Genomic DNA, 144,179 nt, shown 5'->3' on the forward strand with positions numbered 1-144,179 from the left:
AAGTAATTAAAATGTCATAGAACATAGACAAATCGAAAAGTGTATGTAGGTAAAACTCATGTGCGTATTCTAAAATATTTTATCTGAATTTTTTGGAGTTTAAATTATGTAGGTACTGATTTCGAATAAGCCTCTTAGACCTTTAATGTGAATAGTAGAAAAATAATAGCAATAGGTGAACAAACAGTCTACTAGTAATAAATAAGACGCAAATGTTGACGATTTGTTAACACAAAAATAATCACATAATCTGGAGTTCCTCTTAGAGTGGAATAATATAGTTTTATACACTTAATTAGTTCTTATAGTGTTTTAATGCCATCCACCAAATTAAAACTTACACAAACTACAAGGTACATACGCGAATGTAAATACAGATATTAGTTTTATAAACTGTTCTATTAAACTGGCATTATTACAAGAGTTACGTTTAATTTTGACAAAACTTTTGCTGGAAGTATGTACGAAATTTGTTTAAGTAATTTACTTTTTGAGGGATTCGTTATTTACTGATAAAATTTCTTCCAAATATTTAGAAGAAATCTTTGTATTGTAGGTAGTAAAAAAACTTAATGTTTTGAAGCATATAAAAATAATACTAATTCTTTTGTGAAATCCTTCAGTGTATATATTTCAAATTATTTTAACTTTATTGAAAGGTGTATGTATTATATGTATAACAATCTAAAAATAATCAAAGAAATACAAACAATTATTTCATTTAGGTTTGAAGTGCCACAAGTATTAATCATCATTTTTTAAATATATAGCAAACGAGCCTGCGGAACGTCCAGTAAGGGACGACTCGATTTATTTTTATATGTTATAGTAAAATTAAAAAAAGACAAATACCTTCCACAAAAACTGCATAATATACTTTAAAATCTTGTAATTGTCTAGAGGTAGCTTTTCGAGAATCAATATTTTCACCTTTCTTGCCTTCCTAGGTATTACCCAGGCTGAAAATATAAATTAAATACATTCCTTTAATTATGACCAACTTCATTAAAATTAGATTAACAATTCTACTCCTGTTTTGTACATATATTTTCTGTTAAGGAAAACTAATATTTTTATGCCAAGACAGAAATAGTTGTTTCCTAGAACTTTAGGACGAAACACGAGAGTAGTTTATTATTTTATATGAGTAAATATATTTTAGGGATTAACCTTAGCTTTATAGTATATACAAGTAAATACACAAATATACTAAACATGTATTTAGTAAAATCTGTAGCACATTTTAATCACATATTATTGAATTTTCCATCTATGAGTTTTATTCACTAATTGATTTAAATAAACTCGGTTATCATGTTATAAAAATGTAATAGATTTTAATGTATTGAAAACTACAAATAAATTTACTTAAAATATGCATAGATAACCCGCAAATTCTTATACCCACTAAGTACAATTATGATAGTATGTTCATAATACAAAAAACAAATTTTATTATTTCAGAAATAAATAACATAAAAAACCAATATTTATATTTACTAACCTTCATATTTGCTAACTACGTCATAAAAAAATTTGGTTTTTTATGTTATTTATTTCTGAAATAATAAAATTTGTTTTTTGTATTATGAACATACTATCATAATTGTACTTAGTGGGTATAAGAATTTGCGGGTTATCTATGCATATTTTAAGTAAATTTATTTGTAGTTTTCAATACATTAAAATCTGTTACATTTTTATAACATGATAACCGAGTTTATTTAAATCAATTAGTGAATAAAACTCATAGATGGAAAATTCAATAATATGTGATTAAAATGTGCTACAGATTTTACTAAATACATGTTTAGTATATTTGTGTATTTACTTGTATATACTATAAAGCTAAGGTTAATCCCTAAAATATATTTACTCATATAAAATAATAAACTACTCTCGTGTTTCGTCCTAAAGTTCTAGGAAACAACTATTTCTGTCTTGGCATAAAAATATTAGTTTTCCTTAACAGAAAATATATGTACAAAACAGGAGTAGAATTGTTAATCTAATTTTAATGAAGTTGGTCATAATTAAAGGAATGTATTTAATTTATATTTTCAGCCTGGGTAATACCTAGGAAGGCAAGAAAGGTGAAAATATTGATTCTCGAAAAGCTACCTCTAGACAATTACAAGATTTTAAAGTATATTATGCAGTTTTTGTGGAAGGTATTTGTCTTTTTTTAATTTTACTATAACATATAAAAATAAATCGAGTCGTCCCTTACTGGACGTTCCGCAGGCTCGTTTGCTATATATTTAAAAAATGATGATTAATACTTGTGGCACTTCAAACCTAAATGAAATAATTGTTTGTATTTCTTTGATTATTTTTAGATTGTTATACATATAATACATACACCTTTCAATAAAGTTAAAATAATTTGAAATATATACACTGAAGGATTTCACAAAAGAATTAGTATTATTTTTATATGCTTCAAAACATTAAGTTTTTTTACTACCTACAATACAAAGATTTCTTCTAAATATTTGGAAGAAATTTTATCAGTAAATAACGAATCCCTCAAAAAGTAAATTACTTAAACAAATTTCGTACATACTTCCAGCAAAAGTTTTGTCAAAATTAAACGTAACTCTTGTAATAATGCCAGTTTAATAGAACAGTTTATAAAACTAATATCTGTATTTACATTCGCGTATGTACCTTGTAGTTTGTGTAAGTTTTAATTTGGTGGATGGCATTAAAACACTATAAGAACTAATTAAGTGTATAAAACTATATTATTCCACTCTAAGAGGAACTCCAGATTATGTGATTATTTTTGTGTTAACAAATCGTCAACATTTGCGTCTTATTTATTACTAGTAGACTGTTTGTTCACCTATTGCTATTATTTTTCTACTATTCACATTAAAGGTCTAAGAGGCTTATTCGAAATCAGTACCTACATAATTTAAACTCCAAAAAATTCAGATAAAATATTTTAGAATACGCACATGAGTTTTACCTACATACACTTTTCGATTTGTCTATGTTCTATGACATTTTAATTACTTATAGGATTTTGAGAGATCTATACAACACAACATAAATATATTTATGGTTAATAATTAATTACAGATTCCAATACTAGTATTATGGATTATTTAAGATTTATAATTGTATCATATATAAATGTATCATAATATTAATAAATAAGTAGTGTAATCAAAGTTATGGTCTTAGGGTAATTAGGAATTCAATGTATCATAAAAATTATAACCTGACAAATGACTAGCTTTAAATTGTAAAAAAAAGTAATTGTAAAGTTCTGAAAAAATTATAGTTAGGATAAATATTTATTAATGACAACATGTAAATTTTAAATCTTATTGTTGGTGTTAAAATAGGTAATAGTATTTAATTTTTTTTAGTTTCTTCTTATAATTGTATAACAATTTTGATTTTTTATTACTAAAAAGACAAGTATTGTTATTGTTTTAGATCTTCATTAAACCTGTTAATATTTTTACTGTTTAACAAGAATTTATAGTTTATAATTAAATATCTAATTTACTTTCTCCTGCCCTATGTTATTATAATTTCTGTCTATTTTAATACATTTTATTAGTAAATGTTGCTTCTATTTAACCGCCAAACATAATGTTTAAAAGAAAAAATGCTATTTTTGTCACTAAAGTTAGGATACATCACATTTTGTAAGTTTTTATTATGTATGACTGATGCATTATCTGAAAATGTATGGGATAATATAATAATATTTCAACTACAGAATCTCATTTTTGTTACATTCCGTTGCAACTTTTCTACTTTTGTATTTTATGAAAAGAGAAAGTATTATGTGAATCTGTCATAATTAATGCAATCATAAAAGTATGTCTACTCATTTTAAGTCATGTTTTGATATAAAATAAGTTTCTCTGAATACTAAAATAATTGTTATTTCTTATCATAGTATATTGTAATCAAAATGTTTTTATTTTTTTATACCAAACTTGTTAATAATACAACAGTCATATAACGTATGTACAATAAGTAATGTAATGATTTTATCCGTGTTTGTGTAATTTTTTAAATATTGTAAGTTTGTCAAATCATGAATAAATATTGAACGTAAGCGGATCTATTTATTTCTAAATATACAAGTATCTTAACAGTTATGGATTTAATGTCGCTTTTGCGAATTCGCTCTGATAAACTTCCGATAGTTTTCGAAGACAGTATTAAATTGCTAAGTAAGCACAACGTGATTCTCAAGGGTCCTTTCCGTTTTTGTTAAATACAAAGAGTAGAAGGTCAAACGCGTTGGAGTAAAAATGAATACATTAAACCTGCAAATGAGTCTCCATAAAATACATCCCAGCATCCAGTATAGCGTGTACCACTCGAATCGCCTACCAATGCACGTACACTTACCCACATTTATTATATGCAATCTCGACCCTGACTCACAACCAGGATCTCATTGGGTAGCTATTCATATCAACCACGAAAAAGTTGGAGAATATTTTGATTCATTTGGACGTAAACCTATTAGAGTAATAGCGGATTTTTTAAGAAGAAATTGTCGGGTATGGAGCTATAATACAGCTAGCGTTCAGGACATCTATTCTGCCTTTTGTGGGGAGTATTGTGTAGTATATTTGTACTACAAGTTCTGGGGTTTCAGCTTGGAAGATTACCTCAGAAATTTTTCGTATGACTCACCAAGAAATGACATGACACTAGTAAAGTTGTATTGTAACATAATGCAAATAAACACATAAAACACGGAAATCATATTTTTAATGTTCAGTAAATCCTTTTCCCATCTGTTTTGGTGCATTTGCAGGTAAATGCGCATGGTAATTTGCTAATTATGGATACGAAACTGACTCGGTGATTAGTAAATGAGGATTTGGACGAGACGTTACATTCTTATTATGAGGTGATTAGTAAATCGATTAATTTGCAACGTATAGCAAAACCTAACTTCGAAACAGAGAGAAATATCGCTTCGGGAGTGAGTGCTATCGACTCAGCACGGTCTGTTTAGTGGGGAAAGAGACCAAACTTTTTTTTTTTTTTTTTTTTTTTTTTTTTTTAGGCGGGGACTGCCGCTGAGCCAGAAACACACGGGGGGTTAGGTTGACTGAGGCAGCGAGTGAGGCAGTCCCCGGCACGGGGGGTTAGGTTGACTGAGGCAGCGAGTGAGGCAGAACCCGGCACGGGGGGTTAGGTTGACTGAGGCAGCGAGTGAGGCAGAACCCGTGAATCCCTACTACTACTACATTTTATTAGTAAATGTTGCTTCTATTTAACCGCCAAACATAATGTTTAAAAGAAAAAATGCTATTTTTGTCACTAAAGTTAGGATACATCACATTTTGTAAGTTTTTATTATGTATGACTGATGCATTATCTGAAAATGTATGGGATAATATAATAATATTTCAACTACAGAATCTCATTTTTGTTACATTCCGTTGCAACTTTTCTACTTTTGTATTTTATGAAAAGAGAAAGTATTATGTGAATCTGTCATAATTAATGCAATCATAAAAGTATGTCTACTCATTTTAAGTCATGTTTTGATATAAAATAAGTTTCTCTGAATACTAAAATAATTGTTATTTCTTATCATAGTATATTGTAATCAAAATGTTTTTATTTTTTTATACCAAACTTGTTAATAATACAACAGTCATATAACGTATGTACAATAAGTAATGTAATGATTTTATCCGTGTTTGTGTAATTTTTTAAATATTGTAAGTTTGTCAAATCATGAATAAATATTGAACGTAAGCGGATCTATTTATTTCTAAATATACAAGTATCTTAACAGTTATGGATTTAATGTCGCTTTTGCGAATTCGCTCTGATAAACTTCCGATAGTTTTCGAAGACAGTATTAAATTGCTAAGTAAGCACAACGTGATTCTCAAGGGTCCTTTCCGTTTTTGTTAAATACAAAGAGTAGAAGGTCAAACGCGTTGGAGTAAAAATGAATACATTAAACCTGCAAATGAGTCTCCATAAAATACATCCCAGCATCCAGTATAGCGTGTACCACTCGAATCGCCTACCAATGCACGTACACTTACCCACATTTATTATATGCAATCTCGACCCTGACTCACAACCAGGATCTCATTGGGTAGCTATTCATATCAACCACGAAAAAGTTGGAGAATATTTTGATTCATTTGGACGTAAACCTATTAGAGTAATAGCGGATTTTTTAAGAAGAAATTGTCGGGTATGGAGCTATAATACAGCTAGCGTTCAGGACATCTATTCTGCCTTTTGTGGGGAGTATTGTGTAGTATATTTGTACTACAAGTTCTGGGGTTTCAGCTTGGAAGATTACCTCAGAAATTTTTCGTATGACTCACCAAGAAATGACATGACACTAGTAAAGTTGTATTGTAACATAATGCAAATAAACACATAAAACACGGAAATCATATTTTTAATGTTCAGTAAATCCTTTTCCCATCTGTTTTGGTGCATTTGCAGGTAAATGCGCATGGTAATTTGCTAATTATGGATACGAAACTGACTCGGTGATTAGTAAATGAGGATTTGGACGAGACGTTACATTCTTATTATGAGGTGATTAGTAAATCGATTAATTTGCAACGTATAGCAAAACCTAACTTCGAAACAGAGAGAAATATCGCTTCGGGAGTGAGTGCTATCGACTCAGCACGGTCTGTTTAGTGGGGAAAGAGACCAAACTTTTTTTTTTTTTTTTTTTTTTAGGCGGGGACTGCCGCTGAGCCAGAAACACACGGGGGGTTAGGTTGACTGAGGCAGCGAGTGAGGCAGTCCCCGGCACGGGGGGTTAGGTTGACTGAGGCAGCGAGTGAGGCAGAACCCGGCACGGGGGGTTAGGTTGACTGAGGCAGCGAGTGAGGCAGAACCCGTGAATCCCTACTACTAAGAGGTGGATTGGCCGCTCCAGATGTTTCTTTATGCTCCGATATGACTGAAGGGAGAGAAACTACTAGAGTAACCTTAGTTACTTAGCAAAAACAGTATTCGCCTTGTGGTTTCAAAGTTCGATTCTAATCCCTGGGGTTGTAGGTTTGAGCCCCGGCTGTGCACCAAGGAACCTTATGTCCATGTGCGCATATAACCGGTCGTAAGTGAAGGAAAACGTAAGTAAACCGGCCTTTTACCCTCAAAGTTGACGATGTGTGAAGAAAAGATTGATCACCTACCTCAGTATTATTACAGATCACGAAACAGATACATATGAGGCCCAGACCTCAAAGGTTGTAGTTTATTGTTCTATGATAAATGGCAAAGAATGCCGGAAAGACTTGGTGTACTATAATAATTGGACGGAAATAGAGGTAAATTGAACTCATTTATGTAATCATAAAATAATGCAACAAAAACAAATAAACAATATTGATTATAGGCAAGTTAAAATTAAAAAGAAACTATGGCTTTTTTTAAAACGGATATTAAAAATCTAAACATGAGCTGTCAAATCATGTTTTAAAATTCATATTGACATAAGAACTCACTTGACAGGTCTTAAATTAGGTTTAATAATCACATTAAAAAAAACAGCATTATTTATTAATTTTTTATTTTTACATTTAGGTACACAAACAGAAAACAGATCAATCTGTATCTGCATATATAGTAGATGCATATAGTTATTACACACTAAACAACATTTGAAAATCTGAAACCCAATTATATATATTAATTAAATTAAATAATTTAGGCTGCAAGTTTTCACCGTGAATTATATATATATATATATATATATATATATATATATATATATATATATATATGAATACTTTATAATTATAACTAAACGATAGAACATAATATAGTGGAATAAGATGTCTTTGATAATAAAACTCAAAATGGACGCGATGGACGCCGACTGCCCAAATCAGGAGTCATACTCCAGAAAGAAGTCTTTATTTCTAGAATAAAGTGGCTACGATGCGCCAGGTATGCAACACTCATGCTGAGGTCGAGGGATCAAACCATAAACGGGTGCATTGTGTCGCTGATAATTTTTCTTTTGTAGCAAAGTATACACAAGTGCAACCACGAGATTGCACATGTGAATAAAAAATGCAATACAAACTGTAATTCGAACTTGTGGGAATTCAATTACAAAATTGTGTCACAAAAATGCTGAAACATCATGTAAAATGATTGATATGAATAATCATAATTATTTATTGCAAACATTTAATGTTTATATGAATTGCAGTGAATGCAACTTGAACAAGAAGAGCTAACATGAGAAAAGAATGGATGCAGCTGGAAGAAGCCTTGTTGTCACAGAACACGGTTTCATCATAGAACAGGGGGCAAACGGGCAGGAGGTCCACCTGATGCTAAGTGACAACACCGCGCATGGACACTCTCAATGCCAGAGAAAGAAAATGTAATAAAATCTCCCAAGAGAAAATGTAATAATTTTAAATATAATCTGTATGCTTATTGCGTCTGGCGAAGACAGTCGTAACAACCTCTGACAACATCCCAATTTCTTTTTTGATTTCTTTTTTGGTCCAGCTGTTTAAGAGGAATTCTATGACACATACAGTAGGAATAAATATAACTATAAAGATAATAAACAAATTAGAAACCTGTTACACATTAAACGATTATAAGTGATTTTTATAATTACCTACCAGAAAATCTTTTGCATAAATGTTTTATGCTAGGTATATTACACCTATGCAAACTACAATATATATTTTTTACATGGGGCAAACGGGTAGAAGGCTCTCCTGAAGTTAAGTGATAACTCCGCCCATGGGCATTGGTGCGCTCTTTTCTTGAGGGACCCTTAGTTAAATTGGTTCGGAAATACTTCAGTGGGTAGGTTCGACATAGAGTACACGAAAAACTGTTAACTAATTAATTCAAAATAAATAGTAAACGAATTGTTAAATTTAACTTTCTTATACATATTGTATTGAGAATACTACATAACAAAAGATACCATTATTCCAACATTACATCCAGGGTTATTACAATTAATTGGCGACAATCAAGCCGCATCGTCGCCATGTTCTTGTCTCGCTTTGGCCTATTGACTACACAATGACTGTAGGTTTTATAGAAATTATGTAATGTATGAACTATGAAGCCATTTTGTTTTAAATTTTAATATTCCTGCCTAAGTCTTTACTTCTAATCGGAGAATCTTAAAAAGAGTATTAGGAATATCACAGCGCGTACCTGCATTATGAGCTACCCTCACTTTCACGTCCTCACTCAACACAGTCAAATAAAGTATTAGTTAATATATTCCATAATTTTTATAGATTTTTTACTTTTGTAAATATTGGAACCTTTTTGTATTATATATTCCATATTTAGCTTATCTTTAGTATAATTGTTTTTTTGTTGTATAACACTTAAGTTGTCGGTAGGAGTACGAAGTAACAATTGCGGCAAAATAAATCTTTTTTATAGTTTAATTTGAATCACAGCTTAAACAAATTGGCAACGTACTTACGAGCCATCTGACTGGATCGTATGGATACGATTATCCATAATCCATATCAGGTGAACCTGTCCTTCTGATGGTCCTATGGAACTGGGTCCATAAAAAGTGAGTGGCGCTTCAACCTGCATCTGTATGTTTCGTGATAACTTTTCTAAATAAAAATAATAAAAAGTTTCTTTATTTGACCCAAAAACAAATACTACATTACATATATTACAACATTCATTGTGGTTTTAAACTAGGCCTAGCCTGTACCTTAAACGCTAGTTTCTTCCAGTGTCATCAAGAAATTGGTCATTTAACAAAATGGAGGTGGAATCAAATTGAAATTGTTGTAGTTAGTTATATAGGTGTAAGTGTGAAATTCGACAAAATATTTTTATTTTAAATCTTGTGAATGAGCTAATTTTATTACTTGAAACAAGTCTTCTACTTCATTAAATTTTCGAGTTATAGGCGATCAGGTGATCAGTATCCTTCTCTGCTTGACATTTTTGATTCAGCCCAGTTTCCATCACTGTGACTGTTCAATTTGCGCAAATAAAATAATGTTCATTGGTATACAGACGAGGTTCGAATTTGATTGAAATTCTCGCTGAATTGACATTGTTCTTAGCTTATAATAAGTACATAAATACAGAGGTCAAATTCTGATTGATTTCTACAAAACAAACCTTATTAAGATCAGTAAATTTTAATCATAACCTGTAACGGTTTTAACGTTGATTTTAATCTGTATTTTTAATTATGTCCGGCCATGTTAATGGCATTCCTATGAACTATTGTTTGATGACAAGACTAAGTAGTGTGAACTGACTTTATACATGATAATGTTTAAAGAACTTTATTTCTCATTACAAAAAAAATATTTACACGAGATAATATTAATATGTATATATACGAGCGAGATACACGTCGCCATAAGCCGTCTTAAGTTTAGTCAACTGTGTTCATTCTAACATGCATCTTTACTGCCTTTATGAATTTGTCAAACACTCCAATATTACGAATTTGAGATGGTAATTGATTAAAATATTTGCACACCCTCATACCTAATAGATTTCTTCAAACAATTTGTACGCGGCTTCGGCAAGATAAGCAAACTCGCTCGACGAGTATTGCGTGTAGTTGTGCATTTGATTTTTTAAAATGATAAGTAACTATGGAGAGTTATTTAAATTTTTTTAATTAAGATACAGGTGCTATATACATATAGTTGTTTAATTGTCATAATTTTGGTGTCTTGGTAGGTTTTATTAGTCGGTGTTAAAAAATTGTATCTAAATAATGCTTTTATTAATTTATTTTGTATGTAAATAATAACGATTGTAAAATTCCATGAGTTGGCCCCAGCGACTTATTCCGGTTCTCAGAACTCAAGAGAATGTCTCCCCGAAAGCTTGGGCTGATGAATCGCGGAAACTGAAGCCTATTTTGGAAGACAAATCGTACAATAAAATGGTATCAAAATTTTTTATGACAACAAAAAAAATAGTTTTTTTATACATAATATATAAATCGATTAAAAAAAAATTCTATGTTCGCTTACGAACTTTCAGCCTACCTATTATTACTGAACTACCTATTATTAATATTAATACTACTTATTATTAAGTTGTAGCACCATTGCGTTTTTTGAGTTAAGTATCTAGACATAATTCACAATAATTATACAAATCTATTTATTTTACACAAAATTTTCAAACAAATACGCCTTCCTCTAGAACTAGATAGTTTATAAAGGTTGTAAACGCACTCTTACAATGTTTCCCAGGTCAATCGTCGGCTGTTAAAAAACAGTATAGATTTATCCGTAAGCATTTGCACACGTACAAAGGAATTAAATGTTGTAAACAGCGATTCATTCCCTTTGTTTTGCACTCGAATAACGGTGAAGTGAAGGCAAACAAAAGAAAAGCCAGCCTAGGTCGGCGCCCTACGTTCGCACGTTGTGTGAGAATAATTTGTTTTTGTTTCAATAGTTCGAAGACTAATAGTGGGAAATGGAGAAATGTAAACAACATTTAGAAACTAGACTTGTCAAAAATGTTTTTTTTTTCGGAGTTTATGGCCAGTTACACACCTAACACTCAAAAACGTAACTGTCATCTACATTTACATTATTTGTATATTTCTTTTACCTGCGTTACGCACGCATTTCAATTTAAATGCTGTTAATTAGCATTCTAAAATAATTTTGTTTAACTTTTTTGTGATTACACTTATTCTTGGCAATAACATTCTTCGCCCAACGCTGCAACGCCCGATCTTAACCACTGTCTTGCCTAACAAAATTTTCACTAACTTTGTTAGAACTGCTTGCTTACAATCTTAAACAACAACTTGACTGTCCTATGCTGAAACAGAAAATATTCTTATTATTCGGTGCAATACTAGTTAATAAAATTGTAAGTGTTATGTAGAAATTGCCTAAAATACATTTAACATGTCAAATGGAAATTTATAAGACTATATATCGACAACACAGAGAATCCTATATAACACAATTTCTTTTGACCTAAATATTAATTTTATTGTGTTTGATAAAGTTTCTTTCTTTTATTTTTGTTTGTTACGTTTTGTTTTATAATTTTTTTTTTGTTTAAATAAGTTATTTGATTAATTTAATTAATATTTGTCGTACTTGGTAAAACAATAAGCGACAAGGTGTGAGATACTAGAGTTATTTTTTTAATTACAAATATTATTTAAGTTATTCTCAATTATACCAATTAGCAAATATTTCTTGAATGACGTCATAAGCATGTATAAATGAGATCTTATTTCTGCATGGGCATATTGTCATCAGTTAAGTCTGTAATTTATGAACAGCCTTTGGATGGTATAACCGTAAACAGAGTCTATAGCACAATTAGCAATATTTCAATTCTCATTATTTAAAATAGCGTTGTTTGTGCTGTTTACAATTGACAAATTTTCAAGTAATGTTGTATTCTTACCTCATACAAGGTAAAATGTCGCCGCCGCTAACCTAGATTGATTCCTAAATATAATATATAAATACAGAAAAACAAATTTAATTAATACACGATATTTCGTTTTACGCTTCAACCACCGATTTATTTGACATAAAATTTATTTAAAAAACATTTTGAGAGTGTCTATGGTGGGCCCTGCTTGTTTGCCCCCTTTATTTATATACGCAAATTTACGCATACATACACTGCATTAACTAAACATTTATAATATAATAAATCCAATAGGTACTAACTGGAACTGAAAACATTTATACAAAAAGTATCTTAGGTCAGCCATATTGAAAAAAATGTGGCAGGATTGACTAAAAAACCACAATATTCTTAAAAGTGCTGGGATAGCTTATTAATTGACAGCACAAACAAAACTTGACAGTAAGAGCGCTAGATGTACTTTAAATGAATCAAGAATTCCCCATTTATCATAAAATCTAAATCTCTTTTTTAACTTATCACTAGCCTCTTTGAATAAAATTTTGTTAATAAATACAATTTGTAGGTAGGGCAGTAAAATTCTTAGACTAAAAACTACTTAAAAGCGGGAAGCTTCTTTATCAGCAAGACTTAACCTTGAACTAAGTTTAAAAATCTCTTGCTTTCCTCATTTTTATTTATCTACTACTAGCCCGCGCAACATTGTAAACGACAAAACGATTTAATTATAATGAAGTGTACTATTGATGTTGCCTTTTTTAAAAATCCATACACGAGTTCGTGTAATACGTCTCAAAACTAACAAATTTTGCATTTAAAAAAAAAACTTTAGTAGAAATAACCTCAAGAATCTATGCACTGAGAAACGACGCATACTTTAAATGATTGAGGGACAGAATTTAGTAACAAACGTGATCTTTTAAAGTTTTTTTTAAATCACATTAATTTCCAACAGCGTCGAACTCCATAGCGTTAAATTAACCAATGCAAATCGGGCCTTCACAAGGTTTTTTCTATAAAATCTACCTGGTTTAACGACTGCGGGCAGGTAGCTAGCTCGTCGCTACCCGGAACGTCGAGTCGCTTTGTAATTTCGTCTTTAGACATTTGATGGATGAGCGCTTAAAACCGCTTACAATTCTAGTTGCTATGGTATCTGTCGAAAAATTTAAACCTAGTTTGGGTCTCGACCCTTTTAGACTTTTTTCATAGTGCCAGTTAATGCCGATACTTCGTCACAATTTTGTCTTTGGAATGTTCCACTCGAGCTTGGATTTTGGTTTTTCAAATTGTGAATAGGTACTGTAACGGTTAAGACGCCGTTTCGGTAAAAAACGCGTGCATTTATGATTGATGATGCGTGGTATCTTAAAGGTTAGGCTCAAAGCTTACGACGTATATTACTTTGTGAATATTTGAGAGTTGATAAGTACCCACCGTAACAACGAATTTTTTATTCTATTCCAATGTATTATGTTAGTTTTTTCAGTATTTCAATCCACATAATTACAATGTTGGTAAAGCAAATAGCTAATGTAAAACTTCCGTGTATGACGGATAGTTATACGTATGGGAAAAACCCACTTGTTAATCTGCAGGTAAATTACACAATAATATTTAATTCTACCCGATTACTCGAGAAAATTGATTTGAAATCACATTAATCTGTTTAGCTTCGTATCCCATTTAAAACATTAGTTATGAATGAATTTATTTAAATACTTTTCCTTAATGATAGCTATAAATAATTCTCTATTACATGGTCGTGAAGCGTTTGTGTATAGTAATTTGTGAGGGGCGAGGGGGAAGCGTCAGGTTGTCGGCCCCGAGTCGTGACGTCACCGCACTGACCACTCCGGGACCCGCCACAATAGCCTTTCTTAGAACGATCAAGGAGCAGATGCGCCTGCGCATGCTTCCACCCCTCTCGCCCGTTCGTTTACCCCGCTTACACAATCGCATCGACAACTTCTAGAATACATTTCTAAACATACAAATCATAAATCATCACAACTCACAAGAAATAAAACGTCAATTAACATTTCGGTTGCGCAGGTAGACGCGTACCTGACAACGTATCATTTTGATACCGGAGACCGTAATCGATGCCTCTTTGCCGCACGTAGAATATCGCAACTTCCATGGATGAGTGTGGATCTAGTCATGATGTAAAACATGCACTAAACCTCCACCCATCGAAAGAAATTGACCTTTGACCGGCTAGAACGAGCACTGCACTAATCGCTCGATGTCACGTTGCACCAGAACAATAACGAGCACGTTTTTTCAACTGTTAGCGCGTCATGCGACGCGACCGCACCGTTCGAACGTTCACCGCGAAATAAACGGTCGAGATTTGAAATCGAAAATCTAGACGCTGCGCGTGAGGCGCGAAGGGCGAAGCATTCACCGACCAATGAGAAGCAAGCGCGCGCAAACCAACGAGAGAGGGGGACAAAGATATTATCTTTTCTCAAAGAACGTTATTTTCTTTCTTTCGAACGCCCGCTCGTGCGTTAACCGACGGAAGTGAAATGTACGTGTAGTGATGCTTAAACTTCAACCGTTGACCTTGTATCGTAAGGTTCACCTGCCGTATATAAAAGTTGTGTATGAATTTGTTTCAACCGATCCTGGGAACGCTAAATGAGTCACGGATCCCAAATAATCTAATTTGTTTCCAACGTATAAAAATATTTTCACGGTAGGAATAGCAGACACTAGATTGTATTGTTCGTTTTTCCAATGTGACTATCATTTAAGGGTTTGCGCGTTTTATTGATAGTAATTTACCCTAATGTTTCTATAGCTAGAATTTAGAAATATAGCGATTTGGTCACTCGAATCTATGCAGACTTGTTATTATACAACATATTTCTAGCTTTAACAACCACTTAACGCAAATCATTCCTAATTTCGGTCTTGATTCTCAATGTAATACTTAGTCACAAGGATATAGAATTTGACAATTCAAAAATGTCAATCTATGGTACAGTCGAAATGTTATGAAAACTTCTTTAGTTTTAAACAAATTATGCTGTTAATAGCATTTCAACATTTATTTGAACTTATTACATCACCATTTTCATGAAATACAAAATAAAACGTCGCTGCATACCGTTCAACCGAAACAATGGTTCGGTTCTCAGAAAACGAATAAGAACCAAGAATAACAATTTAGCGATTGTGAAATTTTTACAAAACTCATATGTCGCATTTTTTGGCCGAATTCAAAAAGCAGTTACTATAATGTTTATCGTGCTACGCAATTCAATTATAAAAAGTGTCTGCTGGTTCCCCTTTGTAATGTACACCATATTGCTTGAAGCCTGTCTCGACGTAGCAGTATTATAACTATTTTGCGTAAATACTGATTTCATCGGAAATGATGAAGTTATAATTTTTGAAATCATTTCAGTGGTTTGTGACTTAGTTTGTTACAAGCATACACGTCTATTCTTCTTCTTGCTATAGAAGTATTCAGAATCAAAATAACTAAATATCGTATTATTGAGAATAAAAAATGAAATAAAACGAAGATTTTTTTCAGTTGAGTTTTACAATCAATAATTTATTGTGAAACACAGTAAGAATAATATACTTATGTTAAATGCAATCTGCATTTAACAAAAGTATATTATTCTTTATCGAAATGCGTAATTTTGTAGTTCAATTAGCTGTGATGAATTATCAGAATATAATGAACAGTTAATTAAATTTAATAAAACGAGCACAATAAAACAAATTATTTATTCTTTCACTTGATCCACAGATAAGTAACGTTCTTGACAACCATAAAATATAAAAAATGAAGTAAAACTATTTTAACCATGACCAGAGACAACCTACTGGTATGATGGCCTAGGCATGTGTCTGAATCTTTTTTAACATTAAAACTTACAATAGGGATCATGAAATTAAACAAAATGATAAAAATATTTATTAAAACTTTTTAAGGATTATTGTTTGCCATTATAATGGTACAGCCAAGATCGGTGAGTTGCATGACTTCAGCACCGCCATCTAGTAGCCGATGTGAGCAAACTGCGAGCTTCTCGCTAATCTCACACTTTTGCTTGTTAGTTAAGTGCCCGGAACTAACTACAGTGGCACTGAGTTGTTCCAATAACTGCGATGCGGAATAGGCGTCCATCAAAAATCTGAAAAAAGTCGGTTTACTAACGATAGTTGAATGTGACGTCATATAATACTGATGGAGTGGTTGCATTTTTCAAAAGAAAATTTCAATTTTATTTGTTTGATAGATATTTTGTATGGATATAGAGGAGGTAAATGGAAATCACAATTAACTTGAACAAGTTACATTTATTTGTATGCATAAATACAATTATGTCAATTTTGCACTTCAAGCCTTCACACAAGTTCACCAGGCGTATGATTAAATTTAGAAAAAATTGCTTGTAATATCAAATATGCAAAGATATATGAAAAACTACTGAACCGATTTTGATGAAATTAGCATTGTAGTAACTTGGAATTAATATTATCTCAGTGAAATTGTGGATAAAGATGCTATCTATATATAATATAACAGTGGTTTTCTGAGGGCTGTTAAGATAATGAAATTATAATATACTTTATAATAAATTTTAAAACATATTAGATTCATTATAAAATTTTAAGAATCTATTGTCATACTAAAAATGAATCAAAAAGCAATAACTTAAACATAAAATATTATGGACATCAAAATGAACACCAATCACTTTCCGTGCGGTTTGAACCTTTTGCTTTGCGTATGTAGGCTTTCTTTTTTTTATAGAACAGGGGCCAAAGGGGCAGGAGGCCCACCTGATGTTAAGTGATATCGCCGCCCATGAACACTCGATGCTAGAGGGCTCGCAAATGCTTTGCCGGCCTTTTAAGAATTTGTACGCTCTATTCTTGAAGGAGTGATGATGTGAGTGTCCATGGGCGGCGATATCACTTAACATCAGGTGAGCCTCCTATTATCCTCTCCTCCATAAAAGAAAAAAAAAAAGTTTTATGTCGACTTGTTTTGACAGCTGTCAAAAATGTTTAATGTGATTTTGAGAGATCCTGGAATACTTACTTCTCAACAAAGAGCTCCAATTCGTTGTAGTTCATTACACTGAGATATTCTTTTACCAAATGCTCTGGAACAAGTCCTGTCACCTGAAATTTTAGTTTGTCGATGAGGAATGGAATCTAGTGTACTAAATCTAAAACTAAAGGACCAGAAATGACCAGAAGAAAAAGTGATCCACCCCCATTACAGAACTTAAATGACTATGAGCACATTGCTTGCATGAACAATAGCAGGTGGATGAACAATAGCAGGTGGATGAACATGGTAACAAGGTGGAACAAAGTATGGTCTTTTATTAACAAAACTTTTACACATTTAAAGAAAAACACTTTTTTAACGGATTGAAGTTATGTACTATTGTAAACTTATAATTATTTAAACATAATTTTAAATTTAACCGACGTTTCGCGTGCGTGGTCACGGTGACTGAAGACAAAAGGTGTTGAATGTCAAAAAAGTATCACAGCTGTAGAAAATGTTGTATTATCTGTATTTATTTCTCCGGTGGTGGTATTGACTATATATGATCAATTTAAAATTATGTTTAAATAATTATAAGTTTACAATAGTACATAACTTCAATCCGTTTAAAAAATGTTTTCTTTAAAGGTGGAACAGGCCGCCTGTGAAGTGAGAGTCACCCTCTTGCTGATCAGTGTGCTGACAGGCTTAACGAAATTGGTTGGGAGAAAACTGCTCAAGACATATGGAACCAGTCGGAGGAGGCCTTTAGGCTTATGGAGTATATAAGGGAAAAAAAATAATAGTTATTTCTGTATAGTCATCCTGCCTACAAGACTCGTAAGCTTTGTTACATGTTCCTCACACCAACACTATGCAAAAAACTCAGTTTTCTATCACCCGGACATACAATGACCACTATTTAAGCCTTGACTTGTTAAGGCTATAGCGGAATGTGGTTAAAAAGTTAGATTAAGAATATCCATAGTGCAAAATCATGCATCATGTGCACACCCCACATACACACCATCACATACACACCCACACTTTTACACCATCACACAACACTACCAAATTAGATTTTATAAAAAAATAGTTAAATAAATTTAATTTCAATTAGTTGAATGTATTGAATACTTTTTGTTTGTTTGTTCCCTTTTGTAAATCTTTTTGTGGTAAAAGGTATGATGTATTTCATCTTTGGCTATATTTTCAGTGTATTTGTTTGTATATATAAATTATGTTAGCTGTAGCATTACAAAATAAATAAATACAATTTAGTACGTCAAGTTAGTATAAGCCGTAGAATCACGTGCTTCATGCTTCGTTCAAAGATTTAAGTTAATTTTTGATTGAAGTTTAGATTAACATAAATATACATATTTTTTTATATAACTTCTGGTTATGCACTTCTTGCACTCATCATTTTTATTTTATTTTCTTACTAGGGTTGCCTGGAAGAGGCCGCCCGTTGCATCCCTTGTCATTTTTATGTATTGTTTTATTTTTGTTTCTTTGCAACAAAGTGTACTTAAATAAATAAACTGCACTAATTTTAATCAATTAATTGGATTTTTCCTGTAATTGATTTGTTTTATTTACAATAACAAAATCATGCCATTTCTGCATTAAGGAAATTTCATATATTTATTTACACTTTGTTACCTTAAACATACATAATAATTAAAAAAAAAAACAGGCCTTATCGCTAACAAGTATTTCCTTCCCTAGTATGGAATAATTAAATGTATTTTGTGACTTATTTTTTATTTATCTGTCAATGTAGATAATAACACAATATTTGTTAATGTAACCTTTTACATGTCTATATCACTCATGGAGAATTATTTATTTAAAAATAATAATTATTAATATTTATTAATAATTATATAAATAAAACCTAAGTCTTGAAGCTAATCTGCGAAATTAATATGTGCTGACAAAGGCAAACACCATGATTTATGCATAAAATGATAATTATATTTAAATATTGAAATGTAGGCACAGAAAGCTGAAATAACAGAATACAATCTCGTGGTTTTTTTGTTACCTCAATCAGTCCTTCAGCAGTAATCTTTCCAATTAATCGCTGGCAACACTGTAATGCTGTAAGGGCTCTACGAAGGTCACCATCACAGGTGTGAACTGCTTGCTCCAAAACTGTTCCATCGCCCACATCCACGCCTTCCGACTCACATACCTCACGCAATCTGAAATTATTATATATAGATCAAAAACATATTTCTGTTCTGTTTTATATACATAAATTGTTTATCTATGTAATCTCATTTGGCTTTCTGTATTGTCTTAGTGTTTTGTATTTTAATATGTATGAGTATAACCTGTTAGATTACTTTAAGTAATTATAATATAATTAAATAAATAAATAAAAGTAATAATACAGTCTATAGAAAACACAGATGCTGAAGATCAGTCTATACTAAAAATATTAAATTTGCAATATACATAAACAGTTTTCTATTTTACATGTCTTAAGTGTATAAGACTTTAGATATATGTAATTAATACTTAATCTATATAAATAAGAATGGGCAATCTGTGTCGCTAAGCACAACTCAAAGCCACTACTAAGATCAGTTCATATCATTTGTTTGTTTTTCTTGAACTATAAGAAAGTTTATGGAAACATTGGAAAAAAAGCAAATTAAAAAAAACATCTTAAAGCAAAACTAGGATTGTTTATAACTACATAAAAGAGAAATATGTATAATATCTTGATGAATTAATAATTTTTGAAACTAAATATTTTAAATGTGAACACACATTATAATAATAATATAAAAATAATAAAAATAATAATACAGGGGTAGTTCTTTTAAACTGATAACTACTCAATAATTTGTATTAAATTTCATAACTCTTTTAAAAACATGTTGGATAATTTCTCCAAATCCATCACCTTATCAAGAAATTTGGTGCTTAAACTTGTAAACCAGAGACAATATTCATTAGCTTGAATATATACTACTTATTTAAAAACATACCTTTTAATAACATTCTCTCTGGCCAGTGGTTTAAATCTGAATTTTGAACATCTACTGGTAATTGGTGGGATTATTCTTGATACATAGTTGCAGATGAGACAAAATCTCGTAGTTCTAGTTTCTCTTTCCATAGTTCTACGTAAAGCTGCTTGAGCTGCATTTGTCATGGAGTCAGCTTCATCCAGGATAACCAGTTTGTAGGATGGACATGGCTTACCACTGGAATAAGTGAAAAAATATTTTAACTACTAACTACTAATTTAATTGGAACTTGTGAAATTATTTATGTAAAGGGATCATACCATAGGGGTGTTAAGTTCTTATTTTATTATATTAATAAATAAATAATGTAATAGATTTTAAAAAATTATGAATCAATTCAGTTTTTAGGAAAATAAAATTGTTAGAGGTGGGGCACAGAAAGCACTGGTGTTAAGTCCTGTTACTACTTTCAATGAATAAATAAATTATCAATTAATTAAAATAAAACTTCACTCACTCAGGTTTTGTACTGCTTACAGTTAATTGAGCAAATGATTTTACTTTGTCCCTAATAACTTGAATTCCTCGCTCATCTGAGGCATTCAACTCTAAAACCCGATCACGAGTTATATCACCAAAAAGTTGACGAGCAGCAGCCAAAATTGCACTGGTCTTTCCTGTACCAGGTGGCCCATAGAACAAAAGATGGGGCAAATCACTACCTGATAAGCTTTCTCTTAAAACTTGCACAACTTCACCCTGGTCAACTATGTCATCAATTGTTTTTGGTCTACTGAAAAAGTATCATTTATTCAGTGATCACACTTAACACTACATTTGAAAACAAATAAATTACTTATACCAGACTGATACATTAGCTTAAAACAAGAGTGTCAAAGGGTTTTAAATTCATCTAGCTAATTCAAATAACAGTAGTCTATCATATTGTTTAACTAAATATATGATTTAGTAACAAATAAGACACTTGATTATTATTAAAAAATACTAATCTACTAGTTTAAAATATGTAGTTTTATTAAACAAAATATATTAAGCGATGAATAAGATTCGCCGAATATATATCCTATTCTTTTAATGGGTATCACTGATAAAATAATGTATCAACAAATTAAATTTACTTCTTACTATTTTTCAACCCAAGGTGCAGGGGGCTTTTTCTTGTTTGTCTTTACACCGGATGATCCAGGCTTTTCTGACGCCGAGATTTTTCCAGTTTTTAAAAATGCCTGCATTTTAAAGTCTTGCTAATATGTAGTTAGTGTTAAAAATGAATACTTTTTACGTTAAATGGTTATTATTTTTAAACAATAATGGTAGAAAAAGTTGGAACTTTTTAACAGGCTTTTCTTGAGATCCGCGCCGCGGCAAATTGAAAATACGTTGATAACTGACAACTGACAACTTTATAAAATATTAAACATTGTATGACCTTTGACCGTCAGTTTAAATATTTCCATTTCATAGTTCTAGTTACTTTTTTTAGTAGTCTTTTCACAAATAATAATAAAATTTGTAATACACTTATTAGGTTGTAGGGGACGTTTTAATTGAAAGGACATTTTTATGTTTTTCTTTATTATATAAAGCATATTTACATATCTGTGAAATACAAGCATTATCTTGGTAGTAATTAGTCTGTACAAAATACAACTTTCGAAATTAAAATTTTCGCTCCATAATCCATTTACAAAAACTATCATACAATTTATACATGTATTAAGGCTTGACCACAATCTTGAAACTTATTTAATTTCGACAACGAGGAACGGCATTACAGAAACATTACAATGACGACGAGATCTAAGAAGAAAGTTGGGCCTATTCAACCTTCTGTAATTACAAAAAGCCGTATAGAAAATTCTTGGGTTATGTTGATAAAAGGTATTAATTGTAAATACTACTTTTCTAGTGTACTTATGGAAATTATGTTTTATTAGTTATATTAATATTTTGTTTAAATTCATTTCAGATACGCTCTTTAAAAATAATAGCTTTAGGATAATAACTTTACCTCACCCGGCACACAGCTCGCCTTCAAAGTACGTTTTAGATAAGTCGAATAAAAAGATGTATGAAGTAGTGACATTCAGTGAACCATTTAGATCCTTCTTCATAGGAGAAACCGTGAAATCTGATGGAAGTATAATGTTAGTGACTCCTGTTAACCCCATATTTTTAGGTATGATGGTAACATTTGACTAAGTTTAATTAAAAAATAAAATAAAGGAAGTACCTTCTTTACAATTCTGGGAATAATTAGGAAATAAGATAGGGACCTCATCAATTATAGTCCTAATTTATTGGAACTAGTTTAATATAAGATTATAGAGTGAAACTTTGACTTGAAACTTGATATAAACACTTCCACAGTGCTTCCTAGACTACGTGGGCATTGTACAAGCCGGGCCATGCCTTTGGAAGATTTATTATCTGAAAAAGGCTTTCATGAAATTCTAGAGTTTATTGGAGACTTGGAATGTGTTGCAGACTTAAAAGTAAGTAAAGTGAAAGTTAAATGATTGTTATGACACAGACATTTTACTATTCAAATTCAGACTACCTACATAAGTAGTACAAGCACAATGTTTTTGATTGATATCAAAGCAAACTTATTACAACATGATATCTTCATTCTGAGATCAGAAAATATATTATTTTTGTTTTTTTTTTTAAATCATACAATCAGTCTTTGCGACTATAAGTAGATATGTTGAGTGCTTTTATATTATTTTAAATCATTTCTTTTATTTTATTGATTTAAAATTATTTCTTTTCAAGGGTTCTCCTGAACTCAAAGCCTATAAGTACAGTGAAGTTAAAACCATAGAATGGCTGGAAAGTAAAGTGCGAAAATTAGCAACACTATTAAGAAACAAAAACATACATGTCACTTCTGGATCAAGTTCGGCAACATTTGTCTCTAGTACACTGAATAATGACTCAATTAACGAAGGTAAAGTTTTTCTATCAATAAAACAGTGTCACCACAAAACTTGGTCTTATTTCTGTGTCTGACACACACTGTTTATATATTTAAGTCTAAGCAAGCCAATTTCCACAAAATATTTTCCATCATATGAGCAAGCTGTGTGCTAACAATAAGCACACATAGGAAGAAAAGTACATTGATACATCATCATAATTTGAATGCGCAACCTGAGGACTGAAAGTTACATTATTTACCCACTATGCTTAGCACTAAACATAATAGACGATATGTATAAGAAGAAGGGTTTGACCCAATTGAAATATATGAAGCATTGTTTTTTCATTTATCATTGTATGAAAATTATCTATATAAACCTTAAGATTACTGTTTTTTTTATTATGAAATTGAGAATCCTATAAAAAGAAAACCTTTGCATCCATTTTCTTATATTGTCTAGTTTAAAAAGTGAGTTTCAACATAGCAATATTGCTTTTCTTTGTAATGACAAACAAGTTGTTTTCAGAATTTTACCTGAAGTATGCTCATGGAATTATTTCGGAATATCTAGAAGATGACTTAGTTGAATTGTTGGAAAATAAATTTGCATTCAAATCAGAACTCATAGAATCTGTTGGAAAACGTAAATCTGATGCCAGTGAGTTATTAGAAGCCAATAAAAGAGTTAAATGTGAAATTAATGAAGATAATGAAATTATGGATACGAGTTTTAGTTCAAATGTGGTAAAGAAACAGAAACCCTTAACAGCCAAAGAAAAGGCAAGACAAAAAGCAGCAAGTGGTACAAAGACAATATCATCATTTTTTACAAAAAAATAAATATTTTATTATTAAATGAATTGTAAATTATCGCGATTTTATTATAGCATTAAATGCACATTGCCTGTTTGTGAATGATATGTTTGTAGTTGTAATTCAGTTGCTAGATTTAAATGTTTTTCAAATCTTCATTTTATTATGAGATGATTTATTATCCTTAAACCCAAATAAAAGAAGTAAAATCAATTTAAAGTACAGTTTCCTACTTATCGATTATTGAACTAACAAAATCGGTAAACTGAATTCATTGAACTTTGACATTTTAAATAACGCGCTAAATTTTAATAATTAGTTTGAAATGGCAACATTGCTTCTCCACCAATCACCATTGAGAAAAGCGACGTCCATATTCGTTCCTATTACTTTACGGACATTCAGCAAACATCTTAAAAATTGACTTTTTAGTTATTTTAAGTGTTTCTTGGACAATTTAGACTTTGTGCAGTGACCTGATGTGATATTAATAGTGATTTATTGTAATTAAAGACTCGTAATAAAAAGTTTTAACACTAAAATCGCGGCCAATGTCAGCAGGCGTGTCAGATCAGGTATTTCGTATTAATGCTTATTTTTTTCCCCTACATAATTCGTTTTAATGGTCTAGCTTTGTATTTTTTAATATAAATATTCTTTGTTTCATGTTCTTGGTGAATAGCGGATGAAAGGGCAAGGGAATCAAGGTAAAGATGCTATTATGACGTTGCAGGTGTTTTAAGAATGCCTTGTAGCACCGGGCGGCTTGCATCCGGTATATTTTGTGAATGTACATTTACTGTTTGTCATTCATATCACCTGATTTGTATAGTAAACTTTTTATCATGATTTTTCAAAAACATGGTATACAGCTTTAGTAAAGGTCTATGCATCAGATGCGAGCATTGTCGTAAATCAAGCTATACTAAAAATAAAAATGTTATTAATTTTGTTCACGGATAACGGCAGTACTGTTAATTGGAGTTGTTGTAGTTTAAATGAAGATGAATGATCTTCAATTACATATAACATTAATTATTATGTAATAAGATTATTATCCTACAATAAGAGATGAAGGAACAGTTAGATAGTAATTCTTAGAATACTTAGATTAAATTTCAAACAGTAATTTTGGTTAGAAAAGAAAGTCAAACTCATTAACACCTCAGTTGGGCATGCATCCATGTTATGGCTTAAAAGATTAAGAAATTTTAAATTTAACATCAATTATCAATTAGAATTTTCATCACATACCTGTTTTTTCATCTGCCAACATTTCGCATTTGTCATCACAAAATTTTTATGTCACCTGTTCACAGTATCAAATGCACCTAAAGAGCATCAGTTAGAACGGGGAGGTGAAGAGTTGTCAGAGGTGTCATGGCGTCATCAGCAGCAAGCATCATATGCACCACCCATCTCGTCAGCAACAGATCCGTACAGCGCAGCAGGTAGGTACATATTTTTCATATTCATATCTTAAATTTTATTTTATTATTATTCTTCTAAAATATTTGTATGATTAATTAGTTAGAACAAATTTCAAACAGTAGTTAATTTTAATTTAGTTTTCATAGTCTAATTAATTATTATGATTATTTTAAATTGTCATGTTATCCAAATCATTATTTTTGTTACTAACCTGTTATTAACCTTAAATTGTAATTAAAAACATTTTTTTAAATCATTTTTTAATTTGTCTCAATCAACCCAGGTTCATATAAGCCTACATGGTATGCATATATATATATGAATTTAAAATATGTTTTCCAAATAATGGGAGTTTTTAGGGAGGAATTAACTAAATTAAAAACTCTAAACCAAGATATGATTTATGTTTTTAATGGTTGCCAGCTGTTTGGTTTTAGCATTAAGTGCTTAAGGGAATAGTCAATGGTTCCTGGTACGTTTGTAAAGACAACCTCCAATCCTCCAACCACTAACAAAAGCTCGAGATATTCAACACACACATTTTGGGCCTACTGAAAAGATTGAAATGAAAAAACCATTTGAATTAGTGAATAATTTTTAGTGCTTGTTATTGTTGAGCCATAACAGTGGTAATTGAAAAAAATTAAAAGCAAAAACAGTGTTTTCCCCTTAAAGAGCGTTCAAGTGTTACATAAAGAAATGGGGGGGGGGGGGGGGGGGTTTAGGGGTAAAATGTTACTATGTGGGGTGGAGATTGATTTATATGTTATCCTTAATATTATTTTCACTTTCTGATACTTTACACCACATAAATGGTAACTTGTAGGTATAATTAGTAGCTGGGAAGACCGTTACGGTACGTTACATGGGGGGGGGGGGGTCAACAATCTCCAAAATTGCGTAACGTAGTACTTGAACGCTCCTTAGATAGAGACTGAATTTCTCTTCTTTATGTTATCTTTATTAGTATATAAGAATAGATTTAAGTTACTCATTAGTCTTTAAGTTATGGCTGTACTGTCCAATGATGTCTTGGTGAAGAGACGTTATAAAAATGATTATGGGACCTGGGTTGTTTGAGTTTGCTAATAGAAATCGACATATTTTACTGTAATCTTCCAGAATATCAGATACAACTATTGGTTAATGCTATATATAACATGAATATCTAAAGCCATATCGTTGTTTCAGGTTATTACGGTACAACAGCACTTCCTTATCAAGCCTTCGGAGTTGGGGATGGAACATGGTCTACCAATGGCACAGACCCAATGACTTTTCTAGGAGGATACAATCCTCACGATTCATATGGAATGGACGGTAGCTAGTATTTATTCCAGTTGGCAGAGTTTAAAATATCACCTAGTTTATAAACCTCTATGCCAAAGTTGAATAGATTACTAAAGTAGGTTTCAGCTGCCATTAAGAGTAATTGAAAAAATGTTCCATCCATCAAAACCAACATTATGTTACAATCAACATTGATGGATTATTTATGCATTACATAAACATTTCAGGTGTATTCGGACCGTCGACAACCCCATTCTCCACCGCCGCATTTGGACAACCAGCATCAACATTCAACTATTTCCCAGGAAACGGTGATTATTCCACTTGGGGCCAGCTGGGACGAGCTAAACAGTATGACGATTACTACAGAGCTGACGGGCTGTATGTGCCAGACGGGATTAAAGCAGTGGAGAGCGGCGTTCAGGCGCTGTCCTTGGGGGAGCACAAGCATGACAAAGATCGCGCCGAGCTCAAGGATATATCGGGCGGATCGCAACCCAAAAAGATGACATGGGCGTCCATCGCCAGCCAACCGGCCAAGCCGGCGCCGTTGTCCCAGACGGGCGGTTTGAAGAAAAAAGGGCCGGGCATGCCCCCACCGCCGATAGTGCCCGGGAAGCACAACATGGACATTAGCACTTGGGACGCAGGGAAGAGCGCACCTGTAGCGTCTGCCCCCCCGCCCCCGGTGCTGCAACCGCCTTCCGTGCCTGCCCCTTTGCCGATGCCTCAGCCGGTTCCGCCGCCGGCCCCCATGCGATGCCCTCCTCAGCATCAGCCTCCCCCGGCATGGACCCACGCCCCCCGCGCCCCCATTCCTCCTCAGCCCCGGCCTCCGCTTCCCACTCCCCCGCCGCCAGTCCTGCCCCCTCAAGTCTCCGCTCCGACCGTGCCCCACCCGGTACTCGACGAACTCCGCGTCAAAAACGATTACAACCCTAAAGACTTCGATCTCACCGCCCCCCTCACCCGATTCTTCGTCATCAAATCGTACTCCGAGGACGACATCCACCGCAGCATCAAGTACGAGATCTGGTGCAGCACGGAGCACGGCAACAAGCGTCTGGACTCGGCGTTCCGGGATCGCGAGCGGGAGGGCGGCAGTGTGTATCTCTTTTTCTCGGTGAACGGTAGTGGACACTTTTGCGGGATGGCCCGTATGGTCAGTGCGGTTGACTACAACTCTAACTCTAGCGTGTGGTCTCAGGACAAGTGGAAAGGACAGTTTCGTGTTAGGTGGATTTACGTGAAGGACGTACCGAATGGGCAGCTGCGTCACATCAAACTGGAGAACAACGAGAACAAGCCGGTGACCAACTCTCGCGACACGCAGGAGGTGCCCCACGCCAAGGGTCTGCAGGTGTTGCGTATAATGCACAGTTACACGCACTCCACGTCGATCTTCGACGATTTCATCCATTACGAGCGGCGGCAGGAGGAGGAGGACTCGCGGAAGGTGCCACACCCGGCTCCGGTTCAGGAGAACCATCGCGAGGAACATGACGGCCGTGGTTATCGCAATTACCGTGATTACCGTGATAGGGATGGACGGGACGGTCGCGATCATGGGGATAGGCGGGACGGTCGCGATCATGGGGATAGGCGGGACGGTCGAGATGCCCGGGACGGTCGTGACCATCGTGATCGCGATCCCAGGGACGGCCGCGATGTGAGGGATGTCAACCGTGACTATAAAGACGATAGGGATGGCCGTGACAATAGAGACCATGGCTATCGTGATCGGGACAATTACCGGCCACATAAGGTAGGTTATTTTCTTTACTATTAACTCATTAACATGGAAGACAGTTTATTAATAGATATTATATATTTACTTAAATCTTGTGGGATTACATTTCATTGGATTTAGAACTGAAGGTAGGTTTTATAATCGTCTATAACAACTTTTAGATAGATAGATAGTTAAAAACGTGTTTAATTATTAAAATTTGATGTTGACTAACTTTGAAAGGTTGTCTGTTGCATGCTTTACATAAATTCTATACATATGCGTATATACTTCACACATAATATATATGTTGCAGTAAGTAGTTAAATCTGAGAGTTGATTGAATCTCTATGTATATCGATATTTAATTAATAAATTCAAATAGAAAATGTAATTGTAAAAATAAGTTTGTGATTCCTGAAATCTAAAATATTTCTACAATGATTCATAGTATTCAAATTCATTTGTTCATGTAGGTAACATAATGTACACAAACGAACGTCAAAAAAATAAATATACATTAAATGCTTCTAATTTTACATTTTCTGCCAGTTCTCATATCAAGGGTGTAGAACAGAAGAAAAGAACTAGCAATAAACTCTCCGCCACTCTTTTTAATCGCCAAGTTTTTTTACACAATGTTTGTAAGGAGCTGCAACCATTACACCATGTTCCATATGCCATCTTTTGTAATAAAGAATAATAAAATAAATTAAAAACAAAGATTTGTCCTCTCTCAGAGGCAGGGTGAAATAGGAGCACGCACTTACATACTCGTGAGAACAACACGCAAATATTCTTGACTAAAACAATAAAAATTGTAATCAGAGATAATATATGTTACCATATGACAGTTTTTTAGTATACTAAATATACATTTATTTTATTTATTTATTTACACTTCGTTGCAAGGCAACACAAATAACACAAGACATAAAAATTACAAGGGATGCAACGGGCGGCCTTATCGCTAACAAGCAATCTCTTCCAGGCAACCCTAGTAAGAAAAAAAACAATAAATAAAAATAATGAGTGCAAGAAGTTATATAAAAAAATATATTTATATTTATCAGAACCTTAGAAATCTAATCTAGAGAAAATAAAAAAACAGAATATTAATAACTAACTAAAACTAAAAAGCTAATCTGAAGGATTCAAGAATAGCTAATAGCTATGTAATACAAAATACATCAACATACATTTAAATAATTGTATCGAAATGTTACAGGATCGCGATGGTTCCCGTGGGCGTGGAAGACTTCGTAATTAGAGGTCCAGGACCAGCTTCTCTCCATAGAAAACAAGTTATCATTGGTACCGCAGCAGATGTATGCATATACACGAGGAACCTAACAATTGAACTACATGTGATGAACAATTTAATAGTATATGTTGAACAGTGATTCATTTAAAAACATTCATCAAATTTAATGTGTTAATCAACTGAACATTGAATAGTGAACAGTATATTTGATAATCGTGTGATGATTGTGGACTTTTCAAAATCGTGGACTGATACAAAACGGTAATTTTATAGGGAAATCTGTGAGAGGAGTTTGATCCGTTGTGAAATTGTATGTATAAACATCAGTGCACTGTGGGTATCATTTCTGTTTATAGCGACGGCTATAAATTTTATATAAATGGAATTTTATATACGGTTTTTAAAGTAAATTCTCTCGTAATCTATGGGGTTCACACAAAACATGTACAGAATTTTGTTTTATGTGTACATATAATGTGTATTAGTAACATATAATTTAAGTGAAACAACAGTGTGACGAGAGATTTAAAGTTTTATTTTTAACGCGCCCACCTTATTTTTAAAGTGCCTTTTCATTTATGAATAAAATCAATTAGATTTGTTTTAACTGATACTTGTCACATTTTCTCAATATTTTAATACCTTTTGTAAAGCTATGAAACATTTATTTTTCATATTTTTATTGTAGCGAATGGTTTTGTTTTAACAGCATTTTATCTCCATACGGTGTTCATTTATGAATCTGTGTGACACATTATGAAATTCAATCACTGATAATGAATTAAAGCCTGTCATAGACATTGTTAAAAAAATATTTTTATTTCTCCTATTTGACATTTGACTACTACAATTACTCCTTATTCATAAGCCTTTTAATATAAGTAATAATATGCTGCCTATATTTAATAAATTATTGTGTGTTTCATGACATACGTCGTTTGTCTCACTGATAATATTAACAAGAACAAATTCCACTCCGTAATCGAAAACTCGGCACGTATCTGTTGATACAACGATGAAGCCAGGAAACTAACAAGAGGTTTAAAGTGGGTGTTAAGTACATATAAACCTCGATAGTTTAGTCATATTTTCAGTAAATGTGTGAAACGGAATATAATCGTATTCTATTGATAGAAAAATGATATCAAACAGATTGCAAAGATTTTCTTTGTCATTCGCTTAATAATAACAGTTATTCATATCAGCGACATCTATTGGAAAGAATAAATAGTATTTCATCTTTAGTTCTTTATGTAGATGTCGTCTAAATAAACAAATTTCGCTTTAGGAGTCACACATAATCAAAGGTAAGGTTGAGTAATTAACGTAAAAAATGGTTGAATACCTATTTTCAAACAAGGTAAAGCCTATAGTATAATTTAGACTTTGGTATAACCCCATTTTAGTAGTAACTATTTATAACGATTATATTATGTTGAAATTGATTTCATAAAGATTCTTCAGAGATTAAAAATTCTCATTTATTAATTATACAAAGTAAATTATTTGTTTCTGCCAATACTTCACAGTTCTGTTAAGCCTGTATTTATTTTTTGTACGTCAACTGTCAGTTGTCAGCTATCAAAAGTATATTTTGAAGTCAGAAGGCTCGGTACTCAGTTAAGTGCGAATTGTGTTGTTTACCTCGCACATTTTGCTTTCACTAGCGAATGTTTACATTTATAATTGCTCCTTAGCACTATTGATTTAGTGAACATGGCTGAAGACTTAAAAAGGACTAAGCTTTGTGTAAGAGAGCTGCAAAACGTATTGTGTGCCATTCGGAGCCTTGCTACTTCCTCGGCTACCAGTGTTCTACAATCTACTCGCATTTTAGTTTCGGTCATCGAAGTGTAACAACGTCTCCGTTATTATCAAAACAATGTTATCGAGTTCGTATCTAACATTGATATATAAAAGGCGATAATGTAATTAGTTTTGTGCGGTAATAAAACGAAATTGTGAACTAAATAAGTGTGTGGACCGGTTTAAGATATATTTGTAAAAATGAGACATGCATTCGACCGAAATGCAAAAAAGTGTATCAGTGCAAGTAGATAGTGATTTCGCGCTTTTTCTACCCGGTGGTGTGTACGAAATTAAAAAAATGGAACCAAGATCGAAATTACGAAAAGTGATTCTATTTTGCTTATTGCTCTCCCTGTTTGGGATGGTGGCATTTGGATACTTCTGCCCAGATCAGGTTAGTTCATAAAAAATAATGTTAATTAGCGAAATTATCAAATTGCAATACTGTTTATACTTTATAGTGAGTAATTATCTTTTTTTATTTTGTTATATATGAAGTTAAAAAAATATTTTGCATACATTATTTGAATTCAAGAGATTTCATGTTAGTTACTGACTAATTGCAGTAATTGTGCTCTAACTCATAGATATTATTGGATAATATATTTTTCCTTATAAATCTTTTAAAATTATGTATTTAGAAAATTTCTTAAGAGACAAATTTTATATGTAAGCAATTATTTATATTTTATTTAAATACATGGATTGCTTTTGCAACCCAACTTGATATCATTATTAGCTGTATAAGTTGTAAAAAAATATTTTTTTAATCTATTGTAGAATAAGATAACATTGAAGAAAGGCCATAAGTACACTTTAAGTGTTTTTAACACTTGTGATATTGTACACAACTTCTTACAAAATTTAATTTTAATCTTAAATTAAATAAATTATTTACTTACCAAGCACCATATTATTTAATTTTTATTTATAAATCTAGTTTAAAACCTATGTTAGTGATAGTAAAGGTCTTAAAAAAATAAAGTTTCTTACTTGCCCATATGTAATATACCTATATCATTTTATGATGACAGTAATAAAAAAATAATTAAGTATCTATCTAGTCTATTAAGTGCATCACAGTACTTTTAACACTGGTAGCATTTACTCTTGTTTGTATTGCTATGTTTTAAGCCGTGTGAGGATCTATGGAGTTGCTGATGTTACTTAAATAAATAATTATTTTTTTGTATAAAAAAAACTTTACTGTGAACATAAAATATGTTCAAAGGTCTTAGAAATAGTAAAGATGTTATGTTAAGTGATGTAAAGATGTAAAGGAGTATACATATATAAATCATTATAATCTAAGTTAAAACATAGCTTGTTATAATATGATTTGGATAAATAAAAAGAAGTTTATACTTTGATTATGTTGCAATGCAAATTGTTTTAAAATAAAAACATTGTGTATTATATTTTCAAAATTACTTGTGATTTTTTTAAAAAATAGTTCTAGTTATTACACATTGGTAATGCATCATTATTCCTTTTGCAATAAGTTCATTAAACATTCTACTTCAATGATTTTATTAATTGACAGTAACATACTAACACATTTAAAATTGTTCTAAGTATAAATTTGAATAGAGAATGTGTTTCCCGAGTTGGTAGGAAAACCGGTTCATTGTATTTACAATCTAGGTCCATGAATGAGATGTCTCTTAACAAGTCACAGTAACAGTGACTCCGCTAATTAAAAGGGGTGGCATACAAATGGTATACATTTGTCTTGCTCAACAAATGATTAGCAAAGGTTTCTTTTGACATTGCTAATTTAATGATGTCTTTGACTCTAATTTCTGTCACAGTTTTTTTGGTCTATGGTAGAATTATTTTGCATATCTGTGAGTACTTATATCTACACCTATTTTAGTCATAATTCTCTCAGTTATGATTAACTAAACAGTTATGGTTACCTGCAGATGAAGTTTTGTATGATGTATCGAAAAATAAATTACTTAACTTACATGCAATATTTTTTTTAAGAATCAGCCGTTTCTCAGACGAACATGAGTACATGACATGTGTCTGTCCTGTCAAAATACAACAAACTTTTGACAGAAGAAAAATCGAACTGTGTAATTTTTTTTAACGATGCTCCGGATATTTGGATTCAAGAGTACACTGCCCTGTGGTCGTTCCTATGTACCAGATGACCTGACAGACTCTGGATTATTCTCGATTGTTGGTATGACTTGACTAATTAACCCATAGTCTTATTCAATATTCACGTGTTTCTTTACGTCAAACAATATGTAAATAAAACACGACTGAAATTTCGTTATGTAGCTTATATAAAAGTTTAAAGTTTATGACTCAAATTAATGAAAACGTTGAGTGCGTTCCGGGATATGAAATAAATAATAAATATAAATTTCATTATTTGACTTAAAAACAAATTACATTCATATACAATATTCACTGTGGTAAACCTTATACTTAATATACTTCTATGAGCACTAGCGTTTAAACTAGACCGAGCCTGGATCTTAAACGCTAGTTTCTTCCAGTGTCATTAAGAAGTTAATTGTAATGTGGTGTGTGGTGTGGTCTGGTACATCAGCATGATTGGATTCTCCAATAACTCGTCGGAAAGCGTGTATACGCATTTATTTTTGTATATAAAATTATGCTGTAAATAAGATTCGAGAATCCACTAGTTATATACCTGCAGCTGAGTTTTATCATCGGTCGTGAGAGCGGAATACGTAATTCCACTCGTCGTTCGACAACTTAGCGTATGTGGAACCAGCTACTTACAAGTATCTCTGAAGCGAAGGACTTGGAGAAAAGAGCGAATTTTTTAAAAGACGGGCAATGCACATGCAAGCCTTCTTTGCACTTGCAACACTGGGACACTTGTCCATGAAATAAAAAAAAATACGTTTATTTTGGAACATAAGATCATCATGGTATCACTTATTCCACCTCATTAAATTCGAGCCTGTAGGCATCCCTACTCATCGGCGAAGAAGACAGAGGGTGTTGGCCGAGAGAAAAAGCCGGCGTAAAAGCTTTCGGTACTCTTTTGAGCGAGTTTTACTAAGGTAAAATGAGCCTACTGCCCGTCTGCCCCTGTTCTATAAAGTATATGTTTATATGGAATATAAGATACAGGTAAGGCCACGTCATTAAATTTGTCTCGGTAGGCTACGCATCAGCAAAGAAGGCAGAGGGTAGGCCAAGAGAAAAGCTCGTGTAGAAAACTCTTTTAAAATATAAAATTACCATATGACTATGGCAGACATAGATAGATAAGAGTAGAAGAAAAGAGTATACGGTCCGCTCTTTATTTGTATTAAATTACAAAACTCATATTAAAATTAATATGAAAATGTTTATATGATCTTTTGACTTTTAGTTTAGTATATTAATGTCGCTTCAACAACTCCCAAGTGAACATATTATGTGAAATATGTAGTTGTAACCAGTTCAAACAAATGTTGGAATTAATATTTGAGTTTGATGTTCTAGGGTTTTGTGTGTGCACAATTTCATAAAACATACTTACATCCTTGATATTGGCGTCAGATAACATTGATAAATTTTCCAAATAGAAATAGGGGGTCGTTCAATTACGTAAAATTTATATGGGGGGAGGGAGTCGTTTGAATTTTTTTTTTGATTACGTCCGGGATGAGGATCTCACGCTGAAGCCACTAACGCCCAAACCCAATACCCTACCTCAATCCATACTTGACCATCCGAGCAAGACATCTTCATCATCTAAATATTGATAAAAGTTTGCTTATAACTAATAAATAACTAATAAATAATAATCGACGGATTGTAATAGCCATCTGTCGATACAAGCTATCCATAGTACGTTGAATCGCACATACACCGATTCAACGATAGACGTTTGTATGAAAATGACAGTTAAACTGTGCCATTTTGTCTTAACATTACTTACACCAGTTTTTAAAATAATTATTATTATTTTTTTTTTTTTTTAAAAGCTATTTGTTATGTTTTAAACATAGACATTTATATTTTAATATCATTTGTACGGTTTTATTTACTTTATTTGGTTTATATTGATTTGCAAAGAGATTCTATCCATCGGCAAAAATGGATTGTGTTAGGGTTTGGTTATAGGGATGCAGATAGGAGATCGATCGACTGTCACGATCTGATCTCAGATTGTTTTCTATCAGATATTGTGGATTAATTATTGGGTTCGGGCGTAAGCCACCACTGATCGTTACAGTAAATCTACTGTATGTTCAGTGCACATGTTGATTGATGTCTATATAGGGTGTGGTTTGGCTGCTATTGTGTAAGGCATATTAATGGACAGGATAACACCTGGGCTTGTTCAGATATGTAGGTTTGTGACGTGACAACTTCTTATAATTCGATGGAGCCGGCTGCACGCACGAAAAAACATGACGCATGCGGCGTTACCTCCCTCTGAGGCGTTCCATTTAAGGCTCGAAGTGTAAGCGGGACGCGGAACGAGCCACAAAGAGGCACAATCGGTCTCCGCGTTTGCCAGCGTTAGTTCGTTAAAAATTACATAAATATATTCATGCGTGATTTCTATTTAAGTACCTCCTTCTCTATATACATACAAAATATCTATCAAATAAATAAAATTAAAATTTTCTTTTAAATATTGCAACCATTCCATCAGTATTTACTTATGACGTTGTCACGTTCAGCTATCGTCAGTAAACCGACTTCCAACGGCCTTATTACTTAAACGGCAGGTAACGCACTCGCGAGCCCTCTGGTGTTGAGTGTCCATGGGCGGCGGTATCACTTAACATCAGGTGAGCTTCCTTCTTCTGTTTGCCCCCTGTTCTAGAAAAAAAATATTAAGAAGTCATGTGGAACATGGTGTAAATGTTTGCAGTTTCTTACAAACATGACGGAGAGTTTATTACCAGTTCTTCCGTTTTTCGCCATTGATAAGAGAACTGGCAGTAAATGTAAAATTAGAAACATTTACGTATTTCTTTTATTGACGTTCATAAGTGTACATTGTGTTACCTACATGAATAAATGATTTTGAATTTTGGTTTTTTTTTATAGAAGGGGGGGGCTCTATATCTATATGAATGAACTATTTTGAATTTGACTGACTTGTATATCCTACTTGCCAACCGCTTCTCATCTTCCACTTGGCCATACCAAGCATTTCCTTTTGTATCCTTATTTCGTTCTCTTTTAACTCAGGTCTTGTTATATGAGATCTAAGATACTAAACTAAATGTCATGACAAAGTATAAATATACCAACTGAAAGTGGTCGGCCTTTATAGATGTGAGCTATAATGACAAAAGCAAATTGTGTTGAATTCTTAGATTATATCTTATGTTATTGATAAACTATTTTTGGATTGGAAGCATTAATACGCAATTATGGACATTTGAAGGTTTGGAAATTGGGATATCTGCTTATCACCAAATTGTTTCAATGGAAATCTAATAAACATATATAAGAAATTAATTAAATTTAATAATAGTAATAGTTTAATCATTTCGTTAAGTTTTGGTTTGTCCATCGTTGGACATAGGCCTCCTCCATCTGGTTCCACTTGCGTCCGCCGATTAATTAAAAATAGAATAGAATTAAAGAAATTAATTAGAAAAACGCAAGTGACAACTTCATAATTGTTGGTGACTTTAATCTTCCTAACATTAGTTGGTCTCCCTCGGGACCTATTATTTTAAAACAAGGAACGACCCATTTACAAGAAATCTCCGAAGATTTTATAAATAAGTTACATTCTTCTGGCCTGACACAGCATAATTTTATTTCCAATACTTGTAACAACGTATTGGATTTAATATTGAGTAACGTCTCTCTAGATAGTACCAGAGCTGATATAGCATTGGTTAAGCCCGATATGCATCATCCCTGTTTGAGTATAGATGCAACTGACTTACTTCTACGCAAAATGTCTCCAAAAGTAGATCTGAAGTATAATTTCTACCGCGCTAACTATAATGCTATCAATCAGGAACTAAGCAAGGTCAACTGGACGCAGCTTCTAAATGGAGATACTATTGACGAAGTAACTGCAAAGTTTTACGATATTCTGAATAAAATTATTGTAAATTATGTCCCAATGAGTCGTAATACTTGTAATAATAAGTACCCCGTGTGGTACTCCAAATCTCTGATACATGTTATCAAGGATAAACTAAAAGCTCACAGACGTTGGAAAATGTATAAGAACCCGCGGGACTATGATGAATTTTCATTGTTACGTAGTAGGCAAAAGCGTTTATCCAAAAAGTGCATGCTATCTTATGAACAGCATATACAAGATAGCATGGCTAAAAATCCTAAGGCGTTGTGGTCATATTTAAGAAATAAGAGGCAAGGTAAATCTGAGTACCCAAGCATGCTAGTTCTTGGCGATGTTTCATACAAATCGGAACCTGAGATTTGTGATGGTTTTAACAAATTCTTCAACAGCGTCTTTCACTCTCCCAGCGATACTTATGATCTACCTGACTTACCCGAGTCAGATGTTATATATAACAACATTTACATAACGGAACATGATGTCTTTAAAGCTATAACAAAATTAAATATAGATAAGGGTCCAGGTAGTGATGGAATACCTGCAGTTTTCCTACAAAGATGTAGTAAGGAACTTGCAACACCACTATCATATATCTATAATTTGTCCCTTAACACATTCTGTGCATTTCCTTTAAAATGGAAAGAAGCACATGTCGTTCCAATTCATAAAAAAGGCTCCAAAAATAAAATTGACCACTATAGACCAATCTCAATTCTTAATTCTTTTAGCAAACTATTCGAAAAACTAGTCCATAATGTTATAAGTCCATTAATCTCTAAACAACTACCGGAACAACAACACGGCTTTACTAAAAATCGTTCAACTATTTCTAACTTAACTATTTTTACTGACTATATACTGCGAGGCATGGATGAGGGCGAACAAATTGATGCTATCTACACGGATATAGAAAAAGCTTTTGATCGTGTTGATCACATTATCCTTTTACATAAGCTTTTCTCCCTTGGAATACGTGGCGATCTTTACCGATGGATAAAGTCATACATAACTAACAGACGACAAGCAACAGTAATATGCGGGTACAAAAGCATGTTCACTAACATTACATCAGGAGTACCCCAAGGGTCAATACTTGGGCCGTTATTATTTAATGCTTATTTATACGATATAAAATACTGTTTTCACTTTTCCAAACATCTTATGTTCGCGGATGACAAAAAAATTTTCTTAAGAATACAATCTATAGATAACTGCAATCAAATTCAACAAGATCTTAATAGACTAGAAATATATTACAAACAAAATAAACTTACAATAAATATAAACAAATGTAATAAGATAACTTTTTCACGTAAAAACAAAAAAATACAATATGTTTACAAAATCAATAACATCCCCATTAAACAAGTAAAATTAGTTAAAGACCTTGGAATATTATTAGATGAAAAAATGGGTCTATCAGAACATATCGATAACATAACAGGCAAAGCGTATAAGCAGTTAGGGTTTGTCAAGCGGTCATGCAAGACATTTCAAAATATAAATTGCATAAAAACCCTTTATTTTGCATATGTCAGAAGCGTGCTGGAGTACGCAAGTATTATTTGGTCTCCGTATTATGTAAAATACAAAAAAGCTGTGGAAGGTGTGCAAAAAAAGTTTGTCAAATTTCTTTGTTACAAGGGGTATAGGGGTTTTGATGGTTATACTGATTCTTGCTCATATTTTAATTTAGACTCGCTAGAATATCGACGGAGTCAGCAAGACTTGTTCTTTTTACATGCTATTCTTAATGGGCGGATAGACAGCCCCTATTTGCTATCATTAATTACATTTAAAATTCCTCCTGTGTATGCGACAAGATACTCAAAATTGTTCAGTGTGCCTCGCACGAAGTCGAATTACCTGCGTAATTCTCCAATGTTTAGGGTTATGTCGAATTATGACAACCATTTTCAAGACATTGATATCTTCTACCCCAATAAGAGAGATGTGAAGAAGTGCCTGGAGAAGCGGGAAGACTCCGATTTTTTTTTTTAAGTAGCTGTTTTTTTTTAAGAAGTAGATATTAATAAATTCTTAGTTAAATTTGTTGCTTTTTTTTAATTTTGCAGTTTTTAATTTTATTCTTTTGTTTTTCTTTTAAATGACACTCTGTCTTTTAATGCTTGTTTACTGTTTTTATTTAATCTGTGTAATCTGTTTTGGCTTTGTGTATTGTATTTGTGTTTTGTATAATAATATGTGTTAAGCAGCTGTTGATTACTTATTATTAAATAAATAAATAAACATAAATATACAGTATTCAATTATAGAATTGCTTGAGTTCATAGCAATTCTATGAGAGAAACTATGAGAATTTGTATAAAGGAAGTAGCGAGTCAAATTTGAGAAACACTCTGCGCCCGACCGTCGTCCCGTGCGGACGTCTGCTCCAGTGCTCTCTCGCTCGCTCCGTGTGAGTCATCGCCGCTTGCCACTGTGTACAGTGCGCACGCGCTCTCCGACTGCTGCCTTTGCCGCCTGCTGCGCTCTCATTGGTCGCTTCGCGCCTTCGGTGGACAACGGGCTTTGAAGGCTGCAATTTATGATCGCGGGTTTACCTGCGGCCGCTCAGATAGCCACCTAACGGTGCCAAACGGTTATCTGTCGGTTAACGCCTTGTGCGGGAGTGTTTTGTCCGGGGTGCAATCACCGTGCCTTTTTCAAGGCGCGTAACAGCCCCTCCGCTTCCTCCAAGTCCTGTTGGCGGCCGGGCCTCTTAGTAGGCACGCGATAGGGAGTAGGTACTCCAACTACTTTCCTTGCAACCGGCTAAAAACAGGTCCACTGTTGGACGGGTCCTGTCACATCCGTAGGGGCTCTATTTACCCAAACTCCTACGGGCTGGTTAGGTCGGTGACAAACCACACCTCCGCTATCACCAGCGGAGACGCATACACGTTAGGGCAAATCACTAGCTTAGGTACTCACTACCAGTAGGCTTAGGTACACACTCGTCGTCAAACTGTTGGCTTCCCGCCTTCAGAATGGCGTCCGAGGACCCACCTGACATGAGCAGTTTAATGCTCTTTTTAAACAAACGTTATCCAGACGTTATTCGGGCCTTTAATGAGTCCGTTGTCGCTGACTCGCCGCGTTCGCCGTCACCGCCGCCGCGTAAGGCGAATAATAATAATGCCTCCGCGAAGGCATCGCGGTTAATTACCGACCAATCCGGTTCTCGCACGCGCATCGATGAATCCGGGTCTCACTCGCGCTCCGACCAAAAAGTCTCTTGCTCGCGTATCGACCAATCCGGTTCTCGCACGCGTCTAGATGATTGCGGTACCACCTCGCGCACCGACCAATCAGGGTCTCGCTCGCGCTCGCGCTCACCGCTCCGTGCGGAAAGCGTAAGCGATGGGTTAATAAGCCAATCACGGCCTTCGTCGCGCATGTCGACTCAATCCGCCCGGGCGGAATCATTAAACGAAACGTCGTCGAACGAGTCAGACGGCTTCGAAACGGTAGGGCGCAAGAAAAAGCGCTCGGCTAAAGGCGGTCCTCCGGCCAAGAGGCCAACTCAGCCCTCAAGCCCTCCTAAGAGGGATCTTAGCTCCCTTTTATCGGGAAAACCCGCGCCGTCCGCTCCCGCGGACCGTATTAAAACACCGCCGCCCGTTTACATTAGGGACAAGGGTGTATGGCCCGCCCTCTCTAAGCTCCTCGACACTAAGTCGATAAATTACAAAGCCCGTACGCTGCGGGATAATTTATGCGTACAGGTGTTTTCATCGGATCACCACCGTTTTTTAACCTCCCACCTTCGCTCTGAAGGTATCGGAGGACATACTTTCCCCCTACCCGAGGAGCGCGTCCTCAGGGTAGTTATCAAGGGCATTCCGAAGGAAATAGACTCCGGGATAGTCCAAACCGACTTAGTTGAGCAAGGGTACCCCGTTAGGGAGGTATTCAGAATGCTCCAACGCACTACCAAAGAAGCGTACGATATGGTACTCGTAGTGCTAGATCTCACGCCGAGCGGGAAAAAGATATTCGGTCTCAGAGAGTGTTGCAAGCTTTCCGGACTGAGGGTCGAAACTCCCCTCAAACATTCATTTACACGACAGTGTCATCGCTGTCAACTCTACGGGCACGCAGCCCGTAACTGTTTCGCCAGGGCGCGTTGCGTTAAGTGCTTAGGCGACCATGGCACCGCGGACTGCAAGCGCACACTTCCGTGCGCCGAGCCGCCGGCGTGCGTGCTTTGCGGGCAACAGGGGCACCCAGCGAATTATCGCGGTTGTCCTCGAGCCCCCAAGGCACATAAGCCGGCGTCTAGGCGCGCGGCGGGGCGTGACGCGGCCCGCCGTGGCACGGGAGCAAAGCTCACATACGTGCCGGCCCCGCAGCCCGAACATAGTCCCTGGGTCAAGCCCCCGGCAACGGAGGGCCCTCCCCAGCTCACGTCAGAGGCCTTCCCGCCTCTACCAACCAAAGCGGCACCTGCGGCGCCTTCACAGGCGCCAGCGCCAACACCCGCCATAACGGAGAGGACCACCCCTAAGGCGAGCCCTCCTCCTCAAGCCCTCCGCCCTCCCGCGGAGGCATCTGCGGAGTCCGCAAAAGTTCACAGCGCATTTAATCTTGCGCTTAGCGTTGTAGGCGCGTTAGACTTGGATGCCCTGGTTGCATTCCACGAAGCCTATACGTCAGCTAAAGATGTGTCCGCTAAGGTTGACATCGTTTCTCAGCATGCCCTGCTACTACAATCCGTGCGGCAATTTGTACAATCTAACACACCGAAATAGCTACGACCACGTCTAGGGTCAAGGCTCGATCGCTGTCCGTAGTGACATTTAACGCAAACGGTTTCAAGCCGCAGGCAGATTTGGTCCGAGATTTCCTCGTTCGCCACCAAATAGATATTTTCCTCGTACAGGAAACGTTTCTTAAACCCAGCGTCCGCGCACCTAGATTTGCGAATTACGTCGCGGTTAGAAACGACCGATCTACGGCGAAAGGCGGAACGCTCATCTACTATAGACGTGCGCTTCACTGCTCGCCGCTAGACCCGCCGTCGCTAACAAACATAGAGTGCTCTGTGTTACGCGTGGCTATGACCGGTCATCAGCCGATTATTATCGCGTCGGTGTATCTCCCTCCATCTAAGGACATCCTAGAGAGCGATCTCAGGACTCTGTTTGCGCTGGGCCCCTCGGTCTTATTGGTCGGGGATCTCAATAGCAAGCACGGGGACTGGAATAGCTCAAAAGAAAACCCTAACGGGCGAGCCCTCAGTAGGCTTATTGACGTGCTCAATTTCAATGTCATAGCCCCCATTCAACCGACTCGTCGCGGCATAACTTGTAACGGCCTTCTCTCAACGGACGTCTTAGACGTAGCGGTTCTACGAAACGTAGCACTACAGCCGCGTAGCGTAGAAGTACTACACGAATTAGACTCAGACCATTTCCCGGTTCAATTTGAATTCGGCCCACCTAATACCCAAGAGAAGAGGTACAAGTCCATTGTCGACTGGCAGAAGCTAGACGAGGCCCTCAAGCCCGTCGAAACTTCTGACCTCTCTAACATCCCCGACGATTTAGTCTCGTCCGCTCACGCGTTAGACGCGATCTCCTCGGTCACAAATTACATTCAGACCAAGGTCGCCGAATCGTCCCGGAAGGTCCCAGATGAGTTCGCTCAACGCTGGGAGCTTCCCCCGGACGCGAGGCGTCTGTTGACCGAGAAGAACGCGGCGACTCGCGCCTTCGCCAGAGCGCCGACCGACGATAATCGCAGAGCACTCCGCGCCTCGCAGCGCCGAGTCAAAGAGCGCATGCGTGAAATAAGAAACGAACGCTGGGACCGTCTTACCAGCGAATTGTCACCTTCGCATACGGCCTATTGGTCTCTCGCGCGTTCCCTTAAAACCGATACGGTGGCTTCTATGCCCCCTCTCAAGCGTCCAAATCTGCCTGACGCATTCGATGACGACGAAAAAGCCGAGTGCTTAGCCGTCAACCTAGTGGAGCAGTGCACGCCGTATCTCGACCATAGCGACCCGACGCACGTCGAACACGTGAACCGCGAAGTCGAACGCATAGTCGCACTGCCCCTCTCTCCCGAGCCGCTACCGCCTACGTCGATCGCCGAGGTCAAAACTCTAATCAAGAGTTCACTGCCTCGTAAATCTCCAGGTCTCGACGCCATCTCGAATAAGGTCCTCCGGTGCCTCCCGCCCCATCTGATATGCTTGCTAGTGGCCATATTCAATTGCCTACTCGAAAACTGCACCTTCCCGGCGCAGTGGAAAGAGGCCATTGTCATAGGTATTCACAAGCCGGGCAAGCCTCGTAACAACCCCACCAGTTACCGCCCTATCAGCCTTCTCAACACGCTGAGCAAGCTGTACGAGAAGGTAGTGAAAAAGCGCCTCCTAGACTATGCCCTAGAGAAGGGGCTCATTCCCGATGAGCAGTTTGGCTTTAGGCCGGCCCACTCGTGCGTCCATCAAGTCCATCGGATCACGGAGCACATCCTTTCAGGGATGAACAGCTCACTGAAACCGAGAGCCACGGGTGCGCTCTTCTTCGACATAGCGAAGGCGTTCGACAAGGTGTGGCACAACGGCTTGATTTACAAGCTCTACCACCTTCAAGTGCCACTGAGACTCGTGCGTATCGTACACGACTTCTTGTCCGACCGTTCAATTCGCTATCGCGTGGAAGGAACGTTATCGTCTCCTCGTCCAATCAGGGCCGGAGTACCGCAAGGCTCGGTCCTTTCGCCCCTTCTCTTCACGCTGTATACCGGCGACATCCCTAGGGCTCCGAATGTGGAGCTAGCCCTCTATGCCGACGACACCGCTCTCTATACCACTCATAAAGACAGAGGTGTCATCGTGGATAGACTCCAGACCGCAACCACGTCGCTAGGCGAATGGTTCCGGAAATGGGGCTTCCAATTAAATCCCGAGAAAAGCGTTGCAGTTCTCTTTGCCAGGGGCAACCCCGGTGCTAACGCTAATACTCGGGAAAAATTTCTCCTCAAAAAAGAGGTCACCCTTTACGGACAAGCCATTCCATGGCAAAAGTCCGTCAAATATCTAGGAGTCACGCTCGACAGCGGCATGTATTTTCGTAAGCATGTAGCCGCCGTTCGCAAGAAGGCCGCTTTTGTCCTCTCTCGCCTCCATTACCTCCTAAATAAAAGGAGTCACATGTCCCTTAGACACAAGGTAACCTTGTACAAGGCCTGCGTCCGACCGTGCATGACTTACGCTAGCGTAGTCTTCGCGCACTGTGCCCCCTCGTACATCCACTCGTTACAGGTGCTACAGTCGCGTTTCATGAGAATTGCGACCGGCGCACCCTTCTACGTGAGAAACGTCGATCTCCACTATGACCTGGAGCTCCCTACCATAGCCCAATGGATGAAGTTGGCGTCCAAACGCCACTTCGACAAGGCTAAACACCATCCCAACCCACTGGTGCGTAAAAGCATCAATTACTACCCCTTCCCGACTAAGAAGGCTCGTAGGAGGCCCCGACACGTACTAACGGATCCGGATGATCCAATCACAGTAGCTAACGATAAATTAAAAGCCGCCCGCGCGGCCAATAATAATAATAGCAACAAACAGAGTAGGGTTAAAAACCGCCTTCACCGGGGAAGGCGAGGACCTCTATTTCGCACTTCGCTCACTCCAGTGAGCTTCCGTCCTGCCCTTCAGGCGATTGACCCCCCCGCGACGGCCCAAGCCGAGGTTCGAGTCTCACAGGAGACGCCCTTGCGCGAGTCGCGGGAAACCCCCCCATTCCGGCTGAGCTAAGCTCGCCAAACAGCCCGTGCTGAGCTGTAAAGGCCCTTAAGGCCAACAGCGAGATTCCTTACAAAAAAAAAAAAAAAAAAATTTGAGAAACAATAAACATTTTTTTTATTTTATTTTTACTCACAATACTCTTAACCTAAATTGTAATTGACGTTTATAATTTTCCGCCTTTTCTGCGGCCGCCCTAGCTTTTTCTCTTGTCCGAGGTAGGTGAGACGAGATTCATGCATCCACATGTATAGGTACCAGAGTTTCAGACTAAACTATTCAGATTATTACAGAATTTCATTAATTGTAATATAATTATTGCTATCACTGTTATCGTTATTATATATTTTTGTTATTAATGGCTTACGATGACTGAAATATATTGTTTACATTCCACAAAATTTAGTACCGAGTAAAAACTGTGTGGTAGAGACAGGAAAAAGATGGCGCGTAACGGAAAAATGTGACGCGTAACCGAAAAATGTGAGGTTTTTTTTCAACGTCGATAAAGTTCTTCAGTTTCACTTTAAAAACTTTTATTGATTATAAGCAATATCTAGTTTCTTCGAATCAATAAAAAAAGAAATGATTTCAATCTTTTCGTTGTTATATTTAATTTATAAAGTTTAAATTTGTTACTTTTTTGAGGTGTAAGTTATAACCCTTGGCATTATTATTTATTAGGGCTAGTTTAAAGTTAATTTCACTTAAATACAGTTAAACACGCGAGCGTAAATCTAAAGGTGTAATTAATGATATTATTTAACCGTACATGCACCCAGCTCTGTCATAGTGTTTGTATAAATAAGAAATATTATTATGTATTTATAATTTGTTTTATTCTATATATTTTATCATTTACTTACATTAAAAGATTCTTTTTAATTTCTAACAAACTTTTTCGTAACAAAAACAACTGATTTCATGTAGTCGTAGTAGTCGTATCGTAGAATTTGACGATATTTAAAAAAAAGAAAATTATTCATATAAATGACACAATGTAGTGTACATGAACGTCATGCTTCTAATTTTACATTTACTTCCAGTTCTCAAATCAAGGCCGTAGAACGGAAGAGAAGAACTGGCAATAAACTCTCCGCCACTCTTTTTAATCGTCAAGTCTTTCGTCTTACACAATGTTTGTAAGGAGTTGCAAACATTACAGCATGTTCCGCATGTCATCTTAAGTAATGAATTGTTAATATAATAAAATATATATATTGAGAGGGCGACAGAAAAGTTTATTCTATTAAGTCTCTATTGTCAAATGTCATGTTGTGTTGAGCGCAATAAAAAAATCTTGTAAATGACGTGTCAAATGTCAATATTGGCTTTTGAATTTGAAATTCAAATTCAGAATTTTTCCGTGAAAACTTAATTTTTTCATTATCAAAATGACTGTTTACAATCGTGACGTAATGTCAACAAGACGGTTTCGCACAGACTATGTCTAAAATGTACGACAGATATTGATTAATAGCTTATGGTAACGTAAGTACATGCGGTTGTATCATATTACTTGAGGGATGAATGCAAGACTATATGTTGTAACACGATCTGGCGCCGGCTGCATTGCTTTTGATGCATACCATGCAAAAATCTTTGCGTAAATAAAATCGTGACTGAACTAAACTAGGTACTTACATGTTTACGCCACCGCGGCAAAAATGTAATGCTTAGCAAGTGTGGACAACGTAAACCTAACCTAATCTAAACCTTTTTGGTTTCTAAAGTGATTTGATTTAATAAAAAGTTATCAATTTATATTTTAAGCATCAATAATTTAGGTTTATTGACCACGCTAAGCATTAGTCAAAGTTAAAGTCAAAGTCAAAATTCATTTATTCATATAGGTGAACAAGTACACTTATGAACGTCAAAAAAATTAAATTACTTAATTGTGAATTTACATTTACTGCCAGTTCTCAAATCAAGGGCGTAGAACGGAAGAGAATAACTGGCAATAAACTCTCCGCCACTATTTTTAATCGCCAAGTTTTTTTTACACAATTTTTGTAAGGAGCTGCAACCACTACACCATGTTCCATATGACATAATGAGTAATAAAGAATAATAAAATAAATTAAAAACAAAGATTTGTCCTCTATCAGCAGGAGGCATGGGAGCATGCAAATACATAGTCGAAATAAAATATAACACTGAAGAACCAAAATTTAACGTCGAAGAAAATCCAAGTTTTTAGCATAATGTATAATGTTCGCATGCCTGCGTTCTGCGCATGATTGCACCAGTACATAAACAAAACAATTTCGCATCATTTGTTTCGTGGGGTCACTGACCGCTATTTACATTATGAAACTCCTATGTAACGATTTTAACGTGTAAAATAAATGTCCGTGATCACTGGCTCAACCACAATGATAATATCCTCAGAGATCACAATACAAACATCGTATGGTGTAATGGTTGCAGCTCCTTAAAAACTTGGCGATTAAAAAGAGTGGCGGAGAGTCTATTGCCTGTGATTTGAGAACTGGCAGTAAGTAAATGTAAAATTATAAGCATTTAATATGTATTTCTTTGACGTTTATATGTGTACATTGTGTTACCTACATGAATAAATGATTTTGAATTTTGATGTTTTTTTTTTATAGAAGGGGGGGGGGGCAAACGGGCAGGAGGCTCACCTGATGTTAAGTGATACCGCCGCCCATGGACACTCTCGATGCTAGAGGGCTCGCGAGTGCGTTGCCGGCCTTTTAAGAATAAAGTAAATAAAGTCCCTTCTTAGGAAAGCGGCCAGTTCGCGCGGTTATTATGTTCACTAGCGATGGAGTTAGCGCAATGAGCGGCGCAGGCGCAAGGGTCTAATTGTTGACGAATGACCCACATCTAATACGGAAATTACATTCAGCCGTAGTGAACAGGGAAGTGGGTAGGACGAGTGCGTACTTACTTCGTCGTAAGTACGATGAACATAGTGGACTAAAATTGTAACGGCTAATGGTGACGTGTATCTCACTCCTATATATATTATATTAAGTTTCTCATGTAAATACATTTTTCTTGTAATGAGAAATAAAGTTCTTTAATCATAAGTACCCTGCCCACTACGGCTGAATGCAAATACGGCATGATAATAATGTTAACCGGTCCGTAAAATTGTTTATGTTGTGTTAACCAGAACGCCTGTTAACTGCTCAAAACATAATGAGTCATCGGAAGAAATTACACTAAATACTGTATATTTGATTGTATGTTATAGTTCTATTTAAATACTAGCGGTCAAGACAGACGTTGGCCTGTTTAAAAAAAAGAGTGGCGGAGAGTTTATTGCCAGTTCTTCTCTTGCGTTCTACGCCCTTGATTTGAGAACTGGCAGTAAATGTAAAATTCGAATCGTTTAATTTAATGTATATTTCTTTTTTTATTGACGTTCATAAGTGTACTTGTTTACCTAAATGAATAAAGATATTTTCATTTGATTTGATTTGATTAACGCATAACATCATTAGTTAGAAGAGGATAGCTAATACCGCCCGTAATTTCTACATGACACATTCATATGTAAACTATTTTAAATTGTATATGTATATATATATGCCTTTGTTATATTTCCGTTAGATAATAGATGGGACGCTAATAGCCTATTGTGATAGGACTAAAATAAACTTGTAACGTATATTGCTTACAATAACAAGATTTGACATACCGGAGTCTATTCTGACTTGAATGGGTGTCCATGGGCACCGTAGTCTCGTTTGCCCCCAAATAACAATAAGAATTATTTTCTGTAATGTAAAGCATATTTATTTTAAAATAAATAAATATTCCTTTATGAAAGGCTGGTACTACTCATGCACCCACTAAAATGGATGTCCATGGGCGATATCTACCCTTTTTGGGCGCCCCGTAGTCACGTTTGACACCCTTATGTAAGGCATACTTTTCTCTTATGGTTGGCACTACCCATGCACCCACTAAAATGGGCGTCCCGTAGTCTCCATCCCTTTGCTCCCTATGGCTTTAATTAACATAGACATGAATACATATCATAAAATTATTTCATTGTACCTTATTACTACTATATTATTACAGAATTTCATTTATTGTAATAGAATTATTACTATTATTGATATCGTTCTTATATATTTTTGTTAAAAATGGCTTCGAATCTCTTCGATTTAACCGTAGGACAAGAAAAAGATGGCGCGTAACGGAAAAGTGTGATGCGTAACCGAAAAATGTGACGATAATTTTTTTCCAACGCCGATAAAGGAGTTTCACTTCAAAAAATAGTTAATTTAGTGTAATGTAGAGCGTACTCTTCTCTCAAGGCTGGTACAACCCTCGCAACCACTAAAACGGGTTTAATGCACGATTACTACCATTTATGGGCGTATTCTCTCCCCCCCATCAAAAATTTAATTAGTAAATAAATTTATGATATAATAATTTCTAAAGTTTTGATTTTCTCTATCAGCGAAACAAATTCGTCGTTCACTTTATCGGGAAAATGTATTTGATAAGCTTAGTTATTAGCCACAGGTTTATGGTAACGTCCCTTTTAATAAATTGCTATTGCAATCAATCGTTGATATATGTAATAATAATAATAAAGTGTTTATTCATCTTAAGTACATTTTCATTACTATGTGCAAGATTTGGTAAAAAAACCTGTGCCAGGGTTCCCAGCTCTTTCATAATTAATTTTAAATTCGATAAAATAATTACTTTTTTTTTGTTTTTTTTTTCAATTGTTATCAACACGCCTGTGTGCATGAGTTAGTGTGTGGGTGCAAATGTGTGAGTGAGTGAGTAACGTGCTAAATTAACTGACTTGGTATAACATTAATCTCTCTTTTTAAGGTAGGAGAACTTGACCCATTTTATTTAAACGAACAGACTTCTCGTGCCTTCTACCAGTTTGTGCAGTCTTTTCGCTTCTCTTCTGACATTATGGCTAAAGATGGCATGCTGTTGCTAATAAAGCCTTATGGCCTATGGCCAAAAATCTTACAATGCTCCTAATTCGTATTCCAGTATTCGATTATGTATGTATTTGCGTGTTGTTCTCACGAGTATGTAAGTGCGTGCTCCTATTCCACCATGCCTCCTGCTGATAGAGGACAAATCTTTGTTTTTAATGTATTAATCACATAAGATATTCCTATTTTTAGCAAAACTTATGTTTACATATATTGTCGTACATATTAGATAGAAGATTTTATAAAATTATCAATAGATTTCGTAATATGTATGATGTTGTAGACTTAATAAATAAATAAGATGTCATGTGGAACATCGTGTAATCGTTGCAGGTCCTTACAAAAATTGTTTTAAACAAAAATTAAAAAGAGTGGCGGAAAGTTAAGGTTTTTTTATGTTTTTTAATGATCTTAACTCTAGTTTTTTGTTTAGGAAGCCCGTGATAGCTTCAAAACCTACCAGATTTCCCTTGCACTGTTGTGCTCTTTCTCTTTCACAAATCTGGAAAGATAAAATGTCAAAACGACCAACATTTTATCCTTGCGGTACACCATTGTTTATCCATTGGGTTCAAGTTTACATTTGCTATTTTTAACCATCCTTGATCGATGTTTGTTTATGTACTCCTGATTGGAACCATACTGACCACATAATAATATTAAAATATACATGTCTATGTTTAAAACATATCAAATAGCTTTTTAATTATTTTAAAAACTGGTGTAAGTTATAATCTTAAATTACAGTTAAGCACAGTTGAACTGTCATTATCATACAAAGGTCTATCGAAACTGATCCGACCTACCACGCATAGCTTGTATCGACAGATGGCTATTACAATCCGTCGATTGATTATTGGCACACTTTAATCAATATTTAGATGTCTATCTTAGATGGTCAAACATGTATTGAGATAGGTTATTGGATTTGGGCGTAAGTCGAATTGGTTCGGAAATACTTCAGTGGTCAGCTGGTTCCACATGGTAGTGGCGGCAAAAATGACCTAAATAAGGGTAATATAAGGGTCAGTTATGGAACGACAATGGTTTTGAAGTATTACCAATTTTGAGGCGCGGGAATTTTTATATGAAAAGTATGGATTTTAAGTTAATACCAGATTACGTAAAATGCTATGTGTACTGTATTTCTATAGTGTTAAAGTTCATTTTAGCAACGATGCTCTTTGTTGATTGTTCTCAAACGGAAATTTAACAGGAACAAATTTAATATGACATTCCTAAAACAATATAGTCCTAAACAAACATTTTGTTATAGTATACATGGGTTTTATTATTATATATATATACTTGGGGTATACTTACATATATTTACTTAGGTATTTCAAGAATTAAAAATCTGTTATATCCAGCTGTTAATGATACAATTTTACATGTAATATTTTTACTTAGCCTAACTTTTAAGTACATACCGACATATATGTATAACATTTTACTATGTTACCCTGAAAACTGTTCATCTGTAAGGAATAAAAACCTAATAACTAAATAAATCTAATTCTTCATCTAGTCTCCATAAAAGATGTTAAATTGATTCTAAAACATTTGGTACCAGTTCGCAAGTCAAGGTAGAGCCGGCATGAAGAAATGGCAAGAAACTTTACGTCTTTTTAATCGCCAAGAGTCACACAAAATGTTTGAAGTGGAGCAAATCAATCCCAAAGATGAGGATTATTTAAATATTTGTCCAATTTATATAAAAGTCTATTCTAGTTCTATATAGTTTTTATTGCCTTATATTTAAATATATGTAATAAGGTTATTATATACCACTCCTTCTCGAAATAAAAACTCAGTTGGGTTTCTGCAATAAAAACAGATTCATTTATTTATTTTCTGTTTACAAGATAAAATTACAAAAGACAGTTAGAAATAGTCTTACCTGCAATAAAAACAGAAAACAACATTAAAAGTTTTTACTCCAGGTGATTTACTTATTATTCCTTATTAAAATTAATAACCTTTAAACCAATAATTGAAATCTTCAATGTTCGATATTTTTAGGTTAGAATTCCGACCATCGAGTATTCATGTTTTACCATCGATAACCCGAGTCTATCACTCTGTGCGAAACGCGGCAATTTCAAACATAAAGATGATTAAGTACGTCTCATATAAATGAGAGTCGTTATATTCTTTATAGGTATATATTGTGTGTTTCAGGTGTGCGCAATGTCATCTCGAGAAAGAGTGGCAGAGTCCCTGGCCCTCTCGTACGCAGAAGCTCCGGGCCGGCCTCTCCCTGACGTCATCGTACAACCAGGCCTCTCATATGACGAGGTCCTGCACGATGACTTCAGGTTCGACCTCAACGCCCACGACGTCATGGTCTTCTTGCATATTCAGAAGACCGGGGGAACGTCGTTCGGACGCCATCTTGTGATGGATCTGGATTTGAAGGTAATGTTTAGAAGTTATTTGGTTTCTTATTTATTTTCGTTTTGTATTCGGAAACTTATTTATTCTAAAATAAAGAAGGCGCAACGCAAAGGAATATTATAAGACACCAAACTGACTACATACGCAGTACTCTCCTCTCTTGGTATCGAATAGGTCTGGGCACAATAGATAATAATAATTATTGATTGGAGTATAATAATAATAAAAGCTTTTATCCACTAAACAAATATGTACATTTATTTACATGTGTTTTAATCGCACCAGTCATTAGCAGCCAGTTAGGTCAGGTCTTCCGACATAGGCCTCGTCTTTTTTTTCCATTCGTCTCTTTCACGAGCTGATCATCTCCATTCCGGCTGATCAACGATATTATAAAGTTCAAATAAATACACTAGTGTAATATTTTCATAGACGATTCCAATTGATGAATTGGTGTGAATGATTGTAGCTAAACAAATTCTTTTCAATTAATATGTGGCAATTGGCGATTTTGACATCCAATAATATTAATAAAGAATACCTTCAATTGAAGGTCTACACACCAGGAACCTATCTGCCTTAAAAAAATCAGTGGCGCTACAACCTCTTTAGGTCTTGGCCTCAGATTTCTGAATCTGTTTCATGATTTTTAAATCTAATAGGCAAGTAGGTGATTAGCCTCCAGTGCCTGACACACGTCGTCGACATGGGTCTAAGACATGTCGGTATCCTCACGATGTTTTCCTTCACCGTTGGAGCAAATGTTAAATGCGCACATAGAAAAAACTCAATTGGTGCACAGCCGGAGATCAAACCTACGACCTAAGGTATGAGAGTCGCACGCCGAAGTCTCTAGGCCAACTCTGCCTTTTAGAAATACAATTTTATCGGCCGTGGCAAAAGTTTTCTTTCATATACTTTTCGTCTGTTTATATTAACTTGTGCAAGAGACAGATGGAAGATGAAGTACGTACAATAATTAATCATGCATGCGAGTCTCATCTCTGAGATTGTGGGTTGGAACCCCGTGCACCAATGGACTTTCTATGTGTACATCTAACACCCGTAAGATGAAGAAAAATATCGTCAGGAAACCGGATTAAGACCCAAAAGGTGTCAGGCACAGAACTGATCTCCTAATCCAGACCTAAAAGGCGGTGGCGCCATTGTTTCATTTTGCAAAGTCATCAAGTATTTTATTCTCATATATATTCTTTGGCCATACGACGCATTACGGAACCTTCATCAAGGGGAATGTAAGATGTCAGGTGAGTAAAATTTAAAGGTGAAAAATAGTCAAGGACGTGACCTGACTTCTAGTGTGGTTATGAGAAATCAGGAAATGAGTGTATCAACCCTAAGTTGAATTGGTTCGGAAATACTTCAATGATCGAATGTGTATTTAATTATGAATATAATCGATATCTATTGATTATGATTAAAATAATTTGGTTTTTAGTTCAACCTGCGTGCAATGACACAGCGAGAATGAAAATGGCTTCTAAGAACGCGCGTCACGCTTTTCACAGACGATATTTTCTTAGGAAAATTATTATACACGTATTTTTATAATATCCTTCCAGAGTTTACTATTTTCTATGACGAAGTTTTGTGGCGATGTTTAGGACACAGTAATAATAATCAGTGATGCTTTTGAGGTCTAGTCCTCAGATTTCTGTATCTGTTTCTGGCTGTCTTTTGATAACAAGAACTGCGGCATCGACTCCCGATCAATTCCCTAAAAAATACGATCTCCAACTATTCAAAGGCAGGCACCGCACCAACTAAAAATGGGTGTCCTTATCACTTATTGCTCCAAGTGGATACTTGGAGCAATAATAATGGTATTTATGTATAGTTGGATAACAGAACATGGATTTATATCCATGTTTGAGGCCAGAAACATTAAGTCATGTTAACTGTTCCGTAGTAGGGGTTTTTAAAAATCGTTTTTCCATTGTTCTTGTTCTTGAGTTGGGAACTGTGACCCATATTGGTTACGAAATGTTTTAAGTATTCATGAAAGCATGGCGTTAAATATGGGTACTTTTTATGTTTAAAACATATCAAATAGCTTTTTTAATTATTTTATAAACTGGCGTAACTTAAATCTTAAGATAGGAGATTGGCACAGTTGAACTGTCACATTCATACAAAGGTCTAAAATGTTTAAAAAATGTTTACAGGGGTGGCTCCGGGCATACAGATTTGTTAAAATCTAAGGTCTATCGACATACCTACACCGATCCGACCTACCATGGGTAGCTTGTATCGACAGATGGCGATTATAATCCGTCAATTGGTCATTGGTACACTTTTATCAATGATGAAATATGGTCAAAAAAGGATTGAGATAGGTTATTGGGTTTGGGCGTAAATCACCCTCCTTGCCAAGGCACTTTGTTGGGTCCACATTTTATTAAACTGTTTAAGTTTGATATTTTTTTTAAAGTTTAAAACATGATGTTGAATACGGTTTCTTTTATCTTTAATCTTTAATATTCACATACGCAAATAGTCACGGATATCTCTGGGCTTTTGTTTCGATTCCCTGAAACGCGAAGATTTGAATTTTAATGCTCATCTCGTGTGCGAAACACGTAAAACAAACAATGATGGTGAAGATTTTTTTGTTCGTTTCCGTTCTAAGATACGTTGGGCAATATTCGAGAACTTTTTTTGGTTAATAGCGGTTCTATTTAAAAAAGTTTTCTTGGAGCTTTGAAAGTGCTAAAACTTTACTGAAGAAGAGCGGCCCTTCTGTTCTGTTAAGTGGAATATGTTAGCTGTTTCTAACAGTGCTCTTTTTTCTGAGACTTTCTTCCTTTAACATTGTTGTAGTTATACTTGTCACCAGTATCATACTCGAAAGGTAATCTAAGCGTACGACCAACCATCCTCTAAAAGATTAACTTCTTACACGGAAATTCTACTATATAATTCTACTATATTATATATTTAACTTTCAAGCGAAATTAGATAATTATTACTGAATTAATTAAAACTCTCCTTCAACGTAAATTAATCCCAAAGCTTTTTACAAACTTGACGAATATTCAAATGATCCTAATTCACCAAATGAAAAATAGCACCGACCAGTAATTTGTTACATTTTAAACATATTAAATAAAGAATTTCTTATGTCGGATATAAGAAATTCTTGTTCAGCTTTTTGAAGTTTTTCTTTAGACGCGATGAAGAAAAATGATGAGAGTGAATTTTTACGACGCGCACACTAACACCTAAATTCGACATCGTAAAGTTAGGTCTAGGTGGCATGGAAAACGATAACTATGTTCAAGTTGTATATTCTAGTATTTTTATATTTACAACACGTGTGTCGTAACAATTAAACAGTGTGAATAAATAAATATTATTTTGGTGTTTTTAAATCAATTTCATATACGTCGATTATAGTACTTACTAGTAATTATTTATTAAATAAAATCTTGATTAATTTTGATATTTATTGTCAATCACTACTGCATTTTAGTTATTTTTTTCCATACGCCAAAGTAGTACATAGCTTCTAACAAGTACATAAGTACTGTACATAAGTGTACATAATAACTCTTTTTTTTACTTCATTTTTGAGCAAGTACTGTTATTGTATTCCCTCTAGAGTTTTGTTAGCTTTGTAAATTCATCTGAGATTTCGCTCCAATACACTTCCCATGTCTCATTTCTACAGCCTCTAGTCTAGGTTACTAAATAATAACTAATATTTTAAATTTCTTAAGTAACTATTACCCGGTCTTTTTGTGGTATAAGGTCTATAATTAGGGAGTGAATTAGGGTGGAAAAAGTTGGAAGAGGGCCTCTGACGACCAGGGGAGTAGTAGCATCTTAGAGTAGTAGTTTCTTGCCAGTTCTTCTTGCCCGATCTACGGACTTTATTGTCGAACTGGTAGTAAATGTAATTTAGAATTAATTCAACTACTTTTCTGATGTTCATAAGTGTACTTGTTTACGTATATGAAAAAAAATATTTTGAGATTCACTTTGAATATGCGTACACCAGCATCTTATACGACGCTTCCGGTATAACAAAAGATATATTATTCAAACCACTCATCACACACCTGATCAAATTCTTAAGTAAATAAAAAAATGAGAACAATAGGTATTTTAAATATTGCATCTGAATTGTTGCCCTATTGTGTGCAGACGTGGGAGTTATACAACATGCGACTCTCACCACTGGGGTTGTAGGTTCGATCCCTGGCTGTGAACTAATGGGTTTTTGATGTGCACTTTTACATTCGCTCGTAAAAGCGAAACTTTTAAATTCCCTCGCTCGCCGATGATGAAACTGGGCTGCAGGTTTGTCCTAACAACTTATCTGAACAAAAAAAATATCTCTCCATGGTAAATGTAGTAGAAGATGCAGACCCCACATCTCTACGCCAAGAGAACGAGCTGACGAAGTGACTTGTTGTAGACGATGCTGGTTTCCTGATAATGGAATGTTTAATATGCTTGGAAAAGCACGTGCAGACATGACTTATTGTATCATAAAGGGTGTAGATGCTTCAAAGGAATTTATGTGCTCCAGCCACTTGATTAAAATGAAATTAACTAATTTATCGGATCTTGAACTTATCCAAGTGCAATTTACCAATAAATCAATCAGGCATTCACAATAGTGTTGTACGGTCTGCATCCTTACTTGCAAAAGACCACATTTTGTACCAGGCATCCAGGACAGTGCTAGAGATTTTATTACTGATAATGTGCGATTGAATTGCTTATGAAGGATTCTGGGAGTTTACAAGATTAAACTCTTGGTTTAAATGGCAACAGTTTTAGGAATACAGTATATTTTTTTAAATATATTGATACCAACACTCGGCACACTGATACATTGGTAAAAGAACTGCCATATAGAATTTATTATCTGACTAGTACTACTAACTGACTGGGAACCGTCAAGACCAAAGCCTCAAAAAACTTTTGGAACCTTCTTTCTTTTCCTTTCTGGAAAAACTAAACGATTTTAAAGTTTGTAGGAACCATTATCCAGACCTAGTTCGTTTGGATATCGATAGACTTTATTGCCAGTTCCTCTCAACCCTTCTACGCCCTTGATTTGAGATCTTTAATGTGAATGTAAAATTAGAAATATTTAATGTTTTTTGACGTTCGTAAGTGTAAGTAAGTGTACATTGTGTTACCTAAATGAATAAATGAGTTTTGACTTTGACTTGGGAAATTCGCGTGTTTGTTTTTTATTAATTTCGCCAGTACTAGATAATTAATGTTTTGGAATTGCTTAGCACTCTTTTTAAATTAGCAGTGACCCTTGTAATGTGAATGTTGTGTATGTGTGCGTGTTGTGAAACACAAGCCTTTCTTTAATTGCTGTCAAGTGTCAAGCCATTTGAAAATTTACGCAATATCGCAAAGCGACTATAAAATTGCATTTTCTTTGCAGAGGCCGTGTAACTGTCAACGAGCGAGAAAACGTTGCCATTGTTTTCGACCGCACAGCAACGAGATATGGTTGTTTTCGAGATACTCCACCGGTTGGAAGTGAGTATCTTTTGTTTTAACACGCCAGTTGAGGCGTTAAAATCCGTTATTTTAAGTAAATAATCTATGAATAGAAATTTCAATGTGAAAGCTCGCCTTATTATTTTGATTGCTTTAACGACACAACAACACTAAAGCAATTCAGCATATATATTCTATACTGTTCATATTTCATCATTTTATTAGTATGTAAGTCGTACTTATATATAATTTCCAAAAAACACAATTTATAAAAAAATAAAAATACCGAGCAAAGCTCGGCCATCCATTTTGAATTTTTGAATTTTATATATTCCGAAATCTACTGATAGTTTTATAAAATCTTCTATCTATGTACGACAATATATGTAAACATAAGTTTTGCAAAAAATAGGAATTAATAAATAAAAAATAAATAAATAAACAAAATAAGATAAATACACAATAAAATTAAATTACCAAGAATTTTGGTACTTAAAGCATAGAAAAAAAATCATCAGCAAAACAGGGAATGTTCGAGAAAGGCACCCAACAATGCTTTGTCTAAAACCGATCAAGGCGTGGTTCCTTACGAACTTCGCTCCAGTGAGCTTCCGAAATGCCCTACAGATGATGGACCATCTCATGACTACCCTGCTAGCTGAGGTCCCTTTCGCTTGCGGGAAAAAGCTGATTCCCGAGAGTGAAGCAGCCCGAGCTGTCTGCCAACTCCCTGAACTGTCAAGGCCCAACAGGCCAACACCAAGAATCCCCAAAAAATATAATTCTACACGTATCTGCCCACTGAATGAAAAATAATGAATTTAATGTGTCGGAAAATATAGACTACCCTCAAAATTTATAAAAACTATTTCGATCATCGATCAGACCATGACATCAGGCCAGCAGCGTGAATCCTAAAAAAATAATAATTTTATACGTAGCTGGCCACAGAATTAAGAATAATGAATTAAATGCGTCCAAAAATATAGACTACCCTCAAAGTTTATAAAATCGATTACGAACGATGATCAGACTCTTTCGACATGCACAAAGATATCATTTTTTTATGGGTCGTGGATTTCAAGGGCACGGCTAACTAAAGATTTAACGCCAGATAATAAAGGTAGCCTCAAAACTTTGGTTGGTGTTTAGCTCAAATAATAAAATATATCGCAATATCGAGACAATGAAAACTTTTGGATATCGGATTTCAGCGCACGGCTAGATTCTGAGACGTTTAGTTTCTGTCGTTTACATACATTTTGAAAAGCTCAAAAGCTTTCATATTTGTATATCTTTTCGATACATTGAGTTTAGTTCGAAATACTCCCGCGCTACCAATATACCATAAAACGGATCGTCCTGTTGAAGATAACATTTCTGAGTAGTTTTTGCTACAAGTTTTTATAATGCAAACATGTGTCTCATCCTACGTGGGGTGACTACAGTAATAAATTAAACCATAAAATGCTTTTTCATTCACTAAAGGATTTAAGATAATTGGCTTTTGATTTCAGAATTCAGTATTCTTTCGAAAAATTAAAACTATCCATATTGTTTACTTACTCGAGCCAGTGAACTTTTCGCTTAACAATCAATGCCACGTTGTTAGCTGAACTTATAACTTAAGGTAAATACCAGGGATGTTATGGAGCTTCGTAACCGTAATCAAAACGATCGGATATCCGAAATAAAGATATATCCGTATCCGTATCACAACTTCCGGATAGTTTCGGATAAGGGCGGAGTCTAAAATCTAGATTTTACATGTTTCGACAGGTTATTGTTAATGGTTTCATAACTAACAAAAATAATTAAAAAGAAAACATTTAATATATTATAAGTTAATATGTGCAATATATAAAGCTAAATGTTTTTGCAAAGCTATTAAATTTATGGACTTATTTTAATAGATAAAACTGAGGATATAATAATTACTTGCCTATATATGACCGATTATAATACCAACTGATTATCTAGACTTAAATAAATTTTCTTAACTTAAACTTAAGTAACTTTTTTTTGCTTTCTTGAGTTATAAGTCGAAAAAAGCTGCCTCTATTTTATGTAATAAGATATTAATGATACATGTCTTCAAATGGATTTAAAAATATAACGTTAAATCATTGGTAGTATTGGAATTTGTAGACCGTTTTAAAATCGTAGTGGACTCGGTCTATATGAATAAAGATATATTATAACCTAATAAAGAAAAAGCTTCAAGAGCCTACCAACTCTTAACCAGGCCGGCAACGCACTTGCGACTCCTCTGACGATGTGAGTGTCTATGAGCGGCGGTAACACTTAAATTCAGGTGAGCCTATGCCCCCCTGTTAAAAATAATAATAATGACAATTCACCAAGTCATAGGCAATTGGTGTCCAACTTGTAGATTACATCAGACTGGCGCCGGTCAAATTTGGACATGCAAATGCGCCGAATTTGACTAAGTATTCAAAGCACCTCCATTGTTCTTGGCCTTGGATTAAAGCCATAAAACGCGAGATGAATTAATTTAAACTTGATTGATTGTCAAAACAGCAGACAATTATTTAACTAAAACCTTGAGAATTAAATCTAATTGCACCCTTTATATAGAAGCGTTTCCGTCTCTTTCTTACAAATTGTGTTTAGCTGTGATGAAAAGAGACAGATGTATAGTCAAGTAGAATCCATCACACAGTATTATTAAAATTGTTGAGAGTTTTTTATCGAAATATATAATTTTAGGGTAAAACTCTTGAAGCACAAAATATACATTATATGTGTACTATATGTGGAGCTTAGAGGAGATCCTTTAAGCTCGCACTAAAACAACACAGGAAAAAAATGATGAAATTAAAAAAAACAACTGATGGTACATGGCAGAGAGTGGAACAGTGAAGATAGGCGGGAATTGGTAAGGCCTTTGCCACTCAGATAAATAAAAATAATGAGATGAATGTGTTGTGTGTGTAAAAGTATGTGAAACAAAAGCCTATTATTGAGTATTTATTGAATAGAGCCAGTCGTGAGACTGATGTTATCAGTCACTTATAATTCATCGCCAGTCACAATAGTTGACCGTGGTTGACACAAATTTCAATGAGATAAAAACAAATGGCGCTACCACCTTTTAGTTCTGGGCATGTCTGAAATCATTTCTAGATTCAATCTTCTGTGCCTGACACACACGACGACTTTTTGGATCCAAGGCATTCCGGTTTCCTCACCATGTTTTCCTTGCCGTACTTAATACAAATCCTGCTAATAGTATTATCTTTTATTAACATAACTTTAACACATTTAAAGCAAACACTTTTTTAACTCCGGGGAAATACAGATAACACAACATTTTCTACAGCTGTGATACTTTTTTTACATTCAACACCTTTTGTCTTCAGTCACCACGCACGCTGTAAAGCACGCGAAACGTCGGTTAAATTTAAAATTATGTGTAAATAATTATAAGTTTACAATAATACAGAACTTCAATCCGTTAAAAAAGTGTTTTCTTTAAATCCTGCTAATGCACAGCCGGGGTTCAATGATCTCAAGAGGGAGTGTTACTCCTCAGATGTGAGCCTTTTTTATTTTATGTAACACGGCAGGGGCAGGATTCTCACCTGATGTTAAGTAAGAAACTGCCCATGGACTCATGGACGACATGGACAAAGGGAGTGAGTGAGATAGTCGCGAAGTTCTTGAAGGGCCCTAAGTCAAATTGGTTCGGAAATACTTCAATGGGTAGCTGGTTGGTTGGTTGGTGTTGAATCAGATATAATTAGTGTTCCTACTCTGCGCAAAGTGTATTGACAGGGAGTTAAACTATAACTCTAAGGGTCTGTTTCATAATGTCCGGATAAAATCCAAATTAGCTATTTATCTCTTATTGGTAGGATAAAAACTATTGTTGCGTTTCACGACTCAGGTGAAAGTAGTTTAGTCAGTCAGGTAGCGCGAAATTTCTTCGAAACTTTAATCTTCCGAATAATTTATGTGTTGCGTAGCCATTTGGTACTTTATCCATACATTGTGAAACAGACCCTAAATTTAATATTAATAATAATTTATTTCAAGTTTGTTTCACAGGAAAAGCTAATATCTAATTGCGCTAGTTATATAAACATAATTAATCAGGTTTATCTGACGCTGAACTAGGTGTGAACCTGTATTTCAGTCTACAGTGCCTAACCCCTTAAATATATCAGACAAAAACACTAGCATCAAGTACATAACTCATAATAATAATGGATCAATAGACTGGGAAGTCTTGTTTGATATAATCAGTTATTAGTGTAAAATTATCTATTCTGGATAGGTCTAAGGCACCCATTGTAGTAAAGGGACAAGAACATTTGTTATCATATGTTTGAATTCTTTCAATGCCCCGTTTGTTTAGAGGGTAATAAAGCATATGTCATTAGGACAAAGGGTCTTTAAGGGAATTGAGAGCGGTTAAGAAACTGTCAAAGTATGAGCGGAACTTTTATTTAACCTAAATTAAGAATTATATGGAAGAGATGGATGGATCCGAAAAGTAGAAAGGTGTCAGACACAGGATGCCTATCAATTGTCTACTATTGACAAACGATCATGAGACTGATACAGAAATCTGAGGCCTAGACCTTAAAAAAAAAATATGTGGCACTATACATTGTTTTTTAGAGACTATCGAATAGTTGTCGATATAGGCCAACAAAATAACTGATCTGACTTTGACGTTTTTAATTTATATGTGATATAATGACAGCTGACAGCTTCGGTTTACCGCGCGAATACGAGCCAGTGTTAAACGAAATGGTTTGAATGATTTTCTTACCCTTATGATAAGGGTGAAGATTATTTTATTCATTTATACTTTTTTTACGCCTTTCTTTACGATAGGTAGATACTACAGATCTTCACTTTCTGGTCCTGACAGACCTTTTGGTTCATCGACTTTCAAGACATGCATGCTAATCGGCTACGGGAACTTTTCACCAGTCCCTGAGATGTTTTAATTCATTTTATTTGCCCCCAATATATTATTAATTTAATAACATAACGTTCGCAAAGATTTGTAAATTTTCTATTGTTAAATTTTAAAGCCGGATGTGAACGACGTGTTTTTAAATATTTAAAAATTAAGACAATTTAAAATCTAACATCGTTCGTAATTGGTTATACGTGATGAGAAATCATATTGACTGTTAAGAACTTAATTTTTTATAAAAAAAACTGTATAGTCTGTCTGTTTAGAAGTTGACATGAGAATTTATTATATTGAAAAGGATTATAGATTAATAAAACCTTAATCATCTTTAAAGTGAAAAAAATAATGTAGTTTTAATTTATTATTATTTTAAAATATAAATGGAACCTCACTGAAAGCCTGAAAGGGTCTGGACTCTGGACTCCAGCTGCTGCGGGAATAGGATATTTCCCGTATCTATGAATGGAGCAAGGGTCCATTATCATCTACAATTTATGAGGTGTTTTTAGTTTTACCTTAGTCAATAGTCTGATGACTGATCTTGCTATGGCCCATGACGCGTGGTCTTCGGATCTGTATTCTATTGAGAGCAAATTTGGGTCTGATCAAGTCATTTCCAATTCGGTATGGGTTATAATTTTTTTTTTAAAAGGAATCTCGCTGTTGGCCTTTACAGCTCAGCACGGGCTGTTTCGGCGAGCTTAGCTCAGCCGGAAAGGGGGGGTTTCCCGTGACTCGCGCAAGGGCGTCTCCTGTGAGACTCAAACCTCGGCTTGGGCCGTCGCGGGGTGGTCAATCGCCTGAAGGGCAGGACGGAAGCTCACTGGAGTGAGCGAAGTGCGAAATAGAGGTCCTCGCCTTCTCCGGTGAAGGCGGTTTTTAACCCTACTCTGTTTATTGCTATTATTATTGGCCGCGCGGGCGGCTTTTAATTTATCGTTTGCTACTGTGATTGGATCATCCGGATCCGTTAATATGTGTCGGGGCCTCCTGCGAGCCTTTTTAGTCGGGAAGGGGTAGTAATTGATGCCTTTATGCACCAATGGGTTGGTATGGTGTTTAGCCTTGTTGAAGTGGCGTTTAGACGACAACTTCATCCATTGGGCTATGGTAGGAAGCTCCAGGTCATAATGGAGATATGGGTTATAAAGCAAATTACATCAGTTATACGTCTTCAATTACATATTTCGTAAGTGCGTTTTAATAATATACGAACTATATAGCGCCATCTATTGGTGAATAATTGTCATCACAGCGTAAAGACAATTCGATAGACACAAAAGTGGCATCGTTAACGACAGATTTAGTTTAAGTACTTATTACACTTAATGGCCGTCTATGAGTAGGTTAATTTTCTAGCATCGACCTCCCAAGCCGCTCGACGGGCGGTCGTTTAACAATCGCGTGTTTGTATAATGAATAAGATAATATCTGAACTAGAATAATAGTAAAAATCTTTACTTATATTAAAGTTGATATGGGAATGGGAACTAAGTGTTCAAAAATTTGTATGTTTAAGCTTAATTTGAAAGTTTTTTTGATACAACAGGGGGCAAACGTGATACCGCCGCCCATGGACACTCTCAATGCCAGAGGGATCGCAAGTGCGTTGCCGGCCTTTTATAAATTGGTACACTCTTTTCTTAAAAGACCCTAAGTTGGACACTCTCAATGCCAGAGGGCTTGCAAGTGCGTTGCCGGCCTTTTACAAATTAGTACGCCCTTTTCTTGAACCCTAAGTCGAATTGGTTCGGAGATACTTCAGTGGGCAGCTGGTTCCACAAAATGGTGGTGCGCGACAAAAACTGCCTTGAAAAACACGCAGTTTTAAGTTTGAATGCTCAAATTCGACACAAGATTTATGTCGAATTTGAGCATTTGATGCCAAGTCTTCTGTACTTACAGTGTTATTTTTTTTTTTTTTTTTTTGTATTTTAAAATTGTTTTGAGATCGGTTCTGTTTAAGCTTACAAGACATAGACATAAAAAAAGTACACAAGAATCACGATAATTTCGATGTATATCTTTTAGTTATATACATACTAGCTGACCTGGCGAACTTTGTTCCGCCTTAATGGCAATAAATAAGCAGTTTGGGTTTTTTTATTGGAAAAAATACAAAAAAATTAAATACCTACATTAATCATTCATTATTATTTCTGTATTTTAGTACATAGGTTCCTCTTCCCTTAAGTACCTTGTGATACACATTTTTTCATTTTTTGTTTTATTATCAGGCGCAAAAACAAACAACGCTGATGGTCTTCCGACCCGTGAACATGCCACGTATAATTGACCATGGGAAAAACATGAATGTTCTAGATTTAAACCACAAACTTTTAAGGATTGGCCTTGTGATTTGTTGATGGTCATGGCAAATGCAAGACGTATCGGAAATTGAAGTCTTTTAAATTCAAACGGCATATCGGTTGGGATCATCGGGATCCTCGGAATAAGAACTTCCTCACCTTTGAATTTTCCTATCATTATCGTAGCGTAAATTACATTGTTCTTCAATTTTCTAACCACCAAACGCATACCATTATGTAGTTCAGGTCATCTACATCTTTATTCTTTTTCTTCTTTTTTATCAGTAAGCAATGTAACTCTCATGTTTGTTGTCAGCTGCAGTTTCGTCACATAGCGCCATAGATTTGACGATTTGAGGCAAGCGTTTATTTCGTCGACAGCCGTAGATCTTGGAATTACTGGCAGTATTTGGCGGAAATCGCCAGACAGTAAAATCATTGCTCCTCCAAAACATCTCGATTCATTGCGTAAATCTTTTAATGTTCGGTTAAGTGCTTCCAATGCACGTTTATGCGCCATTGTGCATTCGTCCCAGATGATGATTTTCGATGCCGCTAAAACTTTGGCCATTGCTGAGTGTTTTGCAATATTACACGTTGGTTCTCCAATAGTTTGAAGATTTAACGGTAATTTTAATTCTGAATGAGCCGTACGGCATCCTTCTAACAATGTGGCTGCTATTTCAGAAGAAGCAACTGCAACCGCTATGTTGGATCTCACCCGAACAGTTGCTAAAACTAATGACATGAGGAATGTCTTGCCAGTTCCACCAAGGGCATCTAGGAAATATAAACCACCATTTTCATCATCGTTTGCCTTCATTAAAGTATCATAAACTTCCTTTTGTTGGTATTTCAACAGGGGTACATTCGTTTGAACTACTAAATCTAATTCCTGGTGATCATATTCACGTTCCCGTTCCAATACTCGATTAAATGCGTCATTCGACAACAACAACAAATAGAAACATTCATCATTCTTTGGATGAACTGTATACATACGACAATACCGAGTTTTATAGTTCTCTTCACTGTTTATACGAATGGGCAATAGCACTATCATTATAATTAAATTGTAAATTGTAAAAATAATTAAACGTATTTATTTAATAGAAATATTTTGAATATTGATTTCTTACAAATATCAAATTGTCATATATACGTCATTACATAGCTGTCATTATACGTCAATTACATAGCTATCATTTGCGTTTTATTATTCCAAGTCTGATTCTTATTTGTTATACCACTTTTTATAGTGACTGACGTTTCATGTCAAGTCCCACGGGAACGCTGTCGAACGGGATAAAAAGTATCCTATGTCCGTCTCCTGGCTCTAAGCTACCTCCATACCAATTTTCACTCAAATATGTTCTTTCGTTCTTGAGTTATAAGTGGTGTAACTAACACGACTTTCTTTTATATATATAGATAGTTTGGTTGATTTCCTTTCTATAATCGCTTGTCAACGTGATTAAAATCTCGATTATTAATCGCCTTAAGTTTTTGTTCGAGTTATTATCGATAAGGAAGCTGTTTTAATTTTTTACAAAGCTTTTGTGTCCACAGATTATATCTTGATTGTTGCCAAACTCGTGCCTGACACAATTATATTTGTCACGGTTAGACACATTTTTTTTTATAGAACCGGGGGCAAACGCGCAGGAGGCTCACCTGATGTTAAGTGATACCGCCGCCCATGGACACTCTCAATGCCAGAGGGCTCGCGAGTGCGTTGCCGACCTTTTAAGAATTGGTAATTTGATAGAAAGAGACGAATGCCAGAGCGTTTAAATAAACTTTTATAATCAACTATTATATCTCTGACCTATGGACCAGATAAACTTAAACCAAAGATTGAAAGCTTTCCAGGGCTTGTTTTACTTACTCCTCTGGCTCTGCAACACAAAAAGTGTCTTCGTCGTCGAAATGAGGCCAGCGCCTAAATTATTTTAGATTACAAAACACACAACACTAACACTGCATTTTTGGTATTGCCACTTCTGTTTTATGGCATAGTATCTAAGTATAACTGTTGCTTTTCGTCTTAATTTTTCGCTATTTTAAAGTATCCTTCTTATTTTTAAAACGCTTTTTAACTATTTACCAAAACCTTCAGCGGAAAATGTTCTGTCAATATTGTTCACTGTATAAAAATCCGTTCTGTAATATTTGTGTTTGTCGTGTTCAAATGCGCGCACATTTTATATTTAAAGTAGTTCATCGATTCCCAACAGATGTTCCGTGGGAATCTTGTCCCAATAATTGCTAGTAATAATTCTTAGGATTATTATGGATTATATTATATTTTTTTTGTAACATCTGAGATGTTTTTATATCTCGGTTAACAACTGTCCTGAATCCAGCGGAGACAAGCCCATATACGACAATAACGACAGCTGTGATCCTGGTGCTCAGTGATATGACTTGTGAAATGGCAGGGGCCAAGAGTCACAGGATCGAGAGGCTGACCTATTCCCAGATGGACCACTACCTGCCCTAGGGAAAGCTGTCTTCCTTGGGTAGAATGCCTAGTGCATTTCCACCTCATAAAAAAAAGGGAAAGCTTTCTTTATATTCAGTCATATTGCTTTGTAGAATAATAAAAGAGTGTCACTAGGATTTCGTCTACGAAGGGAGAACTTCCACTAAGACTTGTATCGATCGAGTTTCGAGTTTCAGAAATGAGACTTAATGCTAAGTCTGAGAGAAGAGCGTACATACGAAAATTGACATAGAGTTTATAGAGTAGACCATAAGAGTTTCATCATCAGACGTCGCGGCAGAATACGAAATTCTGCCTGTATCTCGACGTCTGTGGTTGCAGAACTGAGCGGTTTTTAAGGCAGTCTTTGCTCACATGTGGAACTAGCTGCGTTCCGAAATATTTCCTAACCAATTCGACTTAGAGTCCGGAACTGGCGAGTCCTCTTGTAATGAGATATTGCAGTATTAACATTAGCCTGCCCGTTTGCTTGTTATGTAAAGAAAGCTGTCTCCTATCTGTATCTATGTCTGCCGTATGTCAAAGTTCAATAAATTTTTGACGGAAAAAGCTTTGTGTTCGTCTAATGTCGGTGGTTTCAGCTGTCTTAATTCTAAACTCATTACTACAAGTGTAAAAATGTTTATATCTACAACACCCGTGGTTTATGGTAAGCGGAAGTGTCGTAACAACACGTCCCAACGAGCCCTTCAATACGTGATAGCCATTTCCGGTCTGGAACAATCTCACGGTAATGTACTATTAATGTGAATAGAGAGTTATGTGATTATATTATTTATACCTTCCCAAAGCCATAGGAAGAGAGATGAGAGATGATAATTTTATATTTATTAACACCTTGTTGGAAGTATACAAAAATCCAGTATAATTAAAATAGTATTTTTACTTTCATGGCAACTGTGAACTTTTTTTTAGATAAGACATAATATATATTATGCTGTCTCCGACACTATCGATATATTATGTTAGCAGAGTGAATTCACAGTAGCGATATTATGTATATTATGTGTTTAATATTATATATGTACTTTATTATATTTTATTAAATGATTCTCGACATTATCGTATTGGCATAGTCTGTAAGGATAATGTATGTATTTTTGTAATAAATAAAATTATACAAACCTAATGGAACAAAACAACTAAAACAACGCACTCGCGAGCCCTCTGGCATTGAATGTCCATGGGCGGCGGTATCACTTAACATCAGGTGAGCCTCCTGCCCGTTTGCCCCCGTTCTATGAAAAAAAACATATGTTAAAAGTCCATATATTATTTTTACGTTCCCAAAGACATAGATATCTCTACAATCCTGACCTTACTTCATCCATCATGCCGTGTTGGTTATCAGTACTCTAGTATGTCCTGGATTTGGTTCAGATACGAGGCCTGTCTTACCTGATTATTGCCTTTCAATTACAAATACGAATTAATAGAACGCACAAATTTGCTTACCTTATTTTGTCGGTATAAACACGTCACCAAATTTTCGGTAGATTTATCGAATATATCTTATATCTTTAAACTAGCAATTCTTGTATATATATATAATTGCAATCTTGGAATCGGCTTCAACGATTTTCATGAAATTTAGTATACGGGGGGTTTCGGGGGCGATAAATCGAATCGAGGAATCATTTCTAGAAAATGTCATTTTATTTGTGTTTTATCAATATATAAAATTGCTCGTTTAAAGATGTCAGTCAAATAATTATAATAATTATTCGATAATTATATTCATATTTCATAATTTTATTACTTAGTATGTAATTCGTACTTAAATAAAATTTTCAAAAAATACGATTTATAAAAAAAATCATCAGGACAGTCAAAAGGTCATCCAGGTCCCTAATACGTCATCGAATTTTGACAGCTAGAACGTATAGATTTCCTTTCAGTTGTCTATACATAAATTCATTCAATTCATACAGATGTCAAGTGCTATAATTTGTTTGTTTGATGCTATAGTTTGTCTATGGTTGTATTGAGATATATAAATAGAACCATAGACGGGAACAAATATACCGCTTGTCATTTCGCATTACATCATCATGACAGTTTATTAGTTTGATAAGCTATTTAGAACCAAGAAATTAATCGGTCAATGACTCGGTCATTGTTGCATATGTTTATAATCGTAATATATGTACATATAGACGATTTATGTAATATATACAAAATTGTCTAAAAAACATTTAAATTGCAAGCGTAAATGACGACTCATTAAAGGACCGGAAGTTCTTAGACCCATTTGACAACAAGTGTGTCAAAGGCTGATCATCTTGCTTATTAGAAAAGAAGCAAATGCTCTCGAAAATTCTTAAAAGGCCGGCACCGCACTCGCGAGCCCTCAGGCGTTGAGAGTGGGCGGCGGTATTTTAAACAAAAACAAAAAAAAACTTAACATCAGGTGAGCCTCCTGCCCGTGCCCCCTGTTCTATAAAAAAATCCTAATTTATTAAAAATCGAGGTAGTGTTGGCCTTGGCTTCAGTATGTGACTCCTTCATCATCATCCCTGACGCCGAGACCCCTGGCTTAGCACCAATGAACTTTCTGTGTGTGCAGTTAACATTAGCTCAAACGGTGGAGGAAAATGTCAGGAAACCATTTGAATGCTATATTATCACCGATTAATATATTATATATCCAAGGTGTAAAAAAATGCATATAAAATATATTTCATCTCATGCGCTGCGAAAACTATTGATGATAGAACAAATATGTTCCACAATATTAAAGAACATATCTATAAAAAATGTTAAATAAATCCACTCATGCGAAGCCGGGAAATAAAAAAAAATATTAGAATACGTTTTACACAATAATAAGTCTCGGATAATGACTGATAAGAGGTGGGTGGTCTGATAAGATTCTTATGTTGTCTTTTAAGCTTAGTTCACGACATCGTGTTAAATACTCCATGCTACTGTACGCTATTTGTGTGTTAGTAAAACTTTTTGATGTTTAACAATGATTTAACGCATTTCAGTCAGTTTACTATAAAACCAGTGGTTTTTTGTTGGGTTAAGAATGGGGATGGAAAGGAAATTTCGGAAAATACTAAAAAAGAAATGGATTTTTGATTTTTAAAGGTCAAAGATTGAAACATAACCCACAAATTTTTACCATACATTAGAGCACAACAGAAAAGCATGCATCCATTTCTTTATATAGAACAGAGGTCAAATCGGCAGGATGATCAGCTGGTGTTTAGTGATACCGCCCATGGACCCTCTCAATGCCAGAAGGTTGCCAAGACTCTTTTAAGAATTGGCACGATTGGTGGTACTAACAATTGGGGGAGTTATGGAGATTAAGAACAATATCATAAATTATTACCGACTTTCCGATACTGTACACCACATAATTATAACTTTTAGGTATAAAGAGTAACGAAACGCTTTACTATTGGGTACAGAAAAACATTACGGCGCGTTACAGGGGGGGGGGGGGGTCAAAAATCTCCAAAAATTTTGTGACGTAATACTTGACACTCCCTTACTCAGGTTATTGAACCAAGTACCATTGTGCCCATATTTTACCGTAAATTCTTCCTCCCCCATCTCTTCTTAGTGTCGGTAAATCTCCTGTAATTACGTTCACTGGAAGACTGTCAGATAGTATTTAACCTTTGACGTTGACACGTGCAAAGCAAGTCTAAATTAGTCACATTCCACTTTGACTCTTTGAAATTGGTGTTCTTTTTTTGAATGTCTTTTTTGACGTCTGACAACCGATGTTTGACATTTGTGTTATTTACCGATGTTATTTATGGGTTTACGCTGCCTCTGTTGTTGTTTTTTTTTAAAGCAGTATGTGTTAGCGTAATTTAAATGTGTTTTTAACTGTATTTAAGGCCTGTTTCACAATGTCCGGATAAAGTACCAAATAGCTATGCAACACATAAATTATTCGGAAGATAAAAGTTCCAAATAAGAAACTTCACTTTTCATGACGAATAGCGCTATCTGACAGTCGTGAAACGCAAATATACTGTTTATCCTACCACTAAGCGATAAATAGCTTATTTGGAACTTATCCAGACATTGTGTAATAAAAAAACATAAAAAAAAACCTTAAAATTTTATTTCATTTTGCTGAGCGCTTGGGTCCATGGTCGGACAGAATTCGTGTTAATGAAATTAAACAATTGAAACTTATAATTTATGTATGTTGACAGTACAAATATATTTTTTGGTATAGTATTGGTATATTAATGATTAAATATGACAAAAAACATGGATTAACAAATTCACCACTGATTTATATCTCTCTTAAATTATTTTAAGTTAGCTATACGCAAGAGGTCGTAGGTTCGATCCAGGCTGTGCACCAATCACATCGTTCGAAACCGGCTTGCCTTATCCAAAAAGTCGTCGGCGTCTTTCAGGCAAGAGAACTGATCACCTACTTGCCTCTTAGATTGACATATCATGAAACAGACACAGAAATCTGGGACTTTAAAAGGGTGTAGTGCCACTCATTTGTTATTTATGCGTTATAGATTTAATTGTAATCTATCTACATTGTGCTATATACAGGGTAGGTTATCATAAGTCAGTGTCGTTGTTATTTTTTTCCTCCTAGAAAGATAAGAAAGGGGGCTAGATGTAAAAAATTAAGACGAAACGTTAAAACGACGAAGCTAGCGACATCTCTATGTTGGAACGCAACTTTTTCGTAAAAATAATGTACATGGTGTCATTAGATGTCTCTATTTTCAGACTTATTGTCAAAATGTAACAATAATTTAATAAATATTATTATAACTTAAAAAAAAATACAATTCCTTAACTAATTAATCGAAAGAAACTTCGTTCCATCCGGGTATCCCTTGACACCTTTCAAGTTTCAATTTTTTCACAATGAGGTCTAATGTAAACAAAAAGTGATCTCCACATAGTCTCTTTGGGCGTCTTGTTCCTGCAGCGCTGGGTTTAAAAATTTAAGTCTTTTGTAAGGTCGTCCGAAAACCAATTTCATGTTATCTGATTTCGTGCATAGTGAATAGTGTAGCTTATTTTGGTTTGCGTGCGGTGCTGATACAAATCTACAAATGTAAAGCAGTTTAACAAATTGCGAAATAGTGGTTTTCGCAAAACAATCTAGTGTTACATACAGTTGAATATATTATATTCTTTAGATGAGATTTGATTTAATGAATTTTTACCGTTCGCAAGGGGCAACTAGAATCTTTATATTTTATTTAAATTTCAAAATATTTAGGTGGTCTAATTGGAATAAATGATTTGACTATTTTTCATTAACACATTGAATGCTTCAACAATGGATACAAAGTAGGTAATAGCCGGAAACCAAAATTTTTTATGGCGAATTTTGTATTACTTTTACTTAAAAAATAACATTTTTCGGATAGGAGTGGTCGCTTACTGCACATTGAGTGCCGAATACTGATACGAGAGCTACGGATGGGGGAGGGAGCTACGGATCCGAGTGGGCGGCACCGATACTGTGACCCCGCACCACTCGGATCCGAGAAAAGAGCACTTAAGGTGTTAATAACTAGTCTAGGCCTGAGCCTCAGATTTCTGTATCAGTTTCATGATCATTTATCAATCTAATAGGCAAGTGGATATCTGCCTCCTGTGCCTGACACTTGTCGGCTTTTTTGGGTCTAAGGCAAACCGGTTTGCTCACGATGTTTTCCTTCCGTTCGAGCGAATATTAAATGCACTCATAGAAAGAAAGTCCATTGGTGCACAGCCGGGGATCGAACCTACGACCTCTGCGATGAAAGCCGCACGCTGAAGCCACTAGACCAATACTGCTCATGAAATTACGATAGCGGCGTCAAAAACACATAGAAAAATTCTTATATCGCTGCGGAAAATACTGACAATATAGCCAAGTGTTCTACAATTTTATAGAAGAGATCAATATATTATTCTATATCGATATATATTTTAAATCACATCTGTATACAATTGCAATGCAAATAAATAGTTTCTCTTTATAATATTAGTGGCGCGTCGGCAAGAAATCCTATTCTCCAATCTCCACGTTCCTTTTTTTGCTTGGAATTCGTGACAATACAAGATGGCCGGCGTGCCCCGGAGGTTTTAGTGACACGTGCCGCGCAATCCGCTAAGTTATCGCCCGTTTGACAGATGACATTTGACATCTCTCAACTTTAAGGTATTTCTCGTACTTGAAAGAAAGCATTAAATTTATTTAAAAAGTTTTTTGATCACTTTCTTTCTGCGTCGTAATTAGCTCTGCTTATATATTAATTATTCTTAGTTAACCTTTTTATTGGCTTTTAAATTTTTGTTTATACATATTTTTATTTATTATTATTGCAATTTTTTCTTTAGATTTATTTTATATTAGTTATAGTAACGTTTTATTTTGAGTTATTTTGTTTTTTTTTTTGTTAATTATTTCGCATTTATTGTACTCCACCCTCTGTTGGTGTTTCTTTTTCTTTGTTCCCAATTAGGGTTGCCTGGATGAAATCGCTTGTAAGCGATAAGGCCGCCCGTTGCCGTTATAACTTATGTAACCTGTTTTTTTATTTTGTTGTGTGTATGTTTTTGAATAAGGTAATAAAGTATAAATAAATAAAACGTTGGAGGATTCGATGACAATTACAATACAATTTTTACATTAAAGGCATGTATTTATTTGCCAGTTGGTTTGCCTCACTGTCCGTACAACTGTAAAATCGACACTCGCCATACGGCCTCCTCCTCTCTCAAAGGCCGGCAACGCATATACTAAATTGGGTGTCCATGGGCTGCTATGACTGCCCTTTTGGTGTGTAGGCTTTCCCCTATTCTATATAAGTTGCACACACATACGCCCGTAAATTGCACTCTTACAGTAGATACTTCTACTCTCTCTTTAGTCGGCAGCTAATGTCTGAGCGTCGTGATCAGCAACGATGCATCTAGATTAGATCTATTTATTTACTCTAAAAGTATCTTTCAGAGTCAGCATGAAATATACATTTAGGGTATATAAAAAGCTTATATTCAAGCCTGGAATGACAAAAATATGCAACATAAAATAACGACAGTTAAATCAAGCTAAACTAAAGATTTTATTACGGTTAATAAAACTAATCTTAACGGTCTCAAATAACGACTGTTGAATCTCGACGGAGATGTTATCTTTAATCTTATTACTAGACACTTTGGAGCCGAGACGATAATGTTAATGAGAGGTCAAGTGGATCGATTGTAGAACTACTGAAATTTACACATATGTTATTAATAGTTTAATTTCTTCACATAAATACATACACTATACTTAGGGCCTGTTTCACAATATATGGATAAAGTGCCAAATAGCTATGCACCACATAAATTATTCGAAAGATAAAAGTTCCAAATAAGATACTTCGAATTTCATGACGTATAGCGCTATCTGACAGTCGTGAAACGCAAAAATACTATTTATTATACCAATAAGTAACAAATAGCTTATTTGGAACTTATCCGGACATTGTGAAACAGGCCCTTAAAGTAGTAAGTCAATAATGTCGAAAAATACATATTAAATACATCAGATACATAAATATAAGAATACGAAATTCCACCCGTATCACTTCGACGTACGCCGTTCCACAACTGCGCGTTTTTCTAGGAAGTTTTTTCCGCGCACCACCACTTTGTGGAACCAGCTGTAAACTGAAGTATTTCCGAACCAATTCGACTTAGGGTTCCTCAACAAAAGAGCGTACCAATTCTTAAAAGGCCGCCAACCACTTGCAGGCCCTCTGGCATCGATAGTGTCCATGGGCAGCGGTATTACTTAAGATCATGTGAGCCTCCTCCCCTTTTGCCCCCTGTTATTTAAAAAAAATCGCTGTGAACATGTATAAATGACAGTGGAGACAGTGTTCAGTTGTTGCAGTTCCATTCAGAAGTCTTTTGCACAGATCTTTGTTGTAATTGCAAAGAGGTTGCTAAAGGGGATAGTAAAGAAGAGGTTTTTTCTATTTTAACTATTATATTTTCTTGGATTCTTAAGCGACTTGACGACTGATCTGAATACAGTCGCTTCATAATTTAATTTTAAGAAATAAATTTGTCAGATTTTTATCACATGTCAACTATTATCCTATCATTATAAACGCCATCAATGTGTAATGAAATGGGCATGTCTTAGACCCAAAAATCGTATTAGAAGGTTAATCAGATAGAAGGTCACCCATATAGGGTCTGGCATTGGATTAGTAACAATGGAATAGATGACATTGCTAGATATATAACAGGTAGTTACGATGATTGAGACCCATCATTAAGGGACCAGAAGTCAGGGGGCATTAAATAAACGGGTGCTGGTGAAAGTGAAATATTGGGGTAATAAAGCAAATTGTGTCATTGTTAAGGCAATGGAGCGGTAATGCTAAATGGTTATTTTTGTATGAGATTATCTGGAGGAGAATATGTTACGGTCAATCATGGATATATGACTCGAACACTAACAAAATAGTGCGTGCGTACAAAGTACACGTCAGAAGTGAAACTTCTTTGTAAAATATTACTTAGGTAAAAGCCCCAATAGATGATCATGTACCAGTATATGATCACTCCATGTATATGTATATCTATATTTACACTGTTTGTAAATATAGGCATAATCCGTTATGCGACTGAATTACTGTCTTAAGTTCTTATATGTAACTACTAAACCAATAGCGTGTATTTTTTGCTGGATCTCCCTTACTCTCTCTCTCTCTCTCTCGATCTTTCTCACTTGCCTGCTCTCGCTCCATGGCTATTTGCTTCATGCTATGTTCGCCCTTTCTCACTCTCTCAATCGGTCTCAATAGCTCTCTCTGTTTTCTTCGTGACGTTAATATTATTATTATTTCTTCCATAAAAAAATTACCCTCATGCGTCTAAAGAAGTTTCACTTCAAAAACAACATTTACTGAGATCGTGTAACATACAGAAATCTTAGGCCCAATACTAAAAAGTGTGTATTTCATGAGGAAGGTTGATATATAATTAGCTATGGTTTGAATTTAATTGACTGAAATATTTTTATGAAGAGGTCGTAAGAAATCTTTGTAAAACTAAAACGATTTATGGATGAAGCTCAAAGTTTTTCTTGGTTTCTTGGAAATGGTTTTCTTTGATTATTTTAGGAGACAGACAGAATCTAACGCCATCTTCGTGTTTGATACCTAATAAATATAGGATGCGTCTGAATATAGTCTTGGACAATAGGGGAGATTGCACTGGGATTAACTCATATACGCTGACAGATTGGTATTTGATACTTCAAAGGTATTGTGCCAAGATATATATATATATTCGAGAATGTGACTTACATATAGCGTTTTGGTTGGATTTGTCAAATATGTAAACCAGAATTTATAAAGATACACAAGGAAAATATTTTTAAGGTACTTTTGTAGTAGAGGCCTTTTAGACGATCTTGTAGGCTCTTTACAAATTAACTCGTTAAAAATACTATCATGGACACCAAAGTTAGTCTCGGTTTAAGTTCAAAAATTCATTTTTTTAAGCTATTGCATAGATTTTATCGCTGGCTTTGAGCGCGGCGAACGAATCAAGAAATTCCGTAACGAAAATAAAAACCAAACACCCGATTACGTAATGTAGGTGCGGCTAAAAGGCGTTAGAGCGGGACAGAAAGCATACTGCGTCTCACACCTGTCTGGCGTGATCGACATAGATAAATAATTATAATTGCACAAGTTGATAAAAAATGTTATGCAATAGCTTTACCGCGGCAGTCCCCTAGTGCCACACGTTATTTTTAATTATAATACAGGGGGCAAATGGGCAGATGGATCATCTGATGATAAGTGATACCGCCGCCAATTGTCACTCAATACCAAGGGGTTGCGAGTGCGTTCCAGCCTTATAATCATTGAAATGGCAGCTGGTTCAAGGCTTAAATTGACACGTGAGATGAAGACATCGGAATCTGTTAAACCCAATCACTAACGTGTGTCAATCACACTTGCACTTGCTGAATGAATGAATCCATCAGAAACTAAATCAATAGACCTGTAAAAGTTGATATATATTATTTGCGTTGCTTCGTTTGAAGTGTTCACGTGAGTGCACGTTTCATATTCGACTTTGATGATTTAATTATAGATTTTGCTTGTATTTCAACTGATGGAATGTCGGTAAAACTCTGAGAAATGATTTTGTGAGAAATGAGGGTAGTTATAAATTTTAACATACTTGAATACACATAAATCCCAGAGCGTTTTATAGAAAATTTATATCATCCAATTTATCGTTTTTTTTAATGTAATTAAATTGATATACATATATATTTTATATCAACCCACGATATACTCGTTTATTTATATTAAAATAGATAATACAAGAATACAATAATTAATTTACAAAGACGTTTCACTTCTGACATGTGTATTTTGTACGCACGCGTTTTTTGTTTTTTTTTCTGCCTAGCAAAGTATAAGTTCCCTCTGCCCCTCCATAATTATCCATTGACAAGTAACTGTTATAAACGCTCTAATTGTCCTAATTAATTATACAATGTTATCAGGAGAAAACGTAAACAAAGCCATCAAATTAATTGGATTAATTACGCCATTTATTGCTAGTCTGTAACGACTTGGGGCACTGTGTTTCAGTAACTTTCTAGACTTTATTTTTTTGAGTTTCAGCAAATAACTTTGGAGGCATTTTACACAGCCAGAAGTGCGTTGCCGACTTTTAAGAATTGCCACGCTCTTTGTTGCTATATATCAGCATATTTATATTAGTGATTAAAAATGCACGAGTTATCTGATTTAGCTGAATTGAGGTCAATGTTAAAAGTCAACTTGATAAACGAGAACTCTTCAAGAGCATTATTGAAATTTTATGACAGTCACTCATGTACACTGACTGATAAACATAGTATTGTCTTTTATTAACAAAACTTTTACATATTTAAAGAAAACACTTTTTTAATGGATTAAAGTTATGTATTATTGTAAACTTATAATTATTTAAACATAATTTAAATGGAGGACACCGTGAGCAATTTCTGCAGAAAACCTACATCTTTTAGTCGATACCAACTCCGGGGAAACAAATACAGATAGTACAACATTTTCTACAGCTGTGATACTTTTTTGACATTCAACACCTTTTGTCTTCGGTCACCGTGACCACGCACGCTGTAAAGCACGCGAAACGTCTGTTAAATTTAAAATTTTGTTTAAATAATTATAAGTTTACGATAATACATAACTTTAATCCGTGACTGATAAACGTCAAAAAATTCTCAATTCAATGGCGAGAGGAGAAGAACTGGCTCCGTTACTCTTGCTAATAATTTATTTACGAGATGCAAATAGTTAGAAAATTAATTAATCAGTGGTCATCATCATCTTTTAAGGTCTGAGCCTCAGATTTATCATCTATTCCATGATGATTTTTGTCAGTATAATAGGCGAGTAGGTGATCAGCCTCCTGTGCCTGACACACGCCGTCGACTTTGTGTCTAATGCTAGCCATGTTTAGCTTCATCATGCGAGCGAATGTTGTGAATCCGCACATAGAAAGTCCATTGGTGGTTCTGGGATTTGAAGCTACGATATCAGGGATGAGAGTCGCATGCTAAAGCCATTTGGCCATCACCGCTTTTAGTATAACATCAATAATACAATGTGGGGTAAAATTAAGTCAAAGTCAAAACATCTTTATTCATATTGGTAAACAAGTACACTCATGAACGTCAGAAAAGAAGTTATGATTTATTTATTTAATTATTAGTAATCTTACAGTTTATATACATACTAGCTGACCCGGCGAACTTTGTTCCGCCTTAATGGCAATTAATAAGCAGTTTTTTTTTATTGGAAAAAAAAAATACCTACATTAATCATTCATTATACGAATGGGCAATGGCACTATCATTACATTATAATTGTTAATTAGTTATTTAATAGAAATAGTTTGAATATTGATTTCTTACAAATATCAAATTGTCTGTACATAGCTGTTATTATACGTCAATTACATAGCCTATCATTTGAGTTTTGTTATTCCAAGTCTGATTCCTTTTTGTTATACCACGTTTTATAGTGACTGACGTTTCATGTCAAGTCCCACGGGAACGCTGTCGAACGGGATAAAAAGTATCTTATGTCCGTCTCCGGCTCTAAGCTACCTCCATACCAATTTTCACCGAAATCTGTTCTGCCGTTCTTGAGTTATAAGTGGTGTAACTAACACGACTTTCTTTTATATAAATATAGATTATAAAACAAAACATTAAATAGATAAACAATATATATGGAACAGAAAAGAAGTGAGTACGTTGTGGGATGTGTGAGAGTGTGCAGTGGGATCTCAATCTCAAGATTTAGGATCATTTAAATATTCGTCGAATTTCTATCAAGCTTTATATTTATTTACGTTTTCCAAATCTAAAGGGAATTTCTATTACAAATAACTGTATCCCCTAATGTCAATATAATGACTCATCACCCTCTTAGCTGCAGGCGATAGAAATGTAGTTGACACAAATATAAGGAGTTATTAAGTGTTATTGGGGTGTGGGGTGAGAAATATTTACGCATATATACTGTGAACTGGTTTTTTGACGTGACATCGTCTTATAATTCGATGGAGCCGGCTGCACACATGAAAAAATTGAAACATGCGGTGTTACCTCGCTCTTGATGCATGCGGCGTTACCTCGCTCTGAGCCGTTCCATTTAAGGCTTGAAGTGCAAGCGAGAGCGCGGAACGAGCGAAAAAGAGGCACAATTGGCCTCCGCGTTCGGCGGCGTTCGACTTCTGTTAATTATTATTATTATAATTGTAGTTATGCGTACAAATAAATGTAACTTGATCAATTCAATTGTGATCTCCATTTACCTCCTCCTCTATGTACATACAAAATATCTATCAAACTAATGAAATTAAAAGTTTCTTTTGAAAATGCAACCACTCCATCAGTATTTTCTGACGTTATCACATTCAACTATAGTCAGTAAACCGACTTTACACAACCGATTTTTAACAATTTTTTGAGTAAAAATACTACCAATTCTCAAAGGAAGTGACACAGCTGAGTAATTTATGCAGTAGTTAATCAGTCCACTGTCTTATAAAGATTTAGACGACATAAATGTTATAGGCACGCAGTTAATTTCTCTAGATTTATAACATATAACTGTCGTTAAATTTAACGTTTCGTGAGCAATAAAAATTAATAGATACTTTGAGTTACATCAATAGACTTTTCCATGATAATTTTACGAACTGAGGGATTATGCTATGCTATGAAAATATTCTTAAAAGTGATTAATAGCAAAGGTTTCTTATTCAATATAAATCACTTAATAATATATAGGCTAGCAGGCATTAGTCTCACAAAAACAATAATTTTCCGTCAAAAGATGAATTACAATTATTAACATATATTAATAAATAGTTTTAAATCATTATTATGTCTACAAAACTTTGTGAGAAATTGATTCTATAATAGTTTTAGTTGAAATTTGGCAATGCATAAATAAATAATTAATAAATCAGTAGCGCTACAACCTCTTTAGGTTTTGGCCTCACATTTCCAAGTCTGTTTCAAGATATAAATCTAATAGGCAAGTAGGTGATCAGCTTCTAGTGCCTGACATGTCGTCGACTTTTCTGGTCTAAGACATGTCGGTTTCCTCACGATGTTTTCCTTCACCGTTCGAGCAAATGTTAAATGTGCACATAGAAAAAAAGTCCATTGGTGCACAGCCGGGGATCGAACCTACGACCTCAGGTATGAGACTCGCACGATGAAGCCACTAGGCCAACACTGCTCCATGCATAAACATGATTTATGCTCTTTTCGTGCATGGCCCTAAGTCGATTTCGTTCGGAAATACTTCAGTGGGCATCTGGTTCCACTTAGTGGTGCGCCACAGAAGCTGCCTAAAGAAATGCCTAGAACGACAGACGTCGATGATCATGAGGTGATATGGGTGGTATTTTGTACTCTGCCACGATATCTGATGAAACTTGACGTCCGCCGTTCCACAACTGAGCGTTTTTCTAGGCAGTTTTTGCCGCGCACTACCAGTTCCCCACTGGAACCAACCAATTCGACTTTGGGTCCTTCAAGAAAAGAGCGTACCAATTCTTAAAAGGCCCCCGAACCAATTCGACTTTGGGTCCTTCAAGAAAAGAGCGTACCAATTCTTAAAAGGCCCGCAACGCACTCACGAGCCCTCTGGCATTGAGTGCGTCCATGGGCGGCGGTATCACTTAACATCTGATGAGTCTCCTGCCCGTTTGCCCCCTTTTCTAAAAAAAAAAAACTTTCTGTAGGTATTGGAGTCTTATTACGAATGTCGTAAGCCTTAATGACTAGGCCCCGTTCTTTCTTTATTAGCACGCTTTTGCGATAAAAATAGTTACTTTTGAGTTGGGATACATCCATTGAGGGAGGCTGAAATGTAAAACGATGCGTGAAAAAGTTTTGCAAAACCGAAAAATATTCCTTTTTTCGAGCGTTCGTTGTGAGGTGAATACAAAGTGCTTTTGTGTTAAATACAAACTGTTACTTCGAATTTGTTTATTAACGTGTCGTTTTGGGTAAATTAAAAGAAAATTTAAATGTATGTGTGTGTGTGTTTGGGCACAGGTTTCTGTTTGTGTCTGACCATCAATGTAATAGACAAGTATTGTTTTCTGACACGTCGAGTTTTTGGGTTTAAGAGCGCGACCATACGATGCGTTAACGGCGCGGTGCAGCACCGCAATTATTTCGAGCTATAGGTGCCACACGGGCGTTGCGGACGTTGTAATATATTTTACCCCTCTCCGCCTCGTCTCGCAGGACACAAGTTTGGCGCGCTTGCGGTGCGACGCCGCGCTGCGTCTGTAATTATTATGTATGATGACGTTGCGGCACCGCACCGCACCGATATCGCACCGTGTGGCCGCGCTCTAAGGCAAGTCGGGTTCCTCACAATTTGTTTATACCGCTCCAGCGAATATTAAATGCGCACATAGAAAGTCAATTGTTGCACAGCCGGGGATTGAATCTACGACCTCGGAGCACGCTAAAACCACTAGGCCAACAGTGCTACCAGTTGTAAACTGTAAATAAATAACGCATTAGTATATTCACCAATTCGTGAGACAGTTCTGACCTATTAATTGTATACATAGATATACGTAGATATGTCGTTATATTGATCGTATCTTAAAAATTTATGTTAATAGATATTTTTAACACTAGCTGTGCTCTGCAGTTCCACCTGCATTTATTCGAAACTTTTTACACAACACTTCTAACTTTACACTGCTAACTTTTACTAATATTATAATTTTTTTCTACTAAGTATTATTATTACATTTTTATTCTCTATTCTTATTACATTATTAGTTTAAAAAAACATTGTTATTTTATCATTATTTTTGTATTATAATCTTTTAGTGTGTTTCTGTGTTGACTATGTCTACGATAAGCTAGGCGTCTTACAGTGACACTTGAAACATGAAATATTCGACTTCGGCATTGTCTAGGTTTCGTGGAAGAAGGATCTTGTCCGATGCATCAAATAGTTCATTTGCATATAAGTGGTCACAAATGAGGCATCGCTCTTCGGATCACGTCCGATACTGGATGTATAGTTGTCACGTGCATCCTTAATATGCGTAGTAAACTGTCCGGGCTTCGCAAGGATCATTATGTTATATACAGCTGAGTTTCATCATCGGACGTCGAGGCAGAATACAAAGTCTACCCGTATCACCTCGATGTACGCCGTTGCACAACAGTTTCCCAGCTGGTACTGACGTATTTCCGAACCAATTCGACTTAGGGTCCTTCAAGAAAAGACCGTATTTTTAAAAGGCCGGCAACGCACTCGCGAGCTCTGGCATTGAGAGGGTCCATGGGAGGCGGTATCATTTAACATCAGGTGAGCTTCCTGCCTGTTTGCCCCTTGTTTTATAGAAAAAATATCTTAAGATAAAGCCTCTTAAATAAATTAACACAGACAAATCAAAGGCAAAAAGTCTTTGCTTTATTTCTGTATCTGTTTCTCGTCAGAAAGAAAAGAAAAGAGTCGTATGTAATATATCAGTGGCGTTAAAACCTTTACTTTAGATATCTGTTTCAACATTTTTAAATGTTAAATTTCAGTTACATAAACATACTTAGTTTTTTTTTTATGTATCTTCATCTATTAATGCACTTGCTTGTTTTCTGTTTTATATACATATATTGTTTATCTATGTAATCTGTTTTGGCTTTCTGTATTGTCTTACTGTTCTGTATTATAATATTTATAAATAAGCTTTTGGATTACTTATAATTAAATAAATTAAATTAAACATATTTCAAAGCGAGAATGTAAAAGTCACATTTTTGGTTTGGAAAAAAACCTAGAAAATATCAATGTGACATTTTAATAAAGAGAATTGATATGTATTGAAATGTACGAAGTTATAAAAGATAATTCAATGTTATACATCTGTGGGGAAATGTTTGAGAGGAAAGGAAATTATATTTTGCGGTAAAATTATTGTTATTTTCTTTACATGACATTCGTGGTTGGAATGGAGAATTATTTTTTCCTTTGTGTCTAAGTTTGTCGCATAAATATGGTAAGCAGACTGAAGGCTAGGTCTGTCTTAGGTTGCCTTTTAATTATTATTTATGACCACTTCGTTGAATACAGAAATATAATACATTTGACTTGGCGATCTCTTCCAGGCAACCACTGTGAAAAAATTGATATATGCACAAGAAGTGTATGTATATAAGACAATATGAGTAGTTATTTAGACTTCGTAATGGAACAAAAAAAAAAAGAAATTAAAACATATGTTAATAGTGGAAGAGAAAATAATAAAAATTAAAAATATGTATTATATAATATGTTGAAATAATAATAAATATTTATTGACTTATATATTCCGTTTCGTATATTTCGTTTAACATGCAGTTTTGGCGTTGTATATTTTTTAAGCGTTTCGCTTAAACGCAAAGCGCTATAGGCAATCGACAATGATCTTTAGTAATATACGATTATATATGATATATACGGTTTTATATAAAATTATCAATACAGACATATACACAAGCAAGCCTAAATTTGCAACAAAAAATTCAACCGTCAACAATATTCGATGTCGAAGTAAAGTCTATTAGTTAACAGATCACACATGCGGTTGCCTGGAAGAAATCGCTTGTAAGTGATAAGGCCGCCCGTTGTCGTATAACTTTTGTAACCTAATTTTTTATTTTTCCACTTACATATTTTGTTTCGTATATTTCGTTAACAATCTGTTTAAGAAAACAATAATGATCTTTAGTAATAAACGACTCTATATGTACATTAGTTTAAAATTAAATTATCAATACAGACACAGTTTAAAATAAAATTATCAATATATACATACACAAGCAAGCTACAAACAATTCAACGGTCAACAAAATTCAATGTCGAAGCAAAGTTATCAAAAGATTTAAAAACATAACTAAAACATGCAAACAGTTCAAAAGCTCTGGTAAGTAGCCGAGCTTTTGTGATGAGTCTAATCTTCGCGCTGAATGGCCTGATTGAAATATTCCCGTCAAAGTGAGAGTAACCCGGGGTCCTAGACAATGGCGTGCCGCGGGCCGCGTTCATTATCGACATTCGTCGGGTACACTCATGGTCCCTTTGTCTAGACATCACGCCCTCAGGTAATCGAACTTAAAAAGCTCAATTTTTTTCCTTTGTCTTAAACATGCAAAAGCAAAGCTGTTGACAAAATTATACAGTTAAGGTTAGAATAACTTTATTTCTCATATGAATTATGTACAAAAATTCGCTTACTGAGAAACATTATAAACTAAGATTAATAATTATTATTAAAACGCACAGACGTAGGTACTTATATTAAAATTTACAAAACAAAAACAGCACCAAAAATGTAGGTAGACATAATAAACTCGACGGTCAACCGAGCAAAAACATAGATGTTCGGATTGGATTTATTACTAGATGTAGCATTGATGGCATAGCCTGATATAACAGGTTTATATTAATTACTTTTTATATTTTAATAAGACTATTTAGATATTTTAGGTAAAAACATTTATATGATTTATATGAGTTCATAAAACAGTTTATGTACCTATTGGGTTTTATTTGTTTTCGTCTAATAGAAGTACTAATATTAAACAGACAGATTGTAAATAACTACATATATGTCTTACATACACACTATATTTCTTCTCATATTGGTTGACTGGAAGAGATCGAATCCGATAAGGCCGCCAGTCGCCCTACTATACTGTACCTATTATAAACAAATAAAAACTGAAATTATATATTAAAAAATGACAACTTAGTTTTTAAAGAAAAAATAAATTATTACTACTGTTAAAGAAATCTTTTTTCCCTTTTCGGGATATAACCGAGGACTTTAGAGTTGCGATATTGGTATAACAGTTTATTCTGCGAAATTATTTTTTCATGTTTATGACAGGAGCGTTCAGAAAATGCGGGAATAAAATTAATTAAAAGGCTTGTGAAAATTAATAAAAGATGGTAATTTTCTTTTCCAAATTTATATTTACAGTTAGGGGTTAAAATCCCAGTGAAGCCGGATAGTAAATGGTGCGGTGAATTGTATTGTCAATTGTCAATGATTTTTGACATACGGGAGTCATAGTTTATCTGATACAAGGTTAAACACAGATCGGAAAAAACATCCTAATAACTAATTATGCCTGTCAGTCTCGGGTGGTGATAATTAGAGAGCTACCAAAATATCTCACTGTAACACATTTTTTATATATATGGAACTGCACATAATACTAAATTACTGTCTTTTTTTCTTCTTTTATTGTGAAAATAGAGTTGAAGTAGTTCTTTAACAGAGCGTTTTTAGCTTAGCCATGTGGTATCGATAATAGGAAAGGTAGCAGGAGACCTGTGAACCTTCTTTCCCCCTCTCTTCTGTATCTAAAAAGAGATACCCTGTCTCTCTTTCTACAGATTCCTTCTGTAGCATAATTTGCTCACATGAGGAAAACTTCCACGACTCACAAGAACACAGAAGACAGCAAGAATACTTAGTAGGACTACCCACCCTGGGTTTTATGCCAAAACGATGCTGCTGCAGCTAATATAGCAATCAATAAAACATATTCTTGGATCAGGAAGTAGTTCAGTGTGAGATAAAATTACATAAGGCACTTGAAACTCGGATATCGATGAACCACGCCCTTGACCCGAAGCGACAACCCTTCCACACGGCTGGGCAATTAATTTGTTCGCTCTAGCTTTTTAGCTTCGGTCTTCATTTACGATGCAAGTTATTTTAAATATATATATATATATATATATATATATATATATATATCCTTTTTTCGGATATAACATTATTATTATTTATTATTCTCTTTTTCGTAGATTTTTTTCTTCCACTTTTGCGTGTCCGTTTGCCAGGTGACAAAGGCCTCCTCCAATCTTCTCCATTCTGGCCTTTCTATGGCCACTCTACCCCATGTTGTTCCCGCGACTTGTCTAATGTCGTTGTCCCACCTTTTTTGTGGTCTACCTCTCTTTCTCTTTCCATCATTACCGGTACCATTGAGTGATTATTTTACTCAACTTATCCTTTCCCCTGATCATGTGGCCTGCCCATTTCCACTTTTCTCTTCTTATTTTCAAAGTTATATCGTGTACCTTAGTCTTTCTTCTGATGTTGCTACTCCTTACTGTCTTTTTTTTGATCCCAGTAAAGCTCCTTTCCATGGCATATTGACATATGGAGCTAGGTACCGAAACATGGGCTTTAATAAAAAACGTAACAAAATAAACTCTCCATAATTTAAATATAATAAAAATAAATCAATCAATAGCGTTTCAGCCTTTTAAAGTATAGATCTCTTATTTCTGTATGTTTCATGATTTATTTATTTATTACCTTATACAAAAACATACATAACAAAAATAAAAAATCAGGTTACAAAAGTTATAAGGCAGCGGGCGGCCTTATCACTTACAAGCGATTTCTTCCAGGCAACCCGCATGTGTGATTTGTTAACTAATAGGCGAGTTCTTCTGTCCCTGATGCACGCCCTCAACTTTTTGGATAAAGGCAAGCCGGCTTCCTCACAATGTGTTCCAATGTGGAATATGGTGTAATGGTTGCAGCTCCTAACACACAATATGTAAAACAAAAAAAATTTAAAATTAAGTTATTCATTTTAATATTTTCTCATGTAAATAAAATATTTTTGTTGTATTAATGAGAAATAAGGTTCTTTAAAAATTTTATAATAAAGAATTTTGTTGATTGTGCCTTCAAACATGAGAAGTAAATGATGAATTATTTTCTAATTTTGTAGTTGAAATCTATGAACATTATACAGTCTGTTAAATGTTAGTAAGGTGTGAACAAACCTGTCGATCGACAGAAATATCCCGGTTTTATTTCGGGACGCCGCTACTCACGTTTAAAGATTTACAAGTTACAACTAAACGGCAATTTAGTTCCAATTTTGATTAAAACTTGTGTTTTTTACACTCAAACATAACTTTTTACGTTTAAAAAACCATCGCACCAAGTGGTTTTTACAATTATTAATAGGCCGGCGACGTACTCGCGAGCCCTCTGGCAGCGAGTGTTAAACTCAAACTTAAACTTTATTTTTGTAGTATCCAAGTACACTTATGAACGTTAACAGAAATGATTTTAAATTTACATTACTAGTAGTTCGCAAGTCAAGAGTGTAGAGCGGCCACGGCGTGTTCATGGGCCGTGAGATAACTTAACATAAGATGAGCTTACTGCCCATTATAAAAAAGGGGAGATTCGAGACTTAGGACGATCTATGTCTTCAGCTAGTCAAAATACATCAAATCAAATCAAAAATCATTTATTCTTGTTGGTAACATAAAGTACACTTATGAACGTCAAAACAAGAAATTTAATGTATTTAAATGCTTCGAATGTTACATTTACTGCCAGTTCTCAAATCAAGGGCGTAGAACGGAAGAAAAGAACTGGGAATAAACTCTCCGCCACTCTTTTTAATCGCCAATTTATTATTATTTAATATCGAGGCTATTTATCGTATGACCATGGGCAAAGATAGAAGATTCAAAAGAAAAAAAAAATCGATTTAGTGAATTGGTGTTAGTGCACGTTAGTGTTAATTGCTACATAGTGGAAAGTGTATGTTCTTGTATCACTGTCAGTCATCAGTGTTGGTCTTCAATCTGAGGTCGTAGGTTCGCTCCCCGGATGTGCACCGATGGAATTTCTAGGTGCGCATTTAATATTCTCTCGAAAAGTAAAGGAAAACATTTATTTATTTATTCCACTACATTATTCTATCTTAACAGTTACTACTAATTCGATAGAACTCCAAAATAATTCCCACACTAATTATCCTACATGAAACATAAAAAATTAAACTTATATGCCTAAATATAATTAAGAATATAGCAACTCTTGTGAACTCAGCCATTGTACAAACAAATAGGTCTACCTCAATAGAAATTTTGTTGATAATCTGTATTGCGTGCGTAAGTGGCGCTTTGCTAAGTTCAACTCAACATCGTGAGGATCCCGACTTGTCAACGACGTGTCAAGCAAAGGCGGCCTATACTTGCCCATTATATCAACAAATGATCATGAAACTTACGGAAGTGTAAGACTCAGCTAAAAAGGTTCGGCATTAAGTACTTTCGTTTAATAATTTTACATGAAAAGTGCATTATCGTGTTTGCCAAAGAAAATTTAAAAACGTATTTGATTGGCATATTATGTATTTTGTGACAAATGAAGCGAGAAAAATATAATTTTACTCGAATTTTTGGCTCGCGTTCAGAGCTATATTGCTTGCAGTCTCACAAGTGTCTATTTATACATTTAAAAAAATGAGCTGATTTTAGCAGATGATCACTGGAACCTGGTGTATTTCCAAACCAATTCGACCTAGGTCCGACCGTCTTTCAAAAGAGCGTACCAATTCTTCAAAACCCGACAAGTGCTCTGGCATTGAGAGTGGGCAGTATTAGTTAACATCAGATGATTGTAGAACTCATAGATATTGTTATAAATAAAACATTAAAAAACCAAAACACCCGTCATGCTTAGATGGCGTCTCACCAATCCCTAGAACGTCATCTTAAACTTTCCATCATCAAATGTTCTGGGATTATTAAAAAGTCGAAAATGATGGCATGAACTAAATATTACCATATAAACTACTTGACGATATATTTACCAATAAGAGAGTCTCTACTCAAGTGGAGGTTTTACCAATTCTCAAAAGGCGGCAACGCACTCGCGAGCCCTCTGTGTTTGTGTCAAACTGAAACTCAAGTACCTTTTACTTTATTCACCACTTTATTACCAGTTCGCAAGTCGAGGGCGTAGAGTGGGCGTGTCCATGGGCGGCGGTATCAATTAACATCAGTTTTGCCACAAAACGGACAAAATTAAAAATACAAATAATTAATTATGAAACGTGTGACATTACACATATTAAAAAATTAAAAGTGACTTGTAACTGCAATACTGCTAACTAGATCCATACAACATCTTTTGATTGATTCTTGAATACTGTTTGCATTGAAGAATCGCATGGATCAAGCATAATGAACAATATAAACACATAATTATAAATAAAATAAGAATAATATCAATTGATTAAACAAGATTAACAAGAAGAAAAAAGCGTCCATGGAGTAACTGAAAATGTCTACCAAATCATTTTTCAGCAGTTTCATTATAAATCCAACGCAACAGTATCGATCGACGACAATATCCTTACACTGTGATGTTTTTCAGATATTATTGTTTTGCGATATGGCTTCACAGATTAGCAAAATTATCTGTTACCAAAAACAATAGAAACCTGACATAGAGAACTTTGACATGACGTTCATTATGCGAATGAACTTTGTAATCATGGATTATCTAGATAATATTATTAAGTATTGTCTGAAGCCAATTCTATTGTAATAAGGCTTCTATCGTGATAGACATTAATTTGTACACTTGGGCCTCTGATCTCTGTATGTTTCATTATCATTTGTCAATCTAAAAGGCAAGTAGGTGATCAGCCTCCAGTGCCTGACACACGTTGTCGACTTTTTTTTGGGTCTGAGACATGTCGGTTTCCTCACGATGTCCTTCACCGTTCGAGCAAATGTAAAAATGCGCACATAGAAAGAAAGTCCATTGGTGCACAGCCGAGGATCGAACCTACGACCTCAGGTATGAGAGTCGCACGCTGAAGCCAAGGCCAACACTGCTCGCTTATACATTAAATAGTAATAAAACAACAATAAAACAGTGTGTAATACAACAAAAAATAACAAAAATCCGACAGACTTTGTCCTGTCTACACGTCTTTAATTTAAAAATTTCAATTTTTAATAAGCCATTTTGATGAAAATTATTATTCAAATGTTATGACAATATCTAACGATCCAGCACATGGTCACACACGATATAACGCAATGATAACAAAACTTTTTTTAAATTTCGGGACAGACTAAAATTAAAATTCGAATATTATTTAAAATTTGACACTGCGATGGTAGCGCCGTCTGTCGGATCCAATGTAAAACATTCCAAAATCAACAAAAACTAATAAATTGAAAATTAATTAAAAAAACATTGTCCAGCGGACAAAATTGTGAATCTAAACCATTCCCAGATCCCCTTGAACACACACAAAAAATTTCGTCTAAATCGGTCCAGTCGTTTAGGAGGAGTTCAGTCATATACACACGCACACAAGAAATATGTATATTAAGATATCAGAAACCAATTGATTTTGTCAAGGCTCTATGATTGTTCTATGAAGCAGGACCAGCACGTTTCCAAGCAAGTCTTATCTTGAATATAGTCCTCAATTAAGAATCTTTCAAGAACAGAAATTCTTTCCCACCCGTTCTATAAGTTACGGAAGAAAGTTCTAGATCTTTTATCAAGAATCTTCTACTCACTCACACCGCTGGCTGTTCACCTCCCTCCAATTACTGGCTTCGAGTGTAGCAGTTCCTCCGAAGAGAATCTTCTAGACATTTTTTAATAGACAAGTTACAGTTCCGACCAAAATTTGTTAATAATCTGTTCTTATCAAGTCTGGGGTTTGGGTTACAAGGGATGTAGTGCTAATGTATATACAGAAATATTTTAAACAATTAAACTTATGAAAGGATATAAATGGATTTCAGTTAGAATTCTATTGTTTATTTAGATAAGGGTCGGATAGTGACATGACAAGTTGTTAATATTATCTAAAGGTCATCTATACAATAATCGCATTATGTATAACTAATGCTTTATTTACAAGAAACAATACTTGATATATACAAAAAGGTTCTAACATTTACTAAAGGAAAAAAAATGTTCATTATTATATTAAAACTCAAAGTAACTTTATTCATACGGTAAACAAATACACTTATGAACGTCAAAAGAAAAGATTTTAAATTGATTCTAAATTTATATTCACTACCAGTTCGCAAGAAGAAGAAATTTTCCGCCACTCTTTTTAATCGCTAAGTTTTGAGTCATACAAATGGAGCAATTTAAGCTTATTTAAATATTCGTCAAATTTATAAAGAGCTTTGTTGATTAATTTACGTTTAACGAAAGCTTTTTATTCAGTGATAATTCTCTAATTTAACTTGGGACATAGTGTTAAAACACAACACATACAATTTCCATATAAGTATCCATTAAAACTTGGCGATTAATAAGAGTGGCTGAGAGTTATTGCCAGTTCTTCTCTTCCGGTCTACGCCCTGGACTTGCGAACTGGTAGTAAATGTAAAGTTACAATTAATTTTTTTTTTTAACTTTCATAAGTGTACTCGTTTACCTATATGAATAATGATATTTTTAAGATTGATTAATGTATTATACGACTTAGAAGATGAATTTAATTTATTTAGACGTATTAATATATAAAACAAATTTAATAAGAAACTAAACAAATGCCAGCATTAAAAGTACACTGCCAGAGGGACCAAACTTTTTCAATTTGTTTCAATTTTCTATTTAACAAGTTATTAATACTTTTAATAATACTGTATATTTGTGTGTTGATAATTGCTTTTAATTATTCTATAGAAAATTCTCTAAATAATTGCATGCGTGTAGTCTTACTTCACTGTATAGAACAAGGGCAAACAGGCAGGAGGCTCACCTGATGTTAAGTGAAATCGCCGCCCATGAACACTTGATGCTAGAGGGCTCGCAAATGCTTTGCCGGCCTTTTAAGAATTAGTACGCTCTTTTCTTGAAAGGCCCTAAGTCGAATTGGTTCGGAAATAAATTTCTATTCATCCTCCTCCCCTCTTGCCTCTCTTATCAGCAAAAGTAAGCAAAAGGTCTCATAAGTAATAGTTAATAAACGTATTAATTTTTTGTTGGTATCTTCAAAAATGCATTTCGTTTTCAATGTATCGGTAATATGTGTAAAAAAGTAAATAAATACTGATGTAAATACCAAATAAGAAAATCAAAGACCCCAGTAGGGGAGCGGGGGGCACGTTGTTACAGGGGTAAGAAGTGACAAGCCTTTTTTTACCGGGAGTTTAAACTACATACACATACATAATAACAATCACTGATCCACCAAGCGCCAAGCTGCTAGGTTGTGTGTGTGTCTCAAATTCAACCAAGTTAGAAAAAAAATCATTTATGAAATTATTGATTCCTGATGTCGATATTTTCTTTTTTCTCAAAAGTTTTAACCTTGAACATAATATATCTACCTTTAAATTGCAATATTGTTTTTTTCCACTATCGATATCCTACATAGAAAATTTTTCACGGTCGTGCTAACAATACCCCATTCAAATATTACAGGAACATTAAACATTACAATAAATATAGTTATACCTAAATCTTCTTAGAGCTAAAAATTGTTTGCGCAACGTTTTATTCAACCCGGAAGCAAATGTCATTTGTCACTGTCAGCTGTCAATCTGACACTTGGGACACGGAAGATTTGACACGACAATTATATCTCCCAATCGGCGTTTTTGGTTCGGTGTTATAAATGTGTCCCTAAAGATTTATGCTTTTAAATTGTTAAGGATATGTATATATATATACCTAAATGATATATTACAAAAGTATTACTAAATATATAGCCAGAGATGGAGTATATAATATAAACAAAAGGGTTCAAACATACAAACAATAAAAATTATTCAATACATTTAACTAAGTAGTAACTAATTCAGGTGTTGTGTGATGGTGTGTAAGTGTGGGTAAGTACGTGGGGTGTGGTGTGTTTGTGATGCAGGTGATTTTGATGTATGGATATTCTTAATACTCCTTTAAAGATTTCGCGATAGCTTAATTTATATATTAATAATGCTACGGCGAGGAAATTATTCCTTTATTAGAATGCTTTTATACCATTCATGGGGAGAATGTCAGCTGGGCCTGAATCTCCTACATATGTACCTTTGCCCATCATGTTTGTGCTTGGGGTTCGCCACCAAATAGACCATTAAATTCGTGACAAGAGGACCGTATAAGCGCCAATCAAAGTATTTTATTTATTCCTTAAACGTAACAATTGGGAGGAACAACCTAAAACTTTTTATTCCGAAAATCGTCTATTAATAGCTACATACAAACATATGGAACATTTTGCTATTTGACCTCATAAAGACTCTTCGCCTTACCAATATAAAACATTTTCACATTCAAAAATCTTCAACCAAGTATTTTTTTTAAATGGAATAAAAAAAATACTCGTATTCAGCCGTCTTCGAGTTTAGCTCTTAGCAATTTCGCGATACATTTTTAATTATATAAACCAATAAACGAGCTTTTAAAAGGCTACCATGACACTTTTATCTAAAGCACATTTAAAAAACAATTTGACTTTCCATTCGTTAAGTGACTGACAAAAAAAACCTGCTGACATTTGCGGTCTATCGATCACTTTGGAATGGACAGCCAATTTCCTCGCTCCGATAACACATTTTAATGAATGTTACATGTAAATCATTTAAATCAAAATTGTGTGTTTAGGGGCTTTGAACTTACATAATAATTTGGAGGCCTTTATCGGGGGTAAACGGGTAGGAGGCTTATGTGGTCTCTATTTATTTATTGTCACATAATTATTCTATCTATCATTATCAGCCCCATGTGGGCTTTAGCCTCTTAAATTTTTTTTTTACGCGAAACCAAAGATTATTAAATCTATACAGTTATAAATATGATAAATCTACGCAATAATCAACACTTGAACTGTACAATTAAATACAAAATAATGTATACGTAGATCTTATAATAATACTTATAATCAGCTAGTAAACTCAACCAAAGTGCAAACAAATAGGTGATAGAAATCTCATAAATTAGATGAATCGCGTTAGTAGCGAAACGAAGTTGGAGTGTTTGATGTGCGTGCATCAAAAAGATTCTTGCGTGGAACCTGTAGACTCAGACTACATTAAAATGTTATGCAAACAATATTATTAGTTGTAGTTGTAAGTACTTAGTATGGTTTAAAAAAATATTTTCTTACATTTGCGGGTAACTATTTTTTTAAAGATGAAGACATGAATGTAAAACTAATTTTCAAGGAAACAGCAAAATGCGTTTTATAAGTTTAAACGAATCAATATTTCTTAAGATAAGATTCAGTTTATTAAGTTAATGCTTAATGTTGTGGGTAGGTAATATTTTGTTGCAGTTTTGTGTTTTTTTAAGACGTGTTTTTACTTATTATGATTAATTTGCTGGATAACTGCTCGAGAAGAAAACTTTATAAAATATTCAAAAATAGAGATAGTTTGTAAAATTGCTCCGTTTGTGGGTAGGAAATATTTTATAGTTTTGTGTGATATCTTTGGAAACTCCGTCCGCAACTTGAAAATTTGCTATTGTTAAAGAACTGGTTAGCTGGGTTTCCGATATGGCGAAGTGCCAACACTATCTTGAAACATATCTTTAGAGTAGTTCACGCATTGTATTTTAAATATATAGCTGTTATAAATTTTTATTTCAAATACTAACGCCCAAAGCCAAAAACCTATCTCAATTCATTTTTGACCATCTGAGATAGACATCTTGATATAATTATATATTATATATAATTATATATACTATTGAATAAATTGTGCCAATAACCAATCGACGAATTGTAATACCTAAGCTACCCGTCGATACACACTATCCATGATCGGATTGGTGTATGTGGATAGACCTTTGTATGAAAATGACAGTTTTTAAAATAATTAAACAGCCTTTTGATATGTTTTTTACATTTATTATTTTAAATAAATTTTTAATGTTTTATACATTTATACTTTTTTTGATTAATATTGATTATCAAATATGAGCGTAAAGAGCGAAGAGATTGCATTCTATCCGTCGCCAAAAATGGATTGTCTTCGTCGGGTTTGGTTATTTGGATGCAGATATGATATCGATCGACTGTCACGGTTTGATCTCAGATTGAAACAATCTTTCAGTTTGTGAATTAATTATTGGATTCGGCGTTAAACGTATAGAATAATAGAATACGGCTCCTTCAATTGTAGAATTGTTTGATGATTTGCTTTTTTTTAAAAGAGTACCGAGAGTTTTTTACGCCGGCTTTTTCTCTCGGCCAACACCCTCTGTCTTCTTTGCCGATGAGTAGGGATGCCAACAGATTCGAATTTAATGACGTGGAATAAGTGATACCATGATGATCTTATGTTCCAAAATAAACGTATTTTATTTTTTTTTATTTTTTATTATAAGGGTACTTAGGGCCCTTCAAAAGGGTACCAATTCTTTGCGCCTTCAACGAACTTACAGTCATTAAGAAGTTCTTGGGCGGTTCTATCACTTAACAACAGGTGATCCTCGTATACCCTCTAAATAAAAATATCGGTATCCGATACTGGCGTTGGGCCAAACTGGAACTATTGGTCACGTCAAAGCACGTTTGAATAGAGCCTTGTTAGGTGATCTATAATCTGTGGTTGTCTCTGTCGAATTTAATCACCTCGATTGTACGACTAGAGGTGTGCGTATAACAATATATCCAATAAACTTGTTGGTATCAGATGACTTTAATTCGTTGATTATTTTAATAATACACAATAATGGGCAAACGGGAAGGAGGCTCACCTGATAAGTGATACCGCCCATGGACACTCAAGGCCAGAGGGATCGCGAGTGCGTTGCCGGACTTTTAAGAATTGTATGTGAGCTGGTCCCACATAGTGGTGCCGCCTTATAACCACTCAAGTGTTGAATGAAAGAAATACATATACCTAAGTTGGACTGGTGTGGACTATTTCTAGAACATACAGTCAGTGTTGTATAAAAAAGAACTGAATTCTTCATTTTGCGTTCGAAATTGCATAGGACATATAAAATCATCTATATAGTAAACATAACAATCAAATATACAACTGTATCAAATAATAAACAAATAATTTGCAATAAATAAAATTGTGACTATAATTAAAGATGTAAGTTTTCCTATCTCTTCAGTTGGACCTGCTCACGATGTGCCAATTTACTTTAAAATCGGTTAAGTAGTTTAGGAGTCCATCGCGGACAAACATCGTGACAGGAGATTTATGTATATTAAGATATAGTAATAATAAAAATTTATTAATATTTATCAAGGAAAGCACCAGCTATCACTATCTACTAGGCGTCAGCCTTAATCTTCAATTAGTCAAAAATTGGGGTTCAAGTCCATGACTTGAACCCCACGTCCCAAGTGTCTACTCCAAAGGGAACTAAATCGAAGTTGGAAGTTTTTTCAGCCGTTTGTTATATGCTCCGCAATCCTAGTTGGTATAATATCTACAGGTATAAACTAGTAATAACTTATATTTAGCGGTATTGTTCGGGCGGGACATGTTCTAAATGGGCAATAACCCAAGATTGTAAATCCTATAGAGCTGTGGGCGATTGTCATAATATATTTAGTCTTGGAACAAGGCGATCTTGATCACTATACTATGAAGATACAAAATACGGTTAGTTCAGATATTATCGAACCAAACCCTTACAATTTTTATATTCGGCCCCGGATAGTGGCCGTTGGAGTGCTGTTACCTCTGAGCTCGCTCCAGATACTTTTTTTTTATAGAACCAGCAAACGGGCAGGAGGCTCACCTGATGTTAAGTGATACCGCCGCCCATGTACAATCAATGCCAGAGGGCTCGCGAGTGCGGTGCCGGCCTTTTATGAATTGGTACGCTCTTTTCTTGAAGGACCCTAAGTCGAATTGGGTCATAATAATAACTTGACCTTGACTTAACCAATCCCTTTCCGAGCGGCTTGATCTCTATTCATTGTTTAGAGATGTGAGGTTACTCTGCATCTTCTATCGAATTTACCATGGAATGGATTAATTATTATTATTGATTTTATTTGTTCAGATAAAATAATCCATCATTATGTTAGTATAAACTTACAGGCTAGTGTTATTATATTATTTATAAACTAATAATATTTAAAAGCTAAACATAGAAACATAAAATCCATAAATACTCATCAAGAAGTCTATGTATATCAAATCAAATCAAAATTCGTTTATGCAGTTTAGAAGCGTCTTATGAATGCTTATAAATGTCAATAACGTTTATAAAATTCGCGAAAAATCAAAACAACCAGGAGGCCTTGTTCTGAGAAGAACGGGCAAGAAACTCAGCAAGTTTTACCCTCCCTCTACATAACAATAATTCAAAGGAAAATGTCATAAACCACAACACACACATTTTAAGTGTGTAGTGTGTGTGTTGTGGTTGTAGCTGGCTCAGTATCATGCTGTGTAGCAGAGGTGTTCTACAGCGCTGGTCATAAGTGACAACAATGGGTTCTAATAATGAAAGAATTTTTCAGATCGTGTTCATTGAAAACAGATTGTTCCTCTTAATAAATATAAAAATGAAAGTACCCACTCAGGGTACCCTCTTTTTAAACAACCCAAATTATTTGTGACGTCAAGTACAATTTGCAAATTGTTGAATTCGTCTGCCGAGAATTGCAAAAGTTCTTCTCACCGCTCGTTATTTTTCGCTGTCCCCTCATTTCTTAATAAATGGATCAAGTATTCAACAAATTGTCTACGGATTTGGTCGTATGACAATCTATACTTGTATACAATAATATTGAAAGAGGTATCAGTATGGTAATTTATATATAAAGTATATTTGTAACGAAATGGCTAGAAAAGTACTTGACCGATTTAAAAAATTATTTTACCATTTGAATGCTAAATTTTATTTATTCATATAGACTATTTCTATTGCAAGAAAAAATCAGGTACGCTACTAAAACCACAATAATGTTACCCGAAGTATAAAAAATGCATATAAAATATAACATCGCATGCGCTGCGAAAACAATTGATGATAGAACAAAAAATGTTCCAAAATATTAAAGAAAATATCAATATCTACAATATGTTTTAAAAATAAATGTCCACTCGTGCGAAGGTGGGAGCAGAGTCGTAAATAAAATCGCGGTTAAATGAGGTGCGGCTATTTCAAAGTAAGCACGTATCTGTCGCAGTAAAGTAGTTGAATCAGATAATTAATTGAATCTCTAGACAGTTTAATTAAAGATCGAAATTCAATCAAGTCGCTAGTATTTTGATCAAATAAAGCAGCGTGTTGATTAATAATGTAAACGGTCATCACAACAGCCGATTACTTTAGACTATTTTGTTTCAAATTGTGGTCTTTCGTTAGTCTTGTTTCCTAGGAACGTTTAGGAAACTTGTCAATCGTTTCGTTCAGTCACTTTTTTTTATAGAACAGGGGGCAAACGGGCAGGAGGCTCACCTGATGTTAAGTGATACCGCCGCCCATGGACATTGAAAGAATGCCAGAGGGCTCGCGAGTGCGTTGCCGGCCGTTTAAGAATTGGTACGCTCTTGTCTCGAAGGAGACTATAAAATAATATTATTTAATCTATCACAAAATCTCTAATAAAATTATTAATTTTAGTCGAAACTTTACAATTTATAACAGCAAACAAGCTAATAGCTGTTACTACATAACAATAGACCATTGGTGAAATTTGATATAAAATTAAGGTTAGGGGAAATTCTCATTAAATCATTTTAATTTAATGCCCTTTGCGCCTCGGATTACACAATGGGGTCTATTAATTTCAGCATCAAATATGGGCGTAATATGGGCATAAAATTTAATGAGGCAGAAAACAATATTTTGATGTTATTTTGCGTCGAGCACAGACTAGAAACCTAAAGCTCGTTTGACAACGCAAAATAAAAAAATCAACTACAATTCTGGGCTTTTGTATCTGTTGATATTAATAGGCAAGTAGATGCGCCTTCTGTGCCTGATACTTAGAAAAGCATTAGCGAGTCCTCTGGCATGATTTGTCCATGGGCGTCGGTATCTCGTTAACATCAGATTAGCTAAGCCAATTATTAAACGAACAATTCTTTATTTTTCATTATTTTGTTAAATATATTATTAACAGCCGTAAGTCTTTCAATTGCAATAAAAAACACTACACTGAACTCTTAAATAATTTCATTCAAAGGATAATTTTAATTTGTCGCTTTGTATGCTACTTCAGTGCCTTAGTTGCAAGAGAATGTAATGTAATTAAATTAGTGACACACCTACAAAGGAGTCTAGATAGTCTTCAACATACAGGGAAGCACATATTAATATACAAGTATATTTTGTGATTCATGTGTCATTTTTTATATTTATTTATTTATTTATTAACACTTCGTTGCATTACATAAAAGGAAAAAATATAAAACATAATTTAATGAAAAGCAAACGGTGGCCTTATCGCTTTAGAGCGATTTCTTCCAGACATATATTATGGTCTCTTAAGACTGTTTAAATTGCTTTGTTTTATTCTATTAGTTTTACATTAATATGTCTTATATCTTTGTACTTCTAGCTTACGTAATTTTTTTTTATTACTTTTTTTTATTTTTTTTTATTTATTTAATAATATATAATTTATTTTAGTTATTTAATTTATTTTCTCAACAATTGTCTGGAAGAGATCGCTCGAAAGCGCGAGCAGGCTGGAGGCTTGCCCGAAGGCTCGCAAGTGCGTTGCCGGTATTAAAGTTCGCGTCTATTCTACTAAATCAGATTTATAGGATTTAGGAACAGGTATCTCGCCCACGAGTGTAGACGCCACACTGTCTGAAGGTGAACCAGTGGTGATTATATGCACAAATTATGCGTAATTTATAAACCTGATACACTAGAATAGTTTATTAATGAAAATGAAATATCATTTAATTGTTGGTAGACTTCAAACGTCAAGAAAACAAATGTTTCAAAATTTACTGCCAGTTCTTAAATAAAAAATTTACTATCTACAATTTTTGTCTATTTACAACACAGAGAGAACACAGTTATCGATTTTCATGCCACCTACAACTAACTTTACGATGTCGAATTTAAGTGTTGGTGTGAGCGCGAATCGTAAAAATTCACTCTCATCATTTTTCTCCATCGCGCCAAAAGAAGTATAACTCAAAAAAAGAAAAGTATGTGACATTGTTTTTAAATTACATGATTGTCCATTTGGTGACATTCGTTTAGTAATTCTATAGCCAAAATTGAATTTTTCAAGCATTTAATAAAAATATGAAGAAAAAGGGATGGATAATTCAAGAATCAAACACATCTAAACATTTAAAAATGGAACTTTGGAATGGGCGTGCCCGACATTTGTTATTGTTTTTCGTACGCCATGAAAGATGAACCGAGTTCAAACAGTTCTCTTACGAGTTCACAAAACAAGTTTGCATACCATATGTCGTGAGAACGTCATGTCATTTCTGACAGCGATTAGAAGGTAGTTTTAAGTTAGCTATGTGATTGGTTGAAAGAGCCTTGTTTTCAGTAGCCCTTTTTATTTCTGAAGTTAATAAAACAATTCTAGAATGATATATTTCATAATGGAGCATTTATATGCAGTTGCATAATTTTGAAACGAGTTTTTAATAGGTCGACATACTAATAAGGAGTTTATCATATAATATGAATAAATGAGTCATAAATATGACGAATGATACTTCAATGTAAATAATTGATTACTAACCTTAAAACTTAAAAAATGTTAACCAAAAAATCAGTTACCTAGAATAAATGGAAACAATATTTAGAGATTTTTAAGTAGGTTCACAACATAATAATATTTTAATCTAATTCCTAAAATATTCACTGTGTTTAAAATTATGTAAAAATTCAAATGGCAAGCCGAAACTCAACAGACACAAACCAACAATTTTAAAATAAAATAAAACGTCAGTCACATAACACATTATTAACAATCTAAGATAAATATAATTATATCTTTACATATATGATACGAAAAAGTTGTTATAAAATCTAGTGCGACTGTGGCGAAAGAACCGACCGAACGGTAGTTCATTTCTCCGACTTTCGAAAGATCCAGGTGTCAGGTCAATCCTGGAGCTCGAGATAGCTCGCTTGTGCACAGACGCAGCTGGAAACAATCTCCCATACAATTGTCAAATTTGTCAGAAGATGAACAGCACGAGAGATAACTCGGATCCCGCCAAACGGACGACAACTATTCCAGAAATTTCCTCGTGATATTTATGGGCGAGTTGGAGCCACAACACTTTAAAGTAAATAAAGTCCCAGGAAAAGGAAAGGGGAGATTTGATAGTTCTGCCTAGCTTCTCGGCCACAGATCTGCCTGATCATGAACCTGATAGTCTACTGAAGAGGTCCTACCCCACTATATGGAACCAGCTGCCAGCAGCTGTATTTCCGAACCAATTTGACTTCTAGAAGGATCCTTATCCTTGAAGAAAATAGCAATTCTTAAAAGGCCGGCTACTTGAGAGCCTTCTAGCAATGTCCATGAGCGTCGGTATCACTTAACATCAGACGAGCCTAATGCCCGCTCTTATTACATTATAAACAATGAATTAATGGATTCGAGTTTAATAATCTTTGGTTCAATTAATCAGAGGAAATTAGTTTAAACCATTTAGAGCAGTTCCGCCCGATTTGCTTTGAATTAATATTGTATACGGCCAGGCTGGCTTAGTGGCTCAACAAAATGGCGAGATAAAAAAAAGTACTTGCGTACAAAGTACACATTCTGACATGTGTACACTTCTGAAGATACATTTATCTTCTTCGAAAATTCATTTCAAATTAACTGATTTGTAATTAGGATTTTATCAGGGATATTCAATTAATTTTGTAATGTTTTTATTTTGGCTTTATTTTTTTTAGATTGAATTATTTTGTGTATAAGCTTCATATTAATAAAATGTTGTATGCGCCTATAATTGGGGTAGCACTTGGCTTGCGTTTGTGTGACATGCGTGTATCAATGACTACTTTGTTGGTGCAACAAATAAATAAATAAATTAATCAAATCTAAGGTAAAAGCCCCAATAGATGATCATGTATCAGTATATGATCCCTCCATGTATTTGTATATCTATATTCACACTGTTTACACTGTATACGAGCTAAGGATAATATAAATAAATCTGCGTTTATTGCACAAGACAACAGAATTGCTAAGTTCTAATATGTAACTACTAAACGAATACTATATATCACCTCGATCTCCCTTACTCTCCCTCTCTCGATCTTTCTCACTTACTTGCTCCCTAATTGCGTTCCATGGTAATTTGCTTTGCCCTTTCTCACTCTCTCTCAATCGGTCTCAATCGCTCTCTCCCTTTTCTTCGACAAAAACGCTGCACATCTTCGTGACGCACGCACATCCGTACAAATTTACCTCGAAAACTGTATCTAAATGTTATATCGTTGTTCACAGGTGTGGTCTTCATGCAGATTTCACCGAGCTGACAGCCTGCGTTGGTGGAGAACTGGACAGGCACGAAGGTTCTGCCGTCCACAGGCGGTACTTCTATATAACACTCCTTCGGGAGCCTGTCTCCAGGTGTGTTGTTGTATTAATTATTAATCTGTGAGCCATCAGTTCCCTTACTCTTTTTTTTTTTTTCTTTTTAATGAGGTGGAAATGCACTTCTGCAGGCCCGCATCAAGAATCGAACTTAACGCGGGGACTGTGGGGCTGGATCTACACTCAAAACCCTCTGCTATTCAGAGGGGTAGCGAGACCCTACCCTCTAAAACCACCTCAGCCCATCACACGCCCTTAAGATGGGCCCTCGGGGTTCGCTAGGCATTCTACCCAAGGGACCCGGGCTTATATCCGACATAGAGAGCTAATCATGACCTGCGGTTCCGGGCTACTCGAGGTCGAGCCCCCAACCTTGAACTACCGATCCTTCTACAATCATCCCCAGACCTCTCCCTCAGTCGCTCAGCTGCCTCCTTCTGCAGCATTACATGCTCACAGAAGGAGACCATTGCACTCCAGGCCTCCTCGCTCCCTAGCATGGCTATTATAATTCCCGGTAAAGTGAGGTCCGCCCCTATAACCGATACCAGGTCATGACGCTCCCTTGTCCAGGTGACACACTCAGCCACAGTATGCTCCGCCGTGTCATTTGGAGCGCCGCAGTGGTGGCACAACGGATGCATCTCCCTTCTAGGCACCTTATATAGATACCGACCAAAGCATCCATGCCCAGACAATGTCTGCCGAAACGTCACAGCACCCCAATGTCTATTCACCCAGTCTTTTAGGACTGGGCGGATTGCCCCTACCGTCAATGCACCAGCGCGGGGCGTAGCAAGATCGTCAGACCACCTTTTAAAAAGAAAGTTCCCTTACTCTGTAATAACTTCCTTTTTCTTCTTCTCCTGTATTACCGTGACAATTATCTTTGTCAAATTAAGTAATAATAATAATTTATTTTGAGCAGCGTTTGCTTAGTGGCTTCAGCGTGCGGTTCTCATCTCTAACGTCGTAGGTTTGATTCCCGGTTGTGCACCAATGTACTAATATTTTTTTGAGCTTTGATTACTATAACTGATAATAGGAGGGGGGATGAATTGCAGTAAATATAAAAAAATAAAAATAAATTACGAAATAAATAAAGCACAAATATAGCTTTTACATAATGCGATTATTATGTAGATGACCTTGTGACAATATTAACAACTTGTCATGACACTTTACGACCCTTGTCACAATAAACTTCAAACTGAAATTCAATTACATGCTTTCAAAAGTTTAAATATATGAAATATGTCTGTATTTCATCAGCGCTACAACCCTTAAACTGGCAGCCAATTTGAACAAATTAAATAAATAAAAATGACGCAAACAGAATTTTTTTTCGGTGATAATTTATTTTTCTTAATAAGCAAATAGGCGATTCTCTGCCTGACAAATGCCGTCGACTTTCTATATTAAATACTTCACGTTCTCCTTAAAGTTTGAGTTAAATGCACACAGATAGAAGGTCCTTTGTACAGCTAGCCATCGAACCTACGACCTCAAATGAGAGAACGCTGAAACAGCAGTACTCTTATCAACATCAATTTAAAAAAAAACATCTAAGCATTGACGTAGAGCGAGAAGAACTGTCCAAGAAACTCTACTTGGAATGGATAAGGAACTGCAATTCTTCTTACAAAGCTCTTGTTACAAGTAAATTAATTAATAAAGCCTTTTATAAATATGACGAATACTTAAATGATCCTAATCCTTGGGATTAATTTGCTCCAGTTCAAACAATTTGTATTAAAAACTCGGCGATTGAAAAGAGTGGCGGAAAGTTTCTTGCCAGTTCTTCTTACCATCTCTACGCCCTTGACTTGCGAACTGGTTGTAAATGTAAATTTACAATCAATTTAATTTGTTTTTCTTGACGTTCATAAGTGTACATGTTTACCTATATGAATAAAAAGATATTTTGATTTGATTTGATTAGACAAAGAGTGATAAAATCGCTTACTATCAGCAGGCTTGGCGCCAGTCTCATCTCATTTATTTATGAAAGCTTGCTAACACTGATACGCCGGTACAAGAAATGTAAAATACAATTTGCTCGTCGCGTCATACAGCACCACTGCTTCTAATGTCTTTAACAAATCAGCTGTATGGATTGTTTACAGGTATTTATCGGAATACCGGCACGTGAAGCGAGGAGCAACCTGGAAGGGCTCTCGCCACTGGTGCCAGGGAAGAACAGCTTCTGGTAAGAATTATTCTATATATCCTGCAATCCTGTTTTCTTCAATACCCATATTGTCATTTGATAGTTGAACACGAAAGAACCTTTTGAAATGGTAAACGTGTTCCAAATTCAAAACAATAAAAAATGCTTTTTTTGTAACAGAGGTAATGGCCAGACTAGTTATCTATCTATAAAAAATGTACTAGTAATTAATTAAAAAGTTTCAAACTAAAAATCATGTGTACAATAACACAGAAGGATAAAGATGTAAGCATTTTGACTTACTAAGAAGTGGCTATTTGACTAACTTTCTTTATTACCCTTTCCCCCCTGTTCTATGAAAAAAAAAACCTCTAAACTTCTCTATGTTCCCCATGTGGGGCATAGGGCATGAACATTCCAGAACCGATGATCAGTCTGACTGACTATTAAATGTGTTAGGACGCGTCGTGCAATATTACATATTCATACCTTGTTAGTACAATGAGTATTATAGGAAGCGTTATCGTCAACTACAAATTCTATTGTCTATGGTAATAGAATATGGAATTTTCCGTATCACCTCGAAGTCCGTCGTTCCACAACTGAACCTTTTAAGATTACCACCACCATTATGAGGAACCAGCTGCCCGCTGAAGTAATTCTGAACGAATTCTACTTCATTTAAGGAAATGGTGTACCGCCCTCTGTATCACTTAACATCTGGTGTGACGCATGCCTGTTTGCCTCCTATTACATAAAAAAGTGCGTGCGTACAAAGTGCATATGTCAGAAGTGAAACTTTTTTGTAAATTAATTATTACTAAGGTAAAAGCCCCAATAGATGATCATGTACCAGTATATGATCACTCCATATATTTATATATCTACTAGCGGATCCGACAGACGTTGTCCTGTCTACACGTCTTTAATTTCAAAACTTCTATTTTTAATAAGCCATTTTGATGAAAATTATTATTCAAATGTTATGACAATATCTAACGATCCAGCACATGGTCACACACGATATAACACAATGATAACAAAACTTTTTTTAAATTTCGGGACAGACTAAAATTAAAATTCGAATATTATTTAAAATTTGACACTGCGATGGTAGCGCCGTCTGTCGGATCCAATGTAAAACATTCCAAAATCAACAACAACTAATAAATTGTAAATTAATTAAAAAAACATTGTCCAGCGGACAAAATTGTGAATCTAAACCATTCCCAGATCCCCTTGAACACACACAACAAATTTCGTCTAAATCGGTCCAGTCGTTTAGGAGGAGTTCAGTCACATACACACGCACACAAGAAATATATATATTAAGATATTAACACTGTATACGTGCTAATGAGAATATAAATAAATAAATAATCTGCGTTTTCTGCACAAGACGTAATGCAACAGAATTGCCATCTAAAGTTCTAAAATGTAACTACTAAAGCAATACATCAACTAATAGCGTGTATTTTTTCTCGATCTCCCTTTCTCAGTCCCTCATAATCGCTCTTTCTCTTTTCTTTGACAAAAACGATGCACATCTTCGTGTCCTTTCATCCGTAAAAAATATACCCTCACCCCCATATAAAAGAAAGTAAACTGAAGGGAAACTAATAATTTTACGCTTGACATGTGAGCTTACAATAAAACTGTGATGAAAAATTAATTACACAGTGGATATTTGCAGCAACTCCATAGAGACCTTTCGCCGAATCGTTTTAGAACCTTACTATGTTAATTATGTACTATCATTATTTCCTTTTTACTACATATTTATGTATTTACATTGTATGATGGCTGGCCATGCGTCATACTCGTGAACGGATGCTACTTGTGGTGACTGGTCGTACTTGAATTCGTGTATGCGGTGATATTTGTTGTTCTCACGAGTATGTAAGTGCGTGCTCCTATTTCACCATGCCTCCTGCTGATGGAGGACAAATCTTTGTTTTTAATTTATTTTATTACTCTTTATTACTCAAGATGTCATATGGAACATGGTGTAATGGTTGCAGTTCCTTGTAGACGTTGTGTAAAAGAAAAAACTTGGCGATCCAAAAGAGTGGCGGAGAGTTTATTCCCAGTTCTTCTCTTCCGTTCTACGCCCTTGAGAACTGGCAGTAAATGTAAAATTAGAATCATTTAATGTATATTTCTTGTTTTTTTGACGTTCATAAGTGTACATGTTACCTATATGAATAAATGATTTTTGTTTTGTTTGTTTGTTTCAAAATTAACTTATATCTACAGCTTCGGAAGTACCCTCATGTTACAACGGCGATTCTTGGCGTGGTGTAACATTGGAAGAATTTACTGCCTGCTCGTGGAACTTGGCCAACAACCGGCAAACAAGAATGTTGGCGGATTTGGCACTGGTCGGATGTTACAATGGCACCCTGCGACACAGGACAGCTGATACCGATAGGGTACTCCTTGCGTCCGCAAAACGAAATTTGGCCGCGATGGCCTATTTTGGCTTAACTGAGTTTCAGAAGGTACGTTAACTGTATGTAGATTTTAATACATTTTTATTATTTACATCCGGCCGCAGTTTTGTAACAGATATTTTCGACATAAATTTTGGTATAAAAACATATAATCATTTCGGTAGTTTTGTGTATATCTGGTTTTTACAGGTAGCTTGGGTATGTCATTTAATATGCAAGAAAAAATAATTAAAACAATAAGCATTTGTTTTAAATGAAGAAGTATTTATTCATTAAAATAGTATTTATTTAAAAAAATACTTATTTTTTATTTTTATTATTTTTTAGTTGGAAAGTAATCGACTCCAATTGCACTCCTTTCTTCTCTTTTTGTTGAATTATGTTTACGTAACAAGAGATAACTTTTAAACGGGGCAATTTAAAAAATAAAATAAATGAGCGGCTCTACAACCTTTTTAGGTCTAGGCCTCATATTTCTGATCTTTAATCCAGACGTGTCGACTTTTATGTGTAAGGCAAGCCCTCACAATTTTGATTTTTCGAATGTTAAATGCGCACAGAAAGTCCATTGATACCGTGGATTGAACCAACGACCTCAATTATCCAAGTCACACGGCTAAAACTGGGCTTAAGTTTGAATTATTACGAATAAGATGGTTGTTGTGTTTTGTTAGTGTAAACTTCGCTAGCGATGTTATAGTACTAGGAACTAAAATAGACCAAATGCAGGATGCATTGTTCAGCAATACATTTCCGATTTTACAGCGATAAGTTGACATATATATCGCGTGGTTTCACATAAAATATAGGATATACGAATATATCAGAAAGTTTACATCCTCGATTTAAGTTTCAGATTTCTGATATATGACCAGCTTTTATTTAATTTGGATATTATTGGATCCCAGGTGTTTGATAATTTTAGTTAAAAAGTGTTTTTCTTGAAATGTGTAAAAGTTATATTTATAAAATAATAATAATAATAAGAAATCTTTATTCATTTTAAGTACATTTTATTTTCAAAGTGTGAGATTTGGAAACCCTTTTCAGTAAATATACCTGTGTTAGCGTTCCCAGCTTTTCCATAATAAACTTAATTACTTAAACTAATGACATTATTTAACCTATTTTTTTGAACCGTTTCCTTTTTAGTTTTCTTTTTTGAACCGTTATCATCACACCTGAGTGTATGAGTAAGTGTGTGGGTGTTAATGAAAAATAAAAATAAAATAAAATACGTTTATTTTGGAACATAAGATCTTCTAGGTATCACTTATTCCACGTCAATCAATTCAAACTTGTAGGCATCCCTACTCATCGGCAAAGACAGAGGGTGTAGGCCGAGAGAAAAAGCCGGCGTAAAAAACTCTCGGTACTCTTTTAAAAAAGCAAATCATCAAACAATATTTAAAACAAACATATCAAATTAATTAGAGGCAGCCTGCCCAGCACTAGTCCCAGGCCCTTTTATCAACTAGATAATCAATAACTTTATAGTAAGCCTTTTTACACAGCTTTTCTTTAATACATTTCTTAAATTTATTAAAAGGCAGAGATAAAAGAGCCTCTGGGATTTTATTAAAGAAGAGTATCCCTTTCCCCAAAAAAGAATTACTAACTTTACACAGTCTAGTACGGGGAAATTGCAGCCTGCGTTTGTTCCGAGTATTGACATTGTGCGTATGTTCTAATCTAGTATATTTATCACTATTTTTGTATACAAACATAATATTTTCATAAATATATTGCGAGGGAAAGGTAAGTATATTAATTTCCTTGAATTTATCTCTGAGAGATTCCCTACATTTTAAATTATAGATTGCACGAATAGCCCTCTTCTGCAGAATGAAAACAGATTCGACATCAGCAGCGTGACCCCATAACAATAAGCCATAAGTCATTAGGCTGTGAAAGTAACTAAAATAAACAAGTTTAGCTGTATCGACATCAGTCAGTGAGCGAATTTTTTTAACCGCGTAAGCTGCAGAACTAAGTCTCTTCGCCAATCCGTTGATATGAGGGGACCACTGAAGTTTTGAATCCAAGGTGATCCCAAGAAATACAGTTGTATCATCCAGATTCAATTCTTCATTATTTATAGTTGGTCTAGTACCCATAACCCTCGCATTTCTTGCACAAAATTTAATGCATTTCGTTTTCTTAGCATTAAGCAGAAGGTTATTCATACTAAACCAATGGACAATCGAAGAGAGAGCGTTGTTCACATCGTCAAAATTGGTTATTTGTCTTTTGATTTTAAAAATCAAGGACGTATCATCTGCAAACAAAACTATCTGATGTTTTTTCTCTACCATGAAAGGTAGATCATTTATATAAACAAGAAAGAGGAAAGGGCCAAGAATTGAGCCCTGTGGTACCCCCATGTGGGAGAGAGTGAGTGAGTGAGTGAATGAGTAAAGTGTATTTACATCCTGGGTCTCAAAACCGGCTAGTTATTAGGGTTTTCAGGTTGTAGGGGGTGAGAGGTAGATGTTAAGCAGCCTAATAAAAGACAATACTATAGTAGTAATTTGTTTAAAGAAAAACGCATTTTTACAGATTATAGTTATGTATTATTGTATTTAAACTTATAATTATTTAAACATAATTTTAAATTTATTCGACGTTTCGCGTGCTTTACAGCGCCTGTATTATTAATTATTAATAAATAATTAATAATACAGAAGTCTGTATATATAATACTATTATGTATTAGTAATTTAAAGAATAACACTTTTTTAACGGATTGAAGTTATGTATTATTGTAAACTTATAATTATTTAAACATAATTTTAAATTTAACTGCCGTTTCGCGTGCTTTACAGCGTGCGTGGTCACGGTGACTGAAGACAAAGGTGTTAAATGTCAAAAAGTATCACAGCTGTAGAAAATGTTGTATTATCTGTATTTATTTCCCCGGAGTTGGAAAGACAATAAGTAATTTGTTATTATTTTCCTACAGATATCACAATATGTCTTCGAAGAAACGTTCAATCTACGCTTTGCGGTTCCCTTCACGCAACACAACGCTACTGTTTCCGGCGCAACTCTCGCGGCGCTGTCGCCTGCACAGGTTGCGCAGATCAAACAGCTCAATTCGCTCGATCTGGAACTGTATGACTTCGCTAAGGGGCTTATGTTTAAAAGGTATTTTTTAACTTTATTCATATAGGTAAAAATAATAAATAAAAAAATAATAAATAACTTATTCATATATATAATGAAATGAAATGAAATCGTTTATTTGCTAAGATTAGATTAGATACAATTATTATAAAAATCCGCACAATTCGCCATATATACATCGGTATGCAAATGTCGTTAATTTTATTATGTCACATAATGTCGTAATAATAGGAAAGATAATTAGAATTGGTGTTAAACTTATGTTCTAGATATTCGCCCACGCTATAAAAGCACCTTGCCTTTAAAAACCTAATCACCTTCCCCTTGAAAACATTGACATGGCAACGATCTATAACTTCTAGGGAGGTGATTAAATATTTTTACAGCCATGGCGTAACAATTTTTGGAATATATATATATACATTTATGAACGTCAACAGAAAATATGTTAAAATTGTTTTTCTCTTCTCGCCACTCTTTTTAATCGCCAAGTTTTTAATACAAATTGTTTGAACTGGAGCAAATCATCCCAATGATTTAAGATTTATTAAATATGTTCAAATTTATAAAAATGTTTATTGATTAATTCGAGAGCTTTGGATTTATTTAGAGATAATCCTCTAATTTCGCTTGGGAGTTTGTTGTAGAAATTAGAATTTCTGTAAAGGAGTGGTTTATCTTCTGGAGCCTGGCTTGTCGTACGCTTATATTAGTTCTATTTACATTTTTATACTGGTGAAAGTCACCTTTTGTATTAATGCATTTTGATACGTGTGTTGTAGATCCTTTAGAAAAAAAAAATGGTTAAAAGTTGATAGTTGAACGTGACAACGTCATAAGAAAAATACTGATGGAATGGTTGCATTTTTCAAAACAAAATTTTAATTTTATTTGTTTGATAGATATTTTGTATGTCGAACGCTGCCAATTGTATGCGGAACCCAATAGTGCCTCTTTGTCGCGCTTTCGCGCTCACGCTTGCACTTCAAGCCTTAAATGGAACGCCTCAGAGCGAGGTAACGCCGCGTGCGTCATGTTTTTTCGTACATGCAGCCAGCTCCATCGAATTATAAGACGTTGTCACGTCAATAACTTGATACTGGTTTAAAAATATTGTATTAGCAATCAGAAATTCGATGAAAATTTAAATGTCTTTTGTATGATGCAGTTATTACAAATTCTGTTTTATATAACCCACACTCTTTGCTATGTTAAAGACATTGGCACGTGCTCTAGCATACATAATGTTTTATGCTAATAACAAAAGGTACAAGGTTATTATGAAGAGCTCACTGCTGTATAGCGGCTTCAGAATGCGAATCTCATCCCTGTATATAAGTGCTCCTATTTCACCATGCCTCCTGCTGATAGAGGACAAATCTTTGTTTTTAATTTATTTTATTAATAATTACATAAGATGTCATGTGGAATATGGTGTAATGGTTGCAGCTCCTTACAAACGTTGTGTAAAACAATACCTAGGCGACTAAAAAGAGTGGCGGAGATTGCCAGTTTTTCTCTTCCGTTCTACGCCCTGGATTTGAAACTGATGGATTTCATATTTGTTTATTACTTTTGATGTTCATAAGTGTAAACTTTGATATATATCTATATATTTATGTGGCGTTCAAAGTATATATATATAATTGTACTGTATGTCACTGAACTCGTCTTATGTATTTTATATCATTAGTTTTGTATGTAAAACGTGTGTCTTAGTGTAGACAGTACATCTATCGGAAGATACAAGTACAAAATTAACACGAGTGAAACGCGGTTTAAATAAATTACGTCATTATAACCGTTATAATTAAAGGAAAAGGCGGCACTTGCGCTCATGAGTATCTTTTGATGAAGATAAAATGTTGGAACGATCCCCGTTTGATAACTTTGAATTCTTGATAATTACGTTCAATTAACAGGGTTCCATTGTTTAATGAACAAGTTAAAAACTGAACTTACTTCGGTCCTTTTGTGGTTATATGATCGTAATAAAGATATGAATACCGGTATTTTGGAACTCCAACTCAAATAGCTATTGTGATCTTTGTTTTTGTATGCGAGTCAAAGGCGACCGAGTTACAGATATTGAGTTTGTATTGCATACAAAAAAGGATAGGGTTGCTATTATTATTTGAAGTTACCGGAGATGAGTCGTTGCTCCCAATGTCAATTGTCAACTGTCACTAAAGATGTTCATCTTTCAGATTCGAAGCGTTGCGAAAACGGGACAGCGATTTCGAGTTCCGCTGGCGACATCTTGGCGAAGTGGCACCGCGTAGTGGAGTCACTGAATTCGATTGGGACAGCAATCTAGAAGATGGCACAACCGAAAAATATAAAGGAAAGTAAAGCCTTGTATGCTAAAATTTATGTTAAATTAAAATTCACCTTGTGAAGGATATCGGAGAATAATTTGGCAATGCAGTGCATGCGCAGGAGTTTAATAGATTTTTTTGTTAAGCGTGCACTGTTTATTGCCAAGTTATGTGCCGAGACCTATTTTAAATTTTTGTACATAATAGATATACGCCACCATATTGTAAACGAACAAATTGTATATTAACATGTCTTAGGCCCGTATTTCATGGATCTTGTATTGAGTTACTAGGATCAATAGCTATTATGGGCTTCTGTGCAGTTTCTTTGATGATTAGGCATGTCAGTTCATATTTCTAAAACGTTAATTATGAATGTTTAGTGATTTAACATCGACACTTAGGGTACGAATCAAAAATACAAACTACTTTCATTCCTATACATTATAATTGTATTTTTCGCTTGCTTGATGTTCTAGTATTTTCTTTGTTTAAAAAAATGCCGGACTCCAATATTATTTTACCATTTTTAACGCCATTTATTAAATATATTTCGAGGTAAAATTGTCGTTTCTGTTTTGCACTTTAAAAGTGTCGTCCTCTTGGAATAGAGTCGTTTATGGATGTTGCAAAGGTACCAATTCCTTATATTCATATATGCGTTAAAAATACTTCCTCGCATTAATTTGTTGTTATTTCGATTTATTTTTTTGCCTTTTGATATCTTAGTTTTAGCCTCACTTGGAGTTTATATTTGGTTTAGTGTTAGTTGGATTAATGTCTTTAATAAATTTCCCTCTAGGCATCTTGATTCCCCCTAAATTTGTAGGGAAAACCCCCAAGCTGGCATCACTGTTTATAGAAATGATTTTACCATTTACAAAACGGGTGCATTTGACGACGTTAAACATGGGTAAGACTGACATGCGGCAGCTATATTTGTCTTATTATCGCACGATGCTCTATAAATATTTTAATAAAATTATGGAAATGATAATGTTCTCATTGTACTCATTTAACACAAAGTTTACAAGTTTTGTAGATAATTAGCGACTGGTGTCTGTTAAGGTAACATACACGGTCCACTAGTCTTTCCCTTTGATAATATTCGTTATTGGTAGAACTGAAATCAAGGCAGCATTATTAGTAAATACAGTTCGAGACTTCGAATTCGAGAATTCTAGACATTTTGGAAAGTTCTATATTATCCAACCTTAAGGCATACCATCATCATCAGCCTAATTTTGGTCCATTTCTGGATTTAGGCCTCCAGTACACCCTGCCGCTGGCTTCTGCATTGACTGGGAGCCATCCATGTTAATCCATTCTAAGTTGCGGTATTTTGCTCTACAGTACTAAAGTAAAGTAAATAATAAATGTAGGCCTTCTTTTATTGATTAGTTCAGGGTTTTTGTTAATTTTAAGTATTTTATCAAATTTACTTTGCTCTGAAGTAAGCTGCAATATCTTGTTGCTAACTTCAGTTTTGTAAAATTATGTACATATAGGTAAGTATTTATCTGCTATGGTTCTTTTATTCTGGCATTTATTGTGTTCTGTAGATTGTCTAGTTCTGGATGTCTATGAATCAAAAATTGGTTGTGTTTTGTATGTTTACCCACCGATTGTATTATCAGAACAAGTTATACATTAGAGTTTCATCATCGGATGCTATATTCCTACTACTAAAGTGTTTCCAAACCAATTCTTGAAGAAAAATTCTTAAAAGGCAACTCTTGCTTGCTTCATGTGATTTAAACATTTTTCTACATTTTTGCTTTAGCTATGTTTTTTAAATTTAATTATATTCTTACGTTTATTTTTATTTCGTTCCGTTTTTATAGTTTCATGAATATGGTTTAAATGCACTCAAAAATAGTTGGTAACTTATATCTTTATACATATATATTTTATATTGTTCGTAGACATCAAATTGTAAATAATATTTGTATTTTTTTAATCTAGTTTATTAGCTAAGTTTAGCGAGGTTGATGAATTATGGTATAGATATAAAACGATGATATATTTGGTTTTTAATTAATGTAAAATATAAAAATATAATTCTCAGTTTGTAACCAAAGAAAAAAATATGTTTAATTTTAAAACAATTAATTTGATCACCAGTTTTGTATTAAAAATGTATAATTATATGTTACAAATGATTTTAGATTTTAAACACAGATTAATAGTGTCCGCAAATTGCTAATGCGATGGAACTTTGTCACAGTGACATGAAAGTAATAATAATTATTAAAAAGCAAAAAATCTAGTAATTAATACAAGTATGATAAACCATTTTGGTTTAGTAAAATAATGATTGTAGAGTCGGTTGGCGAACGATTGTTTGACTTGACAACGTAATAACAACACATTGATGAATACTTTTATGATTATTAAATAATTTAATTGAGTTAGCACTCTTTTGTATTTATTCGAAGAAGGAGTAAATCCTTTGACGCATCAAGTAGAAGATGGATAGATATATGCGGCGTAAGTGTACAATGAGCGCAACGGGACAATTTGGGGGAGCATTGTCCTGTTACGCTCCGCAGCCCGAGATCGATTATTTATAGGTTGTTACCACGAAAGTACATGTATTGTTATTCAGCCACTATTCATTACAAAATACTGTCCAGGCGCATTAGCAATTTGCGAGGTAATTACGTAATCAATAAATAATACAATATTAATTTATCTTTTAAACACGATTAAATAAGAGAAAATTAAGTACTATTGAATTATTTTTGTTAGAATGTTTTAGCTACTAGAAGTTAATGTCTAAGTGTATATGTCAGAGCCAACTAATTTAATAAGCAGTTCAATTAACAGCCTAGCCGTTTAACTAACGGCCTGAAAGATAGCCAGCCAGTTGATCAAACAGCTAGCCACATGACTTGGATCTTTGACGTTTCATTTTTTTTGCCTAGCCTGTTGCCTGTTAATTTAAATTTAGTTCCAAGTATATTGGAAGATTGAAAATAATGTTAACTTAGCTGTGACTGATCAAGAATTAGATATTTAAATAAATATTTTTTATGTCAGATGTTTTCTCTTTTATTTCTACCACATGGTCACTTTATCGTACGAATGACCTAAGCATTAGCCAGCCAGTTTATTAAATGTTGCACAATGTCTTTCAGATTGCTAGTTAAACGGTGATGTTTAATTAAATGGCTAGGCTGTTAATTAAACGGCTTAGTAAGCTAGTTGGCTGTGACATATACATCATAACCGTAGTAAAATATTTTTTTTTTACTTTAAGGTAGATAGCGATGATTAGGTAGCGTAGTATGACTCCTATCTGTCATAATTTATATTTTGACATACAGGAGTCATAGTTCGCGCTAAGAACCACTAAACATAAAGTGTGTTATTAGAAAGCGAAATGACAATATGACCAGTATTATATACTCTTTATCAAAAGAAGCATATAAAATTTATTTTAATAAAAAATGCAGCTATTTTGGCTTTAATACTCTGAACATATCGACGAAAACAATAATAAAAACTGTCAAATAAATGGCTTTTGAGGGCGTGATTTGAGTTGAAGTCACGTTGAAGGCCTTTAAGCAACGATCAAGCGTACATTTGTTCTTTGACGAATTTCAAAATAGCTTGGTTTGTCACCAACAATCTTTTGGCGGGAAAGGAGTCGCCATCTGTCAAGGCATCTTTTTATAGACTATTATAGACTATTCAACTATCAAACAAAGCGCTGTTCCCGGTACTCACAGCTTAAATTTTTTTTTAAATTAAATTAAAAAAAATATATATATAAAAAAACCCTTCGCCATTTTACTTTAAAGCTCTGAAGAACGCAAGATAGTATAGCCTCTTTTAAAAGTAAAAGGCAGTTAAAATATAGTAACTATTGTTGTATTGACTTGTATGTTTTTATTATATAAAATTTATGTAAAATTTAACACTGACATATATCCTGTGATATGTTTTGCACTAATCACGTTTATATAAGCTGTTGTATATAATGAGCCATATGAACTTATGAACTAGCTTTGTATAGATTTTAAGCGTAACTGGAAATATTTTTAATCTATGTATGGGCTACATCGACATGTCTGTTCTTAATCTTTTTTGTTATTGTCAATGTCACGGTGACAACTGAGCTTTGACTAGCAAGCTGGATATAGTTTGTCATTCACACTACTGTCATCAGTGAGAGGTGCAGCTTTGACAATTGACAGTTTAAAATTACCAGTTACGATTATAAGAATATTGTTCGGATATGCTATTTTCCGTAATTGTCAAATACCAAAATCTAGTGTTTAGTTGTTTAAGTTCCCGACTGAACCAAAATATAGTTGGTACGTGTTTATGAACACTTAATAAATGAATTAAATTATTTTGTCTTTTATTATGTCCATTAATTTAAAACTTAGAGTTAAGATTTTTGTTCTGTTTCCCTGATAATGTTTCTTTATACTAAGGCATATATCCCCCCTTAAAGGGAGCAGTGGCGTAGCAAAGTGAGGCGGTGGGGGCGGTCCTCACCGGGTCACTATCCGGTCAATATATTTTTGAAGCCTTGTTCTATGTACAAAAAAATGTAAGCGACTTTAAAACAAATGGTGACTTTCACCAGTATAATACGCGAAATAGAACTAATTTGAGAGTACGACCAACCAGGCTCCAGAAGATAAACCACTCGTTATATGGAAATTGTATTCGTTTTTATTAAAAAACTCCCAAGCGAAATTAGAGAATTATCACTAAATAAACTCAAAGCCCTTGTTAAAAGTAAATTAATCTATAAAGTTTTTTATATAAATTTGACGAATAAATTAATGATTTTTATCTTTGGGATTGATTTGCTCCAGTTCAAACTATTTCTAAGACTCGAAACTTAGCGATTAAAAAGAGTGGCGGAAAGTTTCTTCTCAGTTTCTCTATTCCCTTGACTTGTTTATCTTCTGGAGCCTGGTTGGTCGTACGCATAAATTAGTTAGCTCTGTTTCAAGTATAATACTGGTGAAAGTCATTTGTTTTTAATTTTTAGTACATACAAGAATGCGTCAAAGTGTCCAATTATTTAATTCTTTAAAATAACACACTTAAGAACAATTTAAAGGAGAAATTTCAGTGAATGAAACGAATGTAATGTGATAAATATCGCAACTTAAATTACCTTGAAGTTGTAACGAGGTGAAACTAGACGAAAGCTTATGAATTCCACTTTTTACAAGAAATACATCATTAAATCCTATCCAATTAAGTACCCAATTAGACATAAAGAAATGTATGAAGGAAATGACGAAATACCTAGAGAAATACTTATTTTATATTGCATTTGTAATCGGAGACTAGGGAGTGTGTTTCCTGGATCAGGGCATGAAGTGTCTTTATTTGATTGACACTGCTCTGCATCTACTACTCTACTCTACTACCCTTCCTTGAATCTCGCAAAATAGTAAGATACAGAGTAGAAGAGAAGAGGCTCTTTTATCTCTCCTTTTATTAAATTTAAGAAATGTATTAATGAAAAGCTGTGTAAAAAGGCTTACTATAAAGTTATTGATTATCTAGTTGATAAAAGAGCCTGGGACTAGTGCTGGGCAGGCTACTTTTAATTAATTTGCTATATTTGTTTTAAATATTGTCGAATTGTTTGATTATTTGCTTTTTTTAAAAGAGTACCGAGAGTTTTTTACGCTGGCTTTTTCTCTCGGCCTACACCCTCTGTCTTCTTTGCCGATGAGTAGGGATGCCAACAGGTTCAAATTTAATGACATGGAATAAGTGATACCATGATGATCTTTTCTTCCAAATAAACGTATTTGATTTGATTTCATATCATTTCATTTCGAAGTATACTGCTACCGGATCGAAGAAGTTTCATAGTACCAACGCTGGCAGCTTTTAAAAGCAAACGATAAGTATCCCGCGATACAAGCTTTCACAACGGTATCCCACTTTTGAAATGTCACATTTAATTGCACCTCAGCAACCAGTTCTCAAATTTAATACATTAGGAATTAATAAAAAAATTTTTCGACTTGGTAACACTAACCTGCAGATGACAGTTGACAGATGGTCTAAAAGTAAACGCAGAACCGACAGAACAATAGTGCGATGGGCCGACGGGATCGAAAGGGTGGCAAAAACTGCATAGGGTGGCAAAAGTTGGAAGAGGCTTTCTCCAGAAAAGGGGCAGCATCTTACATTAGTATGTCAAAATTGTATGTCAATAAAATGTGGATGAATAAATTTTATTTTTGTTTTAAATGTATTCCGTATCAGTTTAGTTTATTTTTGTTTTTTTTTCTTATATATAATATATATATTTTTGTACTTCTTGCCTACCTTATGTAATTTAATACATTTTTTTCTCACAGTGGTTGCCTGGAAGAGATCGCTCGAAAGCGATATGGTTGTTCTCCTAAGTTACGTTGCTCTCCTTTCATTTAATTATGTTCAATTTTTATATTGTAATGCAATGAAGTGTTAATAAATACAATAAAAATAAATAAACGAAGTATTATTATTATTATAACACCAACTCGTCACAATCTGTGATATGAAATAAAAGTAATAGACATAAAGAAAATTTATTTTTTATTATAACCCTTTAGCAAAACTTTGCATGGATGATGTAAATGACTTTGTCTCAGTATTCATGTAAGTGGCGTTTGTGATTAGGTAAGTTAACTTAACATTAATTAAGTTACACATAGATATTTTAGTTAATAATAAAAGCGTTCATCGCACAATTGAGGCCAAAATGATCTCTTTAGTTTTAACCACACTCATATATTGTATTTTAACATTCTAGAGATATATAAGATAGTAATATAATAAATCAGTATAGGTTATCTTAGTTAAGTTTGATTATTTAAGCATAGCTTAGCTAAGCATATTTTAACAAAAGTTGTTACTTTGTTTGACAAAGTGCTTTAATTCAAAGTCAAAGTCAAAAACCATGTATTCACATGGTAACACAATGTACACTTATGAACGTCAAAAAATGAAATATACATTAAATGCTTCCAATTTTAAATTCACTGCCTGTTCTCAAATCAAGTTGAACATGTCCTTACAAAACCGAACTTAATTTATGATTCGATAAATTTACTTTTGCGTGCCCCCAATAAGGTGACAAAAATGCCTGGCTACACTTTATACATAATAAATCCTTAAAGCCAAAAATAATGATACGAACTATAAGAAATCGTTTGTGTATTTTATGATCTATTGCAGGAAGTTTGAATTGTCAAATTTGCATTTAAGCCATTGGAACGCATCCGTTTCGTTGCCGAGGGAGCATAGGGCTGCTACGCATTTTAGATATATACTAAAAATCAAAATCAAAAATCATTTATTAATGTAGGTAAAAACATAATGTTCACTTATGAACGTCAAAAAAAAGAAATATACATTAAATGAATCTAATTTTACATTTACTGCTAGATCTCAAATCAAGGGCGTAGAACGGAAGAGAAGAACTGGCAATAAACTCTCCGCCACTCTTTTTAATCGCCAAGTTTTTTTACACAACGTTTGTAAGGAGCTGCAACCATTACACCATGTTCCATATGACATCTTGAGTAATAAAGAATAATAAAATAAATTAAAAACAAAGATTTGTCGTCTATCAGCAGGAGGCATGGTGAAATAGGAGCACGCACATAAATACTCGTGAGAATAACACCAAATGTGTTGTAGAAACAACTAATATCACCGCATATACGAATTCAAGTACGACCAGTCATCACAAGTAGCACCCGTTCACGAGAATGACGCATGGCCAGCCATCGGCCCCCTCGCCATATTTTAGGGAGAGAGAAAACCCGACGCATGGACGCCGCCACAAGCTATACATACTAGCTGACCTGAACTTCGTTCCGCCTAACCGTCTAATAACATCGTGTTAACTTTAGTTAAACTTAATTTAGGATTTAAAGTTATATTAATACAACTTTTTTTGCAAGTACAGAAATATTTTGTCAAGAGATGGCACCACATGCTTTCGTAAAAATATAGAATTTATTTATTGTACGATAACTTGTCCGATATTTTATTACTTATTCTGCTATTCGAAGCTGACAAGAATCAAAAAAGAGATGACTAGCATCGGTCCAGCCGATCTTGAGTTATAAGTGGTGTTAGTTACACGATTTTGTTGATATTGTTATTTAATTAACTACTAATTATAGATATAATTAACTCTCTGATTTTACTACTTCACTGCGACATATTTATTGCCTGATACTTCTACAAAAAAAACATTATTTTAGAAGGTCGATACTTCATATCGTTTTTCACATGCACAACGCCATCTGTTGTTTAAAAAAAAATGTGCGACAGCCCTATTTGTTGCTGTTAGGTAATCGCTCCATCAGAGTAATGCCACCGGCACACCGACCATTTATAACTTGTACTTAACTAAGATATCTACTTAAAGTTAGTATACACGTCCTAACCCAATAACCTATCTCAATCCATTTTGCACCATCTGAGATAGACATCTTTATCCAAATATTTATAAAAGAGTATCAATAATCGACGGATTGTAATATCCATCTGTCGATACGAGCTATCCATGATAGGTCGGATCGGTGTAGTTCAACTGTGCCAATAACCTATCTTAAGATTTTAACTTACACCAGTTTTCAAAATAATTAAAAAGCTATTTCATATGTTTTATAAAATAAAATAAAATAAAATACGTTTATTTTGGAACATAAGATCTTCTAGGTATCACTTATTCCACGTCAATCAATTCAAACTTGTAGGCATCCCTACTCATCGGCAAAGACAGAGGGTGTAGGCCGAGAGAAAAAGCCGGCGTAAAAAACTCTCGGTACTCTTTTAAAACTCCTTTAAACACAGACATGTATATTTTAATATTATTTGTACGGTTTTATTTACTTTATTTATTTTAAATTGATTATCAAATATGAGTGTAAAAAGCTAAGAGATTGCATTCTATCCGTCGCCAAAAATGGATTGTCTTCGTAGCGTTTGGTTATCCAATAACAGAGATCTAATAGGAAAATAAAATGCTTATTTTCGATCAGCTATCGAAATTTTAGTCCCAGAGGTCGGAGGTTCGATCGTCTGTTATTCACCAATGGGCTTTCTTTCTACGTGCGCATTTAACATACGAAACGGTAAAAAACAATACTAGAAATGCGTAAATATGTCAAATATGATTGAAATAATTTGGATTAAAACACTACGCTAAACTATAAACATCCCAAAAATATCTGAACATCGAAAAAAATGTAGACAAACATATAGTAATTCCTTATTTAGAATATCCATAGTGCATACCTGCTTTGTGAGCACAACACACCACCCTCACTTTCACACCATCACACAACATAGTACGTACAACATAACGTAGGTATTTCTTAGTTTAATGTATTTTATGATTTTTTATATTTCCTTTCGTAAATGTTCAAACATTTACGTACATAAAGGCTCAAGCCTTTTTGTATATTACGTATTCCGTCTTTGGATATATCTTTAGTATGATAGCTTTTTGTTGTATATAATTAAATAAATCGCTGTTGTAAGACTGATTTGGTAATACATGTTTGAAATCTGCAGACGGGGTTTAAAGTTTTTTTACTATTCGACTGATCGAATAGTTTCACATAAAATAAAAATAATTAATCAGTGGCGCTACAACCTCTTTTGGTCCTGGCCTCAGATTTCTGAATCTGTTTCATGACCATTTTTAACTCTAATAGGCAAGGTGCCTCCAGTGCCTGAAACACGTCGTCGACTTGGATCTAAGACATGTCGGTTTCCTCACGATGTTTTCCTTCAACGTTCGAGCAAATATTAAATGCGCACATAGAAAAGTCCATTGGTGCACAGCCGGGGATCGAACCTACGACCTCAGGTATGAGAGTCACACGCCGAAGCCACTAGGCCAACACTGCTTATTCAAACAAAACTTTTCTCCTTATAACTAACTGTCTAATTATAATGACGTAACAGTTGTCAAACGTGACAGGACAGTTCTCCGCACAGACTAATAAATAACGTTTGTTAATGGAACCTGTCAATACATTTAAGGAATTGATTAAAATTTTTGATTTTATTTAGTAAAAAGTTGCCACAGCCGCATTACTTGACCCTCATTTAGATTATCGAATAATCGTTATTTATTACTTAACTAAACTAACTGTTTCGGTCAATTTATATTAATGCTGTAACGAAATGAAAGACTAGTTGAAATCACAAACACTCATTTTCATACGCGTTCTACTTAAATAATATCAATTTGGACTTTACTATTGAGTATTAATCATCTCTACCTCTAGTTAGAACATTAAATAAAATTCCGTAGAGGTCAATAGGGTATTCAACGCAAAAAAATGTAATAAAAATGTAAATACATTACAACATAATCATTCTAACTAAGCTAAAAATTAAACAAACAAACACAAAATAAAATTAAAATAAACACTCAAAAATATAAAAAAATAATTATCAAAACTAAATGAAAACTTTAACCTCATTAAGAGTATGCTTAAGTGCAATGACAATATTTTCATCGATCCACATTTCAGGAATCATTGAAAACTGTATAAAAATCTATTTCGTAAGTTTATGGCGCACATATAAAAGCCGCTGGCGTATTTTAATAATCTAACATTAAATCGATTCTGAAGCCTTTTAAAAAGCCTCTTACCGATAATAGTTGGAGCGAAAAATTAGTTTCTTAGACGCAATCGCTGATACGTCAGGCCGCCTAATGGATTTATTTTTATTTATTGAATCAAGTTTAGGTTAGGAACTGATGGACGGTTCACAAAAAAGTTTAAAATCATATTTGCATCTCGTCTCACTTTAAAAATAACAAAAATTGCAAGAAAATGCTCCTAATAATTTAACAGTGTAAGCAAGTGTAAGTCTCTGTACATTTGTATTTATATATTAAAATATAACATATAATGGTAAATATGTACTCCCCATTAGTGTTCCTGTATATTTTTTTAAGTTTACCATATCATATATCCACTCGCGAGCAACTAAATCGGCTTAAGCGCCTACCTCTACATTAAAACATTGTTTTTAATAAAAATAAACAAAATTTGAATAAAAATAATACTTCATTTGAAAGCTTAAATGAGCTTTTATGAGATGTGATCTTTATTAATATCCATGTATACCTTTTTTATTTGTAGGACTTAATGTACAGTTAATGTTAAAATATACAGAAGACAACAACATACATGTTAAAATACCTGAAATTGCGCCGGTATCTTGCCTCCGTCAATGTCCCTGTCATTTTGGAGATGACATATTGGAGTTGAACAAAGCAAAAAACAGCAAAAGCAAAGAACAGACGGAGAGTAAAGAAGATAATCTTTATCCATATTGAACACGAAGTAATGGAAATAACTTATTAAGGAATTAAATACTTGAAACAGAACTATACTAAGCGCACAACCAACCAAACAAAGTCTCCAGAAGATAGATCACTCCATGGAAATTGTATACGTCCTTATACACAAAAAAATCTGTTTAATTTATCAAGCTTTTTATTAATTTGACTTATTTAAGTGATCCTAATTGGGATGTGCCTTACAAACAATTCGTATGACTGGAAACTCGGCGATTAAAAAGAGTGGCGAAGAGTTTCTTGCCAGTTCTTGTCCGCTCTAGGCCCTTGACTTGCGAACTTGTAGTAAATATACATTTAGAATCAATTAAACTTTATATAATTATTTACCTACTAGTCGATGCCCACGACTTCGTTTACATAGAATAAAGTTTATTTTAAGGTAAAAAAATATCTAATTGCTTTTCCATTTATGATATTATAAACTACCTTTAACTCAGCGCCATCTGTTAGAATTGTATCAAATAATAAACAAATGTTAATGTTATCGTAATTTCTCAGGAAATCACTCAGGAATGATGTAGCTTTCCAACAGTGAAAGAATTTTTCAAATCTGCCAAGTAGTTTCGGAGCCTATTCAATTCATACAAACAAACAAAAAATCAAACCTTTCCTCTTTATAATATAAGTATAGATATGAATTAAGTTATTTTCAGTTTGAGTAACATAACTATTTGATTTGTATTTTTATAATATTGAATTAAAGTATTTCCGAAGTATTTCCGAACTCAATCGACGATGTCCATCAGAACGTACCAATTCCTGAAAGACCCTTGCGGGGATTCTAGCAATGGACGTGGGTGTCTGCATGTGGTATAACTTATTATAATGTGTAATACAAACACATTGATATATTATATAATACACAGAATTTAACTCACAAACTAACAATTGGAATTTGTTAGCACATTTAGGTCATTTGATCAATAAATTGTCCAGACAATTCAGACATACTCAATTGTCCCAATTGTTCAATGATTTAATGCCCAGAAATTCGATCAGCTATGAATACAGGCACACTGCCTGTTGTATTGACTAATGATCATGAAGCAGACACAGAAATCTGAGATGAAGAACTGAAAAGGTCTACCGGTATCACCTCGACGTCTGCCGTTCCACAACTGAGCGTTTTTCAAGGCAGTTTCTTCCGCAGCACCACTTTGTGGAATCAGCTGCCCACTGAAGCATTTTCGAACCAATTCGACTTAGTTTCCTTCAAGAAAAGAGGGTATGAATTCTTACAAGCATCGCTCTGGTGCCCTCTGGTATTGAGAGGGTCTATCGGTGGCAGTATCACTTAAGTCGAATTGGTTCTGAAATACTTCTTATCCAGAGGCTTAACATTTATGTTGACCTTAATTAGTCACGTATTTTAGAATAATAGTATATAACACAGACTGCAGAAATAGCAATATGCGCTTCTAATTCCGCTTGTCTGTAACCGCTGTAAAATCAACAATACACAAAATGGTAATTTTGGCCTATTATCAAACTGCAAATGGCGCGAAAACTGACTTTTTTTTACTTTTACTGACGTTAATTGACAAGAGAAGAGGCAAAAAATATGAAAACTCCTTGATGTTACAAACGTTTTTAAAATATATAATGGCAATAGTTGTGTTACAAACCTTGTAGGATTTATAATATAATTTTGATATGTTTTACCATTATATAGTTTGTCTCTGAAATAAAAAAAAAATCCACTTACCCTTCAAACAATTAATTTGAACACTCAAATTACTCGAAATTCCCAGCGAATCCGTTCATTGTTCGTTGTTATCAAAATAATTCCTTGGACTGAAAGCAATAGTATTTAAGAACTTGAAGAGACACTCCAAAGGGATCTTATTCAGGGGTTTAAATGTAACTTGCTTTATTAATAATTTTTATATTTTTTTATAAAAGCTTTTTGATATCAATTTATGTTATTGGCGTGTTGGTTATATGTGGTTTTTTTACTACTTTATTATTAGTAGTAAATAGCTTGTCTTTTGGATAAATAAATAAATTTGATTAGTGGCGCTAAAATCTTTTTAGGTTTGGGCCTCAGATTTAAGTATTATTCTGGGTCTAAGGCAAGCCGGTTTCCTCACGATGATTTCCTTCACCGTTGGAGCGAAAGTTAATTGCGCACATAGAAAGAAAATCCGTTGCCGCAGAGCCGGAAATTGAACCTACGACCTCAGGGATGAAATACGCTGTCTGATGCCACTAGGCCAACATTGCCTTCTGTCTTTCGAAAAGGGCATCCTCCACCGTCGCCAATTTAATCTGTCTCTTGCTATATTACTCTACATATCCTTATATCGACCTCCCAACCCCTCGCATATCTTTCTTTACTTCTCTTTCCATTCCTAGGACTACTCTGTTACCTTCTTTGGGCATTCTCTATCTTTTATCATGTGTCCCACACATAACAATGCAGACAATCATTTAAGTCTAATACATAGATATCAATGTATCTTTAAAAATATACTTTATGTGTAGCTAAAGATGGAAGAGGAAATTCAATAGGAATTGCTTAATACATTAAACAAAGTAATAATTCGGCTGTTGTGTGATGGATAAGTGATATGGATATTCTTAATACACGTTTTAAGACTTCGCGACGAACAAGTCAGAGTTTTAATTATGAAATGGCGTGTTTTTAACGCGAATAGCGCCATTAAGCGTTTGAAGTCTCACAAAAGATCGGGACCTTTGCGTATCGTCAGAAAGCTTTCAGAACTCCCATTTTCCTAGTCTTTGTCTTGCATTGTGTTTCGTGTAATCGCTTGTGACGCCTTGAGGTACTTATGCGGGTCAAAAAGCCGGAAACACTTTTCATTTAACTTCTACATTTAATTGAGATTTAAGAAAGTTTTTACTGCGCACCACTGATGTGGAACCACTGATATTTCCGAATCAAGTCGACTAAGGGTCCTTCAAGCCTACTGGCAATGTCCATGATACCTCTGGTATCACTTAACTTATAAACATCTGGAATATTTAACGCAGCCTGCGTTTGCCTTCAAAATATTGAATTAGCAACTTAATAGTAATATTGCCGAAATAGTAATAATGATAATAATAAATGGACAAATAGAAAAACCCAAGACATTTGTATTTTTCTCATTTGTGTTAAATGCAAGCAAGGTATTAAAGCCCCTAATTCCCAAGGTAAGTGGACGAGTGAAGCACTTTAATACAAGTGGACAATCTGAAGTAGGTATGATATAAGCAAAGTAACCTTTGTCATGTAGATCAGATGGGGAAAGATTTCTCTCATTACACGACGTTAAGTGGTCAAGGAGACTTGTCACCTGAGTCTTTGTGTAATTCGGGTCAATGTACCCTCAAAAGCCGTGCGTTTTGGCCTATTTAGTCTCACATACTTTAGCTGGATCAGCAAGAAAGTTTTGCCGGAAAACTGTAAATTTTTCGCAAAAAATTTAACACAAAAAATCTTCCATTTAAAAGAGACCGTAAGTAGTGTTATTGTAAACTAAGGAAGTGTACGATAATACGTATAAATACACACACACACACATATACACGTTAAATATATTTATTAGTAAATTAAGTTACCTTCGACGGAAGAAAGTCCATTAAGTAGGAACTGAATTAACTGACATATTATTACATGAACTCAACTCTAAACCCTGTCTAAACCCTTACACTATTGGCGATAGTATTAAAATCTGTACGTTATTTTTCAGTTTATCGTGTTTATTAACAGATAAAAACAGCATGGATGCAATAGCCTTATCGTTATCAAGCAATCTCTCCCAGGTGAGCCTAGTAAGATAAAAATGTGTGTTTAATTATTAGGAGTTATACTTTCTTTGACATAACTAGATAAAAATCTTTTAATTTTTTTTTATCTTTCTTCTTATTTGTTGTAGCAAAAAGGACACTAACGATAGAAAAAGGTTCATTCAAAACATTATTTTAAAGTTTTATTATAACGCATTATCTAGTTACATAAAGCAACAAAAAAAATTATATATATTTAAAGAAATTCCTATTTTTTATTGTAAAATGTTGACTATGCGAACAGAGTGCCGGTTTTTTGTGACGATTTGCGCGCGCAACGTAAAATTTTACTCTCATCATAAAATAAATAAATAAATAAATCATCACCTTAACGTACATACGTAAAACGTACTAAAAGAAGCATAACTTCAAAAGAAATCCTAAGAATAACTGAAAAAAATTAGTGGCGCTACAACTTTTTTAGTTCTGGGCCTAAGATTTCTGTTTCTGTTTCATAATCTTTTATTTGTCTGTTGCGCCATAGACTTGCCGGTTGCGTCATTCAATGCGCCCATACGAACCTGCTTCAAGAAACCTGATAAAATGAGCTGCCTCCGAGAAATCCATTTCGCCTTTTTTTATAGAACAGAGGCCAAATGGGCAGGAGGCTCACCTGATGTTAAGTGATACCGCCGCCCTTGGACGCTCTCAATGCCAGAGGGCTCGCGAGTGTGTTGCCGGCCTTTTACCAATTTTAAGAATTGGTACGCTCTTTTTTACTCTTTGGGTAACATTACTTTAGTGTTGGTACGAATCCTTCTTTTCTTGCTATTAAAATAGTCTACAGAGATAATTTAGCATTCAAATGGTCTAAGAATTTCTTAAATCGGTCCATTACTTTTTAAGGCAATTCGTTCCAAACATACATTTCTTACCTCTATATAATTATAATATTAGCTATACTAATATATATATATAATAGATATAGATATAAAACCACGCAGTATATATCTTATTTGCATTTTAAATTACAGTATGTAAATTTTACAATCCAATAAGACTTAATCGGCTAAGTGTTAAGATGACAGACGGTAGTCACATTTTAATCCGAGCAAAGAGCGCCTAACACCCAAACCCAATAACCTATCTCAATCCATTTTTGACCATCTGAGATAAACATCTTAATCCAAACATTAATAAAAGTGTGCTAAAATCGATCGACGGATTGTAATAGCCATCTGTCGATACAAGCTATCCATGGTAGGTCGGATCGGTGTATGTGGATAGACCTTAGTATGAAAATGACAGTTCAACTGTGCCAATATCCTATCTTAACATTTTAACTTACACCAGTTTCTTAAATAATTAAACAGCTATTTGATATGTTTCAAACATAGACCTGTATTTTAATATTATTTGTACGGTTTTATTTATTTTATTTGGTTTGTATTGATTATCAAATATGAGAAAGAGCGAAGAGATTGCATTCTATCCGTCGCGAAAAATGGATTGTCTTCGTAGGGTTTGGTTATTGAGATGCAGATAGGAGATCGATCGACTATCACGGTCTGATCTCAGATTGTTGTCAATCTGTGGTTTAATTATTGGGTTCTGGCGTTAATCGGCTAAGTGTTACGATGACAGACAGTAATGACAATTTAATCCCAGCAAAGAGCGCCTTATTAGACAAATACAGTTCGAGAAATACCGCTCCTATAAGCAGTGTTGATCTAGTGGCTGCGGTCGTTGGTTCGATTCCTGGCTGTGCAATGGGTTTTGTATGTGCGCATTTAACATTCGCTCGAACGGTGAAAAACTGCGCGAGGAAATCAAATTTATATATAGGTAACATAATGTACACTTATGAACGTCAAAATAAAAAGAAATATACATTAAATGAATCTAATTTTACATTTACTGCCAGTTCTCAAATCAAGGGCGTCGAACGGAAGAGAAGAACTGGCAATAAACTCTCTGGCACCCTTTTTAATCGGCAAGTTGTTTTTTACACAATGTTTGTAAGGAGCTGCAACCATTATACCATGTTCCATATGACATCTTGAGTAATAAAGAATAATAAAAAAATTTTTGCTTATTTAGTTATCTGTGGCATACATCTCTATTACCGATTGAGTTTTATAGGGTCTACAAAAAAAATCATCTTAATCTCCAAGGATTGTATTAGCAGCTGAAGCTAATTTTACCCCCACAACCTTAGTGACTCGCGCGCCTAACCACTCTGATATAACACAAATAAAGAAATATTATATACATCCAATTTACTTGCAAATTTTGTGAGCTGTGTAAGTGGGCTGGAGTGGGCGATCCAGAAATATCTGTAATCTGATATTATAATGAGATATGTTAATACTTCAGAACAGCAGGGCTACTCTAGAACTGATGCTTATCACAAATTGCTGGAATGGGTTCTGTAAATTCTCGTTTCAACAGGAAGTCCGTCATTTTACAACTATGTGGTGCCTTTCAAGGTATTTCTGAACCTCTAGGACAAGGTTCTTCCAAGGAGTTGGACTGAATACCTAGGGGTGATATAATAAAAAAATGTTTATTATGGAACATAAGATACATGTATCACTTATTCCATGTCATTAAATTTGAACCTGTAGGCATCCCTATTCATCAGCAAAGAAGACAGAGGGTGTAGGCCGAGAGAAAGAGGCAGCATAAAAAACTGTCAGTACTCTATTACTTCTTTTATTTATATATATCAATGTCATATTTATATGACTACTAGACATAATATTAAAATATTTAGTATTCATAATTCATGTAAAAGTATTTTTAGTAATACTACTGTCAGCTTAGAGATGTTTCTAGATGACTAATAAAGTAATTCAATAAAATAAATAATTCTCCTGTCGACATCACAGGAGAACGAAGAGCTGGCAGCGACCTCGGACAAAGAATTAGTCTAACTATTCAAAGGGGGAACGCTGCCAGTATCTTCGGAACCTAAAGGGACTCCTTTTAATAATATATTTTAGTTATTACATTTTTAAGGTTAGTTATTATTTTAGAATTATTTTTACATATTAGAGTTTTTATATTTTATATTTGTAGATAAATTATAAGCATTTCATAAATGTTCAGTGTTACCTATAAGATAAATGATTTTGAATTTAAAGTTTAGTTGATGGTATGGTATATCTATATATTTTAGTTATTACATTTTTAAGGTTAGTTATTATTTTAGAATTATTTTTACATAATATTAGAGTTTTTATATTTTATATTTGTAGATAAATTATAAGCATTTCATAAATGTTCATTGTTACCTATAAGATAAATGATTTTGAATTTAAAGTTTAGTTGATGGTATGGTATATCTATATATTCCGTATATATTTCTGTAAGCCATGGCAGGTGACATTGTACCATAAAGCTCGTTAGCACGACACGGAACTATAATCACACGAGAGCACCTTTGCTTAAACAACTTGAAACACTTCGCGTTTGAGAGTTCACAGTTGAGTGTAGTGAATGAAATGTAAATTTAATTACGTTTAATATTTAAACATACATATATACAGAAATAAATTATCCTTACGATAATGTCTTTATAATATTAAGTACATAAGATATACAATTTGAATCTCGATGGTGAAGACAGCTTTCAGTAGGCTGCGTCTCTATTAACGATTTTTTTTTATAGAACAGGGGGCAAACGGGCCCACACCTGATGTTAGGTGATACCGCCGCCCATGGACACTCCCAATGCCAGAGGGCTCGTGAGTGCGTTGCCGGCCTTTTAAGAATTGATACGCTCTTTTCTTGAAGGACCCTAAGTCGAATTGGTTCGGAAATACTTCAGTCGGCAGCTGGTTCCACAAAGTGGTGGTGCGGTGATCTGTGTTACTGGTTCTGGTCCTTGGTATTACAAACAATGTTGGCCTTCCTTCAACCTGTACAAAAACAAACAAAGCTCGTCTCAGCAGAGCTTTCTCCTTCATTATCGACATCCATCACTACACGATTTGGTTCATCGTTTCTTGTAGAAGCAGCAATAGAAAGTACATTGGCGAACGCTCAAACCACTGGACCACTGTGGGTCAAGAAACACAGAAATTTTCAAACAATTCAATACTGAGGGAATGCTACTATTATTGCTGCAGGCAATGCCAGAAAATCCCTCATATAGACAGTGGCTTCAATACCTTATATTTCGCTTAGATTATTTTTAAATAGAATCTATATAATGGGCTACTTGATAGTGTAATTGAGAGATATATGTATAAAACATGGTTTATAGAGTAAAACTAGTCAAAGTCATAAAAGATTTAAACAATTTCATTTACGTAGGTTCCATAGTATGGAACTGAATCTGAAATCATTTATGAATCTTGTCAAATGGCCCATTATATTTCCAAAATTTGGAACAAATGACTTTTGACACCTACCCATATTAGACCATAGATACTACATTACCATTTAGATATGACAAATTGCGTATTTATATAGATGTCGTTCAGGAATGAAAAGAAAAAGTACGGTCAAAGTTAGTCATCGGAAAAACCTTGCTAGATTTATTATTACTGAACATGCCACCTTATCTTGATCAAAGGCTTCTGTAAATTACTTTAATAAGCGCCTGTGTGATGGTTTATGCACCTCGCGTGATGGTTGCATTTTATTGAAATAAATTATAACAAAAAATCAACTCCTAAAATGCATTAAAATCTTGTACTAAGTACTGTAGTGTTAATATGGTTATACTAGTTCGTGTATATCATCGAGATTCAGAAAAGAAGATTCAAAAACTACAGAAATCATTTCCTTAATAAATATCTTTAATATAATAATCTTAATAAATATTCTTAAATATATTCGTACCAAACATATTTGTCTAATATAATATCAAAGAGCGTTGGTAGGAGCTTGGAGTAAGGTGAAATACGAGGCCCAAGACCGAACGCGATGGAGACTCGGTGTGGACGCCCTCTGCCCCACCTAGGGGTTATAGGACATTAACATAACATATTTGTCTTGGTGGGGTACTATAAATTAGAAAAAAGACAGTTGACCTATCTTCTTAAAGTCTTGCGGGACAGTCCCCGTTCAGTCCTACAAACCTAACCTAAGTGTCCTTTAATAGCTAGGGTTTGTTTCTAGAGGATATGTGCGACGTCAAAGGCTGTTTGCGATCGCAAACTCCACTAAGTATCTTTATTTGTTCGTAGCGATATTGTATTTTATGTGTTTAATATTTTATTTTGACATTATACTACCACTTATTAGTGCAAGTATAGTGTATGTATTATGAAGTCGGGAGTTGGTATTTTTTTTAAAGACCAGGGACAAACGGGCAGGTGGATTATCTGATGTTAAATTCCGACGAGATTTATATATATAAGTTAATTAATTACGTAAATATTATGTTTGATGCCCTGTTGGAAAGAAAAACTGTGTCCAGTTTGTGTACAATAAAAAAAATTAAAAAAAAATTGTCCAAATATATATATTAAATTTAAATATTGCTTATATGACATAAAGGACAGAGCAATAAGAATTGAAAATAAAAAAAACTCGTTTCAATCTAGTTAGAAAGTATTCCACGAACCATAAAGACGGAAGCGGACGATATAAGTTCCTGGTATTCAGGTAATATTTTAATGAAATAAAGGCTTCTTAGGAATGTGTCTTACGTCTTAACCTATTTTCTGTAATAATTTTGCTGCTAAGATGACAAAGAATTCCAACTAACTCAATATAATATGATGAATAAATCAGTGGCACTACAACCTCTTTTTAGGTCTTGGCCTCAGATTTCGGAATCTGTTTCATTATCATTTTTTAAATCTTATAGGCAAGTAGGTGATCAGCCTCCAGTGCCTGACACACGTCGTCGACATGGGTCTAAGACATGTCGGTATCCTCACGATGTTTCCTTCACCGTTCGATCAAATGTTAAATGCGCACATTCAGTCCATTAGTGCACAGCCCGGGATCGAACCTACGACCTGTTATGAGCCTCCTGTAATACCCAGGAGTGAATGTGGCCAATTCTTCTATTCCGTGATATGAGAATTGATATATGAATAATGTTTTGTATATATGTATATGAATCGAGTGATGTATCTTTTGCTCTCAGATTACATCTGGTTTATTGATTATTTTTATTAATAGTATCATATTCCAGTTAAATGGCAACGTGCAGGGTCAAAAGCGGCCGGCCTTGCGCTAGATTGGCAAATGAAAGGGCTGGAGACAGCCAGATAGAAAACTCTGTCTAATTTCTGTTTGCTTCGTGGTTTATTTTTAAGGACCGATCTGGTCGCCACACTCCAAAAAAGTACTTTGTTTCTTTCCATTTTTGTCATCATTGCTTGAAGTAGAAAGAATGGATAAAATATAGTTCAGTAGTTTATGTATCCATTATGATAGATTGATACACGATTTAATTTTCGCTTCATAGAAAAAAAATCATAGATTTTGACACTTTGAATTCATTTTATGGCGAAAACTTATACGATATATTTTATCGCATAAGTTTCAAAGTAAGTTCTTAGGCTTTTGAATTTTTTTGTAAGCCTCGTTGCTTGTTATGCCAAACTTTTCAGCGATTTCATTCCATGCATCTTTTTTAGCATTTCGCTATATATGCCGGTTTTTATATCCCACAACTCGGGGTGCAAATGTATTTCATTAATAAAAGCAGTAGAATTCTCTTGTTATCTTAGGTAAGAATTTTTACGTAGTTGTCAAAATGCAGCTGATCGCAAAACACAGAATATAGCAACACACTTCGCTCATAGCAAACTTCATGTCGCGTAGAAAAGGATACACTGTATTTAAAGAAATAAAAGTTTCCTTACATGTTTTTACATACCACCGCCCATGGACACTCCTAATACCAGAGGGGTCACGTGTGGGTTGCGGGCGTTTTAAGAATTGGTATACTCTTTTCCCTAAGCCGAACTGGTTCGGAATTACGTCAGTGGGCAGCTCTTTCTTGTGGACCACCACACGGAAAAAAATTAAAACTGCTCAAATGTGGAATGACGAGGTGATGGAATTTTGTAGTGCACGTAAGTCAATGCTAAACAGTCGTAAGTGGAAAGTACACAAGAAGAGAGAAAAGAGCTAAAAAGCTAAAGTCTGCAAATACAGGGGTCTAGGCTCTGAATATGATTTTGTCCCATTCGGCGTCGAGACCCTTGGTCCGTGGGGTCCTAGCGCTATAAGGCTTTTTAGGGAAATATCAAAAAGGTTAGTCGACATCACAGGAGAACGAAGAGCTGGCAGCTACCTCGCTTAATGAATTAGTCTAGCTATTCAAAGGGGGAACGCTGCCAGTATCTTCGGATCCTTGCCTAAAGGGACTCCTTTTAATAAATTTTTATTACTAAATTTTAAGGTTAATTTTTTAGGTATTTTAGAATTAACTTTAATTATGTTTTTTATTAGAAGAGAGTGTCTTCTCCTTAATAGAGAAAGTAGTATTTGACACAAATATTAAATATACCTTTTTATTTAAGTTACACTTAAATTACTTATTAGTTTTATATATTAGGCTAGATCGTAAAGTTAAATGGCTTTGTGCTGAGACAATTAAAAATATGCCGTTTGTTTTACTAATTGGTTTGATCCATTTATAATAACAATTATTTTCTGCTTACTAACAAATGCGTGAATTTATAAGAAATCAGAGACATTCGTATTATATTTTATTAACAGCATTTGAGTGTTTTTATATGTAAGTGTTAATGTATTTTACATGTTTCCTTATTAAATCTGTATATATAATAAAATTAACCTTACTTTTTTATTTAACATGGAGCAAATTAGGCTCATTTGATCTGAAGTGATACCCTACATAGACACCCTCAATGCCTATGTCGGCCTTTTATGAAGTGGTACGCATTTCTTGAATTCAATTGGTATGGAAATACTTCAGTGGGCAGCTGGTTCCACTTAGTACGGCAGAAACTCAGTTGTGGAACGACGAACGTCGAGGTGGTACGGGTGGAATTTTGTACTCCTCGTCGTCCGATGAAACGCAGTTGCATCTATCAAACCGAATAACTTCTCTGAAGATTCTCCGTTATAACCGTGGTAGATGATGCAGAGTGACCCCGCATCTCTGAGCATCGCAAAGGGTTCAGATGTTAAAATGACAATTGACTTCCTGGCTGTACAAGAGACAGCTCAACAAAACCTTCATATAGAACTAATTTAAATACATATGTATTTTTGTAAACTTTCTCTAGTAACAATTAAAGGCTTTGAAATTGAATTGACTCATAATTAAAATAAATAAACTAAAAACTGGAGTTAGTTAAACTTTTAACGTTGACTAATTCCATTCCTTGTCGTATTTTAAAAAGAGAAGATCAGTCAATAAACTCTCTGTCTCTCTTTCGAATAGTTAAGAATTTTGTCTGTGATATTGAAACCAACGACTCTTATATTGAAGTTGCTATTATTTCAAATATTATAAGTAAAATATTTAAAATTCAAATTTAATTTATTTGTATGACTTTAGTATTTCTGCTGAAACATGACAAAATACCTGAAACATAGAAATTAGACCTAAATTTTTGTTTATATAGAACAGGGGGCAAACGGGCAGGAGGCTCACGTGATGTTAAGTGATACCGCCGCCCATGGACACTCTCGATGCCAGAGGGCTCGCGAGTACGTTGCCGGCCTTTTAAGAATTGGTACGCTCTTAATTTCGCATCATATACTTTTCACGCCCGGAGCCTCGTTAAGGGTTAGACCGCCTCTGTATTGTAGACTGGATGCCGTCTATCCCTAGTATCTCTTAATGTACCCTATGTTAGTCTTAGAAACTGATAAATACAATACAATTACATTACTAAACAAAACAACTATATTATAATTCAACTAATATAAAGAAATGCTGAAGATACGGAGACTAGGAATTGATTGTTATTATTATTGTCATATGGAACATGGTATAATAGTTGCAGCTCCTTACAAAAGTTATGTAAAAAAACTTGGCGATTAAAAAGACTGGCGGAGAGTTTATTGCCAGTTGTTTTATTCCGTTCTACGCCCCTGATTTGAGAACGGGCATTAAATGTAAATTCACAATTAATTTAATTTTTTTTACGTTAATAAGTGTACTTTTTTACCTATATGAATAAATATATTTTTGTTTGTTGTTTGTTTGTTTAAAAATGCAAGTATTAGCGTCATATATGGTATATTATATATTTTTTTCTTAGAATAGCTGTCTTATTATTATATTTTAAAAGCAATGATAATACATCAATGCAGTAAAAATAAACGCCTGACAATTTTTGTTTAGCAATGATAACTTTTCGCGGATTAAAAGTGTTTTTGTTCGGGTTTTTAAATTTTGCCGATTATTATACAGTAAGAAATTAACAAATAAAATTACTAAAAATAACCAAATTAAATTACACGAAATTAACCACAAATTCAACAACAATAGTAACGTCCTATATCTAGTGCGAGCGTCGAAGAAGTGCGCCCGACCATACAGCGCGCCGTGCTTATATAGCCTGAAAACCAGTTTAGTCCAGTATACCCCACTGCTACACGTCACTTGACTTTTTACAGCTTATTCGGCCTCTCCTGACGACGGTGCGTCCTCGCCCGTGTGATGATAGGCAGGTTGGCATGTTGAAACTTGACCTGCTGATGACTCTTGTATCACGTGCGGTGGTTGTGGTGAAGGACTATCGTCATCATCAGCGCCACCTAAAAATTACATGATTTTTGTTATTATAACGTTAAATTAACATAACTTCATCGAAAGTAAGAGCGCATCCATTACTCTCGACACAACATTAGTTCATTTTTTTTTTTTTACATAGCAAGAGCGTCTCCATTGCTATCAACAGTAAGAGTGACTCCATTGCTTTAACAGTAAGAGCGACTCCATTACTATCACACAAGACTCCCGCAGGTCTTTACCAAAATAGGTACTACCGATATGATAAGCAGTTCTAATAAAATGACAGTTTTCACAAACATTTATCAACATACATAAGTTTTGAAAAGGCAAGTAAAAATTACTTACTCTCAAAGAATGCGGCACACACATCAGGGGTCCATTCCCCGCGCCAGGGCAACATGTATTCCGCGGCAGCTTTACCATACGAACCAGCGACTAATTTTAGTTCATATCTGTCCTGCGACAACGTCGCTAAAACCACATATGGTCCGCGCATACAGGAGTCTAGCTTACCAACAGCTTGGCACAAATGCAAAATCGCCGCCATTGAAATGCACACCCTTGCGAGTCAACCTCGCAAAGCACGATGTCTTCATATCTTGACCATTGCTAATGACTCGGCATAGATACTCGATCTCCGTAGTCTGAAAGTTACATTTTTTTTAAATTAATGGAAAAGCCTGTCTGGGTCCCTTACCCTTACCCCCCCCCCCATCTCTGACACATCATGTAATGTACCTAAACCCTCTTCTATTGTTTTACTAGGTAATAATACGTCATATACACAATTACAACACACAAGGGCTCTGCCTGAATCTATGTAAAATCGTAACGTATTCGTTGATATACAACCTGTGCATTGCCTAATTCTTATGGCATCTTTATGTACTCATAGTGACCCTCAGGTGTTACGAATCTCGGAGTGGTGTCGATGTTTTTTATTTAATTTTATCTGGTGAAAGCCAGTAGCCATATCAAGGTAAATATAATAGGTAGCTTTACCTAGCCAAACAATATGGTCCTCAATTAACGGAAGCGGGTATTTTAAGTGTCTTTGAGTTTTAAGTTTAAAGTCGACACAAAGCCTATCTGAATCGCTTTTTTTCTTTACAAATCTCTATCTCTAATTATTTATTGATTTAACACATCTTTTATGATATCTCTAACGCGTAATTTTTCATCATACGACATTTTATAAGGGCGGTAAACTATAACTAATTTAGCCTACCGCTCGACTCGGAACGCTGTCGAACAAAACAGTCCTCCGTTTTATGTCCTACCTTCTTACAAAATGTGCAAATAATTTTGATATTAGAAAACTGCCTTTTTTCTAAACTTGAATTGTTTGTAGATTGAGTCTCTGGTGCGGTTTCATACTTAGTTTTTTTAGGACACAAAATTTGTATATGACCAATTTCCCTACATGAAACATGAACAGTTAATATTAGACTGAAAATTATCTCGTTTTCAGAAATTATCTCGCAAATTTGGCCTTTTAACGTGATTTTGTAGTATAGAGCGCGGTTCTAGGGGCTTGGTATATAATGAGAGGAATTTAACTAAGCCTTCCGATGATAAATTAGCACAAGTCACGGCGGCGCGAACTTGTGGGTCCTTAATACCCCGAATAACTACTGCGACAATTAACTTTTCACTCATTCCTCGTACAACACGCAATACATGAGATAACTATCAGAGTCTGTTGTCTCTCAACTATGATCATTACTAAGCCACTCATATAGCCACACTTTAGCATCCCCTTTCAAACAATATCCAATCAGAGATAAGCACTCACGGTCATCCCAATAATTAGACAACCGCGCAGAGTCTTCCTCCTCACACCATAATTCGAAATATTTGAAAGACGGATCAAAATTTGAAATATAAATGGAGTTAGATCTTACCAGAATTGTGCTCAACGCACTTACTAGTTTGTCGGTCACCTGATTAAGTACCAGATCAGTGCTTGACTCGCATGCGCTGCTTGAACTTGGCACCGGAGCGTTTTCAGTACCATTGTGCGAACCGTCAGTACCAGGTGGTAACGAGTGTCGCTTAAGGAAGAAAGCAGCAAATCCGATGGTGTTGCGCATGTCGGTGCAAAGGGCCGACCCCCTCGCGGTGGTGTTGCTGAGCACAGTTGTGGTGACACCACTGGTAGACATAGCTCAGTCGCTTGCGTCGGTTGACGGTTTAATATCGACTGTAACGTTTCTTCAAGCCCGGGTACACCGTCTTTTTTTTACGTGTTCACCGCCTACCCTCCATTATTTTTATTAAACGTATAACACTCGCGTTTCAAACTGACTAAAATAAAACCACGTGGGCGTTAATTTAAACTAATCAGAAATGAGAACGAATCCCACTACTGAAGTAAGAAATTAACAAATAAAATTACTAAAAATAACCAAATTAAATTACACGAAATTAACCACAAATTCAACAACAATAGTAACGTCCTATATCTAGTGCGAGCGTCGAAGAAGTGCGCCCGACCATACAGCGCGCCGTGCTTATATAGCCTGAAAACCAGTTTAGTCCAGTATACCCCACTGCTACACGTCACTTGACTTTTTACAGCTTATTATACATATAATAAAAATCTCTCCAAATAAACTCTAATACAGTACTAGAATTGGACAGATAAGGATATATTATTTATAAGCATGCATGTCGTCTTTTTGCCATGTGACTAATTAGTCTGGCAGTAAATTCTGATACAAATGCCCTTTTTTAACTTCTTAATTATTTTGAATTTGGAACACGTATCATATTTTAAAAACTTCTTTCGATTGTCCACCATTTTACATTTTTTCTTGTTCAAAATCAAATAATTGTCATATTAAAAAGAAGTCAGCATTTACAAGAACGAAAGAAAGTAAAATCATGTTTGGGGAGGAGGGTTGGGGCGGAAAAAATTTACGTCCCTAAATTGCCTTGGTTTATTTGAACTCATTTTAAAGAAAATCCAGAATTTGGATTTGATTAATTTAAAATACCCTCACACACTGCACTCATAGTAGCAACTCACACAAAACCTCGAAATTCGAATACGATTATTGCTTTTGAAATTCTGTTTACACAGGCACAATAGACTTTCCATTGCGAGGCAATTCTCGCCAAAGTGGTTGAAATGAAATGAAATCGTTTATTTGCTAACATAGTTTGTACAATTAGATACATTAATTATAAAAATCCTCACAATCCGCCATATGTAAATCGGCATGCAAATGTCATTAATTTTATTATGTCACATAATAGAAGCATTAACATAATAGGACAGGTAATTAGAATTGGTGTCAAAATTATGATCTAGATACTCGCCCACGCTATAAAAGCACCTTGTCTTTAAAAACCTAATCACCTTCTCCTTGAAAACATTAGATGGCAGCGATCTATAATTTCTAGGAAGGTGATTAAATATTTTTATAGCCAAGGAGTAACAATTTTTGGAATATCGCGTGGTGCAACATGCGAGAGGTGTGAATGTTTTGACCAGCGTTCCCCAAACTTCTTTGTGTCGTAGACCCCTTGCCATGTTTTTCCATGTTGGGTAGACCCTACTTACCTGATTTTGATTTCCTGTAAATGTCTAACTGTAGTGAAGTTTAGTGTTAGAAACTTAATTATTATATCTTAACTTTAATCTAACGTTAACTATAATCACATGTTTATTTATTAATTGATTTTTTTTTTGTTTTTACAAGTTCAAAATGTATTGCGACCACAAAGCTAATACCAACATCCTACAACTTTCACAAATTTATAAACATATTTTAATTATAATTTTTTTATTTAATATTAATATTTTTTTTACTTCTTAGGTACTTTTATAAATGTTTATGTTTTGATATTATACGATAGTATGATGTAATTAAATAGGTACTTTAAGTGTATGTGTTGACCCCCATTTTCATTTCACGGACCCCCTATTTTTTCGCTGACGTTGACCCCTTGCAGGTGGTCATAGACCCTGACATAAATAGGGGTCGATATAGACCACTTTGGGAATCACTGGTCTAGACTAACATAGCTCTTAATATAAACATAATTTTTAACAGCTTTCATACGCTTTGGCAATTGCTTGCGTGTGCTCACTAAAATTAAATATTTGATCTATCAATATTAAGAGCGTACCAATTCTTAAAAGGCCGGCAATGCACTCGCGAGCCCTCTGGCATTGAGAGTGTCCATGGGCGGTATCATTTAACATCAGGTGAGTCTCCTGCCCGTTTGCCCCCTGTTCTATAAAAACTAAATAAATAATAAATGGCTGTGTTGTGTGGTGGTGTGTCATGGTTATGTACTTGAGGGTGTGTGGGTGCTCATGATGCAGATGAGCAAGCATTTTTATCGAAATGTTGTATCTATTAAAATAATGTTTTGTTTTCGCTTAATTATTTACCCTCGTTGTATCAGGCTTATCGTAATTAAATAGAATCTTCGGAAGTTAATTAACTTTATCTTAACTTAGTTAATTAAATACGCGTTCCTTTGTTGATCCGTAAATTAATTACGTCCTCTATATTGGTGTAATTAATTGTACAGAATTTTATTACTCAAAGTCAAAATAATTATATTCATATAGGTAACACTTATGGACATCAGAAAAGAAATTAATTCTAAACTATGGTATTAAATAATTTACATTTCCTGCCAATTCGCAAGTCAAAGCCGAAGAGCGAACGAGGTAAACTGGCAAGAAACTCTCCGCCACTCTTTTATCTTCAAATTTATAGAAAGTTTTATTTAGTCATTTATTTATTCATTTAGGTAACAAAAAAAGTAAATTAATTTTAAATGTACATTTACTACAAGTTCGCAAGTCAAGGGCGTAGAACGGAAGAGAAGAACTGGCCATAAACTCTCCGCCACTCTTTTTAATCGCCAAGTTTTATATTAATTGTTTGAACTGGAGGAAATCAATCCCAAGGATTAGGATCATTTAAGTATTCGTCACATATAAAAAGCTTGATTAATTTACTTTTAACGAGGGCTTTGAATTTATTTAATGATAATTCTCTAATTTCGTTTGGGAGTTTGTTAAAAATGAATACAATTTCCATATAAGGAGTGGTTTTATTAGCTTTCTTTTGTTTGATTAGCTTTCTCTGCTCAGCTAACACAAAAGTCGATTTCCTCACAAAGTTTTCCATCACCGTACGAGCTAAATATACCTATAATTTTGAATTGGCTATTAAATACAAGTGTCGTTTATCATGGCACTGATAACGGGTATCAGTCAAAACAAAATGTCACTTTGTTAAACTTTCCATTTACTTAGAGAGCGGACGGATTTCTCAGCTAACAATCGATCAGCCCCATTTCATTCACTCACTGACTCACTCATACA

General features: G+C 34.7%; 4 protein-coding genes and 1 long non-coding RNA gene across 9 annotated transcripts; 3 read left to right on the forward strand and 2 right to left on the reverse strand.

Annotated features, from left to right (window-relative positions):
* Positions 1-16,116: 16,116 nt before the first annotated feature.
* On the reverse strand, positions 16,117-21,805 carry LOC111003787 (replication factor C subunit 4). The gene is made up of 6 exons (XM_022274472.2): positions 21,547-21,805; positions 20,918-21,193; positions 20,419-20,637; positions 19,464-19,623; positions 17,456-17,538; positions 16,117-16,541 (listed from the first exon to the last, which is right to left on the reverse strand). Exons 1-6 carry the CDS (start codon positions 21,651-21,653, stop codon positions 16,334-16,336), a joined length of 1,053 nt encoding a protein of 350 aa, XP_022130164.2. The 5' UTR covers positions 21,654-21,805; the 3' UTR covers positions 16,117-16,333.
* Positions 21,806-22,003: 198 nt separating this feature from the next.
* LOC111003788 (ribonuclease H2 subunit B) lies at positions 22,004-24,217 on the forward strand. Its single transcript, XM_022274473.2, has 5 exons — positions 22,004-22,302; positions 22,391-22,600; positions 22,792-22,916; positions 23,200-23,374; positions 23,874-24,217. The coding sequence occupies exons 1-5, from the start codon at positions 22,209-22,211 to the stop codon at positions 24,185-24,187; spliced, it is 918 nt and encodes a 305-aa protein (XP_022130165.2). The 5' UTR covers positions 22,004-22,208; the 3' UTR covers positions 24,188-24,217.
* A 300-nt stretch (positions 24,218-24,517) lies between these two features.
* On the forward strand, positions 24,518-30,802 carry LOC111003786 (YTH domain-containing family protein 3). Of its 5 annotated transcripts, none has more exons than XM_045633533.1 (6): positions 24,518-24,735; positions 24,843-24,867; positions 25,480-25,611; positions 26,783-26,914; positions 27,109-28,646; positions 29,839-30,802. In XM_045633533.1, exons 1-6 carry the CDS (start codon positions 24,712-24,714, stop codon positions 29,878-29,880), a joined length of 1,893 nt encoding a protein of 630 aa, XP_045489489.1. In that variant the 5' UTR covers positions 24,518-24,711; the 3' UTR covers positions 29,881-30,802. The 5 variants fall into 5 exon arrangements, with proteins under 5 accessions (XP_045489489.1, XP_022130163.2, XP_045489491.1 ...); XM_022274471.2 differs by having other exon boundaries at positions 26,783-26,911; XM_045633535.1 differs by having other exon boundaries at positions 26,783-26,791.
* A 686-nt stretch (positions 30,803-31,488) lies between these two features.
* On the forward strand, positions 31,489-118,389 carry LOC111001395 (heparan-sulfate 6-O-sulfotransferase 2). Its single transcript, XM_045633543.1, has 8 exons — positions 31,489-32,077; positions 52,625-52,861; positions 58,275-58,372; positions 103,873-103,998; positions 106,089-106,171; positions 108,389-108,633; positions 111,548-111,732; positions 113,919-118,389. Exons 1-8 carry the CDS (start codon positions 31,889-31,891, stop codon positions 114,061-114,063), a joined length of 1,308 nt encoding a protein of 435 aa, XP_045489499.1. The 5' UTR covers positions 31,489-31,888; the 3' UTR covers positions 114,064-118,389.
* Positions 118,390-138,797: 20,408 nt separating this feature from the next.
* LOC123690298 lies at positions 138,798-141,046 on the reverse strand. The gene is made up of 3 exons (XR_006750988.1): positions 140,731-141,046; positions 139,172-139,470; positions 138,798-138,849 (listed from the first exon to the last, which is right to left on the reverse strand). It is a non-coding gene; the product is annotated as an uncharacterized LOC123690298 (long non-coding RNA).
* Between the last annotated feature and the right edge of the window lie 3,133 nt (positions 141,047-144,179).

This window comes from Pieris rapae, chromosome 23 (genome assembly GCF_905147795.1).
Source record: "Pieris rapae chromosome 23, ilPieRapa1.1, whole genome shotgun sequence".
Classification (NCBI taxonomy): Eukaryota; Metazoa; Arthropoda; class Insecta; order Lepidoptera; family Pieridae; genus Pieris; species Pieris rapae.

Coding starts and splice junctions, on each gene's coding strand:
- LOC111003787 (XM_022274472.2), bottom strand. CDS start 21,653: ATGCAGGCATTTTTAAAAACTGGAAAAATCTCGGCGTCAGAAAAGCCT. Junction 20,638..20,917: donor GTAAGCAGTACAAAACCTGA/GTGAGTGAAGTT, acceptor CACTTATTCCAG/TGGTAAGCCATGTCCATCCT. Junction 19,624..20,418: donor AGAGAGAATGTTATTAAAAG/GTATGTTTTTAA, acceptor TAATAATTTCAG/ATTGCGTGAGGTATGTGAGT.
- LOC111003788 (XM_022274473.2), top strand. CDS start 22,209: ATGACGACGAGATCTAAGAAGAAAGTTGGGCCTATTCAACCTTCTGTA. Junction 22,601..22,791: donor TGTTAACCCCATATTTTTAG/GTATGATGGTAA, acceptor ACACTTCCACAG/TGCTTCCTAGACTACGTGGG. Junction 23,375..23,873: donor TAATGACTCAATTAACGAAG/GTAAAGTTTTTC, acceptor AGTTGTTTTCAG/AATTTTACCTGAAGTATGCT.
- LOC111003786 (XM_045633533.1), top strand. CDS start 24,712: ATGTCAGCAGGCGTGTCAGATCAG. Junction 24,868..25,479: donor GAAAGGGCAAGGGAATCAAG/GTAAAGATGCTA, acceptor ACCTGTTCACAG/TATCAAATGCACCTAAAGAG. Junction 26,915..27,108: donor TTCATATGGAATGGACGGTA/GCTAGTATTTAT, acceptor TAAACATTTCAG/GTGTATTCGGACCGTCGACA.
- LOC111001395 (XM_045633543.1), top strand. CDS start 31,889: ATGCATTCGACCGAAATGCAAAAAAGTGTATCAGTGCAAGTAGATAGT. Junction 52,862..58,274: donor TGATGGATCTGGATTTGAAG/GTAATGTTTAGA, acceptor TTTTCTTTGCAG/AGGCCGTGTAACTGTCAACG. Junction 58,373..103,872: donor AGATACTCCACCGGTTGGAA/GTGAGTATCTTT, acceptor CGTTGTTCACAG/GTGTGGTCTTCATGCAGATT.